Source organism: Podarcis gaigeae (assembly GCF_964106915.1).
Source record: "Podarcis gaigeae genome assembly, chromosome: 11".
NCBI lineage: Eukaryota > Metazoa > Chordata > Lepidosauria > Squamata > Lacertidae > Podarcis > Podarcis gaigeae.
In genome coordinates, this window is record NC_139687.1 from 1,010,645 (window position 1) to 1,128,255 (window position 117,611).

A 117,611-nucleotide genomic window follows, 5' to 3' on the forward strand; every position below is an offset into this window, starting at 1 on the left:
CGGCAGGAGTTCCCGCCTGGCTCCACAGGCTTTCAGACAGCTGTCTGCAGCCCAAAGCCCGGGGAGCATGGCCCTGTGCACCCCGGGCTTCGGGCAGCTCTCCGCAAGCCTGCGGAGCCCGGCGGGAGTTCCCGCTGGGCCGCCAAGGCTTGCGGATAGCAGCCTGCTGTCCCCGAAGCCAAAACAGCGAGGCGGGGCGCTGCGCAGCCCTCCATCTCGCTGTTCCAGCTTCGAGACAGCTGCGCAAAGCCTCCGCAGGTTGGCGGGGTGAAGGCACCCTGCCGCCCTGCGGAGGCTACAAAGGATGTCCCTGAAGCCTCAAGCCTTTGGAGTGCAGCTGCGCTGCAAAGACTTCAGGGTTCTTTGAGGCTGGCGGTGGGGGAAAGCAGCGCTTCCCCCCACCGCCAGCCTCACAAGCTCGGGGGGCAGCGGCAAGGCCTGCTCTTGAACGCACTTTGAATGCACCTTGTTTTTGAGGGGGAGAACAAGAAACCCCCTATTTCCCCCCTGCTATGGTCTGGTGCGTCCTATGGTCCGGTGCGTCCAATAGAGCGAAAAATACGGTATGCAGAGTTTAAAGAACATATTCAATCATCTGCAGAAAACAGCAGCAGGAGACTCAGGTGGTTCGCAATTTAATGGAACCATTGGGCCCCTGTACGGGTCACATGATCTCCTGCAATTATTTTGCTTAGTTTTTTGCAGATAAAGTCATTCAGATGCAGAAAGACTCCACTGTGGGAGCAGCGCCGGGGCGGGAGAGTGCTAGAGTCCTGTCTAGTCGGATTGCATGGAATCAATTCCAATCTGTTACCTCTGAGAATGTGGATAGGCTGCTTGGACGAGTGAAACCAACCACCTGTCTCCTTGATCATTGCCCATCCTGGCTCATAAAAGTGAGCCGGGAAGGGCTGGGCTCCGCGCAGTGATGAATGCTTCCCTCCGTGAGGGAGCTTTCCCAGACCCGCTGAAAGAGGCGGTTATTAAACCGCTTCTAAAAAAACATATTTAGACCAGGCCAATATGGCCAACTATCGTCCAGTCTCAAATCTTCCATTCTAGGGCAAAGTGATTGAGCGGGTGGTTGCTGAACAACTTCAAGCATGCTTGGAGGATGCGGACAATTTAGATCCCTTCCAGTCAGGATTCAGACCTCATCATGGGACTGAAACTGCCTTGGTCACGCTGGTCAATGATCTTTGGCAGGCTAGAGACAAAGGTGAGAGCAGTTTCCTAGTTCTGCTGGGTCTCTCAGCGGCATTTGAAACCATTGACCATAACATCCTTCTGGACCGCCTAGAGGGGCTGGGAGCTGAAGGCACTGTTAATACAGTGGTTCCGCTCCTTCTTCCTAGGCCATATCCAGAAAGTGTTGTTGGGGGATGAGTGTTCAGACCCCTGGGCTCTCACTTGTGGGGTGCCTCTGGGTTCCGTCCTCTCCCCCATGCTTTTCAACATCTACATGAAGCCGCTGAGAGAGATCGGGGGCTGGGTGGGCTGGGTCAGTATGCAGATGCTACCCAGCTCTACCTCTTTCAAATCAACCAGTGAAGGTCCTGTGTGTGTGTCTGTAGGCAGTTGGAGGATGGACGGCGGCTAACAAATTGAGGTTGAATCATGACAAGGCAGGAGGCGGGCAGGTGTGGAGGACTCCCTGGTTCTGAATGGGGTAACTGTGCCCCTGAAGTATCAGGAGCGCAGCCTGGGAGTCATTTTGGACTCCCAGCTGTCCATGGAGGCTCAGGTCAATTCTGTATCCAGGGCGGCTGTCTACCAGCTCCATCTGGTATGCAGGCTGAGACCCTCCCTGCCCACAGGCAGTCTTGCCAGAGTGGTGCATGTTCTAGTTATCTCCCGCTTGGACTACAGCAATGCGCTCTATGTGGGGCTACCTTTGAAGGTGACCCAGAAACTACAACTAATCCAGAATGCTACAGCTAGACTGGTGACTGGGAGCGGCCACCGAGACCACATTACACTGGTCTTGAAAGACCTACATTGGCTCCCAGTACGTTCCTGAGCACAATTCAAAGTGTTGGTGCTAACCTTGAAAGCCCAGTATACCTGAAGGAGCGTCTCCACCCCCATCGTTCAGCCCAGACACTGAGGTGCAGCGCGAGGGCTTTCTGGTGGTTCCTTCACTGCAAGAAGTGAATTTACAGGGAACCAGACAGAGGGCCTTCTCGGTAATGGTGCCTGCCCTGTGGAACGCCCTCCCACCAGATGTCAAACAAAAAAATCACCAAACTTTTAGAAGACATCTGAAGGCAGCTCTGTTTAGTGAAGCTTTTAATATCTGAAGGAATATTGTATTTTAATCTTTTGTTGGAAGCCTCCAAGAGTGCCTGGGGAAACCCAGCCAGACGGGCAGGGTAGAAATAATAAATTTCTTAATCTTATGTAAAGCACTCCTTTTAAGTTGTTTGTGAGACGTAACTATTTCAACTATTTCAAAGTACAATTACACTCATCTCTTTAGATGTTAAAAGTAAATTATGCTTCATAATGTTCTTCCTCACTGTGCATATTTGTAAGGGCAAAGCAAGTTAATCTAGTGATTTTCACCAATATTCTTTTATGTCAAAAAAATGGAGGGCTGAATCATTAATTGCAGCTTCTTGTAAAAGTGGGAGTTGTTATGACCATGGAGAGTTCTCTGCCCAACATGGATACAAATATTTATGGAGTTCTGGAAGGTTGTGGAAATGGAAATCAATTAATAACAAGGTAGTTCAATCAGAATAAACCTTCCTAGTTCAACATTAATGAAGTTTTGGCTATAACCTAATGCCTTTTTTGGTTTGTTTCATTTTTTATTGTTGCAAATCTTACAGACATTAGCACTCTGTTAAGTAAAGGAATGTAGCACACATGAATACATCACAACAAAACAGAGGCCAAAAAATTAAAAATAAAGTAAAAAAATAACCACCCCATCCCACCCACAAGCTGCATTACAGAGAAAGGGGCCAGAAACCTGTGATAAGAGTCTGAGAAATTACATTCAATAAATGTGCAGTACCAACATTCCAGGTTCACATTTATATGTAGAGAGAGAGAGCTCATCAAGTTTAGTGTTTACAAGAACAATATTGTTACAAATACAATACTAAACTTCTCCTGACGCATTTCAATGATTTCTATTCACCCTCTTTACAGAACAGTAGTATAAATTTCATATTCTTTAGTACTGTGCTCAGTCCCTATGTATGTATACACACACACACACAAACACGCTTGCCATCTTCAGACACAGATTTCTTTTTATTCCCAGAAGTACAAAGACCTCCCCTCCCTCTCCCCAAAAGCTTGTACTTGAAAAATTCCAAAACATATTGCAAATTATAATGCAATTCAGACACACACATAGAAAAATGGTAAATCAAGAGGCAATTTCAACTGTTTTGTAAACATGGAAGAATTAATAAAGTACACAAGTAGGCAACTATCATTCTTGCTGAGTTTAGCAAACTTGAAGTATAAAATAAATTCTTCCTTTGATCCCAATACAGCACGTAATGCTTACTAGAATTTCTTAACAAGCTGTTAAAACATCAATTTTAACATAACCTTTCAGTCCATATTCTTTAACATTGAGAGGTCTAGAGCTGGAAATCAGGTCACAAGTCAGATTCCCTATGTACAAGCAGCACAACACTGCAACCGTGCTGAGAAATGTCCACATGAACCAGGTTGTATGTGAACAACACACTTGACAATGTTTTTTTGTAATTGTGACAGCACTTTCCCAAACTTCTGCAGTTCTAAGCAGCAGCAGCGGTTTGTCTCCATGTCTGGCTCCCCCTTCACTGCACCTGTGAGGCCCTGTGTGCGATAGCCCTGTGTGTGTGAAAGCAATGTGAAACTTACGATGGAGCAATAAAGGCCAAGCCCAAAGAGGTTTAGGACATTGATAATTTTACTCTCATGTAATAATTTGAAAGACATCGAGTTAAGGACATGGTTAAGTTTCCACCAGTAATGGTCTGATTATATATATATATATATATATATATTTGCTTTCGTAGATTTTCACGGGTACAGGAATGCAGGTTTTGGTGTCCTCGGGTGTCTTCCCGTGTAAAAGTTGGGGTGGCACCCAACTTTTACACGGGAAGACACCCGAGGACACCAAAACCTGCATATATATATATATATATATATATATATGGGTTTTGGTGTCCTCGGGTGTCTTCCCGTGTAAAAGTTGGGGTGTCTAGGCGACGTTTCGACGAGGTCTCACTCGTCATCTTCACGAAGATGACGAGTGAGACCTCGTCGAAACGTCGCCTAGACACCCCAACTTTTACACGGGAAGACACCCGAGGACACCAAAACCTGCATTCCTGTACCCGTGAAAATCTACGAAAGCATATATATATATATATATATATATATCCATTCCAGTCCCATTTATATCCTAGTATCTTGGATGTTTAATAACAGCTGTGAAAAGACGCCTCTTGGTTAAACCTGAAAAAGAAATAGATCTATTCTGTGAGTCAACATGGTTAAGTGGTTGGGCTTTCAAGACCAGCTTTTCATTCAGGGATTTTCTGGAAAAGCTGTTCTGTATATAGAGAAACAAGATTTTCCTGATTGGGTGTCGATAAGATGAATAATGGCTTAGGACAGGCATAGGCAAACTCAGCCCTCCAGATGTTTTGAGACTACAATTCCCATCATCCTTGACAACTGGTCCTGTTAGCTAGGGATGATGGGAGTTTTAGTCCCAAAACTTCTGGAGGTCGAGTTTGCCTATGCCTGGCTTAGGAGGAAGTGTGTTTCCTTGTGGGAAGCGGGAAGAAAGGGCTATAGGTTAGTTGGAGTTGGTAGAAAAAAATGAACAACACTATGTATAATTTAATTTTATATGTTCTCTACATTTGCTACTTTTGCATTTAGTTAAGGAACTTAGGGGTTGTGTGCTGTTGTGTAAAGTCCATTCAAAACATCTTACTGAATCTAGGTAGCCTCAGACTAAGTACAAACTATGGCTGTTAATCTGGAATACCAGCATTACTATCTTTAGAGATCCCATGGCTTAGAATCCCTTTAATTTAATAAAAGAGTTGTGCAGTGTTGTTACTCTGAAGATATTCAATTCCTATATTTCTTTGCATCATTATTTGGCCTAGTCAAAAGGATACTGATAGTTCTCTTTTCTACTGCAACTCCCTATTTCAGAAGTGAAAATGCAATCCTTGCACGCTTCCCATTGTCCCGGTAGAAAAGCTGTAATGACATACACAAAATCCACATTTTTCAAGGCCATTTTTGAGACACAGTGCGGCTTTTTCTCCCTCTCCAACTTTTTTTTATTTACACCTCACTCCCCCTGCATCACAGCTAAATAACTTCAATAGGCTGTAAATCCTACAGCTGAAAATAATTCTTCTGGTTTTGCTTTGGAAAAAATGTGGCCAATTTTTTTGGAAAAAGACTTTGCTTACATACATTTGCTAATGGTGCTGTCCAGGTCCACACCATTTGTGGTGGTGCAATAAAGCAACAGCATCTGACGCCGGCCAAAACATGCAGCCAAATATGCACAAGTCCTGCCCCTCCAGTGCAGAGTTGCCTCTTGGTTTCCGTGGGCTGAGGGGTTAGCCAAGTGAAGAAGATATTGTTGCTAGACTTGTCCAGGTTGAAATATTTCTCTCTCTCTCTTATTATCTCCTATAGGACTACTACAGAGTGAGTCTTTTAAAAGAGGCCCCGTGGAAAATGTGTACTCTGTATCCACAGGGCCTCTTTTAAAGGACTCACCCTGTATATGGGCAATATTATGCAACTGTACATGAACAATTCATTTGTGAATAAAGAAAGGGAATTAACATTCCATTCCTTAGCCTCCCTAACAACTTGTGTGTATCGCAGGGCTTGGTTGTGGCTCAAGCATCTGTTACACAACCAGCTCCTTTCCTTCCTAGAACTTCCATGGCTGTAGTGGGAAGTAGGATCCACATGTAACACCCATGCAGGGCACTGAATCCCATCAGAATCTGCAACATGTGTGCATATCCATGCAACATGCAAACACCCCCAACCCCTTCCCCTGATACATCAGTGTTGCCCTGGACAGTAAATTGGGCTGCCACTTTATCAGTAGTATTCCAGATTTCCTACCCCCCCCCCCAATATTAGGTTCCAGAAATGCAGCTCTCTTTCCTCCAAAGAATACTGGGACCCCTTGAAGAGCAACACATGTATTGTGAATAACACAATCTTTTGTGGGCTCTGCCCCAAAAAGGATCATGCCATAATAAATTTTTAAGTGTTTAAGGTGCCACAGGAGCATATTACAGTCTATGGACTCCTTTGATTTTAAATATTATGACCAAAGCCTTTTGGAATGCTCTTTCATTGCATGAGCATCTACAGTAAGTGAGCATACCCTTTTAGTATCCCAGGCATGGGATTAACTTTACATATATTTATATATATATTTATATATATATTTATATATTACAAAATAAATTAAGTTTATACCTTCCACTATTTTGCTATGGCCCAAAATTAATGAGAAATTTTCTTTTAAAAAAAATTAAATACAAACTTTTGGACCAAAGATATGTTAGAAGTAAACTGGCTCAAAGCAAAACCATTTGGAACTGCATGTAGACTTGCTGAAATACATAAATATCAAGCATACAGTTTTAAAATGTGACAGCCTATCAGCCCACAGACACATTCATACATACACAAATGGAAAAAAGTTAGAAAGTTAAGATCTGACAGCAGTATTGTCCACACACCCCACACTGTATCTGGTGGACCACTCAATCTTAGAAAGTACAGAACAGAAAAGCCATTACAAGAAAAATCATGCTGCACATGACAAATAGGAGACCTTGGGGAGTGTGTGAGGTGGTGGAGAAAGACCTTGCAGCATCATCTCTAGACAATGTACATTTTATTCCCAGAGGATTTTCAGCATGGGATGAGCAGAACCCAGCAGCAGCCCCCTCCTCATAGACAGGTGTTGAGCTACATTAGGAAAGCAGAGCTCACCTGAAAGACAAGGTGTCATCCCATTTCCTTTTTCAAACACATCACAACTTTTTCTTTAGGGCAAAATTGTCAGCTTGTTGCTAACATACACCTAACAGCAGCTATGTAGGATAAAACAAATCTGCATCCTTTCTGTCACTCAAAGAAGAGAATTTTACCTATTTGGTAAAAAGAGCTTTCTAACTTTATTTTCTATCCTAACAGCCAGAGAGGCATAAAATGATGTAGCTGGAACAAGTGTGTGTGTGTGTGTGTGTGTGTGTGTGAACAAGAAATTCTTGGTTAGTTTTCTGTTTTGTGAAGAATTACATAAAACTAGTAGTAAAAAGGTGCAACCCAAAATGTCATCTTGTACACAGAATGATAAAAGGTGAGAAACAAGAGTGAGACATGTTGCTGCAGAAATAAAAATGCAGCACAAGAAAACTCCACTAACGAGGAAAAGTGTCTCCCCTGCACACTGGGTGCGACAACTTTAGATGTAAACCGGTTGTTCCTGTGCGGTCAAGAGTCTGTACATGGCAGCTGGCATGGTCTTCATATGAATCTGGACAAAGGAAAGAAAGACTGGCATCAGTTTCATATATGCGTTTTCCAAACATTCACAGTTAGCCTTCTGAAAATCGAAGGGCTCCTTCCATCTACGCAAGGGATTGAGACCTAGCAGAGGTTCCCACTGGAGGTGGAAAAACGGGATTTTAGCTTAGCTGAACTCCTTCCCTTGGCAGCTTGCCAGCTTCACACAAGTGTGGTACAGTTATCTTCAGTCTTTTCAGACCCAGGACACATCTCTAAGCATGTTTATTAATTTATTTTATAATAATCATTTATTTTTTCCTCCTCACTTGCATCATCTGTATTTCTTCATCTCCTTCCATCTTTAATACATCAACAAAAAGAAAACACTATGGTAGCATGGGGACTAGTTCAAGCAATTTTAAATTGGGATATTATCAAATTGTGGGGTGCAACCTACCTCCACAGCTGTAGTGAATAATAAAATATAACAACAACAACAACAACAACAACAACAACAACATATTTCTACCCTGCCCATCTGGCTGTGTTTCGCCATCCCCTATGGGCGGCTTCCAACAAAAGATTAAAAAAAGATAAACAACAAACATTAAAAACTTCCCTAAACAGGGCTGCCTTCAGATGTCTTCAAAAAGTCAGCTAGTTGTTTATTTCCTTGAGATCTGGTGGGAGGGCGTTCCACAGGGCGGGTGCCACCACCAAGAAGGCCCTCTGTCTGGTTCCCTGTAACCTCACTTCTCACAGTGAGGGAAACACCCGAAGGAAATGTACTGGGAGCCAATGTAGGTCTTTCAAGACCGGTGTTATGTGGTCTTGGCGGCCTTTCCCAGTCACCAGTCTAGCTGCCACATTCTGGGTTAGTTGTAGTTTCCGGGTCACCTTCAAAGGTAGCCCCACATAGAGAGCACTGCAGTAGTCCAAGCGGGAGATAACTAGAGCATGCACCACTCTGGCAAGACAGTCTGCAGGCCGGTAGGGTCTCAGCCTGCGTACCGGATGGAGCTGGTAGAGAGCTGCCCTGGACACAGAATTGACCTGCGCCTCCATGGACAGCTGGGAGTCCAAAATGACTCCCAGGCTGTGCACCTGGTCCTTCAGGGGCACAGTTACCCCATTCAGAACCAGGGTGTCCTCCACGCCAGCCCACCTCTGTCCCCAAAATAGTACTTCTGTCTTGTCAGGATTCAACCTCAATCTGTTAGCCATGATCCATCCTCCAAACGCCTCCAGACACTCAAACAGGACCTTCACCACCTTCACTGGTTCTTATTTAGAAGAGAGGTTGAGCTGGGTATCAAACCCCCTGATCTCCACCAGCGGCTTTATATAGTTGTTAAAAGGCATGAGGCAAGAGGACGGAACTCTGAGGCTTGTGGGGTCACAAGTGAGAGCCCAGGGGTCTGAACACTCATCCCCCAACACCGCTTTCTGGACATGACCCAGGAGGAAGGAGTGGAACCACTGTATAACAGTGCCCATAGCTACCAGCCCCTCTAGATGGTCCAGAAGGATGCCATGGTCAATGGTATCTAAGGCCGCTGAGAGATCCAGCAGAACTAGGAAACAGCTTTCACCTTTGTCCCTTGCCCGCCGGAGATCATTGACCAGTGCAACCAAAGCAGTTTCAGTCCCATGATGAGGCCTAAATCCCAACTAGAAAGGATCAAAATGGTCCACATCCTCCAAGCATGCTTGGAGTTGTTCAGCAACCACCCACTCAATCACCTTGCCCAAGAATGGAAGATTTGAGACTGGGCAATAGCTGGCCATATTGGCCGGGTCTAAAGATGTTTTTTAAAGAAGCTGTTTAATGACCGCCTCTTTCAGCGGGTCTGGGAAGGCTCCCTCGCCGAGGGAAGCATTCACCACCCTGCAAAGCCCATTAACTAGACCAGGTTTCCTCAACCTCAGCCCTCCAGATTGTTTTGGCCTACAATTCCCAAGATCCCTAGCTAGCAGGACCAGTGGTCAGGGATGATGGGAATTGTAGTCTCAAAAATATCTGTAGGGCCGAGGTTGAGGAAGCCAGGCCTAGACCTTCCCGGCTCGCTTTTATGAGCCAGGATGGGCAAGGATCAAGGAGACAGGTGGTTGGTTTCACTTGTCCAAACAGCCTGTCCACATCCTGGGAGGTAACAGATTGGAATTGATCCCACGCAACTTGACTAGACAGGACTCTAGTACTCTCCCACCCTGGCCCAGCTCTCACGGTGGAGTCTACCTCTTTCCAAATCTGAGTGACTTTATCTGCAAAAAAACTTTTACCAGGCCCCGATGGCAGAATTGTTACCAGGCCCCGATGGCAAAGGTGGTTCCGCTAAATTGCGAACCACCTTAAAGAGTCTCCTGCTACTATTTTTTGCAGATGCAATAGAGGTGGTGAAGAAAGTCCTCTTTGCTATCGCTATCGCCACTTGGTAGGCTCGATGTTGAACTCTAACCTGTGTCCAGTCCAATTCATAATGGGTTTTCTGCCACTGGCGCTCTAGCCGTCTCAGCGATTGTTTCACCGCCCTCAGCTCCAGGGAAAACCATGGGCTGTCTTGGCTCCATGCAATCAGAGTGGACGCTTCAGAGCCAGACAGTCGATAGTCCTGGTTAACTCCCCATTCCAGCAGGCCACCAGGGATTCAGCTGAAAGGCTATCAACATGGGATAAAGCATCCCCTACCACTCTCTGGAAACCTTTTGGGTATCCATTAAGTGGCAGGGGGCAGACCTTGCAAATTGGTCCACCTCCCTGCAGAGGGGAAGGGTCGCAGAGAAGTCCAGTTGCACCAGGAAGTGATCTGACCATGGCACTAGAGAGCTGGACCAGGGAGAGCCAAATGAAAATGCCTTCTCAGTGAAAAAGCTCACTAGGTTTGTTAACCTAGGTCTAGCATTAGGAAGCACCATGAGCCCCGGAAGCAAACGCCTTGCCTGCTGGGCCCCTGCTGCCACTTGCCCCTTCTTCACTGGCAGGAAGGGACCAGAGCAGGTAATCAATACCTGACACCTGTAGGGTAAGAAGGAGGGCCACCTGGCTCTGACGGGAGTGGAGAAGGCCCTTGGCTTCCATTCAGCTGATTGCGGCATCATATGTTCCTGTGAGGTAAGCCAGAATGGTGGAGGATCTTGAGGGAAGGAAGCCAAGGGCTCACCTGAGCCCTGAGCCCAGTGCCTTACCCCTTAGCCCAACATATCTAATCAATTTGATGTGAGAATAAGCCCCAAGTTGCTGGAAGGAAAAAAGAAAACATACAGAGGTAAATGTTTGTACAACTAGATCCATGGCCATTCAATGTACTTCCTGAGAAAGACACACACAGCAGGAAGGGCTGACCTGCCCACACCTGTGATCTCCTTTGGTGCCAAAATGGCCGGGGGGGGGGGGGAGTGAAAATTGCCAGCTCCTACCTCACCAACAGCATTTGAAAGAATGTGAACAATCTTTTCATGAGGTGTTGCTACAACACTTTGCCCATTTATTTCAATGATTCGGTGACCCACTCGTACGCCTCCTCGCTCTGCTATGCCTCCTCGCATAAGGCTACAGATCTGGAAAGAGAAGATGCAAAAGAATGACAGCACACCATGTGAGGCCCTGGAACCATGAAAAGGCAGGAGCTGCCATTAGACCAACATTATATTCACACATCAGACATTAAAAACTTCCCTAAACAGAGCTGCCTTTAGATGTCTTCTAAAAGTCAGGTATTTGTTTATTTCCTTGACATCTGATGGGAGGGTGTTCTACAGGACGGGCGCCACTACCGAGAAGGCTCTTTGCCTGGTTCCTAATACAGTGGTACCTCAGGTTAAGTACTTAATTCGTTCCGGAGGTCCGTTCTTAATCTGAAACTGTTCTTAACCTGAAGCACCACTTTAGTTAATGGGGCCTCCTGCTGCCGCCGCGCCGCCAGAGCACGATTTCTGTTCTCATCCTGAAGCAAAGTTCTTAACCTGAAGCACTATTTCTGGGTTAGCAGAGTCTGTAACCTGAAGCGTATGTAACCTGAGGTACCACTGTACTATTCAGTATTAGGGATGATATTTACAGAATCACTAGCAGCTTCAGTGTTATCCTGGCACCCTGAACTTACTCCTCACTAACTACAGCCACACCCTCACACGTCAACAGATTTCAGCTGCCATGCTTCTGGCTTTACCATTAAACATGGGAATATTTCTACCACATATCCCGCTGCTGGAAAAGCAACAAAGTGCACTCTGCAATCCCCTTCAGTTACACTACCCCAACCCACAAGCAATATTATTAACATCTCAATTTCTAATATTTAATTACTAGATATTATTCCTTCAATCAATGATAATAATTATATTTTTTTATTTATTTATACCCCACCCATCTGGACGGGTTTCCCGAGGCACTCGGTAGCTTATAGAATATATAAAATATAATAAAGCATCAAACATTAAAAGCTTCCTTAAACAGGACTGCCTTCAGATGTCTTCTAAAAGTCTGGTAGTTGTTTTCCTCTTTGACATCTGACAGGAGGGCGTTCCACAGGGCGGGCACCACTACCAAGAAGGCCCTCTGCCTGGTTCCCTGTAACTTGGCTTCTCGGAGCAAGGGAACCACCAGAAGAACCTTGGAGCTGGACCTCGGTGTCCGGGCAGAACGATGGGGGTAGAGACACTCCTTCATTCATTTGCTTAACTATCAGGTCCTTAATGTTTATGCAAATAATAATGCTTTAGCTAAAATTCAATACATTTGTATATTAAGTGCTTTTGAAATCAACTTCCTTTTTTATTAAAGAAAATATCAATAGAGCTAGGTTTATAAACAGTTAAGAATGTCAAATGCTACTTACAATGCCATTCTGAACACTGAAGCCAAGTTGATATCTGAGGTCTGGTCTTCTGATAAGGACAGTAGTTACTGGAGGGCATCTGACTATATTCAGCTTAACTCTAGCCTGGTTTTTCAACCCCTTGAAAACAATATGGCAAATAAAATTTAAAATTAATCTTAATTTGTGCTGGAACATTACACTTTAGTTCAACTCAATGTGCACTATGGTACCATTTGCTCCATCATCACAATTTAAGAACATGCACAGCAGAAATACAAACTCATGTTACAGAACTTGAATGATAACTAATGCAAAGAGTAGTCACACAATAAAGTGTAGCTACACAACTTCATCCAAGAAAAGTTGCTGCAGTGGAAAGGGATTCAGCCACACAGGAGTGGCTCCCACAGCACTTTGGAAAAATTGGAATTTACTTTAAGCCACTTCATTTCATAGAATTGTAGAGCTGGAAGGGATTCCAAGAGTCATCTAGCCCAACCTCTGCAGTGTAGGAATCTCAGCTGAACCACCAGGACAGATGGCCATCCAATCTCTGCTTGTTAATCAAGCAAAGATACATGCACGTAGATGTGGGAAGACAAGAAAGTAAATAAAACTACAACTCTGATAGTAGGAAAAGGCTATTGTGTGTGCAAAGACACACAAGGTCCAAGAGATTTTCATTCTGTTTTATAGCTTCCATATTTGGGGTGGTTGGTTGGCTTTATTTATACGTGGAAAAGCATCAGACAATCCAGACCCAAACATCGGCTGTGTTGCATATGCCCACCCCTTTGCCTTCCCAGCCAGAAAATGTCCCAAGGTTCTGTATATACATGCAGTCCTTCCACAAAGAATCAGAAAAGGCCAGCTGAGCTTCTAGCAAGTGCCCCATGGCACATTATGCTTTTGTTTTTAAAAAAGTCTGAGAGTTCATATATTTCATTTTGATGACAGCTATCCTATAAGCCGTACGTTGGTACTGGGTGGTGTGAGAAAAATGATTGACATGTATGGACTGGAAAGCAGATTTGATTAACGTGTAAAATACCTGGGCCATGGTACTCCTGAACAGGTAATGGCGATCCCAAATGCAGAAGGTATTTTCCATCTGGATGGAAACTAACAGCTAATGTCTATGCATTAATTGGTCACAACACCCATTTGCACACAGGCTCCTCTGGGTCATCCTTTCATGCTCTAGAATGTCATCATCTTAACAGCTTGCTTTCATGGTGCAAGGCTTTCCACGTGTGACCACACCAAAACATCATCCCACTTTAACCTGCCAAGGAGCCAACAGCCTTCTTCCCTGCTACACCCACAGTCAGGAGCCCTTTCGAGACTAAGTCTATTTTCTGTACCTTTATGATACTCTGACAGGTAGAGAGTGGTAGGCCAACCAAACTGGTCCCGTTGATGGACATGATTTGGTCCCCTATGTTCAGCTTCCCCGATTTCTCAGCTGGTCCTCCATGCATCATATTTGCAATGATAACAGTAGGCAAGATGGATCCCCATCCGGACTCTACAATTACTACACCCAGAATTTCTCCCTTCTGCTTCTCAATGAAAACCTGAATTAGGAGAACAAAAAACGAGAAGAACCTGAAACCTTTCTCCTCTAGGAAACCTACAGAATAAATGAAAGTGCACACACTTCTCTCTTGCAACTAAATCAGTGAAGGCATCTGGAAGATTTACATCAATAAAAATATGTATAACATTATTATCTGTGCAACAGTGGAGTGGAATAAAGCAAAGGAACTCAGCAGGATTATTATTATGGGCTTAAATGACTACGAATTACATCTTCATAAAGTTATTTTTCTACAAAGTTTAGCACTGTATCTCTCAAGCCAGTTTCAGACATAGTGTTTTTGAAATGAGCTCTTGCAACCCCCTGTTACAACCACATAAGTGAAAATTCTGAATGCATTAACACTGCAGGCAAATTTTTGAAAGCTGTTCCTTAAAAAAAAAAAAATACATGGCAGATGGTAATCAATTCAATCTTGATAAATTTAGCACTATCCTAAAAATATAGAAAAGTGGGGTGTGAGAGGAGGAAAGACTGGCTGCTGATATCCCACGAGTGGAGAAGCAGGGAGAGAAGTCATTCTTGAGGAACTCCAATGGCTGTATAATTGTTACTAGAATTGGGCTGCTCAGGGGGTTATCAGCTCAAAGGCTTTGTTATTAGAATGCGTACATACATCTTTGCAATTTTCAGACTTAGAGAAGTGGATCAGGTCGTCATTGTACATGTCTTGGGTGTTGAGCAAGTCACTGTATTCCTTCTGGCTCAGGTCTTCTGGATTTATCCCATTGGCCCTCAAGAATTCCTGGTAGGCCACACTAAATGCCTGACCTATGGACTGTGCAATTAGCTGTGCCTGTAGCAGTTGCCAAAGGGGAGGGGGAATGAAACAGGAACAAAATCAGACATACCAAATTAGTTCACAAAATCAAGTGGAAGCTGGAAAAGCTTTAAAAATGATGCAACTACAGAACACACATCAAGATGCTTCTTTTTTATTAGTGGTTGCTGAATCATTTGGCTCACTAAGGGCCATGAGGTGGGCAAAATATAGTGAGGGCCATCATAAAAATTAGCCTCTTGTTCCTCACTTCACTAGGGTCTCCTCAAGTACATCACTGCATAAGAGAAAAAGATGATTCCTAATTTGGGTCATACTTGCAATTTGTGTTTCTGGGTCTGCTCTGTATTCTAACCAGTTCTTATTCTCACCAACTCCAAGAGTAGTCTGGATGGCACCTTCCAAATGTCATGGAACAGGGGTCGGCAAACTACAGCCCAGGGGCTGGATGCGGCCCACCAGGCTCGTAAATCTGGCCTGCGGACCCTGCTGCCCGCTCAGTCAGTCCCTGCACTGGGCTAAATCGCCGTGGCATTTCCTTGAAAAGAAGCCAAGAACGCCTCGCTGCGCAGAGACTGACTTCTGCGATGCTTACGCAGCTTCGGATTGGCTGCAGGAAGTTCCTGCAGCCAATCCAAAGCCTCACCGCCTGTGCGCTTAGGTAAACCCGGCGCAGCCATGGACGGAGAGGCCGGCGGGTGGGCGGGGGGTCTGGGCCGTGCCATGGGCATCGTGGCGGGTGTGTCACAGGGCTTCAGCAGGAGCTTGGCGCCCATCTTGGCGCTGCTGCTGGCGTCGAGCTCAGTGGCAGCACTGGAGCAGCTGGAGGGCAAGATGCGTGCCGCCTGCTCGGCGCTCTGCGTGCGCAGACTGCCTGCCGACCTGGCCTCGGACAATGGGCCGCAGCGTGTGGTGCACACTGCCTGGGAGCTCTGAGGACGGGCCAATGGAGCGGCTGCTGCCCGTCAACAACGCCAGTGAGCGGGCGTCATTGAGATGCGCTCCTGAGTCCGTGCAAAGTGTGTTCCTCCTCCAGGTCCGGAGGCAGCTGCGGGACCGGCCTGCAGGTATTTATATTTTTCTAAATATAGTCCGCCCCCCCCCCACAAGGTCTGAGGGACAGTTGACTGGCCCCCTGATCAAAAAGTTTGCTGACCCCTGTCATTGACTATAACTTCAGCCCCAGCCATCATGGCCAATGGTCAGGGATGATGGGGGTTGTGGTCTACCAACATCTGGAGGGCACCACAATGACTGCCTGTCCTGAAAGAAAGGAAGCCTTTGTTCTTCCTCTCTTTGCTCTCTTCCTCTGTTGTCATTGTTTCCATCTCAACCCATATCCAGCTGGGATCATCTGGGTCAGCTCTCCCCATCTGGCTGGTCATTCCAGTCATCAGTCACTGGCCACTCCCCAGATGACTGAAGGAGAGCCTTCTCTTGCACTGTGATCAGTAGCGGTTGCATTTGAAAGTGAGAGGAACAACTCTTTGCTCATTTTCAATGCAGAAACAATAAAGCTCCTTACATCCTCAGATTCAAAGACATGGCAGATCATTTTATACTGTCTCTTCCCATCCTGGGAGGGATGAGATGCCTCCACATTATCCTGGGAATTAGATCTTGGCATTCGCCTGCGAGCCATCAAGACGACTATATTCCCAATATCTGCAATGTAGGAAATGGTCCTCAGAGGATGATCCATCATAGTTTCCTAGAGAAGACAAACCTTCCATTAGTGTTCTTTAGCACTAACACATAAGAATTTAAAAAACATTGGCATTCAGTGCACACAAACACTTACGTTTTCCACATTAAAGGGAATTTTCATCACCTCCTAAAAGCAAAGAACAGTAGAAGTTCCCACTTGCAAGATCTCGAATTGCAGCAGTATGAGGTCAGGATATCTATACCTCTTTGCAGAAGGCAGAAGCTTGTCTGATTTTGGACTACAGCAATCTAGCAGTACTTTTCAGGTACATTTGTAGCCCTATGCTCCCTCCCCCATAATACTTATTTAAACCTAAAATGCTAGAACGCGTTTACAAATCTAGCATTTTATTCTTCCTTGTCAAACTGATATTTCTCTGCATAACTTTTTTTTTAACCTTTCTTAGAGTAAGCATCTGCAGAAATATTTAGCTCATAAAAGTGGAGAAATAACCTTTGTGAAATGAATGACAAAAATAAAACAAAACTATGTTGATAGCTCCTTTTATAAAACATTCAGGGTGCAATGATCTTCCTGCCTCACTTCACCCCCTAATAAATGATCTAAAACATGCTACCTTCAGGTTAATAAAAGGAACAAATGCAAATAAATACAGTATATGGGTGATGAATCAATGATGATATGAGAACACTGTCTTGTCTTGATAAAGTGATGGGTATTTGCTGTACCTGAGTGTCTGCATTCAACACTTTTATTCTCTGCGTTGAGATGAAGAGGTCAACTTCTGTCATGGGCTGAGATTCACCTTCAGGGGCCTGCAATTAAGGTCAGAGTTAATCAGCAACAGCAACAACAAACAAGCATTTGAGGAGAATCCGTGAACAGAACTGTGTTAGATCACAATTCAAAAAAGCCTTAGGACACAGTCATCAGAAGAGCAATGCAACATGTAGCATTAAGATAGCAGAAGCTAATGGTATGCATAGAGGTACAGAAGCTGTCTATAGGGGTATGAAATGTGAGTTACGAGCTCAAGTCAGTACTGTGCACAAAAGTGTTAATTCCCTACAAATCTCTTGCCCTTTATCCCTGTTCCTTTCAGGGGAGGCTAGACTTGTGCTCTTGCACATATCCCTCCTCCTCTTTGCCACACATAGAAAGAAAGTACTGTGATGTTCACTGCCATAACTGGGAGCTCTCTGAGCCTATGAAGTGACCAAGAGATGCTTAGTGGGTTCAAGGAGAGCCTGAGTATACACAAATCTCTGGTATTTGTCTTGATTGTTAACTTCCTAATGTTGCAAGAATGTCCTTGACCGGCAGTGGGGGGAACTCTATAATCCCATCTGTTAGAGAAGGAGTAGTCAGCATGGTGCCCTCAAGATGTTATGGGAGTCCAACTCCCACAAGAGCTGCCAGCCAACACAGCCTAGAGTCAGGCAGGACGGGAGCTGAAGCCCAACCAGGTCTGGGGTTAGCTCTCTATTACAGAGTGGTTATTTAACAGAGTTAAGGAAGATGGCATAGAGAAGAAATGGACAAGGATATATACAGTGACCTTTTCTCAATGGCAGCCTTTTTATATTTGAAGAATAATTTTGCATTAGGAAAATTTGGAACTTTTGTATATATCTATTTAAAAATTGTATTTAATAAGTGAATGAATGAATAACCTTGTCCTTGGTACCCCAGAAGAATGGGACAAGAGAGGGGAGGGTAAGGTAATGACCCCAAAGTGCCCAGCTCTTCTCTCCTTTGATGATTATTGTATTCTGAGACAGTCCAAAAACACTCCTTTTCACACATGCCAGTTTACATTTCCCCCCACTCGTGGTTGTTCTGGCAAAAAGAGTAAGTCACAAAGCCAGCAAAAATGGAAAAAATGGAAAACGAAAACACCCAACACACCCAAAGATCAGAGTCTGTGATGTATAATACAGGAATGTATAATGCAGTTCTGGTAGAAGAGTCCTTGTGGTCACTAGAGGCTAAACGGTTAGGAGCACAATTTCGTACAGTAAAAATTGGCAAAATTTTTAGAAAAGCACCTAAAAATTCGATTTAAATCCTACAATGATATGTATTTAGTAATCTTAGTATAGTATATAATTTTATGTCTATAAAGGTTTGGGGTTTTTTGCATCCAGCAATTTAATAACCTCCATGAAATCAAACGAAACTACCGTTTAAACACAAGCTGAAATGCACAGTTTTAGAAGCATACCATTTGATATATTTAAAACCTTTCTCAGTCAGCTCTATAGTTGGAAGATAGTTTTGGGAAAAGCCTATTTTCCATTTAATTAAACCTTTCCATTACCCTACTTTGCATTACCCTACTAACATGAAATGGCTAATGGTAAACAACAAAGAGTAAACCATGCTACTGGTTATTTGAAAAATGTCAATTTATATGGGGGTTCAAACAAATTGTAAGAAAAGGTTTGCTGGATACAGAATTTTTAAAAATAAAATGTGAAAATCAAAAGAAAGAAATGCAAAAACAAAACAACAAAAACAAAAAACAGGAAAAACATCAAGCTGATGAGTTTGTACTGCACCTTCTTTCTGCTTTTGGCTAATTTCTGGGCCATCTGCTTAGCATGTAATAAACAGAGACAGGAGAATAGTTAGAGAGGTACTTTCAGAGACTCCAAGTCAAGTAGGGATCTAGAACATCAGGACTATGACTGCCATCTAGCCAAATTAAGTTCTGCTTCATAATTCAAATTTCACACAGGAGAGTAAAGTTTTATAAAATAACCCTGTACATAGACACCAGTCGAGAGAGGAAGGCAGACAGACAGACAGAAAAAGGAAAACATTTTGCCTAGTAACTTAAAAAAAAAAAAAAAGACTAGCTGTCTTAAAGGAGAATCTACTGTTGAGAGAGAAATTATTCTGCTAAAGAGCAAATTCAGCTGTTGCTACTGAATACATATGAAACATCATTTCTTAAATCCACAAGAGAAAAGTAATCCAGCCCTGGCACTCCAATACAGCCAAACTCCATCCAATCCTAAACATGGTACTAGAACTCAATATAAGCAAATGAGTCTTATTTTTGTGGAGGCTGCTTGAAAACATCCTCAGCCAGATGGTTTGCCATGTAGATCCTTGGCCTCCCCTTCCAAGGAGAAACAGATGCTCACCCTTCAGGTTGCCCCCTGCTCTACACACACAGAGGAGTTGTCCTGCAGAGGATGTTGCAAGCCACCTCCACTTGGCAGCTGCAACTGTAAACCAGCCTTTGGGCAACTGACAAATGGCTATTCCACTGGAGGGCCACAGGTAAATGAGCTCCTGAGCCCCCACAGCTTCCTGGTGGCAATTGGCATGAGCATGGCAGATTTTTTAAAAAACCGTCCCCCTCCAGATGAGCAGCACTGCTAGGAAATGGTGTGCCTCCGTCAACTCCTATACTGGGTCTTCGATGTGTATGTACTAAAGGATCACACCATATGGAGGATACCAAGACCAACCGTCTAGGATTCCAGGTGTTATGTACTGTATGAATGGCTAGCAGCCATTTGGGCCCACAAGGAGGAGATGTTTTGACACAAAACTGACTTGAAAACTGATCAGAGGGACATGGCACAAAGCGGCTGTCTCCCAAACCATGCCCATCAACCCTCCACACAGAGACTTAGGTGCCACACTAACAAAAATATTGAGAATTCATTCCAGATCTTTCACAAAAGTTGATTTTTGTTTGTTTGTGTGGCAGGAATTTTTTCTTTGGGGGGGGGGTTACATCATTTCAGAATACTAACTGAACAATGATAACATGTGAATGCATGCCAAAAAAATCCAGAAAATATCAGCAGCTCTACTGCTACAAATGGTCAACACAGAAACCCTGAATGTGGAGCTGAGGCATAATCTAGGAGGAGTGATTGTACAGATGGCTAGAAAGAACACAAAGATGTGGGTCTAGACAGAAGTATTTCTGTTGTGTCCCTTCCATGCTGTGCTCTAGAGACACACACTCCTTTGGGGAATGGCCATTCTGAGGCACCAAACAGAAGCCTGAACAATCTCAATGAGCCAAGCTGGTCCTGACACCAGGACTGTTGCTGCCCCCCCTGCTGGGCCAGAGGGGAAGGACAAGGTCAGGAACACCCAGCACCCTTGCTGTGAAGGTGGTTAAAGACTTCAATGAACCACTAAGGGGCCAGAACCATCTAGGCCTCGCCAGCCACTCAATGTGCCAGGGGCTGAGGCACGGGGGGAGCAGCGCTCTCAGTTACTGGCACCAGTACAAAGATAACAGTTTTGGCAGTTTGTGCTGGATAATACACAGGATGGATTTAAAATACTATTAAAATACATTTTTTAAAATACAAAATATACTGTACGTATCTATACTTCTTATAAATTCTGTGTTTATGTCAGATATCTACCAGAAAATACACAAAATGCCATTTAAAACTTCTTCAATCTTACCAGCACATTTTTGAAAAGGCTGCCTAGATTCAATTTAGCACTACTGTATATCAGTATTTTTTCCCTCCCTGCCTAGTAAATCCTCAGTACCCATTCCATGGTCATCATGGTCGTGTGAGCACCTTCTTGGGCTTGATCACAATGCAATAGATGTTAAAACAGCAAGACGGTGTATTCAGTCTCCCAAACCATCCTTCCTTCACCCTCCAGCCCACTGCACCCCCCACAGGCCTCTCAAACTATTCGGAAGTCGGCGTACAGGGCTGAACACTGTGGATGGGTTGGATAACCTGTGCCTAGAATAACGGTAGAAATATTAATTTCTCTCCAGAGACCCCTTTTATTCAGATTATAAGGATTATGTAATAACGTCCACTGCTGTATGATGTCACCCGCAGAGCATGAAAACAACTTATTGTATATGAAAAAATGACCTGGCAAATTTTGGGGTCCAAACACAAATTACTACTAGACTGCATTTCAGAAGGGATTTTAGGCATGCACCATTCCTAGATTCAGCTTTGACTCTTCCATAGAGACAGACAGTAAGAAAGATTCCTCACCTTGATTCGGCTCACAGCTTCCTGAGCCTGCATCATCCTCACATTCTTTGACGGAGTTTTGTCTGAAAGAAGCTGAGTAGAGCCAAGGTAATTGGCAGCAAATATGATTCCATCAATTAAATCTTCAGGATCACAGGGTCCAGGAACTACAGGATGGAAAAATTGAATTACTGAGCAAAATTATGCTGCTAATGGGAAAGAGAGAGAACCCTCCACAGCCAGAAGCAAAGGCTTTGGACTGGTTGAAATTCATCATGATAGCAAAAGATCAGATACAATGAGAGGAGACAAAGAGCGACCAGCCTCTCTGTCACAGAGACAGCACTTGATAATCCAACCTGACTCTTACATTTGCTCATTCAGTTGAAACAAAAGTTCACCCTGAAGCAAAATAATCTCAATGGATTTTTCTCTTTCCTTGTCAGAAAGGCACAAAGCACTGGCTTGGCCCCAACCCCACCCACAACCAGGGTTATATAACATCAGATAGGCTAAAAACAAGGTGCAAAATGACACACAGCTGAAAATGCAGCTTTCTGTGCATGTGCAGAAGCATACGGGAAGCTAAATTTCTCCTGTGATGAGGACGCATCCAGTCGCCTTTCTGGTGTCAATGAGGCAGCACAGGCTGGGTTTCTCTGCAGCCACCTATTTGCTGAGCAATTATGGCTTTACCAACGGAAGCTCTGCCCAGCTTCTTTGTGGAAGCAATGTCTCCTTTCCCCAGATATCACCTGCATCTTTCCAAGGTTTTCTCTGCAATAACAAAGGCTAGACACTGATATGTACCCAGCAAAGGCAATCATAGAAAGAAAACATTAACCTAGACCCACACCCTGCCCCAAATACAGTGGAGACTGGTCCATGCCAGTGAATGTAAAACTGCCCCACCAACCTCAGGCTAGCCCCCCCCCCCCGACCTGCCTTACAACCAGTCCAGGGAGAGTCATATTGGTGTTGCCCTTGTAGAACACAGGAGGAGGAGGAGGAGGAGGAGGAGGAGGAGGAGGAGGAGGAGGAGGAGGAGGGGAAACTAAAATTAATTGGCTCTCGCTCCACTTAGCAGAGGGACTTGTTCCCTACAAGTCCCAGCAGCTGCCCCTGACCAAATAGCTCTCAACTCAGGAGATCCTAAAAGGTATCCATAACCTGTTAAAAAACTACCTTAGCCTTAACTCAGTTTAGCTGGACTGACTACAAGTCTATGACTAGCTCCTAAAATTATTTGATAGATTATTTGTTTTTTGTGTTAAATTAACTGGCTTGTTCCTACAAAGTACATACAGTTTTGCACATGACAGCAACACAGTGTACTTATACCCTCCTTTGGACAGAATATTCCAGCTTAGCCATATAGTCCTGGTGCAGGGAAGAGAAAATACACCAGTCTGGCTAACAAACGACACAGCTTGATCTGCAGGCCAATGAGATCTTCTTTGCTTTCACTGCCCCCAGAGGAAAAAAGGGTACATTATAACTCAAATATGAGAAGAATCAAAAGAAAGAATATGCATGTGTGAGAGAGATAACTGTGGGACTTCTGTATTCACTTTCCACTTTAGGTGTTCCCACTGCCAATAACCCAGTGTTACAAGCTGTGCAGAAGTACAGTCGCAAAAAGAGAAAACAAATGTTATCATTGTTCTCTCCCATACAGGTTTCGGATTCTAGCCTTTTCTGGCATTCCAAGCCAGATGATCTTCAACACAATACAACTTCTCTCTTTGAGAATAGATTTACAATTAGGTTGAGCACTCTAAATCATAGTCTACTTTTTTTTGAAAACTAAAAAGCAGGTTTGGAAAAGCTCAGCATAACAAATGATAGGCTCAAGGACATATTTGAAAGCAGGAATTCAAATTGGAAACCTGGCTTATTGTAAATCATGTTTGTGCTTTAAATGTTCAACGCCCTTGCTCAGATTGTATGAATCACAGAACTGTAGAGTTGGAAGGTACCCAAGGGTCATCTAGTCCAACCCTCTGCAATGCAGGAATCTCAGCTGAAACCTCCAAGGAAGGAGGGTCCACAACTTCCCGAGGGAGACAATTCAACTATCAAACAGCTCTTAAAGTCAGAAAATTCTTCCTGTTTAGTTGGAATTTCCTCCTTGTAATTTGAAGCCATTGATTCGAGCCCTACCCTTCAGAGCAGGAGAAAACAAGCTTGTTCCCTCTTCTATGTGACAGCCCTTGAGATAGTGGAAGATGGCTCTCATATCTCCTCCCAGTCTCCTCTTTTCCAGGTTAAACATACCCAGCTCCTTCAAGCGCTCCTCGTAGGGCTAAGTTTCCAGACCCTCCTCTGCACACCTTCCAGCTTGTCAACATCCTTCTTAAATTGTGGTGCCCAGAATTGGACACAGTATTCTAGGTGTGGTCTGAGCAAGACAGAATAGAGTGGGACTATTACTTCCCTTGATCTCGGCACTAGACTTCTGTTGATGCAGCCTAGAATAGCATTAGTTTTTTTGCTGCTACTTCACATGGTTGACATGTTAAGCTTGTGGTCCACCAAAATCCCTAGATCCTTTTCATATGTATGGCTAGTAAGCCAGGTGTCCCCCATCCTATATTTGTGTATCTGGTTCTTTCTGTCCAAGTGCAGAGCCTTACATTTGACCTTACTGAAATTTATTTTGTTAGTTTGGGCCCACTTCTCCAACGTGTTAAGGTCATTTTAAATTTTGATTCTGTCTTCTGCAGAATTAGCCCCCCCTCCCAGTTTGGCATTATCTGCAAATTTGATGAGCATCCCCTCAATTCCTTCATCCAAGTCATTTATAAAAGCATTGAACAACAATGGACCTAGAACAGAACCCTGTGGCACCCCCCCCCCCGCCACTTCTTGCCAGGATGGCGAGGAACCATGAATGAGTACTCTTTGAGTTCTGTCAGTTAACCAGCTACAAATCCAACCAAGAATCTTAAAAAATGATTTATGCTGAAAAATGTAAAAGCATAGAGTGTGTAATAGATAATTCCACAATACAAGAAGAATTTGTGGGGGTTGAGACAAAACACTGTCAACTGAAAAACAACAACCATCAATAAACAAATTAGTATTCAATAAAACATAATTTTAATGATGCAATCTGTTAACCAATTCAGCTGGATGCACACAATTATAAATAGTCCATAACTTAGTCCAATACTATCCATGTTTCCAGTGGGTTTAATGGGATTTATTTGTTGCTAAGGACATTATAGGTCTGCAACCTAAGGCAATTTAATGTTCACAGAGGATATATCTTCAGGCAATAGTAGAGACATCAGAATATAAAGAATAATGTTCTGAACAAAAGTCAGAATTGAACAGTGTTGGACTAAGACTGATCCAACCTCCACTAAGCCAAGAATCTTACACCAGGGGCAGACACTCTCCACCTAACCTACCTCACAGGGTTTTTGAGGGTGTGAGAAGACCCAGGTACGCTCTCCTGAGCTCTTTGGAGGAAAGGTAGGATATAAATGTAATAACTAGATAAATTTTAATGTACCTAAACCAGGGGTGGGCTAACCTGTTGTTGGACATCAAGTTCTATCAACCCCAATCAGCATAGCCAACAGTCAGGGAAGATGGGAGCAATATTTGGAGGCCAAAGGTTAGCCAACCTTTGGTTAAACAAAATACAAATTTATGTACTCATTAAGTAGTTTACTGGTTACTGGTTTACTGGTTGTGCAACTGAAGGCTAATATTCAGGTGACCATTAACATCGGCATATAAAAGCCCCCAGAGAGCTTGTTCGCACAAGACATTAGGACAGAATTGAGTATATAGTCAAAAGCATGCAGACAACATTATTGTCACTATTAGTTTTAATTGTGATTATTAATATTCACAAACAAAACTGCCTGAAAATGCTTTTAGGCCCCAATCCATGTTGGACATAGTGCACCAACACAAGCATGTTAGCAAACTGGATGTATTAACCCCAAATCCAAGTGGTGTCCTGGCCCTTCCAGAAGGGCTCCCAGTGGAGGGAGGGACGAAGAGCCATTTCTGCTTATTTCCCCTCCCTCCTGGCAGTTTCCAGCACAGCAAAACAATTGATTCCAGAGAGTTGGGAGACCTTCAAAACAGCCTGGTGTATCGAAGGGGGTACAGGAAGCTTGGAGCAGGGAGGGGAAGAGGAAGAAATTGGCAAAACGTGGCTCTCGCCTTGTCTTCCATTAGCAGATGCCCTCACTGAATTGAATGCCCTTCCGTCACTGAAAAGCTGCCCAGGGGATGTAAGCTGAGGGTCATTGGGTCATCTTCCTCTGGCTGAATTTGGCCTGGAGGCAACGAGAAGCTGAACCCAATGCAAGGCTTAAAATAGGAGGTGGGGTTTCTCTTAGAGGTGGCCCACATGGACCAAGGTAGACATGAGTCTGACCGTGGCGTACAAGGATTTTACTTTACGAAATAGCAGCCCTAGGACTACAGCATGGGAGAAGACACTTTTTTTAAAAAAAGAACTTCGCCCATGCCATTGTCCCTACATGGAGGACTCTGAGTTATCATTGTCATCCAGACAGACATCAATGAGGGCTTTTCTCCTGAGGCAAATATCAGTTGCAGTGTGTAGGGAGAGATCCAGGAGCGAAAGGAACAAGCTACGCTAGAACCTTCTCCCTGGTGTGCCCGGGTTGTCTTTCTTAAACTTGCAAGTTTTGTTTCTAATGTGACAAAGCCTCTCCACCGAGTGCTGGCAAAAGCAGTAGAGGCCCTGCATTCTGCTCTGTGTGCAGAGAACAAGCACTTGAGAAAGTTACTAAACAGACTGTGTGAATGGATTAACACCTGTTTTTAACTCACATTTCACTTATATGAAAAGGTTTTAAAACTTAAAGAGAGAGAGAGAGATTTTGATAGCTTACCTTCAACATAGGTTGGGAAAGAAGCCAAGCTTTTTCTTGACTGTAATTAAGACAAACAGGATATCAAACTAAGCTAAGCATGCTGAGGTATGCATTAAAAAGCTTTTCATGCAGAACTGGCAAAGTTATTCATCACACACTGACAGTTGTTATCCGATCTCTGTGGACAGCCTAGTAAGAAATATGTATACATATTTCAAAGGATCGGTTAATTATTAAGAAGTTATCCTAGAGTGTAGTCTAGACCATTAGCATCAATAAAGCATTTCCAGGCTGCCTTTCCTACGAATGACAGATTTTTAAAGTTCCAAAGATGTCACAAACATTTATCATGTCATGAACAGAAACAAAAAAACTAAAGAGCTCTAGACTCTGGCAATGTCTTCAGGGTCTTAGGCTTACATTTATGTGAAAGAACCTCTTAGTAATCTCGCTCACTGCTGAAGTTTAGATAAACTGGTAGTTTTAAGGTAAAAATTAATCCACTTTGAACACAAACAATCCCTAAACACACAAAGAAACACAATGGGACTTACTTCCAAGTAAATACAGCAAATGTTTAAAATCCATAAAATACAATAAAACTGAAGCTACAGTTTGATTAGGTCCTATAGAACAGCATCTTGGAACAAGAAAATAACTAGTAAAGAGAAAAATGTCAAATAGAAGTATCAATTACTACCAAATAACGGAAGACTTCTTGCTGACAAGACACTTTCAGGAAATTAAGTACTGGTGTGCGATTGTGACATTTATTTCCACCAGGGAACCTGCTTCTGCAGCCATTTGATCTATTGCAATGCCTCTATTTTTGATACTCCGACTCCAATATCCTTTTAAATAATTCATCCAATTGCCATGAGCAGATTAAAGTGGTTTATCTTCTGGATTCAAGTAGGCAGAGATAATAAAGCAGCAGAACAACAAAGAGCATTTCTGAGAAAAGCTTAGTGGTATAAAATACACAGCCTTCAATTAACTGATATAAAAGCTTTACTATTATTATAGCTATCATTATTGCTATAAATCTTGATTCCTTCCTTCAGAGAGAGTAGTTTTTACAAATATCTCTTATCCTTCAGAACAAATATTTGTTACAAATACATTTGTGTAATCTCCTGACTGATACTCCCTCCATTTAGGCATTTGGCTTTATAGAAAAAAATCTGTGCAGAAGCAAAACATTTCATATCTCACTAAATGGCTGGAGAAAGGAGGAGAGAGAGAGTACATGATACATTTTGAGAGTAACTTCATACTGGCACATTCCTTAACACGATAAGTGTCAGCCTGCCCTGAGAAACTGTGATTGGTATTTTTTAACTAAAAATTATTCTTAAGAAAGCTATTTCCCCAAATGGACAGAATAACTGTGTGCAGTTATTCAGAATATAGCTCTTAGGTTTGGCTGACACTGATATATCCTTCAGATTTCAGGAAAAGAGCAAATATGTCCAAATGCCTGGAAATTTTGAGAGGGAAGTACCCCAACTTTAACATCTTGGTCAGCTGAGCCTGAGGGTGGGACATCTGCATTTCCACTTTTAGAAGAGAGATTCCTGAGGTTCATGTCTCCATAGTGTGTCCAGGCAGGTGAAGCAGAAATGATTCAGTTCTGACTTTGCACAGCTAGAAAGTCTAGTGCCCGTGAATTCCAAGGAATCGGTATCACTGCTGCCTTTAAGGAGCACATTTTATGTGCTCTTTGGAAAAGAAGTCCACCCCCCAAAAACCCCACATCAAATATTACTAGTAAGCAGACACTCTACTGTTAACCTATTAGGACAAAGCATTTCAAAGTAAAGTAACACGCATGTCTTTGGGCAGCGGATTGTAGTATTATGGAAATTGGACTCTGCTTTGAGGAAAGACATTTGGAAAGTGTCGTGGCAATTCTCATTTCTCCCCGGAGGAAGGTGCTGCTGCTGTTTGTTAAAAAAGAACTGTGGGAATATCTCTAATATACTAAATTTAGGAATAGTTATCAGTGATTGCAGCAGTGCTTACATCCAAGACCTCCAGTCTATTAAACATAACACTACCTAATAAAAGCTGCATTCCTAAATCAGATTGGATTCAAATTTCCTGGTGAATACAGTATTGCAGACTGCAGCCTAAATCTAAAAAGCTTATTGCTTACTATAAATAAATCATTTTTAAAAAGATTGTTTAATGCACAGAACACAATTAAGGAGTCCTAAATTTGGAGAACATTTCCAGTAAAACTACTGCTTTTAAAAAGACTTGTACTCTACCTCCTTCTTGGTGGGGGTTTCTGCTGTTCCACAGACATCTTGTTGATGCTGCAGACCTGATGATTCAGCGCCTCTTGGGGAAGATGAATCAGGAGATGGAGACTAGACAGAGAAAAGATACACAATGAAATAAAATGCTGACAGAACAATAAATGGTATTTGTTGCTTTGAGATTGAGGACTGGGCAAAGGGTTCCAGCAAAATTAAACATGCAGCATTTCATGGTATTATATTCAGATTTATATTTTCTTAGAAGCAAGTCCTATTAATTTTAGGTCTGCATAAATGTAAATAATAAAATTATTGTTGAACCACTAATTTGGGGGGGGGGGGGAGCTGCAGATATGGGCAAAAGACAATGCAAGAAAACTGCACATTAATAAGTACATTAGGAAAAAAGTACATTAGTAAGAAGTGGGACATATGATTTTCAACCCCCCTGTAGTGAGTTTTGGCTTAATACTGCTGATAAATATGTAATTAAGCAGCAAATTAAATTAAAGCCCATGACTGAGGCAACAACAAATCCAGACATTAAAACCCTCCCAAGTCATGCCTGAGAGAAAGCTGTTTATCAGGCTGTTTGTATAAACAGCACTTTTGTGGCTGGATATCTTTATCTTCTTTAAATTTTTACTTCTGGTCAAGTTCAATAGAAAGTAAAATCAGAGAGCCAAGCTTACATTGAAAATACGAGGACAACCATGTAATACAAAACTGAGTTCTAGTTTATACAATGTAATCAGAAGTAAAAGGTAAAAAAAGTAAAGGACCCCATAGGCAGTTAAGTCCCGGCAAAGGTCACTACGGGGTGCAGCGCTCAGTGTAATCAGAAGTATGGAAGCAGAGAAAGATTTTTGAAAATTATTACTATTAGTATTTAAAGCCTTTTTATCTTGCTCTTTGGTTGCGGGAAAGAACTCTGACAGCAGCTTACAAATATCAATAAAACAACAGAAATTACATTTATAGGTGACAAATCAAACCAACTCGGTTCTTATTTCTTTTACCATATAGAGTCCCAAGCGGCAGCCAGGACATTTTCCAGGCTGCAGCTCTTCTCCTCTTTCCCTTTGCCCCGTCTCGTGTCCCTCCCACCCCCCAGTCCAGGGGGCAAGCCCCTTGGGAACAATTCAGAGGAACCAAGCACTTCTTGGAGATGCAGAGAAGCCCCTTGAACCCAGTCTCAAAACCTCCAGGGCTTGGTTCAAAAGAGCTCTGCTGAAGCCACGGGAATTTCCTGGCTAGCCAGCACCAGCGCTGCCGCCGCAGCTGTGCCAGAGGCTGAAGGACGGCTGGCAGGAGCCTGCTCACGCAAGACATCTTTGGAGCGAAGGCCTTGTCTGGGGACCAGCTGCTGCCGACCTCTAAACACAGGAGGAGGCAAGTCTGTCCTCCCCTCCCACCAAACACTGCTTTTTCAAGTTCCCCTCCCATGTCCATTGCAGTTCATCTTACTTCCCTCTTGCCAATGCCTTCTTTCTATTTGCTAAAGGAAAAGCCGGAGGAGAGACTGCTGAAGAGATCTGTATCACTCCATAAGTTTGCAGCGACTAACCAGAAGTGACAACAGGACAAAATAAATGTGGTTACACATTGTGAAAAGCAAACTCTCCCTCCACAAAAAAAAATAATCCTTCCAGTAGCACCTTAAAGACCAACTAAGTCAGTTCTTGGTATGAGCTTTCGTGTGCATGCACACTTCTTCAGATACACTCTCCACAGATACTCTCCCTCCACAGTCACTTAAAAATCTCACAAATAGCAGTTCTCTACAACCTACAACCATTTAAAAAAAATACACCACAGGTGCAGAGTTTTATTTTTAAAAATTATTCTATTCTTCTGTATCATTCACAATATTATAGAACAACGGCTATATTCAGTAACAAGGGCTGTATTCTTCGCAACTATGTTGCTTGGATTTCTAATGCAGTATCCTTTGTACATTGATGCAGCCTTTGCATCAGAAAAATGAATATTAAGCACCACTTGAATATACTTATTGTTCATAACTAAAAAAATTCAAAAATATTCTGTTTTCCCTATCATAATTGTTGTTATGGTAAGAACCAAAACACCAGAACAGATCCAAATTTCAAAAGAAAATATCCAAGATGCTTCTGGATGCTCCTACATCATCCATACATAGAAATGTCAGAGCAACACAACATTAACCTTATTAAAAGTTTGGAATTGTGCAGAAGGAACACCTTCAGGGGTTAAGTAAAAAAATCGTAAATTGACAGTTACTTGCTACAATTCACTTACCATTCTCCTAAGATACTCAGCCTGATACATCCAAAAATTCTCCATTTTGATTTTGCTGCTGTTCTGCTCAACTTCAGAGTTGTCTGCTAATTGCTAACAATCAAGTGCCACCAAATTACTTTTTCCAGTGGTGTTATGTGCCTGGAACTTGAAATTGAAGCCTGTAACAAGAGATGCTGCTAGTATCTATCTATGTAGATTAATCTTATTTGATACTGAATGGTTGTCAAACACCCATACATAAGAAGGTCATTCTCCCTTAGCAAGCAGCTATTCCTTTCATTTATTGCCTTGAAGACATACACTTCTAGCAGAATTGCAGTACTATTGGTATCTTCTGAATAAGTAATAAATGATATTAATGTACAGTTAGGTGGTTAAAGTACAAAGATTTTTTTAAAAAGCAAGCATAATTAAAGAGCTATTATAGTTATGCAATTCCCCCCCAGAAAAAAGTTTATAACTGAAAGTAAAACATAATTATAATTGGACCTGAAGTTAATGACTAGAGAGTCTCATCGTTTCCCCTCAAAGTTTGACTACGTCTAGATCCAACCCAATGTACAGCCTGATCCTAGACATTTCATCTGATTATGGAATAGCCACAAGGACAAAGTGCTACCATGGCTCAGGCTTACTGGCAAATGTGATAGAATTCAGTTTTTCAAGCAGATTTAAAGCTTTTATTACAAGCCCTGAGCCTTTGGAGTAGATCAGACTAAGAATAAGGGTTCTTTAGTCCCTGCAGAGTAAGAAAGTCCCCATTTTTGTCTTCTGGCTAGTGGAGGCCCTTAGGAGGCATAGTCATAATATTTCCTTTTCCCCCTTCTTGCATTTTTCACAAAGTTAGAATGAATTGTCTATAGTAAAAATGTTCCTTTGTTTGTATGTCCAACCCTGCTCTTTGATTAAACTGGGCTTCTGATAAAGCTTTATACATATAAAAATAAAAAATTATGGAAAACCTAAAGCTATCCTTCAGATCTGTACTTTTGTAATATGCATCTTCCTCCTAGCTATGTCCCCGCATTCAAGACCATGTCTTCTTTTATCAGGTTTCCATTTAAAGGGAAATTACCTAGGCTCGGAACTTCTTGTACTCGAGTCTATTTCACTTTTCCATTTTGGTGAACAAGCCACGAGGACTTGGTGCAAGCAGGAAAACAGTGAACATACATTTTATCTTTCCATATATTACTTGATTCTGAATTCTATGAACTGATATATATGTATTTGACATCTCAGTCTTACATGCAGTGCACACATACAACTCCAAAGAATTCTGAATCAAGCCTTTCATGGTTATTTGGAAAAAATATATCCCCCCCCCCCCTTTTAACAGTGGTATCTTAGTCAGCAAAAGTCTAAGTATTCAAGCATGTAAAAAAACTGAAAATTACTTGGGCCACTGCATAATTTTGGAAGTTACCGTAAATTTCGCTCCATAACACACAGTTTTTTTCTCCTAGAAAGTAAGGGAAAATGTCTGTGCGTGTTATGGAGCGAATGCCTACAGATGGCGGGGGAATTTGCTGCAGTCGTGAGCAGTCCGTGGCTCGCTTTGAAACAGCAAATCGGGTGTAAGCGGCTCCTGTCAGCTAGCGGAGCCGGGGAGGAGGGAGAGAAGCAGAGCGGGAGTTGGCTGCTTTAAAACAACCCCGTGCTCTCTGTCCCTGCCTGCAGTTTTTTGCTGTCCGATTTTGGATTAGCCACTGTAGGGGCTGTGTGTGTGTGTGCTTGAGCTATCGTTCTCCTCCTTCTGCTTCCCCTTCACTCTCCCTGCGCCCCTGCGCTCTCCCTCCGACTTTAGAATTGACACTGTGTGTCTGTGTGTGTGTGAGGGCTCCTTCTCTTGCTTCCCGTTCACTCTCCCTGCGCCCCTGCGCTCTCCCTCCGACTTTAGAATTGACACTCTGTGTGTCTGTGTGTGTGTGTGAGGGCTCCTTCTCTTGCTTCCCGTTCACTCTCCCTGCGCCCCTGCGCTCTCCCTCCGACTTTAGAATTGACACTGTGTGTCTGTGTGTGTGTGAGGGCTCCTTCTCTTGCTTCCCGTTCACTCTCCCTGCGCCCCTGCGCTCTCCCTCTGACTTTAGAATTGACACTCTGTGTGTCTGTGTGTCTGTGAGGGCTCCTTCTCTTGCTTCCCGTTCACTCTCCCTGCGCCCCTGCGCTCTCCCAGCGCCCTGCGACTTTAGGGCCAGTTCTCTCTCTCTCTCTCTCTGTGTGTGTGTGTGTGTGTGTGTGTGTGTGTGTTTTGACCTCACTGCGCTTGTTGGGGGAGAGTGTTGGTCGCAATTTTTCTTGATTTGTCTCAGAGTGGTTACTATCGTGGTTTTCTTGCCGGGGAGGAGGGAGAGAAGCAGAGCCTGCTTGTTTTAAAGGAGCAAAGCCGGAGAGGAGCCTCTCCTGCATTATTAGCAGCATCCTTCTCCACACACCCCACGTGTGCTCCTTGTCCCTTGAGTGTTTTTCCTTCCCTCCCCACTTAAAACGTGGTTGCAAAGCACGGATCCACATGGATCCTCAGGATTTTTGTATTGGGCTACCCCAAACTCACTGTCAGATCACATGTCTGTGGCCACAGCATGAACCACAAAAATCATACAGCCACTGTTTCGTTTAGAATATTTTTTTCTTGTTTTCCTCCTCTAAAAACTGTGTGCGTGTTATGGTCAGGTGCGTGTTATACAGCGAAAAATACGGTAATTCTATCAACCAAGGTCCAATGGAATTCCATCTGTGCTCCAAAGAGCAGCTCTAAAACCTTGGATGTGCAAATGTCAGGCCCAGCATCATCCCATCCGCATAGCTGGTGACATTATTTCAGGCTCCTGAAGCACCTGAAAGCTGCTCCATTATTCAAGGTGTCTTTGCTACTCCCTTCGTTAATGATAGATGAGCCCTGCTGTGGAAAAACTGAGGCTCTGCAAAGCTGCACAGCACCAGGCAGAGAACAAAGGAAACCTGTGGACCCAAAGGCAAGCGAAAAGAAAACAAAGGATATTACCCCTAAGGGAGGCGGAAAAGAGAAACATCTTCTTCAGAAATGTTACATTCCACTTACAAAACCAGACCATCCATGTGCATCATTTACTAAACATCATGAAAACAAATCCACCAAGTCTGAGGTTTGCAAGCCAGGGAAGAGCTGTCACAAACTGTCCTTCTGCACCACTGAGCAAAAGGCATTTGGTGTAAATAAAAAGGCACTGCATGGGATGGACACGCAAAGTTGGAAAAGGATACCTTTTATTGAGTCAACTCATAATGGTCAAAAAACACTTCTTTTGGGGAAACCATGAAGTGCTCTTAATTAAGACCCTCTCTTTAAGTTAGTGGTTTCTAAACCTTTGCTAAGGGAAATTCTCCTATGAGAATATTAGAAGCTGCAAGCTATTATTATTTCTCCAAAATATTTCTCCATCATCATCATGCATCAAGTTAGAGAAGTTGAACAATGTACTAAGTTTGGGATGTCCTACTTGTTTCCATTACTTCAATATTTTTGCTACTATATTTTATTACGAAGGCTGCCCTTGCCTATTCATGTGGAATAGAAAATGATTTTTTTAAAAAAATATGAAAGTTGGGGTTCTCAGAATTCTAACAAAAGCCTGAATATATTTGCTTAGGTTAGCAAATATACTCAATGCTCAAAACCCCCACCATTTGGGAGCAACTGAATCTATACAAGTATCTCAGAAATTATGCTGCAAGTAAACAAAACTTCAATCTTACTGTCCACTACAGCTGAAAATCAAAACCAGCTTCACATGGGATGTGGCTGTGCGGAAAACAAGACCTGCAAAGGTCTTGCACTACCTGTCACACCATATTTCTATCTCATTTGAAAGGCAATTCTTGCATCTCTCCCTGTGGAAAATGTTGTGTCCTGTCCTTGCATTGGGAGTTTAAGCCTTATTTCTGGATAGCAGGGAGATGGGGGGGGGGGCAGGAAGAGCAAGGCACCTGCTTCTCCCACTTCTTTTGCATAGCGATGCAAAAAGCCTTGCTGACATTCATTTCCAGTATCAATCAAAAAGTGCAGGATTTTAAAAAATCTCTGTTGATTGAGAAAATATCAGTTAACAGGGCTTTATCTTACTCAACCCATCCCTCCTATCAAATACCCTAATAGAAAATGATGGGGATGCAGCCTGTGAGCTTATATCTACAAAGTAGGCGTGCAACCAGGCAAATGACTCTGCAAAATAAGAACTCCCTAGAGATAGTAACCCTAGTACAGGCTGAAGCACAAAGAATAGCTGGCTTCTGGCTTCATCAAAAGTTTAGTATATTTTGAGGCTCCAAAAAAAACCCCAATAGATGACAAAGTAATAAATTCAAATCTGATAAAGTGCTGGGGCAGCAGCACATTTAGGCTGCTATAATTCCACTGAAGTCAACTGTACAGTATTTTAGCCTGATTTGTTTATTATTATTTTATTTAACAAAATGTATACAGCACTTACTCAACAGAAAATCGCTAAGTAGTTGGCAATCAACAACCTAAAACATTCATTAAAGCCTTGCCATTCACTGGATTGAATTCCCACAGCAAATATTCTGAGGCATCCAGTGGTGCTTTAGGAAACACCAAACGCAAAAACATTAATGGGAGAAGGAGGAACACTTCCTTTGCATGGCAACTGAAAACAAGAACACGGTTTCTGAATCTACTAATCAACACAGGCTGATCATGAGCAGCGGAAGAAAACAAGTCTGCTGCCTGGATGACTGAAAAACTAACAAAAATTCAAAAGAATATTGACCATGACACCATTGCAGTTCCACATGAAACTATGCTAGTGCTCAGCAACACACAGCTTCTATTAGAAGCAAATGCATCAATGCAAATATTTAGAAATTAACCTGTGAGAGGACATATCTTACCAAAGCCACATCTAAATATTATTTTTATATTTCTTTTCCTTTTTTGCCAATGCTTAATAATGAAGGTTATTAAGGCCAAAGGAGAATTTGTAGTATAATAATTCTGATTTCCAAACACAATTAATAAGGAAAAATATCATTTAACTATGTGTCATCATCCCCCGCAAGTAGTTAAAAACACAATAAGAAAACCGAATGTTAAGGCTATATAGTTTTTTGCGATTTTGACTGCATAGCCTTAACATTCGGTTTTCTTATTATGTGAGCCGTTTGGTATACTCACATCTCCCTCTAGTGGACCCTGATCCTCCCTATCCCTGGTTGGGCTGATGTCCTGTCTCATCACCCAAATGGGCTCTTTGGGTTCATCGGGGGTATAAGGAGAACGGATGGTCCTAGTCTTCACTTCCTCAATAGCTTCCTTAATGTCTTTGATAGCCAGGGATATTGCATCCCTTTTCTCCTTGCTGTATCTCTGCACTGGATCTCCCACATTAACTGTAGGTCTAGCACCAACAGACAGCGGACGGTTGCTTTCATGGTGAACATGAGCAGGAGCATCACCAGGGTCCACATTCTGCTCTGCTTCTGGCATGTCTTCAGCAGCTTTGTCCAGGCTCTGAGAACTCATGCTCTGCTTGACTTCAGCCACAATTTGGTCAATGTCTTCCTCTTGTTCATAACTGTCCATCCTTGGATAGGGAGCAAACTCTGCCTCTTTCTCAGGGCTGTCAGACTCTCCATCAGAGCGCTCATCATAGTGGTGGAGTCGGGCACCAAGAGCTTCCTTTCGATAGTTGTCAGCTTCCTCCCTCTCTTGCTCGTAGAGTCTAAGGCCTTCCCGAACATCCAGGTCAGGCGTGTCACCTATCTCCTCATAGACATGTTCCTGCAGCCCATAGTCGGCATAGGGCTCGGCATACTGCTCATCTTCCCCCCGGTGGAAGAGCCGGTGGGTGTACACATAGCCTGAATAAGCAGCATTCATGGCTTCCTCGTGCTCAATGGAGTGGAAGTGCAAGTGGTTGGGGAGAGTTCGGTTACGAATCGTCTCCGCATGTTCTGCCTCAGCATTTTCTGTGTACTCCTCTGCCTCGGGCCTGTACTGCACTGCATAGGCACTCTCGTCCTCATTGTCCAGCACTCGGTCTCCTTCATAGGGATCCTCCACTGGGGCTATGACATCTCCCTCAGCAGTATCCGTGTGGTTGTGGAAGCCGCTCTCCGTGCTAGCTGACCGTGCCAACGTGCCCTCCTCCTCTTCCTGTCGAGAACGTCCTTCAAGGCTGCTGTTGGCACATCTCGGGTAATGGCTGGCATACTGGGGCTGTTCATCCTCTACCTCAGAATGTTCCAGGTCAGCCTCCACAGATTCATTCACCACTCTGCTCCTGAGTTCATCGTTCACCTCTCCTTCAGCTGGTCCCTCAAAATGGTTCATGGCAGGTTCTCGAGGAAGCCTCACTTATTCTATTGACATTTTGTGTGTTGAGGCTGTAAAGAAGGACAAAAAATGAACACCTCTTATTACACAGGAACAAGGAAGGAGTTTCTTAAAGCCCTGTAGAATTAATATAACAATACAGTATCAGTTGGCTTTTTTTGATTTTACATAAAATAAACTGTTATTTATTTATTTGATTGACTGATTTCTATACAGCCCTATACCCAAAGGTCTCAGGGTGGTTCACATAAACTGTTGCCTTATATGCTGTAAAGAATCAGACATGTGAGTTCTGATAAGCTGAACATTTAAGTAAAGTGTTACCAAAAATTAATTTAAGATATTAGCAGAAAACCCTAGCAAGAATGGAGAGAATGTATTGGATACTAGCTGACTAGCCAGAATTTAACAGACAAGCAGACAAGATGGACAGCGTGAGGCATATTCTGCAAAGGAGACGTGCTCAGAATAAGAGACCGAAGGAGGAGGGCAAAAGGCAAGGGACAGAGAAGAACATATTGAGGACAGATGCCGCCTGGGGTAATATGGTTAATAGAACAACTGGGAAATGCTCTAAGTAGGCAGACTGTGGAGAATAACAGAACAAAAGATTATACAAAAGTGATCTGACAGAAACAGAAAAAAATAAAAAGAGGGAAGTGAAAACTGAACTCACTAGGTGATAGCCAACTAAGCCATTATTTTGAGGAGGCCCACTGAAACCACTGACAAGCCATTTCAATGGTCCTACTCTGACCCACTGAATAAATCCAAGGGGAAGAAAACGCCAGAGAAGTACATGCAATGAACAGTTCTTGTCTCTAAAAACTTAATTGCCTGCCCTGAGCCTTTTCTTTTCTCCACATTGAACTAAAGAACTTCACCTCCGACCTGTTAAGAGAGCCCCACAAAGAGGTATAAGAAAATAAATGGGCTCTTCTCCCCTCCTCTCCCCCCGGCAAGCTGCTGGAAGCCATTTTACTTTTCTGAGCAAAGCTGAAGGCTCTGATATGCAGCATTATAAATAAGGCCGGTTCTGGAACACAAAGAGTCATCATGCCATACACTCAAGGGGAAGTCAAAATTACAGCTTTTGGTTTATGGCCATTTAGAGAAAGGGGGGAAGGTGTTTGTCAAACAGGAACATTTATAACTTGAAATGACTATAAATGGATGTGCTATGCCAATAAATATTTAGCACACCGATAGCACTGATGTAGAGCCAGAAATCTGTGAATCTAACACTTAAATGCTCCTGCTATGTCATGGGGGTAGAATTTCGTTAGCACTGGATAGTCTGGAAGCACACACTATAGTTGATCCCTCGATTACTGTATGAAGAAGCGGCAACAACCATCTCTAAGCAGCTGCCAGGATAATTCATTACAGAGATAAGAAAAACAATTTTAAAATGGTGGGACCAAATTCCAAGGCTGGGATGGGAGAGACCTTCCCAGCCAAGGTGTGCATCTTAGACAGGTCACCACTGCCAGGCTCTGAGGGTTCCCTGGGCATGGGCAGAAGTCAATAAGAGTGCGCTCTCTCGCTCTCTCGCTCGCTCTCTCTCTCTCCCTCCCTCTCTCCTCCCAGCCTTTCAATAGAGAGAGAAGGAGGATACGAGAGCATAAGCAGAGGGGCAAGGCACTTTTGGTCTCACTGAAGGAAGTCGAAAGATGGTTTTTATTTCCTCTTCCATCATAATCACATCTCAGGGAACACTGAGGGAAAATGTGGTCGTGTGTACCCCATAAATTCATGCCACAGACCAAGAATAACTGCAAACTAACTTTAGCAATTGTGTGGGCACAGGCAATCCCATTAAAAAAAAAGAAGAAGAAGCACACTTCAGCTAAAATCAACTTTAGGAAATAGCTGCCATCAAAATAATTTTACAAAATTCACAAATTAAAAATATGCACACTCAAAGTTTCTGTATTTGCACTGAATGTTCACATTCACTTATGTCTCTGCACTTTAAGGCAGCTGTGGTATTTATTATGATGTCTCCACATACAAACACCTTCAGTAACAAATTGGTCAACTTGGATCCAGGGAAAGGTCTGTAATTTTCATAAATGTCTCATGATACCGGCACCTGAGTAGACTTCAAGGGACTTTTTACATAGCACTTTCACGTCCTCTAAATTTAATTGAAATTGACATCGAAGAGCAGCTGGGATTTATAGCATCACTTGATGTATGTATGCTTTGTGGTCTCAAATGAGTACTGTACAGTAATAGCAGAAAGGCAGGATATAAATCTTTTAAACAGTGTATTTGACACATCTGAAGGAATCAACGCCAGTCATTTGTAGCGTAGAAGAAATAATGGGTAAAATCCAACACTGGGCTAAGGTGAACATTCTTTCAGTGCAAGGATTTCTCCTAGTGCAAGAAGATGTTTCCCCACTCCCTCTCTTCTAGGCGTTTCCCCCACCTTCTAGAGCTGATTTGGGGGTGGCAGAGGGCCCACACAAAGAGAGGCCTTGTTGCCCAGCTGGAAATCCTTGCACTGATGAAACTCATTAGAAGAATACCGTCCAATGAGCCAGGTTGTGTGAAGAGTCCTTGGTTAGACACCTGAAAACAACCTAATTCATCCAAACATACCAACACTATTTTCAAGTCATGGCTAATTAAAATTTTAAACTTAGGAATGCATACTTTAATATATGCAACAGAGCTGTCTTAATGCTGAATTAAAATGAAAATAAGCAGTATCACCTTGAGTATGCATTGTAAAACATACACACATGCATAATGTCCAACTTGATTTTAATCAGCTATCAAAAGGCTTCTGTGACTCAAGAGTACCATTTGTTCCATACAAATTCTGTAAAGAAGCTACGCAGAAGGATATAAGCAGGCACCAAAGCTTCCCACCTCAAAACCAGATATTAAGTAGATGCAGCTACAAATGAAAAAGTAGCAAGAGAGAGAGCAATCCAACAAGCAGTCATATGCATAATCATATGTAAGAAGTGCCCAGGACTGAACACAGGATTTTGCTTCCATCTTATAAAGGCTTCTCGGCCTTTTGGCTAAGATCAAGTGTAATATCTTAATTTAAATCGGGGGTGGGCAACCTGTTTTCTGTTGAGAGTCACATTCCCCTGAAGGTAATACATTACTGTGGGCAGAGCTAATGTCAGCAGTGAGAGGGGCCAGAGGAGGACCACCCCCTTTTTCCTCTCCCCCCCAGCCCATCCAGGGAGGAGCAGACTGCTCCTGCCCGAGGCCTGAACTGAGAGCTTTGCAGAGCTTTTGCAATTAGGCCATGGCCTGCACGCCACCCTAGGACAAGAAGTTAAATTGTAGACATCTTTCAAAGTACTGTTTCTCACCAAACTACTATTAACTTTATGATGTTTTTAGTTCCTAGAGCATTTTAGCATATTTACTGCATTCAGAATAATGTGAGATACATCATACTTATTCCCATTTTACAATAAGGGAAAAAATCCCAGGCCCTGCAACAAGCCCATGAGAGAAGCAGACATTTGTCACTAGATGCGCCAATCCCAGCCTCTGGCTTCAATGGGGAAGAGCAGAAAGTCAATAATTTGATAAAAAAAATTATATCACGAGGTCTGACACTAAACTTTTTTAGGGGGAACCTGGTGTGAAACCTTATGGAAAGCTTTTCTGGCAATGGCTGCTTAATACAGAGGTTTACCCTAACAAATGTAAAAGAGTGAAACCCATTTTTACAAGAGGACTAAATTAAAGGACACAGATTAATCATTCAAATGGCCACAAAAAGTAGTCTTGCTGCAGGCATCGTATTTCTATGAGACGCTCTCCTCTCTCCTAAACACATATAAAATTATATTCAAATACCTTCCTGTAATTTTCCATCGACAAGAGAAGTATTAGGTATCACATGGCTTTGCAAATAAAGACATACAACATTGCAGGGAAATGTAGCGCTCTCTCCCAATATTTGCTCACGACACATAGCAGGAAGTGCTTTCTAAGCACTCCTGGCTCTGAGCTCAGACCCTGATGGATGGCTTGACCTCTGGTGTTCCTGGCTTCTTGCAGAACTTCTCTAGTGACTGCACAAAAACAATTCATAATTCGGACAGGGTTTTTTCCAAACCAACATCCTACAGTCACCTCCCCCTGCCCCTGTGACCCCTCCCACCAAAAGCTCTCAAGGTTTTATTTCTCCAATGTCTATACATGACATTTATTGCTTGCTTGCTTGCTTGCTTGCTTGCTGATTGATTGTTATTTATTGCTTAGTCCAACTGAACTTTTACTTTCCTTATACCAATTGACTCTGATTGCTAGTCTTTGGAAAATACTCTTCCTTGTCAGTGTTCAGGAAAATGTAATAACTGACCCTTCCCCTTCAGCAATTATAAGGATTTGGCAAATGTGGCATGCTGTGAAATCAAAGCAGCCCAGCCAATGGCTAAGAGAGCTCCAAGACACAAGGGATCACTTTTCTGCCTAATTTCACAAACATACTCTTGGAACTTTGAAGTGTCAGGCACAGCTCTAATGGCTTTAGCCCAAACGTAGCAGAGTTTTCCTGCACAGCGAAGAAGCTAGTTGAGGTGGAATGACTAGTCAGCTAGACTCAGAATAACTATTTACAGGATTTATTAAAAGGAAAAAGAAACCAGCAGAGTTTCTGCATACAAAACAAAGCAAAATAAATCCTTTCTCTCTCTCTCTCTCTCTTAACCATACACAGCACTTCTTCTCCTAACACACCCACCTAACACAAACTGTGCTAGCATTCCTAGATAACAGAGTTGAGTGCTGGTCGTTAACCAATCAGAGTAAGTAGTTTCTAGGTCAAGCAGACCTTGGCTTTCTTCCAAGAGTAAATTGACACTGCCTTGAGTTAATTGTGTGAAGCCAGAATCTGTAAGTTTTCATGAGAATCAATTTACAGAAACTGAACACATACATTATTTGTATTTGCTTGCACATATTTTTGTAGTTTGAAAGCATCTGTATGGAAATATTTCACAGGGAATCTAGGTTTGTCTGAAATTCAATTTATTCCTCTGATGGTCTGTGACAAATGCTATTTGGTAAAAGGAATTAGCACAGATATGTAGCTCTCTTGTTGCAAAGGAACAACCTCAATTACTTTTGTAATGGGAGCAGCACAGACATGGAGTGATGAATGAATAAAAATCCAACATGTGGGGAAACACATTTTCAAAGGTAGAATTTTTAATTGTGTTCCACACTCCTCCATTGCTCTGAGATACAATTTTTCTTGCTCTTGCATGAGAACAATTTCCTTCATGGGGAGGGGGGGCAATATAACACATAGGCTTTCAAATATTGTATATGTATTATTGTTGTCCTTTTGATGGAGAGCAAAATCTCATCATCTGCCTTTCATTCACGATACTATTTCTAGTACATATAGTTAACGACCTCCATGTATAAAGCTCATTTACAAAAGCAGTCATGTTAACCAGGTTATAGAGAATTATTTTTGACTTTAAAGATCAAGGAATTTCATACAGCAAGTCTTCATAAAGAAAAGTCGTTACAGTGGTGCCTCGCAAGACGAAATTAATTCGTTCCGCAAGTTTTTTCGTCTTGCGAGTTTTTCGTCTTGCGAAGCACGGTTTCCCATAGGAATGCATTGAAAATCAATCAATGCGTTCCTATGGAAACCGCCTTCAGACCAGGTCCGGGGACAGTCTGTCCCCCGACCTCTTCTGAAGGCTGGGGGGGGGGGGACAAGGGCTTTTAAATCGCCCCGGGACAGCGGAGAAGTCCTCTGCTGTCCCGGGGTTTTTTAAAATGCTGGCGGGCGGCAGCGAAGGCTTCTCCGCTGTCCCGGGGCGATTTAAAAGCCCCCGGGAAGGCAGGCAGGGGGGACAAAGACTTTTGCCCCCCGCCGGCCTTCAGAAGAGGTCCTGGACCTCTTCTGAAGGACCTCTTGCTCCCCCCCGCCTGCCTTCAAAAGCCGTCCGGGATAGCGGGAAGCGCTTCCCTGCTATCCCGGACTGCTTTTAAAATGCTGGCGGTGGGGAGCAAAGCCTTTCGGCCCCCGCCGGCCTTCCTGGACCTCTTCTGAAGGCCGGAGGGGGGAAAAGGCTTTGCTCCCCACTGCCAGCATTTAAAAGAGGTCCCCGGAGATTTCCCTATGGGCTTTCTTCTTGCGAAGCAAGCCCATAGGGAAATTCGTCTTGCGAATCGCCTCCAAAACGGAAAACCCTTTCGTCTTGCGGGTTTTCCGTCTTGCGAGGCATTCGTCTTGCGGGGCACCACTGTATTAGCTGAAGTATTCCTATCCTGTCACTCTGTACAAAGATGCCCCAAGGTGGCTATTTTGGCTAAGGCTTTCAAATAATTTCTGTAGTTCACATGTATATGATTGAATAAAGGATTTCTACCAAATCCAGCATTCAAAGTGTCCATCTTAAAGACAAAATGTTATAAGCAAATAAAAACATGACAGACAAAACTAATAAATTCAGTCTTAAATGTACCATCTTCAAGTCCACAAGATGTCTATATAATGACATCTGTTTGCATATTTTAGCAAACGTAAAAAGGATTTGAAAATATGCCTACCATCTTTTTTTTCCATGTGGAATCTTTAGGATGATATATGCCGAGCAATCTCCTATGAAGCTTCTAGTGGGAGTTCTACATAACTTAAAAAAACTATGGTATTGTCAGTTTGTGACATCATTCCACATTCCACACATGTTCTATTACCATCCAGCAAAGACCAACAATAGGGCTCAAAAGGTAGGACAGACTCTCTATCTATCTATCTATCTATCTATCTATCTATCTATCTATCTATCATCTATATTGCAGTCAAAGACCAGACAGCAAAGTGAACAACAGCAACATATGCCACCTCTGCATGAAGAAGTGGATGTAATTAAAAATTCCCTATAAACTTGTTTACATTAAAAATAACACTCCTTCAGCTAAAATCTGTATTCCAGAGATTAAAATCGGTATTCATTCACTGGCCCTCACAGTCACCACAGCCTTTCTTGATAGGACAGTATAGTTTGAGGGCAAAAAGCAGACTGTTAACTTTCCTCTTTTAAACCAGGACAGTAACAAAATAAAGCTATTTGCTTCACGTCTTCTGGAGTTTCTGGGCATTTTTTCATCACAGCCTTTGTTTCCTTCCCTTCTGCTTCCATTTTTTCTCAGGCCCTGGACAAGACAAACTGAACCATCCATTTCCAATTTGCCTATGCTTAGGGAGGCACAGGCAGAAGAATGTCTCCATTCAGACGTCACACTTCCCAGGGTTCAAACCATGACTAAAATGTGCCACAAGCTCTGTCCCCTTCTCCTTTTCTCCCGCATGGATTCCCAGCATTCCTTCAGATTTGCTCTAACCCAGAGGAAGCCATTGCACCACCAGATAATGTTGAACCACAACACCCACCATCCCATCAGTCTAGCTGAAGCTTATGGGAGTCCAGTAATATCTAGAGGGCAGTATGCTGGATACCCCTCCTCTAATCATATGCAACTTTCACATCCAAATCAGACAACCTAATGTTTAGCATTCACCAGGGCTAACCATTCTTGGTTAACAGTAATCACAATTTGCTGCCATCATACTGAAGTATGGTTGAAACAAAACCAGGATAGAGAGCAGGACAGCTCTACCCACCAAGGAGTGGAGGGGAAGGGACAGAGGGGGTGGGGGATTTCTTTAATTTTTCATGGGAGCTCAGTATTGTAGCTATTGAAGCGACAGAGGGCTGCAGCTGGTCTTTCTTAAAAAAAAGATTTGCTTCAAGCTGTGACACCATGACAAAAAGTGTCAGCTGCTACAGGGCAGTGTTCCTCATTGAGCATGGAGCAATGGGAATGCTGCATCATGCTGCAGTGCCATTCCAGGGGCATTCTTTATAAAGAAATAAAAAAACCTGCCCCCTATCAAAGATATCCCCTGGGAACATGTCCTAACACTGCCATTCCTACTGGGCCATTCTCCATGAGGAATGCTGCCAGGCAACTGCTGAGTACAGAAGATACAGCAAAGCTTGTTAAAAACAATTCAGGAGAGACCAGCTACAACCTTTTGCTGCCTCATATCTGCAGTGGTAACTCTCTGCCTTCAGCACATTAAGAAACATATCCAAAGCCCTGAAGATTAAGAAACCAATCTGTGGGGCTTCCTTGGCCACCGCCCCCATGCTCCCATCTTTCAGCTTATCACTGCAAGTGAATATTTCATCTTACCTCCAAGGTAAGCTGAAGCTCTTCATGATGTCAGACAAAAGCCTTTTCCAGCTTTCCAGCTGGAAACGCCAAAGATTGAACTTTTGAATTGAAAAAAAATCACAAGCTGTCCCACTGAGCCTCAGCCCTTTCCCTGTGGATGAGGCAGTGGGCTTAAGATACAGCTGTGACCAATGGCCAAAATTCAGTTACCATAAAGCTAGGATAAACTTTAAAAAGAACAATTTTAAAATATATGCACTGTCACACTACATAATTTAATCAATATATTGCCTGTCTTTTAAGTAACTGAATTATACATTTGCTAATTGCCAAGGTTTCAAGGGCTCGTTTGTGATACTGAAGGAACTGCAAAGTAACATACAATTTAATAACTAAAAATTGCATGGGGCAAGTTAGTTGTGACTTCAGTGAGTCTTGCTGGTGCACCGTTAATTTCCTGTTTTAGTAACACACACCAAACACTAGGCCTAAAGCCACAGGAGAACCAAAGATATGAAAAAGAGATGGATGCAACCCAGCCCTGGGATTTCTTTCAGGGAGCGATGGCGCACCTTGGCAGGTGGATGAAGTAGTGTAAAAAGAGCTCTCTAAACTCTGGGAAAGAGCAGTAAAACGAAAAATGCAATTCAGTGTAAATGAATGTTGAATACACAACAAATTCTAGCTTTTTTGCTATCTGTACACATCTTTTATGTCAGCATATGTACATTTCTTTCAAAACATCCATTTGTCCCTTTCACTTGTTTTTAGGACGTACATGCTAAACAAAACTACCATGTGAAATGGCCCTTCATGAAAACATGTCTTTTTGACACTCCTTTCAATAATAGCAATTCAATCAGAAGTAAGAATACTTTAGACGCTGTTAATAATTAGAAGGTAGATAAACATTCACAAACAGTAATTTATGACCACTGTGCTCTCCTGCCAAATGGTGGACAGAAATCTTAACCACACTTTGGCATCTGATCAGAAATCCAGAGCAACAGTCCAAGGGTGGCAGGTTGTGAAGCACTACAGGAGATCTACAGGTAGAGAGAGGGTGGTATACAAATTTAATAAATAAATAAGAAAAATCTTACACATCATGTGATTCTATGCTTCTAAGTTGCATTTGGAGAACTGAATCCACCCTCTTTGCTTTTCAGAATGTTTAAAATAACGTCACTCCTGGGGGAATCACTTAGGATTTACTGGAATGTGTCCAGCAAAGTCCCACTCAGAATACTCACTGTTATCGATGGACTCTACATAGATTGGATTGGGTTTATTTTGACTATGAAGTTGTTGAATGCAACCCAGTGACAACAAGGAAATAAATTTTACCATTCAAATTTTGTATCTTTCATATTTCAAACAATATTTCAAATGTGAGTTAAGTCATCATAAGTAGTCTAATATCTGTTGAAAAAAATAAAAGCAAGCATGCAAAAGCCGTAAGAACATGCATCATGCATCACGGTGACAAAAGCTGCTACAACTTTTTGTATGGTCAAAAGCAGACCATTTTGAAAATTAAAAATACCTTTAAAATGTTAACATTGCTGTGAATGTTTACATTAAAAACAACAGCCCCAAAGGGCAGCAACATTAATGCTGATGTTCTGATTATTAATTTTAGAATTAGGTTGCTAATATATTATTTGAGGGGAGATGTGATGGATTAGGGATCAGCACATTCTTCTCTTTCCCTTGCTCCCTTATCCCTCAGACAAAAGAGAGAGCACCTCCCTGTTGCTAGGTTTAAAGGATTTGACATTTGTTTGAAAATAATGCTGTCAAGAGGCAGGAGTTAATCCCAACAGCTTCTTCCAGTTCCAGCTGCCAGCATTCCTCAGAGGCCCAAGAATACTTCATCCACAAATAGTATTAAAAGGGAATGATGTTACTCCTTGGAGAGAATGAAGGTGAAAACTTTCACTGCCGTAAATGTTGAGTTATAAGCAACATTCTCAGCAGCATCCAGAATCTACTAAATATTCTGTACCTTTTAATACTATCCCCCGACCCACCACAATTTCTCCATTAATTGGAGCAAGCGTGTTTTCTCCTGCTCTGGAGGGTGGGACTTGAACCCATGGCTTCAAGTTGGATGGCCGTCTGTCCCCAATGCTTTAGCTAAGATTCTTTCATTGCAGGAGGTGGACCAGATGTCCCTTGCAGTCCCTCTCAACTCTACAGTTCTATGATTCTGGTACACAGCATATTCCACATGTTAAGGGTTTGGACATTACAAAAAATACTGAATACATAAAATACTTTTTTTTCTGCATTTGTCTGGAAGATGAATTTGTTTGGCTTCCCCATCTAACAACACAGGATATCATCCAACAGATTTCATCCCAGAAACAGACACTTGTGCATCAACTTTTGTGACAGCAGCTCCAGACCAGCAATGAACAGAACAGTGTTCATGGCATGCACATCTTCCATTAAGATACATCATCCACCCCTCTAGGCTGGAATAAAAAAAAAGCATCTAGGGTTGCTTCACACATTGCAAGATCTCTATGCGGAAGGTTCTCCTGTTTAGGGCTAAGTCTTGAGCTGGCATTGCAATGTCCTCTGGTGAAAGTTCAACAACACAGCTTGAGGGCTTCCTTCGAATCCTGACCAGAATGCAGCAATTCAGTGGAGCACTGCACACTGGTCTAACCATCCCTGCAAAGGAAATTAGTCCAGACTGGCTGTGGGAAGGTGGTGGAAGAGACAATTTAACAACTGTTCCAGATACTCATCCTGGGCAGGGCCGATCTCACATTCAGGAAACATAGACTAGGGAGGCTTAAGTTGCTATGAATGAGGGAGAAAGTGGCTGGTGCTTGGAAAGAAGCTGTCTGGCAACTGCTCCTTTACAAAACCCACCCTGGACCAACTAATCTACTTACTGGTTGCTAATAGACCTTCTTTTGGGAAGGTAATTAAGAAGACTGAGAAGATGATGCCCTGGTTTGGAGAATCTTAAGCTGAGATAGGAATGATGTTTTTGCTCTGCTCCTCGCCCCACCCCTGTGAAGCCCCCTTGCTCTTCTCTTCACAGCATGAGTGATCAAACCAGTAACCCTCCAATTAACCATAGTTCCCCATTCCAGGAAAGTACGGAAGCCAGTTTCAGAATAAACCACAGTCTGAAGTAGGTTTAAGATCCTTTTATGGCTTTTAAAATGTGTCCGGAGTGCGTGTTAAATTTTGTATTGTTGTTATGCATTTTGGTTTTTTATGCTGTACATCTGTGATCTTAATGAATTAATAATAATAGAATGGTTGTGGCTTATTTTGGAACAAGGAACTGTAATTTCTAAGTTCAGACAAAAGCGGTAAACTATGGTTGATCAGAGGGCAGGTGGGGGGGCGGGAGTTTCTTCATATAATTGTTCAAATATGTCCAATATGTGAAGCAATCCACATGTGCATTTCCAAAGAGCAGCAAAAGGAGCCAGAGCTTCAAAGCGCAGAACATGTTCCCATGGCGGGGCTCTTTTGCTTCTCTTGTCATTATAAAATGCATCTGGAGCTGGGCATCTTATGTTCATCTCTTGAGGACACTTTCCTTTTTCATTCAAGCAGTGGGTGGCTTTCTGTTTCTTGAATTTGCTGATCAGGGACAACTGAGCAAACATTCAGCTTGCTTTCTAAACATAGTTAAAACCCTAATGAAGAATGGCAGTCTCTGAATCTACATCTCCAAGCAGAAAGAGGAATGTGTTTTCTAAGGATGCCATGTCCGAATGAGGCCACAGCTCTTTCCTCTCCCCACCCCCACTTCAAATACAGATTGATCATGCCCTGGAGGAGGGATGTAACTGCAAATGTAAAATTATACAGAATTAAAGCTAGCTGATTAGAAAAAGGTGAACAAAATGAAAATAAACTTAAAATGTTTTAGATCTTTAAAATCTATCCAAGAAAAGAAATAGTCAGGGATGCAAGAAAGAAATGGTCAGGGACAAAGTTAAGAAAGACATTCATAGTTTTATAAAAATGGGCATTTCACCTTGTTGTGTAGGAACTAATACAAAAATGAGTTGCAATTTCAGCTAAATTGGGGAAACAGCTTGAAGCATTCGTTGTGCTGAGCTATTTCAATTGCTTTTGTTTGATTTGCTCATTGCAAGCAACTAAAAGTCTGTAAATTTTGATAATAAACCTGATTTGCAATGGGGGTTGAATAATTTCAATTGCAACTGCATATTGTGAGCTTTCTTGGGAGTACTATACCTGTAAATGTGGTATTTAAATAATTTTATAATAATAAAAAAATTACAACCAACCAAATCATGCCTTCTATACTTTTCCAAAAGCAGTAGCTAAGGGGGCTATAACAGTTGCCATATGTCCTCCTTTTCCAGGACATGCCCTCTTTTTCATGGGTATGTAAAATGAGTCTCGTCATAGCGATCCATAGTTAAAAGTAGAATTCAGCAAAGGTGTCTTTGTTTTTGCTCTTCAAAATATGGCAACCCTAGCTAGCAAAAGGTAATAGACCAGGCCTTCTCTCTTACCTTTGTAATTAGACATTTTGGGGACCAGCAGGGTTCAAAACTAAAAAAAAGAAAGAAAAAAAGTTACCGTATTTTTCGCTCGATAAGACGCACTTTTCCCCCTCCAAAAATTAAGGGGAAGTGTGTGCATCTTATGGAGCGAATGCAGGCTCCTTGGCTTCAGCGACAGCAACGCGAAGCCCTCGAAGTGCAGAGGGAACGCTCCCTCCGCGCTCCGGAGGCTTTGCGTTGCTTTCGCTGAAGCCAGGAGAGCAAGACTCTCCTGGCTTCAGCAGAGAGGGTGAGCTGCAGAGAAATAGACCATTCCTGCACTAAACGCTGGACCTGTGTAGAATGCTTCCATATATGGATGTGTTAGTGCTCCATCCATTGGTTTCCCCCCTCAATTGACAAACGTTTTTATGTTTATAGCAGAGCAAAATGTAAGAAAACATTAGAGCTGGTACATACTCAGGGCTTAACCATCAAGCCTCATGTATTTGGAATGTGAGTTGGAAAAGCTCCAGGTCCAGCGTTTAGTGCAGGCATGGTCTATTTCTCTGCGTAGACACCATCCTCCCCTTCCAAAAGATTCCTTAAAATACAACTGCATAACTGCAGAATAAACACAGCGAGAGTGGTGTAGCTATTAGTGTTTGACTAGAACCTGGCAGACCAGGGTTCAAATCTCCATGAAGCTCAACGGATGACCTTGGGCCATGAACAATCTTTCAGCCTAACCTACACCACAGGATTGTTGTGAGAGCGAAATGGATAGATAGACAACTCTCTTTCCGCAGAAGGGATTTAACATACAGGCAACTCCCCATTCATGCAAGTCACATGCAACCATGCACACACGCATCGCCAAGAACCCAGAAGTGGCACAAATAGGGGGCAGGGTGGAGGTGGAACAGGCTTACATGCGCCCCACTGACACGTGCAGTTCCTTGGAACGCAACCCCCGCATAAATGGGGAGTTGTCTATACCGCTCCTCACAATTACTATCTGTTGTGTTTCCTGTACTGCTGAGTGCCTGGTGTCCTTCTTATTGCCCCATTTAAGCACCATGCCTCTCCTGTTTGTGCTGTTTTACAGATCTCACGCACTCAAATTAAAGTGGATTCTTAATTTTACTAATACACGCTAAGTACCCCAAAGATGACAGCAGCTCCCACACCCAAAATCTTCAATTCTGATCATTGTTTCATGTGTGAACAAGAGCTCTCAGTGTGATAAGGGAATTGCAGTCATGTCTCGAGGGAATGGATATGAGAACCCAAAATGCACCTCCCTTATAAAGGAACTGGAAAGAAGACTAAGAAATGGGACATAATTTGAGAGGTGAATAAATGAAAAATACATGTATATGTAATTGTTTGGGGTTGGCTGGGAAAACAACTTTTGTGGTGCATCATAATCAACAGTGCAACAATTTCTTTTCAGAGTCTGGAAACACCACCAAAAGTTACAATGCCCAGGGATCCAAGAGCATACTTCACTCACCTAGCCAGAGTTACCAAAATTATTTTAAAACACTGCTATCTCGCCTTTCAATTGCTTCACTACAGCTCCATCAGTTCCTTGCAAGCAGGCAAATATTTCTGAAGTATGAAAATTTATTAGTATGGAGTTTTCAAATGGGGGCTGTTTGTTAACTTGCACTCCCTCTGCTGGCTATACTCTGCCACACAAATAATAAATGCTTATGTGACTTCTGTGGGCCAGTTAATTCTCTGCAAGCAGTGCAAACTATCTTACAAACATAAAGAAGAAGAGCACATGGAGGGTTTCAATTCAAAACAATCAAGAGAAGTCACAGCTTAGAGTTGCTCAAGAGTCCTAGAAGTCTGTTCCCCAATACTTTTCAATGCCCTTAATGCAAGTCTATCCAGAAAGGTCTTTTAGATTTCTTGACCTTTTCCTCTAGCAAGCAGAATGGACACAGCTAATCACATTTGTGCCTGGCTTTCACAATCTGCATTCTTTACTAGTAAGAGAAAAAAAGAAGGGGGTCATCTGATTTCCACAGCACAATCACCAAACCTTTTGTAAAATGAACAGTAGGGCTGGGCAATAGATGAATATATTGTCCAAAAACATTTTGAAGTCCATATTGTGATACAGCTTGGTTTTCGAACAGCTTAGTTCTCGAACGTTTTGGCTCCCAAACATCACAAACCTGGAAGTGACTGTTCCGGTTTGCCAACTATTTTTGGAAGCCAAACATCTGACAGGGCTTCCGCAGCTTCTGAGCTTCCTACAGCCAATCAGAAGCCGCATTTTGGTTTCTGAACGTTTTGGAAGTCGAATGGACTTCCGGAATGGATTCTGTTCGACTTCTAAGGTACGACTGTATTGGTTTCATAATTTTTGACCTGGCAATGTATCGTAAATCATGGTGTATGGGTGTGCTATGGAAAAATCACAATGTGGGAAAAACTGTGACGCCAGCCAACGCTTCTCTCAATTCCTGCAGCCCATTAACTCTGCCAGCTTAGCCGGCTCCTGCAGGAATCACAAGAGCAGGCGCCAGCAAAAATCACGATGCAGGAAAAACTGTGAAGCCAGCTAATGCCTCTCCATAGCTCCATCCTCCATCATGATATATCAAAACAAAAAAAAATCCTTCCAGTAGCACCTTAATGACCAACTAAGTTAGTTCTTGGTATGAGCTTTTGTGTGCATGCACACTTCTTCAGATACTTCATGATATATCAGTATATTGTGATGTTTAGCTGGTGATATATCACAATGTTGAAAACCAGGTATCACCCAGCCCTAATGGACAGCAAATGAAACACAGAAGTTACTTCAAATGAATATAGGTATGCTAAATATTTCATTCTTTTTGGGGGGGATATCGCAGGGGTCAGCACACCCGCACTGTGCAATGGATGAGCCTCACCCGGGGAAAACCTATGGGTGTGATACACATTTCAGAGCTAGCGTGCTTCAGAAAGGTGGACTTAAAGCAAAAAACACGAGGCAGCTGAATCTCCTTTGCTTATCATTTCCTTGGCAAGTGCCAAGCTGAAAAGACATCTTCAAGAAAAGGCTAGTAATGACAACTCTTGCAAGTCCTCAGCATTTGCCTTATCATACTGGGTGCGGATGCTAAGTTGATCTTATGCATATGGAGTTGGCTGTGTTTAGGCATGGATTTAGCTATTTTCAGGAGAAGCAAATATCTCCTTTTACAGGACAGGGTACTGTCAAGGTTCAGGGAATCCTATTCCTCCCCTAGTAGCAGCCAAAGAAGCAGATAACACAAAGAGTCCTTGCCACATAATTTATTCAATATTCACACAGAGAGACAAAGGAATGTAGTCCTTATTCAATACAGTGGTACCTTGGTTCTCAAACTTAATCTGTTCCAGAAGTCTGTTTGAAAACCAAAGCGTTCCAAAATCAAGACATGCTTTCCCATAGAAAGTAATGCAAAACAGATTAATCCGTTCCAGACTTTTAAAAACAACCCCTAAAATAGTAAAATTTAACATGAATTTTACTATCTAATGAGACCATTGATCCATAAAATGAAAGCAATAATCAATGTACTGCACAGTACTTTAAAATAAATAAAATATTATTGTAGATGATAAAAAAAGTTTTTAAAAATCTTACCTGCACTGATGATAGTCATTGTTTGGATGGGGGGCTTTTATCCATTTCTGCAATCAATCAATCCATCCATCCATCCATCCATCCATCCATCCATCCATCCAAAAGTAGCTGAACTGGGATCCACACAGTCACAAAAACAAATTAACGGAAAAAGCGTTTTTAAAAAAACGCAAAATAAAAAGCAAAAACAAAAGCACCAGATATAAGCTTGAAATATCACCTCAGAACACTGCAGTCAGAAACGGAAGGTCTGAATTACTATGGGGGGGGGGGACGCAAATTAGCAGCGCAACAGGAAACATGGAAACAGAGCACATTCAGCTTCCGAAGCAAAGTTAAAAAACCGGAACATCTACTTCCGGTTTTGCAGCATTTGGGTTCCAAGTTGTTCGTGAACTAGCTGTTCGAAAACCGAGGTACTGTTGCAATGGCGTTGTTCCGAGTAAAGCCCAACCCTCTCCGTCTCTCTTATCCTATGCCAGGTATGTCCAACTCCCAAGACACCGTGATCTACTCCTGGTATAAAAAAACTGGCAGTGATCTACCCACTGACATTGGAGGGAGGAGGAGCATGTGTGAGATGGGTGGATTGCCCAGAGTTGTTGAGCTTTTTAGGGGGAGTATTGCAAAGAGTTTTTTTAGCTCTTCCCCGGTAACTTTTTGTACAAAAAAAGTGATCTACCAGGATCAGCCAGGGATCTACCAGTAGATCACAATCTACTGGTTGGACATCCCTGTCCTATAAGTTAAACTTGGAAAATTTAAATATTGTGGAAAAGTTCATTTATTTCAGTAATTCAACTTAAAAGGTGAAACTAAGATATGAGATAGACTCATGGAATGCAAAGTGAGATATGTCAAGCCTTTATTTGTTATAATTTAATATTCTAATATTTGATGTATCACAGTATTTTAATATTCTTTTGGAAGCCGCCCAGAGTGGCTGGGGAAGCCCAGCCAGATGGGCGGGGTATAAATAAATTATTATTATTATTATTATGGCATACAGCTGATGAATACCCCAAATTAACAATCTCAGAAAATTAGAATATTAAATGAAATCAGCAAAACAAGGATTGAAAATAGAGCAATATTGGACCTCTGAGAAGTAGAAGCATGCATATGTACTCAGTACTTGGTTTGGGCCCCTTCTGCATCAATTACTGCCTCAATGTGGCATGGATGCGATCAGCTTGTGGCACTGCGGAGGTGTTATGTAAGACCAGGATGCTTCAATAGCAGCTTTCAGCTTTTCTGCATTGCTCGGTCTCATGTCTCTCATCTTTCTCTTGGCGATGCCCCATAGATTCTCTATGGGGTTCAGGTCAGGCGAGTTTGCTGGCCAATCAAGCACAGTAATCTTACAGGCATTGAACCAGGTTTTGGTACTTTTGGCAGTGTGGGCAGGTGCCAAGTCCTGCTGGAAAATGAAGTCAGCATCCCCATAAAGCTCGTCTGCAGAAGGAAGCACGAAGTGCTCCAAAATCTCCTGGTAGACGGCTGTGTTGACCCTGGACTTAGAATCATAGAATTGTAGAGTTGGAAGGGACCCTGAGGATCATCTAGCTTGTTCCATCGTCCATGTGAGATTCCTTTAGATATTTGAAGACAGTTATAATACAGAATCATAGAGTTGGAAGGGACCCTGAGGATCATCTAGTCCAACCCCCTGCAATGCAGGAATATGCAGCTGTCCCGCATGGGGATTGAACTTGCAACCTTGGTATGAGTTCTCAGCACCACGCTCTAACCAGCTGAGCTATCCAGGAAGTGACTTAATGAAGTACAGTGGACCAACACCAGGTGATGACATGGCTCCCCAAATCAACACAGACTGTGGAAACTTCACACTGGACTTCAAGCATCTGGCATTGTGTGCCTCTCCATTCTTCCTCTAGACCTTGGGTCCTTGGTTTCCAAATGAGATGCAAAAGTTGCTCTCATCAGAAAAGAGGACTTGGGACCACTGAGCAATAGATCACTTCTTTTTTTCTTTAGCCCAGGTAGGACACTCCTGACATTGTTTCTTGTTCAGGAGTGGCTTGACAAGAGGAATACAACATTTGAAGCCCATCTCCAGGATCTGTCTGTGTGTGGTGGCTCTTGATGCGCTAACTCCAGCCTCAGTCCACTCCTTGTGAAAGTCCCCAACATGTTTGAATGGTCTTTTCCTGACAAGCCTCTCCAGGCTGCGGTCATCCCTGCTGCTTGTGCACCTTTTTCTTCCACACTTTCCCCTTCCGTATAACTTTTCATTAATGTGCTTCGATACAGCACTTTGGGAACATCCAACTTCTTCTGCAATTACCTTTTGAGGCTTTCCCTCCTTATGGAGGGTCTCAATGATGGCTTTCTGCACAACTGTCAGGTCAGCATGACTGTGCTTCCTACTGAACCAGAGTGAGAGACCATTTAAAGGCTCAGGATCCCATTGCAGGTGTTATGGATTGAATGGCTACTGCACCTTTTCACAATATTCTAATTTTCTGAGATTGTTAATTTGGGGTTTTCATCAGCTGTACACCATAAGCATCACAGTTATAACAAACTTTGTGGAAAGCATGGCCTCCATGGGGCTGTCCCTGAATAAGTCTGGCCCAACTCATAGCCATGGACATGCCTTAGACTTGGTGTTTACCAACTACGGATGTTGGTGATCTGACATTAACTAAAAGCGAAACAAAAGAAGTGCCATGGTCAGATCACTTCCTGGTGCAACTGGACTTCTCCGCAACCCTTCCCCTTCGCAGGGAGGTGGGACCGATTTGGATGGTCCGCCCCCGCCACTTAATGGATCCAATTGGCTTCCAGAGAGTGGTAGGGGATGCTTTATCCCAAGTTGATGGCCTTTCAGCTGATTCCCTGGTGGCCCGCTGGAATGCGGAGTTAACCAGGGCTATTGACTGTCTGGCTCCGAAGCGCCCTCTCCGATTGCATGGAGCCCGGACAGCCCCGTGGTTTTCCCCGGAGCTGAGGGTGATGAAACAATCGTTGAGACGGCTAGAGCGCCAGTGGCGGAAAACTCATTCTGAAGCAGACCGGACACGGGTTAGAGCTCAACGTCGAGCCTACCAAGTGGCAATGGCGACGGCGAAGAGGGCCTTCTTCGCCGCCTCCATTGAATCTGCAGAAAACAGCAGCAGGAGACTTTTTCAGGTGGTTCGCAATCTATCAGAACCACCTGTACCACCGGGGCCTAGTAGGGACCCCAAGATCTCCTGCAATGCTTTTGCAAAGTTTTTTGCAGATAAAATCGCTCAGATTCAGAAGGAGGTAGACTCCACTGTGGGAGCAGGGCCAGGGCGGGAGAGTGCTAGAGTTCTGTCTGGTCCTGTTACATGGGATCAATTCCAATCTGTTACCTCCGAGGATGTGGACAGGCTGCTTGGACGAGTGAAACCGACCACCTGTCTCCTTGATCCTTGCCCATCCTGGCTGATAAAAGCGAGCCGGGAAGGGCTGGGCGATGGGCTCTGCGGGGTGGTGAATGCTTCCCTCTGTGAGGGAGCCTTCCCAGACCCGCTGAAAGAGGCGGTCATTAAACTGCTTCTTAAAAAAACATCTTTAGACCCGGCCAATTTGGCCAACTATCGCCCAGTCTCAAATCTGCCATTCTTGGGCAAGGTGATTGAGCGGGTGGTTGCTGAACAACTCCAAGCACGCCTGGAGGAAACGGACCATTTGGATCCCTTCCAATCGGGATTCAGGCCTCACCATGGGACTGAAACTGCCTTGGTCGCGCTGGTTGATGATCTCCGGTGGGCTAGGGACAAAGGTGAGAGCTGTTCCCTAGTTCTGCTGGATCTCTCAGCGGCCTTTGACACCATCGACCATAACATCCTTCTGGACCGTCTAGAGGGGCTGGGAGCTGGGGGCACTGTCATACAGTGGTTCCGCTCCTTCCTCCTGGGCCGTGTCCAGAAAGTGGTGGTGGGGGGTGAGTGTTCAGACCCCTGGGCTCTCACTTGTGGGGTGCCTCAGGGTTCTGTCCTCTCCCCCATGCTTTTTAATATCTATATGAAGCCGCTGGGAGAGATCATCAGGGGGTTTGGACTGGGTGTTCATCAGTATGCAGATGACACCCAGCTCTACCTCTCCTTTAAATCAGAACCAGTGAAGGCGGTGAAGGTCCTGTGTGAGTGCCTGGAGGCGGTTGGAGGTTGGATGGCGGCTAACAGATTGAGGTTGAATCCTGACAAGACAGAAGTACTGTTTTGGGGGGACAGGAGGCGGGCAGGTGTGGAGGATTCCCTGATCCTGAATGGGGTAACTGTGCCCCTGAAGGACCAGGTGCGCAGCCTGGGAGTCATTTTGGACTCACAGCTGTCCATGGAGGCGCAGATTAACTCTGTGTCCAGGGCAGCTGTCTACCAGCTCCACCTGGTACGCAGGCTAAGACCCTACCTCCCCGCGGACTGTCTCGCCAGAGTGGTGCATGCTCTAGTTATCTCACGCTTGGACTACTGCAATGCGCTCTACGTGGGGCTACCTTTGAAGGTGACCCGGAAACTGCAATTAATCCAGAATGCGGCAGCGAGACTGGTGACTGGGAGTGGCCGCCGGGACCACATAACACCGGTTCTGAGAGATCTGCATTGGCTCCCAGTACGTTTCCGAGCACGATTCAAAGTGTTGGTGCTGACCTTTAAAGCCCTAAACGGCCTTGGTCCTGTATACCTGAAGGAGCGTCTCCACCCCCATCGTTCAGCCCGGACTCTGAGATCCAGCGCCGAGGGCCTTCTGGCGGTTCCCTCATTGCAAGAAGTGAGGCTACAGGGAACCAGACAGAGGGCCTTCTCGGTAGCGGCGCCCGCCCTGTGGAACGCCCACCCATCAGATGTCAAAGAGATAAAGAATTACCTGACGTTCAGAAGACATCTTAAGGCAGCCCTGTTCAGGGAAGTTTTTAATATGTAATGCTGTACGGTTTTTAACACTGATTGGGAGCCGCCCAGAGTGGCTGGGGAAAACTCAGCCAGATGGGCGGGGTATAAATAATAAATTATTATTATTATTATAAAGGCTTGACATACCTCACTTTGCATGTCATGAGTCTATCTCATATATTAGTTTTACCTTTTAAATTGAATTACTGAAATAAATGAACTTTTCCACGAGGACTCCCAGGAGGACTCCCCTGAGTGAGTGCTTGAGGGCCCTGCTCCTTCCTGCCACTTACCACCTGGCCTGGGGCGGGGCCTGAAGCCTCATAAGGACTGCTTGGTGCTTGCTGCCTGCTGCCCAGGAGGACTCCCCTGAGTGAGTGCCTGAGGGCCCTGCTCTTGCCACTTACCATCTGGCCTGGGGCGGGGCCTGAAGCCTCAATAGGACTGCTTGGTGCTTGCTGCCTGGTGCCCAGGAGGACTCCCCTGAGTGAGTGCCTGAGGGCCCTGCTCCTTCCTGCCACTTACCATCTGGCCTGGGGCGGGGCCTGAAGCCTCACAAGGACTGCTTGCTGCTTGCTGCCTCCTGCCCGGGAGGACTCCTCTGAGTGAGTGCCTGAGGGCCCTGCTCTTGTCACTTACCATCTGGCCTGGGGCGGGGCCTGAAGCCTCACAAGGACTGCTTGCTGCCTGCTGCCCAGGAGGACTCCCCTGAGTGAGTGCCTGAGGGTCCTGCTCTTGCCACTTACCATCTGGCCCAGGACGGGGCCTGAAGCCTCACAAGGACTGCTTGCTGCCTGCTGCCCAGGAGGACTCCCCTGAGTGAGTGCCTGAGGGTCCTGCTCTTGCCACTTACCATCTGGCCCAGGACGGGGCCTGAAGCCTCACAAGGACTGCTTGCTGCCTGCTGCCCAGGAGGACTCCCCTGAGTGAGTGCCTGAGGGTCCTGCTCTTGCCACTTACCATCTGGCCCAGGACGGGGCCTGAAGCCTCACAAGGACTGCTTGCTGCCTGCTGCCCAGGAGGACTCCCCTGAGTGAGTGCCTGAGGGTCCTGCTCTTGCCACTTACCATCTGGCCCAGGACGGGGCCTGAAGCCTCACAAGGACTGCTTGCTGCCTGCTGCCCAGGAGGACTCCCCTGAGTGAGTGCCTGAGGGTCCTGCTCTTGCCACTTACCATCTGGCCCAGGACGGGGCCTGAAGCCTCACAAGGACTGCTTGCTGCCTGCTGCCCAGGAGGACTCCCCTGAGTGAGTGCCTGAGGGCCCTGCTCTTGCCACTTACCACCTGGCCCAGGGCGGGGCCTGACAGGCCTCACTAGGACAGTTGTTACCGCAGGAGGGGCACAGAGCGTTTTTAAAATGTTTTTAAAAAATTTTCTTTTGGATTTTTTGTATGTGGGGGGTGGGGGTGGGATTGGTTTGGGGAATTATCTTTTTTATTTTGATGTTTTTGTAATTTTTATATTTTTTGTTTGTTTGTATTGTTTTATTGGTTTTGTTTGTTTGTTTAAGTTGTTATTTTGTTCTTAGGCGGAGGGGTCGGGATTCAGGCCTCATCATGGGACTGAAATTGCCTTGGTCGCACTGGTTGATGATCTCCGGCGGGCTAGGGACAAAGGTGAGAGCTGTTTCCTAGTTCTGCTGGATCTCTCAGCGGCGTTTGATACCATCGACCATAACATCCTTCTGGACCGTCTTGAGGGGCTGGGAGCTGGGGGCACTGTCCTACAGTGGTTCCGCTCCTTCCTCCTGGGCCGTGTCCAGAAAGTGGTGGTGGGGGATGAGTGTTCAGACCCCTGGGCTCTCACTTGTGGGGTGCCTCAGGGTTGTGTCCTCTCCCCCCCGCTCCTCCCATGCAGCCGCTGGGAGAGATCATCAGGAGGTTTGGGCTGTGTGTTCATCAGTATGCGGATGATACCCAGCTCTACCTCTCTTTTAAATCAGAACCAGTGAGGGCAGTGAAGGTCCTGTGTGAGTGTCTGGAGGCGGATGGAGGATGGATGGAGGCTAACAGATTGAGGTTGAATCCTGACAAGACGGAAGTACTGTTTCTGGGGGACAGGAGGCGGGCAGGTGTGGAGGATTCCCTGGTCCTGAATGGGGTAACTGTGCCCCTGAAGGACCAGGTGCGCAGCCTGGGAGTCATTTTGGACTCACAGCTGTCCATGGAGGCACAGGTCAAATCTGTGTCCAGGGCAGCTGTTTACCAGCTCCATCTGGTACGTAGGCTGAGACCCTATCTGCCTGCGGACTGTCTTGCCAGAGTGGTGCATGCTCTAGTTATCTCCCGCTTGGACTACTGCAATGCACTCTACGTGGGGCTACCTTTGAAGGTGACTCGGAAACTACAACTAATCCAGAATGCGGCAGCTAGACTGGTGACTGGGAGCGGCTGCCGAGACCATATAACACCGGTCTTGAAAGACCTACATTGGCTCCCAGTATGTTTCCGAGCACAATTCAAAGTGTTGGTGCTGACCTTTAAAGCCCTAAACGGCCTCGGTCCAGTATACCTGAAGGAGCATCTCCACCCCCACCATTCTGCACGGATGCTGAGGTCCAGCGCCGAGGGCCTTCTGGCGGTTCCCTCATTGCGAGAAGCAAAGCTACAGGGAACCAAGCAGAGGGCCTTCTCGGTAGTGGCGCCCACCCTGTGGAACGCCCTTCCAGCAGATGTCAAAGCGATAAACAACTACCTGACATTCAGAAGACATCTTAAGGCAGCCCTGTTCAGGGAAGTTTTTAACGTGTGATATTTTACTGTATTTTTGGTTTTTATGGAAGCTGCCCAGAGTGGCTGGGGAGGCCCAGCCAGATGGGCGGGGTATAAATAATAAATTATTATTATTATTATTATTATTATTATTATTATTATTATTATTCCAGTTTCACCTGTATGTCATCCCTGCACCGGATGATCTGGGCTTTCTGCCTCTGAGCTTTCTGTCCTACTACCCTCAATGCATGCCTAGTCCTGAGGGTGGAGGTCAGGAATGCTCTCCAAAGACCCGGAGTCTGTCAGCTATCTCTCCCCCAGTGTTTCTTCTTCCTGCTGTTCCTCTTCCAATATTTCCCAGCTTTTCCCCTCTGCAGTCTCAGAACTATGTCCGTCTGCAAACCACTCTTCTAAATCTATACTGTCCTCCTGTTCTCGGGAAGGTTCAGGAGAAGTGGCCCCCACCATTCCTCCTCAGTCCTGTCCCTGACAGGTACCCAGTGGCGTAGCGTGGGGGTGCAGGGGGGGCCAGCCGCACCGGGCGCAACATCTGGGGGTTAGGGTTAGGGGGCGCAAATCCACGGGTTAGTGGGCACAAATTACTTGCCTTGCCCCGGGTGCTGACAACCCACGCTACGCCACTGCAGGTACCTCCTCCCATGGCTGTTTGATTCTATCACATGCTGTAGGAAGCAAGTGCCTCGTAGCATCAATACAACATTCTATCCATTAGGTCTCCGTTGTCAAAATGCTATTGCTATATACAAAACTATTGATTTACAAATAAAAAATCCATTTCCTAATTCGTATGAACTGTTACTGCTATAATTATCCTACTGCCAAAATCTTTCTAAGATACCGAGGAAGTGAAAATGGCTGTTTTAGAAGATGCCTTTCCTCGCTGAGCAAGAGACTGGAAGAAATCATTCTGTCCCAAAAGAAAAAGAAAAAACTAACCTGCCTCCCTAAAGAGTAAAGATCTGAACCAATAAATAAAGGCTGGCAAATATTCCCAGCATCCCCAACTATGTCCATTACCGAGCACAAAACGCCACTGGCTAGAAAGACATTTCAGTTTGAAGAAATGCAACAACACACGAGTTAACAGTATCAGCTCCCTCCAGCACTAAGAGTTCTCTCCCAACCTCTCACTGCCAACACATAAAGCACAGAGACCTGAAGTTTTGTGGCATTCAAGAAAATTGCTCTGTATTATATTCAGACAGAAAGAGAGAGAGAGATCCAAATAGAAAAAGGGACCAGGCAGGGCTGTCCACTTTCCCCCTTACTGTTTATTACAGTCCTGGAAATACTCACACTGGACATAAGGAAAGACCAAGGTATACAAGGGATAACATTGGGGGGAAAGCCTTCACGTTGAAAGCTTTCGCGGATGATTTAATATTAATGGTGGAACAGCCAGAAGAAAGTATTCCAAAAACCTTAGAAAAAATGATGGAATTTGGTAAGGTCTCAGGGTTCAAACTTAATAAATCTAAAATGAAATTAATGGTCAAAAACATGCTGGATCCTGAGAAAAAGGAATTACAAGAAAAAATGGGCCTACTAATCGTCAAGAAAGCCAAATATTTAGGAATTGACATCACTATGAAGAATATCAATCTGTTTGAACAAAAAAAAATCCTTCCAGTAGCACCTTAAAGACCAACTAAGTTAGTTCTTGGTATGAGCTTTCGTGTGCATGCACACTTCTTCAGATACTTCAGAAGTGTGCATGCACACGAAAGCTCATACCAAGAACTAACTTAGTTGGTCTTTAAGGTGCTACTGGAAGGAATTTTTTTTGTTTTGACTATGGCAGACGAACACGGCTACCTATCTGTAATCTGTTTGAAGACAACTATAAAAGAATTTGGAAAGAAATAAAAAATGACATGGATATCTAGTTTAGGTTACAACTGACATTATGGGGCAGAATCTCTGTCATTAAAGTGAATATACTCCCAAAAATGCTATTTGTTTTCAAATGATCCCTATTATAGGGGAAATGGAGTGTTTTGAAACATGGAGGAAAGATTTAACTAAATTCATTTGGCAGGGAAAGAAGCCACGCATAAGATACAAATTATTAACAGACAAAAAAGAAAGGGAGAGCTTTGCACTTCCAGACCTAAGAATCTATTATGAAGCCTCACGCTTATGTTGAATTAGGGACTGGATGTTATTAGACAATACAGATATTTTGGATTTAGAGGGCTGGAATAAAATGCATGTCTGGCATGCATATCTTAGGTATAACAAGGCCAAAACACACAAAGGGTTTACTAATCACATAATTAGGAATGCACTATATAAAGTGTGGATGAAATACCAAAGTTTGTTATAGCCCAAGACAGTGTCACCACTGGAAGCGTTTTCAGTTAAAAAAGGGAATATGGGGGGAAATTGGGCAACATACAAACAGCTCCTAATAGAGGAGGATGGTCAATTGAAACTGAAACCTTACAAAGAAGTTAGAGATCACTGTACCAGTTGGCTGCAATATTACCAACTACAGGACATATTTAATTCAGGGGGGAAATTCGGACAATAGAAAATGAGTGGTTAGTCTATAGAAATTAAGACATGCTCAGGATATAAAGACAAAACAGCAAGCTTTTTTGTTTTTGTAGTGATATAATAAATAATGACTTGTATGAAAATATAGTCTGCACAACTTCAAGGCTCTTTCACCTCCATAAACGAAAGGTGTCTGTGAAGGGAGCCAAAAGACCAAGACGACCTTAAATGCTGGCCATGGCTCTTTACCACCAGAAAGTCTGGCAAGTAATAATAGAGCTCAGGAAGTTACATGACTCCTGGACTGAGGAGAATATCTAAGGTTGTAATTTTGTTTAAAACACTAGAGGAAAGGGAAATGCTTTTGCTGCTGCCTCCACGACGCTTTATCACTTATATATAGTTCCAATGCTGTTTTTACCTTTATAATTGCAGGGAAATAAGCTCCAGATCGAAGTCTACAAGGGTCAGGCTTGTATAGCTTTTAAAATCAAATTATTATGCTTAGAGCCACACCGTTAACATGTAGCTGGTGCTGAAGAGAAGATCCTTGTCTGGACAAGTCCCAGGCACAGGAAATATTAAAATTCTGTCACTCTCCTGCTCTTTTATGACTGATGCAGACCAAATATCATTTACCATTTTGATGGCTCCTCATCAGAGAATAACCGAGCCAAACCTTCTGCAGCTCTTGGAGGATACAACCAGAACCAAGTACCAAACTAAATCTGACACAATTTCATACAATCAGCAATTTAAATTGTTTTGTTTTGTTTTTAAAGCAAATAGGTGCAGGGGCCCTGGTCCAGACTATGACCTTGAAGAGAGGAAGCAGGCTTTAACTCTGACTCTTCCACTGTAGTCTTTATTTGAATTGCCCTCCAGCATCTACTGTTTGCACTGCAAGGAAAGCTTCCATTAGTGCCAATGGGAGGGTTCTTGCCAAATATCAAGTGCAGGAGCCTCCATCCTGAATATTGACCAGGAAAACAACTGGTGTAAGAGGGTAGGAACTGACTACTTTTACTGATCTTTTACTTTTTTACTTAAAAAACAAATAAACTGTGCAATTGCTGTTGCATGAAAGGTGTCATGTCTAGTGTAGCAAAGACTGCTGCATGTCAACTGCAGATCATCTGGAAACATGGAGCAAAAACTGCTCCTTAGAAGGCAACTTCTGAAGTATGAAATAGAAGAGAAAAGGGGCAAGCACTGCATAAGGAGCCATTAGGTAGCCATTCCCTCAAGGTTCAGAAGAGAAAGAGCGATAGACAGAAAAATGTCAAGCTTGAAAAACGTTACCTATGGGAAACTCTTTTTATCAAGTACAGAAATTACCTAAATAATTACAGCAACACGAATACTTCCAGTTCTGCAGAAGATATGAAACAGGAATCAATGGAGAGCTTAGAAGGGTTCAGCAGTGCCTTTTATGCATATCTGAACCTGGAAACATCAGTCTGCATCTCCACACTAGGAAAGAGTAACAGCCAGATGTACAATGCAAAAATCCAAGCACACAAAACTGCTTTGAAGATGTGCCCTCACAGAACCCTCCTGGTCTCCCAAAATGAGAACCATCAAGTGAGAGATGGAAGAGAAGGGTTGGAAGAGAGGCATGCTCTACACTCTGCAATATTCGGGAAATGCAAACAGAACCCTTCATGATGGAAAGATCTCTATGCTTACTGCTACATAGAGATGATGTAGCAATGCAACAAAGAAAGTTTGTACAGTGGTACCTCGGGTTACATACGCTTCAGCTTACAGACGCTTCAGGTTACAGACTCCGCTAACCCAGAAATAGTGCTTCAGGTTAAGAACTTTGCTTCAGGACGTGAACAGAAATCGTGCTCTGGCGGCGCGACGGCAGTGGGAGGCCCCATTAGCTAAAGTGGTGCTTCAGGTTAAGAACAGTTTCAGGTTAAGAACGGGCCTCTGGAACCAATTAAGTACTTAATCCGAGGTACCACTGTATTCCCCAGATCACAGTCATTGTTTGTCCCCACTCCTGCCACGTATACATACTGTTCCCCCCAAAACAGCAGTTTTCATATTTGTCTGGAAAAGTGTGAACCAACTATGAGCAGACAACCTTAGTGTGGTGCCCCAGTAAATGTTAGGAAACAATGAAGGATGACTTTTATAAAGTCTAACCAAGCTACAAACTCCACTTAAGAAGTACAAACACTGTTGGAGGGGGGAATCATCCGTGTCACCAACATCAAAAGGACACGTGAAATACATGACAAGCAGCTGTATCAACCAAAGTATGCAAGAAATAAATGAAATTGGCTTAGACCCAAAAACGAACAGCAACATTTACAGAAGTCTGCTCACAGCAAAAGACCTCTAAGCAGTAAGCATCTGATGGATGGTTTGACTCTCAGCCATCAGCAGCATGGTGAAGATCTTTGCCTCATTAAATCTCCCAAGGTCCTAGAGGGCCATCTTTCCTATGTGTCACACTCTATAATATCATAATATCAAGTCAAAGCTTTCCTAGAGTGGCTGGGGAGGCCCGGTCAGATGGGCAGGGTATAAGTTGTTGTTGTTGTTGTTGTTGTTGTTGTTGTTGTTGTTGTTGTTCCTACCATTCCAAGAAACTTTGGAATTTTAGCAAATTCATAATGGCAAACTGTGTGGAATCTCAATGAGGAGCTTCTGTCTCCTTTTTGTGCACACTACTTTTGCTGCCTTAGGTAGCTCAAGACTCTCTGCCACCATACTTTTGTGTCTTGTCTTCTATGAAGAGTATAACAAAAGCCCTCTAAGTAATTAACCATTTTACCATTTATAGCAAGTTTCCTCAACCTCGGCCCTCCAGAGATGTTTTTGGCCTACAACTCCCATAATCCCTAGCTAGCAGGACCAGTGGTCAGGGATGATGGGAATTGTAGTCTCAAAACATCTGGAGGGCCGAGGTTGAGGGAGCCTGGTTTATAGTAAGTGCTGATTCTTGACTTCCTCTCCATTTCAGCTATACCTATCCTCTGGGCAGCCAAAAGAGAGGAACACTGGTTAAGCTGCATAAACTGGGTAAACACGCGATGCTTTGAAAATGGGTAACCTGCTTTTAAAGACCTCACCTTTCACTTACTGCTGTTAGAGAAGAAAGTGCAAAATTTGTCAATTTCTCAGTATAATTACATGATTGTTTCCAAGCACAGACAGCCCAATTCATGAGGAAAATACTGCATCTCCCACTAGGTGCCATCTGGCTGTTTCTGCTGGTTTCATGACTTTCCTCCTTAAGCAAGAAACAGTTCCCTAAACTTGTAAACAGATTTTGTAAAACTCAGACACTGGTTGATAATAAGAACCACATCTAACTTCTGTCATTTGTCTCCGTTGTCTTAATTCTGCCACTAAATTTTTCACTCCATCACAGACTTCCGGGTCGGCGCCATCGCCGAATGGCGGGCTCCCTCCGAGCTCCGGAGGGAGCCGGCTTGGCAGGGGCTGGGTCCTACCGCACCGGCGATGCGGGGACCCTCAAAAACCACGGCCAGATTGAGGCCGTGGACATGGAGACTCGGCTGGCACCGTTAGCGCCCTCCCGACTCGTGAAGGAGCCTTTTTAAAGGCTACGGATCGGGTGCCGGGGAGAAGCGTGGTGCTTTGAGTTCTCTGCTATCCCTGCCGAGCGCAGCCGCATGCCATCCGGCGGAGAGCGCTGACTTCTTCCATTGAAAATTCGGCTCTAAAGAAGAACCCGTGAGTAATTGGAATATGGACTAAAAAAAAAAAAGGGGATAAATTTTTAAAATTCGGAGCGAACGGGGGAGGTGGAAAAAAGGAAGTCAGCCTACCCCTAAATTGTAGAAGAGCCAAAACAAAGGACTGGACAACTAAGATCGAGTGTAACCTTATCTTGCCGAATCAGCAACTTCGCGAGGGAAAATTATAAGATTGAGCTGGAGGAGAAAAGTGGAATTGTTTTAAAAAAAAAAAGTAACCCCCCCGGAATCCCTGGAGCGATTCGTGAAACTGCCTGGAGAAAAGTGATGGAGGTTTTGACAGCTGTCAAAGAGCTGTCAAAAAGGAAGATTAAAATAGAGACTTTGTTATAAGGACTTTGCCGGTTATATTTGTTACAAATTGAATACAAACTGTTTTAAATATTGGTCAACAAGCTACTTGGTCTGGTGGATGTGATTCTGGAAGGGAACTTTGTTATTGCAATCCACCTAGAGGAGCCGAGGGACATTGCATGTGTTTTTCACAGGAAATGTGAACAGTTGAATGGAACTTTCAATCTCCTGGGAAACTGCAGGAATGGAACACTATTTTGTCTACAGAGGTCTACACACTACAGGAAACAATGGAACTATTTGTTGGAAAATGAAAGGAACATGATGTAATGCTTTGCTTCAAGAATAACAAACCTCTGCAGAGACACTAGAAACTTTTGGAAAAAGAACATTTCTGTGGGAGAACAGAGAAATAAAAAGGAGGAGAATGATTGATAAGAAGAAGGAAACAACAAGAACTGGACAGAACTGGGGGAACATTTGGGACATTCAGGTTTGACAAGCTTATGGATACAAAATTGGAGTTTTTACTCCTGGATATAAAAACCTGGATAGAAGAAATGGGCCCTTATTTGATAGACTCCTTCTACGATTGGACATCCGTAATTAAAGACTGGCAAAGAACCTGAGGGACATAGTGTAATGTGGGAACTCCAGGAAGATATTAGAAGTGGAGGGATAGGTGAAACGCAAAGGGGAAAGAGGGGAGGGAAAATTGGAATCCAAAGGCTGTAAAATTATTATTTATATTTATCTTATTTCCATCTGTACTATGTTTGAAAGGGGGAAACTCGTTGAAGGGTATAGATCGATCTTAGGGGATGGGAATTTGGATAAATTGGGTTATTGATGAAGAGTGTAATTTGGGGATAAGAATTTGTTGAATTTAATTGCTAATTTGGAAGATTTGGAACACAAGAGGGGGTAGGGAGGGGAAGTCCTAGTTATTGGCAATAGATTGGATTTAATTTGTTTTGATTTGTTCTAATTTGGAAAACCTTAATAAAAATTATTATAAAAAAAAAATAATAATAAATTTTTCACTCCATCAAATATCTGTGCACTACAAGTACCAGGAACAGAACATGGAGTTATAAAGCTCCCCTCCTTTGCTAAGCACAGAATGGCTGTAGTAGTATCTTGAAATAAACAAAAATACAAACATGTTCTTGGCAAAGGAGCAAGATTTTTTTCCAACGTGAAAATTTAAGGGAGGCAGTACATGTCCCTTATGTTATGTACATGTCACAAAACTGACTCCAAAAAAGTAGTTCTCATAGTCTTCAAAAGCTGTTTCAGTTCAAGTTATAAGAATATAAAGGGGTTACCTCTCTTCTTCCTTCAAATCCTGACCTCAAAATGAATCCCATCTGTAGCAGTAGGAGCAGTAATTTGTTTTGTATTGACAATAGGTCACAACTAAAGCTGTGCATATAGATGCTCCAGAGTTATGGATATCAATCAAATATTCTTTTAAAAAAATAAATTAAATCTTAATCATGTATGAAAACATTTACTATGTACAAGTCTTTGTACAAGTATCGGAATTGGTTCACAAATATCCTTTATTATCCTTGCCTTTTCCCTCCTTTTGTTCTCTTCCCACTCTGAGACTTCAGAGTATAAATTGTTTGGGATCATCATCATCATCATCATCCACTCTATGCACATAGATCTCAGGACAGTTAACGACATAAAACTACAACATAAAAGACACAATATGCACAATAAAAATAAAAGCAACAACTACCCAAGAATCCCCCTTCCACAACACATTTAAAAAGGCACTGGATGTCAATCAGCCAAAGACGTTGTTAAAAAGCAATGTTTTCTCCTGGCACTTAGAGGCGTTTAATGAAGGCACCAGCCAACCCTCCCAGGGGAGAGCATCCTGCAAGTGGGGAGGACTGCAGATGCATGTTTTTGCATATGCTGTAAAACATCATGTATGGTGGGAACCAGGGGACTACCTCCCACAACAGGAGTATGCTCAACATCTGATGTTCACCTCCAGTTTCCCTCTCATCATCTGGCGTATAGTGAAAAGTCATGGCACCAGGTTCATGGAATTCCCTCTCCAGGATGGCTCACCAGGCACCATTCATACAATCCATACTCAAAAGTAAATCATATTGAGTCCAATGGAGCTAAATTGCCCAAGTTACATGGGCAGCCGGTGTTGTTTCTTCAGAGCCTGATAAATATGTTTTTATTAGTCCAGGCTTTGGGGCATGGAATGTGAATTGGCTCGTTAAATTTCATCTGCTCTGCTGAATTTTTATGCTGACTTTCTTCTACACTGGTTCTCATTTACTTTATTTTATTGCTATTCTATATTGTTTTTCCTATTTTTAATCATGTCCCAGATAATTTTACCAATGGACGGCTTCAACATCTTTTAAATAAATACACTGTTGGTGCTTTATAAATAGTAATAATTTTGGCCTAAAAGTATTTTGTTTGTTGGTTACTTAACCATCCAACAGTAGTCTGTGCTACATGCCCTCCAACATGTTGTTCCACACTTGTACAAAATGACAGCTTGAATCCAGCAGTGGCTAGTGAAAAACTCCTACCCCTGGTTCTAACTTACCTGAAGATCACTGTGTGACAAAAGTGACTCCAAAACCAGAATAATAATAATAATAATAACAATAATAATAATACCTTTATTGTCAATGTACAACCTGTGTACAATGAAATTAACCAAGCCTCCCCCCCCCCAAACACTCAATCTCATTGCACTCTGTGTGCTTGTCACACAACATACCAACCCCAAAAGTCAGTTGCACTATATTATTTTCCATTCAGCAGCCTAACAGCCCACGGGTAGAAACTGTTTTTTAGCCTGTTGGTATGATTATACTTCTATATCTCCTGCCCAAGGGTAGAAGATTAAAGAGGTGCTGGCCAGGATGTGAATCGTCCCTGAGAATTTTTCTCGCTCTCCTAAGGCAATGATCCCTTGAGATGTCATCTAGCAGGCTGAGGGGACAGCCCATGATATCATGTGCTGTGTTCACCACTCTCTGTAAAGACTTTCTGTCTGTGGCTGTCAAGCCAACATACCATACAATATGAGAGGACACTTTCTACTGTAGAAGGAGGTCATCAATTGTTGTTTAACATTGTTCTTTCCATTTGCACAAACTAACATGCAAGAATTTGAATAACTCCCTTTCAAGACCTTTTAATGACCCATTGGACTTTCAAGATTATATGGTAGAGTCTCTTGGATCTTCTGGATTTACCATGTTCCTCATAATGCAATACAAACTTCAATACGTTCCAGAGCTGTTCTGCAAGAAGCCCTCCACTTGACATCACAGAACTGCACAAATAAATTACTCTCCTTCCACTCAAGTTTCTCAAGTTTATAGAGTCAAAGCAAAAAAGCAAAGGCAAAACAACTTTCAGGTAGTGCTACAAATTCTAATGGCAGAAGGTCACCACACATTATCTTGAACGTTTGGTGATTCCAGATTCCTATTAACAAACAAAAACTTGGTTTTCCTACCTTTAAACTGTGACTTCTGTGCCAGAAGTGGTGTTATACGTTGTGTTATATGTTCAGACCATCCTGTCATGTTCAACAATCTGACCACTAAATCTGCACTAGCTGCAGTTTCTGAGCTGTCTTCAAAGGCAGTGCAATATATAACACATTCCAGTGGTCCAGCCTAGTGGTTACTGGAACATAGACAACAGAAATCACAAGTTATATTAGCCCAGACTGCAGGTATTTTTTCCTTTATTGAGAACAAGCATATCCAAATACAGCTGTACCTTGGTTCTCAAACGGAATCCGTTCCAGAAGTCTGTCCGACTTCTGAAAACGTTCAAAAACCAAGGTGCAGTTTCCGATTGGCTGCAGGAACTTCCTGCACTCAAGGGGAAGCCACAGAAGCCGCTTTGGACATTCAGCTCCCATAAAAAGTTTGCAAACCGGAAAACTTACTTCCAGGTTTGTGGCGTTCAGCAGCCAAAACGTTCGAGTCACAAGGCATTTGAGAACCAAGGTATGACTGTATATGATACAATTCTGGCAGAATCCAACTTGGATCCAGAGAGTTCTCCCGTCATAAAGAAGAGAATGTTTAGAGCAGAGTTGTAATTGGCAGGTGTGTGAATTTCGAGTGACAGTTTATTGGCAGGCATTTTCAAAAAGGGATGCTATTTGAACAAAGATTTCCCAAGGGCCATGAACAACTTTCTTTGGCATGTGTTAGTTTCAAATTGGTTGCACAAAAACAAAAACAGAAAGAGATTCTCCTTTCCAAATTAAATCCAACATTGCAAAATTAACTAAGCATTAACAACATTACTCATCATTTTAACATTCTAAATATTACTGTAGAAATATACACTTTTTGGGTTTGTATCAACAAATGCAGTCCTCACATTTTCTTAAAACAAGTTAAAGGTTGTTCACATTATGAATACCATAAATTACTGCCTTTTGTCTCATCTGTTAAACTACAGAACCTATTTGCAGAACTGAACATACAAAGAGTTCCCTGATACCTTCCCGAATCAGCTAGCTCAAAATACCACTGAAATAGTTTTGACCTGGATGAATAAACATATCTCACTAATCTGTGCTACTTTGCCATTGTAGAATTCAAACAGCTCCAGTACTTTTTCTGCTTCCTAAACCATACACATTATGGGAAGATAATTACAAATTATCTGGTGTAAAAACATGTTTTACTTACCAGCTAGGAAGTCTCCCCCCAAAGTGGTTGAACAAGAGTACTAAGTTTACAGTTAAACACCCCACACACACAACTTAAAAGAAATGCACATTGTATCAATGTAAAAACATGAATCCTACATAGATCAATACACTTCTTGATACTTAAGCCATTCCCTTTTGTTTTCAGGTACTCCAGTTGCTGGTATTTTGAAATAATAAGAAGTATACTTTACTGAATGCTTTATACTTAATTGTAATGTATCCTAGAACAGTGCCGTGAAGGCAAAAAATATTTTAACAAGCAATATAAATCAGTAATTAAGCTACTATTACTATTACTTAGTAAATGGGGAAGTTTTTTTCATTTTCTGTAATCAACACAACAGTTCTAAAACTTTTACTGGTGGATCTGCTTATTACTCCGTTCTAATAAATAGCAATTTGGAGGCCCATGGCGGGGCAAGCTTGCTCCAACTAAGCAGGTCCTACTCCAGGCACTGCCAGGACTGAGACTCCTTCGCGACCTGATGTACAGCAGCTTGAGCAATCGAGACCCACGGGATATGAACTTTAAAAGCACATATACAAAGTCAAATTTTGTGATGTGCTGTTATTGTTGTGGTCCATCCTATGCAAAAGATGACGCTGTAACTCCGCGGTAAGAGAATCTGCTTTGCGTGCAGAAGGTCCTGGGTTCAATGTCCAGCATCTCCAGGCAGGGCTGGGAGAGACCCCCTGAAATTCTGCAGAGCCACTGCCAGTCAATGGAGATAATACTGAGTTAACTGGACCAAGGGAAGGTGGCTTCCATGTGGTGGGGGAGGGGAGAACCAGCCTCTCTCGTGTCCTATCAGTTGCCCCATGTGCCCAGGGGAGGGCAAGTGTTGCGCTGCCTGGAGGACTGGGCAGCTGGGGTGGGGGCACATGGCAGAGGGTGCCTGGAGGGTGAACAGAGCCTACCTCCAGCAGGGTCCTCACCTGCTGCCTCCATCCACCTACCCACTAGACAAACCCACCTGCTGCTGCGCCTCAGCTGCCAGGGATCTGTGCCTGTTGTGGGGGCCAAGGCCCCCCTGATGCCTCTGTGTCGATGAGGGATCTCTCCATACATGAGTGATGTGCCTGCCTCAACCTGGAGGGAGCCCAAGGGAGTTTTATCTTATCTAAAGCGGCAAGGTTCTTTACTTAGAGAAGGATAAAAAAAATGTAGCATTGCTTTTGCCATTTTTTTCTTATCACCCAGATAAAAACTAGCAACTCAACAGTAAAAACAGAAGTGTTGAAACAAGTGAAAACTGCTAAAAAGAATGAATTACTAATTAACATATAAAGTGGTGAATTGAATACTCTGCATGTAATCAACTGTAAAGTCTTCTCTGTACTATTTTACTGGATATTCAAACATGTACCAAAATATTTAAAGGCACTAAGGAAAAAATATGAATTGTCTGAGCCATTTTTTTCAATGCAAAGGAACCAAACAGCACAAAATCTCCTCTAGGAAGCCCTATAGTACTCCTAGACATTACAAAAAGAAATGGGGCAGAGGGGGAGAGGAGGAAGACAGGAAATACCTGATGGCTTTGATGGCTCAAGGAGACTTCCATTTGGAGAGACTGTTCCCAATAAACATTTCCAGAAGTGTCAAGTTCTTAAAGAAATGGGAGTGCCTGAGCACCTCATCTGTCTCCTGAGAAATCTCTGTGTGGGGCAAGAAGCTGCAGTTAGAACTGGATATGGAACAAGTGATTGGTTCAAAATTGGGAAAGGAGTACGACAAGGCTATATATTGTCTCCCTGCTTATTTAACTTATATGCAGAATTCATCATGCGAAAGGCTGGACTGGATGAATCCCAAGCCGGAATTAAGATTGCAGGAAGAAATATCAACAACCTCAGAGATGCAGATGACACAACCTTGATGGCAGAAAGTGAGGAGGAATTAAAGAACCTTTTAATGAGGGTGAAAGAGGAGAGCGCAAAATATGGTCTGAAGCTCAACATCAAAAAAACGAAGATCATGGCTACTGGTCCCATCACCTCCTGACAAATAGAAGGGGAAGAAATGGAGGCAGTGAGAGATTTTACTTTCTTGGGCTCTATGATCACTGCAGATGGTGACAGCAGTCACAAAATAAAAAGACGCCTGCTTCTTGGGAGAAAAGCAATGACAAACCTAGACAGCATCTTAAAAAGCAGAGACATCACCTTGCCAACAAAGGTCCGTATAGTTAAAGCTATGGTTTTCCCAGTAGTGATGTATTGAAGTGAGAGCTGGACCATAAAGAAGGCTGAACGCCGAAGAATTGATGCTTTTGAATTATGGTGCTGGAGGAGACTCTTGAAGAAGATCAAAGACTCTTGAAGAAGATCAAACCTATCCATTCTGAAGGAAATCAGCCCTGAGTGCTCACTGGAAGGAAAGATTGTGAAGTTGAGGCTCTAATACTTTGGCCACCTCACGAGAAGACACCCTGGAAAAGACCCTGATGTTGGGGAAGATTGAGGGCACAAGGAGAAGGGGACGACAAAGGACGAGATGGTTGGACAGTGTTCTTGAAGCTACCAGCATGAGTTTGACCAAACTGTGGGAGGCAGTGGAAGACAGGAGTGCCTGGTGTGCTCTGGTCCATGGGACACGACTAAACAACAACAACAACAACAACATAGCAAATCAAACCTGCTATGCATTCATATGCCAACTGAAGTACAACTACAACTTCAGCGCTCCTAGTGGACAACAAAGGAGGTTTAAAGATGCTCTCAAGGCAAATCTAAAAATAGTAGTATCAGCACATGTTAACTGGGAAACACTGGCCTGCGATCGCTCCAATTGGAGAACAGCCTTTACCAAAGGTGCTGTGGAATTTGAAGAAGCACGAACTCAAGGCGAAAAGGAGAAACGGGCTAAGAGGAAGGCACGCATGGCAAACCCTCACCGTGATCAACTCCCACCCGGAAACCTATGTCCAGGGGAGGAGGAAGGGGAGAGCAGTGAGTGCGGGCTGCCCCAGGTGTCACATAGAATCATAGAGTTGGAAGAGACCACAAGGGCCATCGAGTCCAACCCCCTGCCAAGCAGGAAACACCATCAGAGCACTCCTGACATATGGTTGTCAAGCCTCTGCTTAAAGACCTCCAAAGAAGGAGACTCCACCACACTCCTTGGCAGCAAATTCCACTGTCGAACAGCTCTTACTGTCAGGAAGTTCTTCCTAATGTTTAGGTGGAATCTTCTTTCTTGTAGTTTGGATCCATTGCTCCGTGTCCGCTTCTCTGGAGCAGCAGAAAACAACCTTTCTCCCTCCTCTATGTGACATCCTTTTATATATTTGAAAATGGCTACCATATCACCCCTTAACCTCCTCTTCTCCAGGCTAAACATGCCCAGCTCCCTTAGCCGTTCCTCATAAGGCATCGTTTCCAGGCCTTTGACCATTTCGGTTGCCCTCCTCTGGACACGTTCCAGTTTGTCAGTGTCCTTCTTGAACTGTGGTGCCCAGAACTGGACACAGTACTCCAGGTGAGGTCTGACCAGAGCAGAATACAGTGGCACTATTACTTCCCTTGATCTAGATGCTATACTCCTATTGATGCAGCTCAGAATTGCATTGGCTTTTTTGGCTGCCGCGTCACACTGTTGGCTCATGTCAAGTTTGTGGTCAACCAAGACTCCTAGATCCTTTTCACATGTACTGCTCTCAAACCAGGTGTCACCCATCTTGTATTTGTGCCTCTCATTTTTTTTGCCCAAGTGCAATACTTTACATTTCTCCCTGTTAAAATTCATCTTGTTTGTTTTGGCCCAGTTCTCTAATCTGTCAAGGTCGTTTTGAAGTGTGATCCTGTCCTCTGGGGTGTTAGCCACCCCTCCCAGTTTGGTGTCATCTGCAAATTTGATCAGGATGCCCTTGAGTCCATCATCCAAGTCATTGATAAAGATGTTGAATAAGACCGGGCCTAAGACAGAACCCTGTGGCACCCCACTAGTCACTCTGCTCCAGGATGAAGAGGAACCATTGATGAGCACCCTTTGGGTTCGGTCAGTCAGCCAGTTACAGATCCACTGAGTGGTAGCATAGTCAAGACCGCATTTTACCAGCTTCTTTACAAGAATATCATGGGGCACCTTGTCAAATGCCTTGCTGAAATCAAGGTAGGCTACATCCACTGCGTTCCCTTCATCTACCAGGCTTGTAATTCTGTCAAAAAGCGAGATCAGGTTAGTCTGACATGACTTATTTTTCAGAAATCCATGCTGACTATTGGTGATCACAGCATTCTTTTCTAGGTGCTCACAGACTGTTTGCTTAATGATCTGCTCCAGAATCTTCCCTGGTATTGATGTCAGACTGACTGGGCGGTAATTATTTGGGTCCTCTCTTTCCCCCTTTTTGAAAATAGGGACAACATTTGCCCTCCTCCAGTCTGCCGGGACTTCGCCTGTTCTCCAGGAATTCTCAAAGATGACTGCCAGTGGTTCTGAGATCACATCTGCCAGTTCTTTTAATATTCTTGGATGCAGTTCATCTGGCCCTGGAGACTTGAATACATCTAAACTAGCCAAGTATTCTTGTACTATCTCCTTAGTTATCCTGGGCTGTGTTTCCTCTGCTGAATCATTTGCTCCAAATTCTTCAGGTCGGGCATTGTTTTCTTTATCGGAGAAGACTGAGGCAAAGAAGGCATTGAGGAGTTCAGCCCTTTCTGTGTCCCCTGTTTGCATTTCACCATCTTCTCCTCTGAGTGACCCCACTGTTTCTTTGTTCTTCCTTTTGCTACGAACATACCCATAAAAGCCTTTTTTGTTGCTTTTAACCTCTCTAGCAAGCCTGAGTTCATTCTGTGCTTTAGCTTTTCTGACTTTGTGTCTACACGTACTGGCTATTTGTTTGAATTCCTCTTTGGTGGTTTTCCCCCTTTTCCATTTTTTGTACACATCCTTTTTTAATCTTAACTCAATTCAAAGTTCTTTGGACAGCCACCCTGGCTTCTTTAGGCACCTTCCATGTTTCTGTCTCATTGGTATTGCCTGAAGTTGTGCTTTTACAATCTCCCTCTTAACAAACTCCCAGCCATCATGAACTCCCTTTCCTTTTAGTATTACTGTCCATGGGATCTCACCCAGCACGGATCTCACCCCCTGAGGGGGGTGACAAAATGGCAGGCAGCACTCACCACAGTGCCTGCAGTGCGCCTGGGAGAGACGCAGTGGCTTGGGGGTGTGCAGCCTCCACGCTGTCCAAATGGTCCGAGGTCCGCTGCCTTCCCCCAGCTGTAGGGCGCCCGAGTGGGAGGAGGCAGGCAGACCTCGGACGCCCCACCCCTATGGGAGGTTCACACCACCCCAGGCACCTGAGTGGCTTCCTCCGCCGCTGCTTATGTTCTCACTGTGGAAGGACATGTGGATCCAGAATTGGCCTCCACAGTCACTTACAGACTCACTGTTAAAGACTGCGTTCATGGAAGACTCTTGGTCTAATCTATCATATTTGCACTTTTTGAAGTAATATGAGACTCGAAACACGGCCATTCTTCAAAATTCACATTGTTCTCCAAATTTTGCACTGTAGTTTTCCAACCAACCAGTAAAGATATTTGTGAAAATAGCATGCAAAAATGCATTTTATTAGAAATAGCTTGCAAAAATATGTACATTTGTCAAAACTACCTACAAAAGTGTTTATTAGAACTTTGTACTAAAATATTGAATGAGGATTTTAAAAAACACAAAATTCACAAATTGCTGTAGAAGTGTGGAAACCTAAATTTAAGGTTAGAAAAATGAGAAACTGAAAGAGCTGAAATGGACAGATCCTCGCCCCCTGCTGATAACACAGACAGCCTGATGCTAGTAAGCCAATTAACACATATAATCTGCTAAAAATCCTTTGCCTTGGTTCAGTCCAAAAGCAGTGGCATTGAACCTCAATGCCTAATTCAGCAATTTCACACTGCAATCTCCCTTTGAACTTCCTTTGCTCCATCCTGGCATCCTATTCTGCCAGTGGGATGTTGCATATTTGAATGCTCTCCCAAATAAAACCTTCCCTATACATAAAAAAGAACACCAAAGACAAAACTGGGCTGGCTTTCCATGTGCAAAGGATTTTGACCATATGGTTCCAGGAAGGATATACCACATATTTTTTTCTTAATGCTTCAATCTACTCTATGCCATTGCTGACCAGTTCCTAAGTTTGTCAACAGTAGCAGGGGAAACCCCTTAACTTGAAGAAGAATGAACACAGAAAATAATGTCCTTTCCTATTACCAGTTTCCACTCCAGTGGCTTGGATGTCACTGCTTAAAAGCACAATCTCAACTGCCATTCAGAACGCCTATTCATTACTCTAGAAATGCTAATGCACTCAGTGCTTATGGGGCATTTCTCAGAGGGTGCCTAAAGAAAGCAATTAGTGAAAACGTAAACAGAAATAAACAGAAGAAGAAACAGAATATTTAAGTCAGAATGATGTCAGTTGTGAGGCATTTATTTCTTTTGAAAGTGCACCAGCTGCTAACTATTTTCTTAGGCAAATTACAGTGCCTTTAATCTGTTTTGTGGAACGCAAGAAATTAAAAATAGCCATGAAGTGGCTTGAGGCTATGTTTGTACCCTTCTGCTTGAAGCTGTGTTTGTAACCTTCCAAACACCTTTCTACCACCTTTGTAACTTCTTCACAAATTTAAAAAGTCATCTCCCTCCTTCATGTTTTTCTTTTTTTCTTGGGACCTATCACCCGAAGAAAAAGGAACCTGGGTAGGCAAACATGGACATGCACAGAACAGCAGTTGCAAGCAGCATTTATTGCAATACCTACAAGATACAAATTTTAATATGCTAAATCCCACTCTTAGACTGTTCTGGTGAGTCCAATCCTAAAAACCCATCCCAGGTCAGTAACTCAAGCTGATCATGTCAGATCAAGACCCTGTCAAGGCCAGCTGTGAATATATTAAAACTACAAATGTTAAATTACATGATGCAGGATGGGAAAGTTAATTGGAAAAAGACAGTGGAAATAATATGTCAGGGAACTGCCATCGACTCAGGGGCGAGAGGGGGAAAGCCGGATGGATTACAGAGAGCCCCCAAAGATCGTGGGAAGCAGCACCTCCTCAGTGGAGCAGAGTAGCCACGCCTCCAGTGCAGAGGAGCTGCAGGGCTCGGAGGAGGCGAGGCGGTGCCAGGACACCTTGCCTGAGCAAAGCCGGGAGGAGAGAGGTCCTCCGTTACCCACACCCTCCTTGCGCAGTAAGGTTCCGCGCTGAGAGGGGAGGCGCAGACTGGGCGTCAAAAAACTACTCTGCTGGGGAAGGTTTAAGGACCGCCCACTCTCAGATTCTGCCAGTGAATGAGCAAGACACGGAATAGAGGCGCTCTGCATTCCAAAGGTTTCTACCACCGATAAGAAAGCTTTAAAACAGACTACTGAAGCATACTGCCTGATTGCTCTCAAGCAACCAATCTATACCTCTTACATAATATCACAAATGCTTTGGAATAAAAGATTTCTTTAAAATGTGATTAATTTAATCATAGTCCCAAAATATCAGCTACAAAAATAAGAAAGGACTATTTATGCTATCCAGTAAAGATCTCAATTTCTTTCTTGTAGCAGTTTTGCCTGTATATTCTGCTATAATATTTCCCCCTTTTTAATCACACTCTCCACTATGCTTTATAATTTCTGCTTCAGAAGAAAGAGTGCATTTTCTATATGGGGGGAAATAAATATTCTCTTGCTCTCACTCAGCCATACCTGCAACTTCTCATCATAAAACTCTACCAGATACCTGTTTCTTTGCTGATGAAAAATAATCATAACTTACCACTGCTATGTATAAAAAGCTGTTGCAACTGTCTCCAGCATCTCTAGAAACTGCAATACATAATTTCACAACTGAGTGCCAAAATGTGACCAGAAGGCCCAGCAAGTGTTCATCACAGCCAGTGTGTGCAAGGAACCATCTATTTCTAACCAATTATTAAAGTCCCGAAACACTATTGTATTCAGTCAGGCAATGTTGCCCTTCTTGCCATCTTGGAATACTGTGCAGAAATGCATGACAAATCAATGCAGATGTGTAACGAGATGCTAAGCAAACAACATCACCAAGTGGTTGGCAGGTAACCCTAGATAACCGTAATATTTGAACATACAGCAATACAGTGGTACCTCTAGATGCGAACAGGATCTGTTCCGGAGCCCCGTTCGCATCCTGAGCAGAATGCAACCCACGTCTGCACGTGTGCGAGTCGCCGCTTCTGCACATGCACATGACGTCATTTTGAGCGTCTGCGCATGCCCGAGCGGCAAAACCCAGAAATAACCTGTTCCGTTACTTCTGGGTTGCCGCGGAACGCAACTTGAAAACGCTCAACCTAAAGCGACTTTAACCCGAAGTATGACTGTACTGCCTATGTTTTCATATTAGCTGGAGAAACACAGAAACTTGGGAGTTATCGCCAAATTCTAGGAATAGTGAGATGGTCTGTATCACAATTGCCAAGGAAAATATAAGCGATTGCTGCTACCACCTAGTGATGTTAAATTCTCGAGAATAATCTTTTGGAGAATATTCTCGAGAATATTCATGATTAATGAGAATATTAGAGAATTTTCATTTAAAATTGCCAATTATTCATTTTAATGAATTGAAAATGATATAATTAGTTAATATAAATGTTTATTCATGGATAAATTTGTTCAGATGGCAACCAAAATCTGTACAGATACTTTTATTCAATGGGGCAATGAAGTGAATTCACAATCTTTGATTTTTTGCACCAAACTTGAAATTGAAAATTCAACATGAATGACTCACGTTAATTACTAAGCCTGCTACTAACCGTATATTTACCATCAACTTTGAATTCTAATTATGTTGTATATGTATGAAATGTAGCTTTAAAAGTAAAAGGAATATAAAAGAAACTCAGGTCTGCTACATGAGTATGTTCTTTAATAAGCATATCTACATGGTACAGTATTTTCAGTGCAACACTAATAAAATCAATATAAAGCTTAAAGTAAATGCTATTATTTCCAGAAAATAAAACACAATCAGTAATGACAAGTTACATAAATCAGAAATACAAATTACTATCTGCTTAGACAAGTACGGCGACACACAACATATTTAAATTATAACTGATAAATTGTCACAAGATAAAAATTTATTTTAAAAACAGGCTTTAAGTAACAATGTTTATTGTGGGACGCGGGTGGCGCTGTGGGTAAAACCTCAGTGCCTAGGACTTGCTGATCGCAACGTTGGTGGTTCGAATCCCCGCGGCAGGGTGAGCTCCCGTCGTTCGGTCCCAGCTCCTGCCCACCTAGCAGTTCAAAAGCACCCCTAAGTACAAGTAGATAAATAGGTACCGCTTTATAGCAGGAAGGTAAACGGCGTTTCCGTGTGCGGCGCTGGTGCTGGCTCGCCAGATGCCGCTTAGTCACGCTGGCCACGTGACCCGGAAGTGTCTCCGGACAGCGCTGGCTCCCGGCCTCTTGAGCGAGATGAGCGCCAACCCTAGAGTCGGACATGACTGGCCCGTACGGGCAGGGGTACCTTTTTAACAATGCTTATAAATTTATATTGACTCAAACATCTGAAGAGGATGTCAGCATCTTCATTTCCACTGGTAACAAAGCTTACTAGATTTTTTTAATGTGGATTGTAAAACTGGTTCTTACATTAGAATTTACAGTTTGTAGAAAATATTCTCTGGAGAATTTTCTAGCAGAGAATATTCTCAAGAATATTCTCATTCTTGATAATATCCTCTGGAGAATATTCTCACCTCACATCACTACTACCACCATTTGAACTCTGAACAAGAACCTCCTAAAATGTTGTTTCTCTGCAAATAGGTTAATGAGGGGTTGAAGTAGTCAATTTTGAACCACCTGAAAAGGTTTTACCCGATCCGTCCTTATAAAGACACAAACTAACCCTGATGGAAGCACTTTAGTATCTACCGTATTTTTCACTCCATAAGACGCACCTGACCATAAGACACACCTAGTTTTTAGATGAGGAAAACACGAAAAAAAATATTCTGAATCAAATGTTGTACTAAACTATTTAAAGCAGCAAAGCGGGCAGCTCCTGTCTGCTTTGCTGCTTTAAAGCAAACCTCAGAGGAGGGAAGGAAGGGGAACCATGGATCCTCCACTCGCAACTGCAGCGGGAGCCCACCGCCGTCCATAGGCATTCACTCTATAAGACGCACAAACATTTCCCCTTACTTTTTAGGAGGAAAAAAGTGTGTCTTATGGAGCAAAAAATACGGTAATTGGAACCCAAACGCTGAAAACCCGGGAGTGTTCCAGTTTTCGAACTTTGTTTTGGAAGCCGAATAGGCTCCATTTTTAGTCCTGAGCTTCCGTTTTGAGTGTTGCACTGCTAATTTGCATCCTACCATTGTAACTGATAAGTTCCTCTTCCAGTTTTAGTGTTGCACTGCTAATTTGCATCCTACCATTCCGACAGAAGTCTTTCATTTCTGATTGCAGTGTTCAGAGGTGATATTTGGAGCTTATATTTGGTGCTTTTGTTTTTGCTATTTTTTGTGTTTTTGTTTGTGTGGGTTTTTTGTTTTTGTGACTGTGTAGAACCCAGTTCAGCTACTGATTGATTGATTGATTGTGCTACTGCAGAAATGGATAAAAGCAGCAAAGGAAAGACAACTGTTAACATTGTTTATTGCTTGCATTTTATGGATCAATGGTCTCATTAGATACTAAAATTTCTGTTAAATTTAATTTTAGATTCCTGCTTTAGGGGTTGTTTTTAATTGTCTGGAATGGATTAATCCGTTTTGCCTTACTTTCTATGGGAAAGCGCACCTTGGTTTTGGAATGCTTTGGTTTTGGAACGGACTTCTGGAATGGATTATGTTTGAGAACCAAGGTACCACTGTAGAGTATTCCCTTTCCATGTATACAGACACAAAATGCTCAAATAGGACAGCCCCACTCAAACAAATTATATCTCAGCTTGAGCCTTATGGCCATTTGCCCTTCTCTCCTCTTTTTGCAGCATGCAGCAATTTGACTCAAAAGTTTCCATTTTGTCCAAACCAGGAAACTATGTTTATCAGATTCAGAAGCAACAGCTTCAAACAGCTTCAAAGAGTGGTTTAAGTCATTGGGGTAGTTCAAATTGGAGACTTGCAGGTTTCATTACTGTGCATGGCTAATAAAGGAGAGAGGAGGCGGGGGGGGGGGGGGACAAAAGGCTCTGGCTTACCTTAGTATTCCACCAAGATATGGTAATCTGAACGAGGCCAATATTTTCATTACATTTTTGAGTAATTCCATAGAAAAGTTTAAAAAACCTTTCTTCTCTAAAATAAAATTTTACGCTGGCAGTTAGGCAGACTAATTTACTCATCTATATCTCCTTCTCTATTGCTAATAAAATAATAAAATAATTTGTCATCTCATAATAAAGAATTTATCCCCTTACCACTTTTGTAAAATACCAAGCATTTGGCAAAGGAAGCCCAAGCCTTTCATTACGTGAATAATATTGGAACTTTTGGAGCTGCTGAAAATTTTGCAGGCCTGTATTTTCCAAACTTATTTAGCTTAAATATATAAATATTTCAAACAACCCAATTCATTTTCTTTCCATGTATCATAAAGACTTATGGAATAGCTTCAGTCAGGAAAACTTTTTTTTCTCACATGAAATTCAGTGAATTAATTCCTATAATTTTATTTATCAAATAGCACTGTCTCTACATTCAGATTATTCAAATGAGCATTAATTGAACCGATACGATCTCTAGCATAAAGACTGGGTTTAGCTCTATTAAAAATAAAAGAATGATTATCTTCAGTATCCTAACATATGCTTATCAGGTAGTACTGTGCAAGCTGCGACTGAAAAGTGCAGGTGAAAACACCAATTGATTTCCATTTTGAAAACAGCATATCATTTTGTAGAGTCCATTGGCAACAATCAGACTTGAATGGGAATACTTCTTTTTAGTGGCTATTAAAAAATGCCTTTGTCCTGCTTTGAGTTTCGTGTTTATTATGTTGATCAATGATCTGTATCGCTGTCAGGCCTGGTCGTTGTCCTCTTCAGATCACCACACAAACGCTTCTTGTTCTTTTATAAAACTTTTTATTGCGTATTAACAAAACAATCTTATAAACGGTTCTTAAATATCATTCCTCAGAGTCACTTCTTTCAGATCCCTTCTGAGCTCTGCTTCTCCGTGACCAGCCACCCTCAAAATGGCGAAGGCGCCCTTCCCTTCGCTTTCCCGCCCTTTTTCCTACCCTCCTGGCTAGAGCTGGCCTGTATCTCCCCTCCTGAACCCTGGCCTTTCCTGGGAACAGCCGGTCCCTCCCTCTTGTTCCTCCTGTTCTCTTCTATTAGATTCACTGCTCTCCCTCCCCCCTTGGGGAATGCTTTCTCCCTCTGAGAAACTGGAAACTTCTAACTCTTCCCTGACATCACCCCCTCCCCTAAGCCCCCCTTCTTCCTCCTCCTCGCTCTCCTCTGTTTCTGAAGGACCGAACCCTATGAACTCTTCTTCCTCGCTATCTGTCTCTTCAAAAATTTCTTGAAGATGCCAGTTATGGGGTTTTGGCTTGTGGGGATATTTTCTATGAAATTCTCTCTGCAATTCTGGAACGTTTATTTTTTCTGCTGGTTCCCATGAGTTCTCAGACTCATCTAACCCTTTCCATGCAACCAAATACTGTAATTTCCTCCTACTTATTCTTGAGTCTAATATCTCTTCCACTTCGGTCTCCTCTTCCCCCATCATGCTGGGAAAAGGAGGTGGTTCCCTTGAAATTTGATACTTAGGCGCTGGTACAAACACTGACAATAAAGATCTATGAAATACAGGGTGTATTCTCATATTTTCAGGCAAAAGAAGCTTGAAAGCGACTGGGTTAATTTGAGCCTTTACTTGGAAAGGTCCCAATCTCCTTGGTTCTAGCTTTTTACACCTCCCTTGTATTGGTTGTCCCTTGGTAGACAGCCATACCCAGCTCCCTACTTGGATTTCTTCCCCTGTCTGCAGCTCTCTTGTAAGCCTCTTTAGCTTCTTCCAAATCCTCTTTCAATATCTCATGAATGCACCTCAACTCCTCTATCATTTGTTCTGCTGCTGGTACTGCTAACTGCTCCTCTTGACCTGGGAATGCCCTTGGGTGCAAGCCATAGTTTGCCACAAATGGGGCTCTGCCCGTAGACACATGCATTGCATTATTATACGCAAACTCTGCTAGACTCAACTTCTCTAACCACCCGCTCTGCATAACACTGCAGATATTGTTGTAGTGTTGCATTCGTTCTTTCAGCTTCCCCATTGGTTTGCGGGTGTCTCGCCGACGTGAGGCTTAGCTCCACATCTAGTAACTGCATTAACCTCCTCCAAAATTGTGATGTAAATTGGGCCCCTCTATCTGAAATGATTTGTGATGGCATACCATGCAACCTAAAAATATTATCTAAAAACCTATTTGCAGTTTCCTGTGCGGTTGGAATTTTGGCACATGGTATGAAATGCGCCATCTTGGTTAGCATGTCAACCACCACAAAGATCACTGTATGCCTATGCGATGATGGTAGATCCGTTATAAAATCCATAGACACCACATCCCAAGGCCTTCCCGGCGTGGGCATAGGTTGTAACAACCCTGCAGGAGCTGCTCTGGGTGCCTTGGCTCGTTGACATACTTCACAACCTCTTACATATTGCGTTACCTCCTCCCTCAACTTTGGCCACCAGAACTGCCATGTGATCTGATACAGGGTCTTTTCTCTACCAAAATGTCCTGCAGTCGGGTTATCATGATGTTGCCTCAACACTTTACCTCTTAATTCACCTGCAGGTACATACAGCACCCCTCTCCTGTACAACAATCCACCATTTTCCTTGAAACCTTCCTCTTCCCCTCTACCATTTCTCAGTTCCTCCATTTTCTTTTGTGCAAACTCATCTGTTACTGTCAATCGCTGGAATTCCCTGCCGTCCACTACTACGGCTGCACATCCCCACTGATCCGATCTCAGCATTTCTCGCAACTTGGGAGGTGCTTCCCCTTCCATATACTCAGGTTTGCGCGGTAGCGCATCTGCACGAACGTTTTGATGCCCAGGTATGTACTCAATCCTAAAATTAAACCCAGCAAAAAACTCCGCTCACCTAATTTGCCTTTGGTTTAGCTGTCTAGCAGTTCTCCAATACTCTAAATTCTTATGATCTGTTTGTACCACCACCTGATGTGACGCCCCTTCCAAAAAATGTCTCCACACTTTAAAGGCAGCATGCACAGCTAAAAGATCCTTATCAAATATGGTGTAGTTTTGTTCTGATTGATTTAATTTTCTAGAGTAGAAGGCACAGGGTCTCCAGTCCCCTTCCTTGTCCTGTTGCAGCAGAATGGCCCCAATAGCCCTATCAGAGGCAACAGTTTCTACCTTTATACGTTTACTTGGATCTAGGTGCATAAGATATTTTTCTGAAGCAAACACCACCTTTAATTTATCAAAGGCCTTCTGTGCTTCCTCAGACCATCTGAATGGTCCCTTGCCTCTTAGACAATCAGTCAGTGGTGTTGTGGTTTTGGAGTAATTACCTATGAATTTACGATAGAAATTAGCAAATCCTAAAAACCTCTGTAGATCTTTCTTAGTTTTAGGTGCCTCCCATTCAACCACTGCCTGAACTTTACTGGGGTCCATGTGCACCCCTTCATGGGAAATGCAATATCCCAGGAACTCCACCTTTTGTGTGTGGAACTTACACTTTTCTAACTTCACATATAACCTGTTGGTCCTCAATCTCTCTAACACCTGCGTGACATGTTTTACATGTTCCTCCATACTTTCACTATATATTAAGAGGTCATCTAAATAAGAGACACAGAACTGATCCAGTATACGTGCCAAGACGTGATTGATGAAGGTTTGAAATACCCGAGCCATTTTGCAAGCCAAAAGGCATTACCAAGAATTCAAATGCACCATACTTAGTACAAAAACTGGTTTTCCACTCATCCCCTTCTCTGACCCTTATCAGATTATATGCTCCTCGTAGATCAAGCTTGGTAAAGACTTTGGCTGACCTTACTCTCTCTAAGAGGTCCTCTATACGTGGCAGTGGGCACACGCGAGGCTTCATTTGGCTGTTAAGGATTCTGAAGTCACATACTAATCTCGGTGCCCCTTCCTCTCCTTTCTTTTTGACAAAAAAGACGGGAGCACCCCCCGAGGCCGTGGACTCTCTAATAAAACCTCTCTGCAAATTCTTTTGCAGGAACTCCCTCAATGCTGCAGATTCTACTTCCGACATGGCATATATCTTGCTTGGTTGGAACTGTGCCCCAGGGACTAGATCTATCTTACAATCATAGGGCCTATGTGGTGGAAGTTTATCTGCTTCTTTTTCACAAAAAACATCCCGATAAGCAATATATTATGACGGAATCTCACTTTCATTCCCCATCAACTTCCCTTCTACCTCTGTTCCCATTACTTCCACTGAGATTTTTCCCTTTTGCCCCAAACAATGTGTCATACAATAGATCGAACCAAAAACCAAAGACCTTTGATGGCAGGCAATCACCGGATTATGACGATTGAGCCAACTCATGCCCAGCACCATCGGGCGCCCAGCTAGTTTGGTCACATGAAATGCCCTGGTCTCTGAGTGATTACCCATATCCATTCTCATTGGTGGAGTCTCGTAAGTCACTTCTCCTGAAAGTAGCGGTCTGCCGTCGATTGTTTTCACTCTTAGTGGGAAATTCAAAGGTAACAAAGCGATTTTGTGTTCCTGTACCAATTTCTGGTCTATGAAATCTGCTGACGCTCCTGAGTCTAACAGCGCCTCTACCTGGACCCTGTGTCCATTGGGTAGTTGTAGTTGCACCTTCACTGTTAGTCCTGGAATAGGTGGTTCAGCGTGAGAGCCTTCTATTGCTCCTCCACCCGGCTGCAAGCTCCCATTTCCAGCTGGGGACATTCGTTTCCCTGATGCAGTTCCTTCGGGCAATTGTCTTCTCCCATGTCTGCTCCAGATAGAGACTCCCATCCTTTACGATTGCGACATTGTCGTGCTAGATGCCCTGGTTTTCCACAGACAAAGCAACGCCTCGTGTCTCTTCCTCTCCCTGCATTTCCTCTTACCATGGAAGAGGTAGTAACTGGGAGGGGTCTGGCTGCCCCCAATTCCATGGGCTCTGGCCGCTCTTGTCCTGGCACGTTGCCCGCTCTGCTCTCTGTCCTTTCGATAATATTGTTTTCCCGCCACCGTGGTCTCCATTGTTCCTTCTTTTCACTAGCCCTCCGTTCCACGCGTAGGCTCAATTGCAGGCACGTTCGGACCAGAGAGTCCAAGGAACTAGGTTCTGGCATTTGGGCCAATTGGTCTAAAATCTCATTATTCAGTCCTTCCCTAAAAAGGGCTGCAACTGTTGGGGAATTCAGATCCCATTTTAATTTCTGCACCAGCAAACTAAAGTTGGACCAATAAACTCCCACAGTGTCTTTTCCTTGTCTCATTCTCAACAGCTGCCTAGCTGTGGTTACTTCATGCGCAGGGTCTAAGAAAATCGCGTCTAGATACTGCAGAAACATTTGTAGATTTCCTAGGGCGGCATCCCTCCGAGATATTAGGGGTATAACACAGTCCTTAGCCCTCCCTTCCAAGAAATTAATCACATAAGCAACCTTCTCTTGCTCAGATTGAAATTCTTTATCCTTTATCTCAATTATGTAAGAAATTTCTGTCTTGAAAGCCAGAGCTTTCTCCCTTGAAGCTACGTGGACGTACAGTAAATGTTTTACTCACTCTATCTCCACACGTCGCTTGCAACATGGTTCTATGTTCTCCCAGTGCTGCTGATAGTATGTCGACTTGACTTTTCAACTGCAAGTTCTGTTGCCATAAGTCCTGTAATGTTAGCTGGAGCGCTGGGGTTTCTCCTTGCCCAACTGGCGCCTCAGCTCCCTCCATTTTGGCTTCTCCTTCTTACTTATAGTGAAGAGGCGCAGAGCAGAAGGTGTTCTGTCAGGCCTGGTCGTTGTCCTCTTCAGATCACCACACAAACGCTTCTTGTTCTTTTATAACTTTTTATTGCGTATTAACAAAACAGTCTTATAAACGGTTCTTAAATATCATTCCTCAGAGTCACTTCTTTCAGATCCCTTCTGAGCTCTGCTTCTCCGTGACCAGCCACCTTCAAAATGGCGAAGGCGCCCTTCCCTTCGCTTTCCCGCCCTTTTTCCTACCCTCCTGGCTAGAGCTGGCCTGTATCTCCCCTCCTGAACCCTGGCCTTTCCTGGGAACAGCCGGTCCCTCCCTCTTGTTCCTCCTGTTCTCTTCTATTAGATTCACTGCTCTCCCTCCCCCCTTGGGGAATGCTTTCTCCCTCTGAGAAACTGGAAACGTCTAACTCTTCCCTGACAATCGCCCCCCCCCCCAAAAAAACCCCACCATTTTTTCCAATCACCATCAACACAGACTACACATCTATAAAAGCCACATTGTACAACTTTTAAGCACATATTTAAAATGTTTATTACCTGTTTCTCATTGCAACAGCAATCTCACTGAGGCAGATGTTCTGGGAAATTTTGAGTCATGGCACTGGGGTGTGTAAGACACAGTCAAGGAAACCGGGTGGGGAACATGAAGGTTAAGAGATCAGCACCAAGCCATCCAGCTATAGCATACACATATATTATAATTTTCTATTAAACTATTGGAATTTAGAAACATTTGCTGATTTACTGAAGAACACCCAGAGATCTAGCCCCTGGCCCATTCCAGAGCAATGCATGTTACAATCCCCTAGGCATTGTAACATTCCCCTAGGAAGTCCCCTTCTTTTTTCAGATGGGCAATAAGGAAGTTGCCCAAGAAAGCACACTCAAGCCATTATAGCTCTGTTGGGGTGTCCACCGCATATTGTCTGCCTCTCTGCCCACTGAAATATACAGTGGTACCTAGGTTTTCGAACAGCTTAATTCATGAACAACTTGGAAATCGAATGCCGCAAACCCGGAAGTAGGTATTCCGGTTTGTGAACATTTTTCAGAATCCGAACTGTTCCGTTTTGAGTGTTACACTTCATTTTTCAGTGCCACACTTCTATTTTGAGTGCCCCCGCTCCTGCTTGCAAAGGTGGAGGAGCTGGATCGGGGCAGCTCAGCTGGGGAGCGCGAAGCCTCCCTTCCCAGCGCGAACCCCTCAATGGAAAGTGCGATGGAGCCTGCACCTCCCCAGCTGAGCAGCCCGATCCAGCTCCTACTCCTGTGCAAGCAGGAGCAGCGGCAGGGATCTCTCGTGGCAGCTCAGCTGGAGAGGGCAAAGCCTCCCTTCCCAGCTGAGAGATCCCCGCCTCGCTCCTGCTAAGATCTTTGCTAAGGAGAGGGATCCTGCAGGAATCTCAACTAGAACATAAATGACATCCAACCTCTGCTTAAAAACCTCCAAGGAAGGAGAGTCCACCACCTCTCAAAGGAGTCCTTTCCCCTGTTGAATAGCTCTTACCCTCAGAAAGTTCTTCCAGATGTTTAGTCGGAATCATCCTTCTTGTAACTTGAAGCCATTGGTTTGGGTTCTAGCCTACAGAGCACGAGAAAACAAGCTTGTTCCATCGTCCATGTGAGATTCCTTTAGATATTTGAAGACAGTTATAATACAGAATCATAGAGTTGGAAGGAACCCTGAGGATCATCTAGTCCAACCCCCTGCAATGCAGGAATATGCAACTGTCCCTTATGGGAACTGAACCTGCAACCTTGGTGTTATCCAGTGCCGAGGGCCTTCTGGCGGTTCCCTCATTGCAAGAAGTGAGGTTACAGGGAACCAGACAGAGGGCCTTCTCGGTAGTGGCGCCCGCCCTGTGGAACGCCCTCCCTTCAGATGTGAAGGAAAAAAGCAGCTGTCTTATCTTTAAAAGACATCTGAAGGCAGCCCTGCTTAGGGAAGTTTTTAATATTTAATGCTGTATTGTTTTTAACACTTGATTGGAAGCCGCCCAGAGTGGCTGGGGAAACTCAGCCAGATGGGCGGGGTATAAATAATAAATTATTATTATTATTATTATTATTATTATTATTATTATTATTATCAGCAACATGCTCTATCCAACTGAGCTATCCTACTGATGCCATCTCCTCCCAGTCTCCTCTTTTCCAGGTTAAACATACCCAGCTCCTTCAAGCGCTCCTCGTAGGGCTAAGTTTCCAGACCCTTGACTATCTTGGTCGCCCTCCTCTGCACACCTTCCAGCTTGTCAACATCCTTCTTAAATTGTGGTGCCCAAAATTGGACACAGTATTCTAGGTGTGGTCTCAGCAAAACTGAATAGAGTGGTACTATTGCTTCCCTTGACCTGGACACTATACTTCTGTTGATGCAGCCTAGAATAGCATTAGTTTTTTTGCTGCTGCATCACACAGTTGACTCATGTTAAGCTTGTGGTCTACCAAGACCCCTAAATCCTTTACACATGTACTACTGGAAATCCAGTATATTTGTGCATCTGGTTCTTCCTGCCTCAGTGCAGAACTTTACATTTGTCCCTATTGAAATTCATTTTGTTAACTTGGGCCCAGTTCTCCAATCTGTTATATGGTCATTTTGAATTCTGATTCTGTCTTCTGCAGCATTAGTTACCCCTCCCAGTTTGGAGTTATCTGCAAATTTAATAATGATGATGATGATGATGATGACAACGATGATGATGATAATAGCAATAGCAGCAACAATACTCCACCCATCAGTTTCCCCAGCTACCCTGGCAGCTTCCAGCACATATACAAACATAAGAAAATGTCAAACCTCAAAAACTTCCCAAACATCTCCTCAAGACCTTTATCCAAGTCTTTTATAATGTTGAACAACAAAGGGCCCAGGACATAACCCTGCGGACCCCACTTGTGATGGGTTTCACCTCACAGTGGCTGGCAAGAATGTATTTGCTAAGAGTCTGCCAAACCTGTGAGCTCTAATGTGTGAGCCCCTTGTTTTCTCACATATTTTAGTCTGGAAGCAAGAATTAATGGGCACTAGAGGGTGTTGCTTCACTGCAGTATTTACAGACACTGGAGGAAGCAACTCTTGAGCACAGTGACATTGTCTACCCAGTCAAGTCATAGTCAAGTGTCATCATTCCAACACCCTAGTAATGCTTTTCAACCATTATTATAACCCAGCAGTAAGCACAATCCTATCAATTGGTTGTGAAAGGGTACACTCTTGTTTTCCCATAGATTTTAGTCCAGCGGCCGAATCTGACATTTCCAGCTTTTTTTTTTTATACGAAGTTTCTGGGTGATCAAGAATAGCTTACCCACACAGTGTTAGACATGCCTGGTGTTTCATTCAAAACCAGCTAGCCTTGCCAATATGTGCATTGTGAGTGGACCAAAAACTTGTAGCCCAGGTGTTGGCAGGCCAATATTTTATAAAACACGGTCAAGGGACCTGTTTAACAAAAGAATTTGAGTGCCTTCAGGGTCCCATTAGGTTCAGTTCTTCTTGAAGACCTGGTATCACATTTGAACAAGGTCATAATAAAATGTATAAAACTGTATGTATGTATGTATGTATGTATGTATATATACATACACATATATATGATTCCACATATTTTTCCTCACATACATTCATGTGAAACTCCTGAAAACAAACAGCCAACACCACAAACAAGCTCTCACACTGAAATAAGAAAATTTGTGCTTCCAGGGTCTCCCAGATCCTGTTCCTTGTTCTATTTAAATCAAGGCAGGTACACTATGGCCCTCCCAATGCTGTTGGACTCCTGCTTCCAGCAGGGATGATGTAGTCATCAACGTCTGGAGAGGGCCAGGGAAACCAACTGTAGACTAAACCAAGAGGAAGGTTGAAGGGAACCATAACAGCACAAGGGAAATTTAAGCAAAACTGTGTGCCGTACATCACACAACACAAAGAATGGCAGGCTGAGATATTTCTGCAATCTTAAGAAAATACACAAGCATTGATTAAAGATTCTGTCTAACTCCATGAAGTTCTTTGTACCTGTTTTTTTCTTCTTTTTAAAATCAAAATCAATCTAAGCAGAGAAAGACTGAAAGTAGAGAGCGTGCTTAATCCTCTCCCCTTTGATCGTTTTTTTCAGCTCTAGAGCAACCTTTTGAAGCTTCTTCTACCATTTATATATATGAGAGAAAACATATGGGGTCCTCTGGGGACCAGATGAGAAAGGTCTGAATAACCTCCATTTCCATCTGGTCTTGCTCTGCCCACAGAGATGATTTTGGTTTTTTGAAAAAGGTGGAGAAACACCCTATAGAAATGCACACAGAAAGAACTCTGTAATAGGTGGCCTGAGTTTATGTAGAAGAGACCTAAATTTCATTTTGTGCTGCTGCAGGATGGAACTGGAAGGGGAAGAATGAAGAGGTATTATATCTAAAATGCTGCAATGGTGCACTGTTGTAATTTCTTAAATGCAGAGTTCAAATTAATTCAGTGATTGTGAGTCAGAACAACCTTCTGTGAAACCTTGAGGGGAAGGAAGACCTTCATCTCCTGCCTTTCCATGCTGGCAAGCTGGGCGGCCTGCTTTGGTCAGTTCCCCACATTTAGTCAATGATACCTTTGTAAATTTCCTTGAAGGTCACAGACAACACCTTTCATTCTTCTTTTCTATTTTTATTAAAGATTTTCTTGATTTTTAGAAGTATGTGTAATGTCTCTTGTATCACCTTTCATTCTTAAGGCTTCTTTTATAAGATATCAGACATCAGAGAGGCAGCTATGTAGCTTAAAGACAATTAAGGGTTGAACTGAGAATGACAATGATCAAACAGTTCAGCTCTTTAAATACTTATTCTTAACGATTTAATACATTACATATTTTTAAATTTTATTTTAATCCCAGCAAATAAAAAACAATTATTACAAAAGCAAAAGTAACATCGCTGCCTTCCACTTTACATATTCATGTTTAGAGGGTTTTTCCCAATGAATTTTATTGCTTTTTTTTTTTTACTTATTGCTGGTTTTGCAATTTTTGCAATTTTTAAAAAACCACTTAGAAGCTTCAAAAAATTTAAGTTTATAACTCAGTATTAAATGCATCCATTTAGATATTCAACTGATTTCAAGCAAGTATGCTTCGGATCATAGCTTTAAGAACAGTACATTTTTCAAACAGAATTCATTTTGAGCTAATACAAAATAAATTTTCTGCATGCAATATGAAAAACATTTCTACTTCTCTCAAGCAGCACTCTCTTCTTAGAGTCTAAATCCCCTGGCAATCTTTCAATGAATCAACCAATGACTCAAACTACAAATATCTTTTCTATACCAGCTTTCTAAAATGCGAGGCTTTACATTGAAGACAAAACAACAGTCAAAAGACATTACTCCTATTTCAAATCAAGCCAGGCGCATTAGTGCATAACAAAAATGTAGCTGCAAGCTAGAACAGCTACAAAAGAGGCATTATACCTCCATGAATTATAGGATACATGTCTAGTACTACTATTACTTGGCCAAACCAGTTCAAATCTGATGTTTATGGCACTTTTAAATTCAGATTACTGCAACCATTCTTCAATCATTTTATAGCAAACACAATAGATATTCAAAACAAAAAAATTCCTTCCAGTAGCACCTTAAAGACCAACTAAGTCAGTTCTTGGTATGAGCTTTCGTGTGCATGCACACTTCTTCAGATACAATAGATATTTTCAATCAACCTGGCTTTCAACTTTATCACAATGTACTGCATAGTCTCATAAACACCATCTGAAGTTAACATGATTAGCCCAAAGCCACTCAGTTACCTCCATAGTATTTGAGTCTATTATCTCCCACAACGAAACCCAACTTTCTATTAAGCATGCCCACTTTTTAGTGATGGGATTCCTAAAACTGTTACAGCTAAGATAAAAAGAGAAATGTAGCAGTATTCCCCAATGCAGAACCTACAAACCATAAAGAAAGTCACCTGCTGAATTTCTGCTAGTCAAGGTATTAAAGGTACAACACAGCAGGACAAAAAGAAGCTGACGTGTACATACTTTCTAAATTTCAAACTTAAAAGCAAAACTGCTCTCAAAAAAGCTGCAACAGAGGCATATACAGAAAATGTAGTGCTACAATAAAGCTATATACACAGTACTCCTGTTTTGCTTTCATTTTCTAAATACTATTGGCTAGTATGCTGTGCTTTAAAACAGGCTAACAGCACGACTTTCAGTGGTGATGAGGAACCCTAGATTGCCTATTTAGAATAAATATATACCCAGGGCTTTTTTTCAGCTGGAACTCGCCTGAACTCAGTTCTGGCACCTCTCAGCTGGGCACCATTGCCATTATAAGAGAACAAGTGAGGTGTTCATGGTGGGTTCCAGCACCCCTTTTTCTAGAAAAATAGCACTGTATATAAGTTAGAATTAAAAGACAATCAAATCTTGGACAGTATTATTACAAAGATTGATTTAATTTGAGGTCATGGTCAATCACACAACTGGGAATATCCCCCATGGATTTAACTGTACTTTCTTTAACTGGTCATACATAGTCCTACCTGCTATATATTTACTCAAAAGTAAGCCACACTGTGGTTTCTGTTGCTTATGTGACACTCGGTGTATGAAGGACCACAGCTGTGCAGCACAGTCCTGTCATTGCTCACTCATAAGCAAAACCCACAGGACTTGTTTCCAAGAAAGCATGCGTAGGATTTTGGTCTTAATATGTTTAGGGATGGAGATGCATGGATGTTATGCAGATCTGCCCCTTCACAGCTCCCCCCCAAAAATACAAAAAAAAAATGCCACTAGGGATATGCTGGATATGCTTGATATACTAAGTTTCTGAAATGACTTTCAGATTCAAGACAAAGGAGAAATGGTTCCTGTTTTGTGTTATTGTTAATGCAGCAACAAAAATACAATACTGTACTTTTTTCTCCATTTCTCAGCCTGCAATAAATATGGCATTGTATGTGTGCTTCTGGAGGTATGAGAGGCACAGGCTGCAAACACAGAAAAAACACTTCGCATTTTGACAGCAGTGCAGTAGAATGTAAGGTACTGTGACTCAGATATTGTTCGGATGATGGAGATGGGTCTCTGGAAATACATAAACAAAGGGATGCCTAAATGCATATTGATGGATGCGCACATCCATACCAAAATAAGCAGCATACTTTGAGGCGAGAAATTTATGTCACATGTCTGATCTGCCCCTCACCCCTGCATTTGCATACATTTAATATGAAGGATTGTTCGGAGGCAAGAAAAGGGGGAGCCTTTCCGTTCATTCTTGGCGGTGGGTACCGTTCCTTTTGAGATATTATGGTCTAGAAGCATTTTTAAAAATCTGACGTTACAGCCATTGGAGAGCTACGCCAAGTCTTCTCAAAACGAGCCTTTAAGAAAGGGGAGAAAGCCCCAGGGAGGCGCCCGGGCGGAGCCCCCATCCCACCCCCGCCAGGAGGAGGAGGCGGCGGCTGCCGGGCGCTGCAGGCGCATCCGCGGCTCCGACGGAGGGAGGTCGGCTTCCCCTCCGATGCGGCACCTGGCGGGCCCCGCAGCCTCAGGCAAGGCGGAGACCCGGCCGCGCCCCCCCCCCCCCCGCCGCCGAGATGCCCGCAGCCCGACGAGCGAGCGAGGAGCCCCCGCGCCATTCCCGCGGCTGAGGAGACCCGGCGGCTCTGCCTCCCTAGCGGGCCGCTGGGGCTGCCGGGCGGGCGGCGCCTGCTTCCCCACAGCCCCTTCTCGGCCCCGAGGGAGCCGCGCATCTCTCGGCCCTTACCTGTCTGGGGAGCCGCGGCGCCCGCCGCACTCAGGGCGCCCAGCGGAGGCCGAGGCGGCGGCGGCGGCGGCGCTGGGCTGGGCGGCCCACCTGGAAAGCAGCTTTCCGCGGAGCCGCTCGCCCGGCCTGGCGCTCCACCATCTTCCTCCTCCGGCTCCGCCCCGGCTCGGCTCCGCAGCCTCCCGGCCAGCGCCTCCCCGCCCGCCCTCCGCTCCGCCCTCCGCCCGCCTCCGCGCTCGCCCGCTCGCCCGCCCGCGCTCCTCACGCTCGGCCCCGAAGGAGGCGGCGGCGAGGGGCCGGCGAGGAGGAGGAGGAGGAGGCGGCCGCCGCTTGGGTCGCCCGCAGGCCTGGGGAGGAGAGGCAAAGGGGCCGAGGAGAAGAGGGCGGCGGGCCGGGTTCCCCTCACTCAGCGCGGAGCCCTGGCTGCCAGCCCCCCCTCCGGACTCGAAGGAAATGGAAGAGTTCGAAACAAGATTGCTGAAGAGAAGGATGAGGACGGGATTTAAAATTCTGCAATTCTCATAAAGGACATAAGATGTTATTGTGAACTTAATACCATGGTGATTTTTAAAAATGCATAGAATTAACACTGAAAAACTTTTGCAATTACAGTGGTACCTCGGGTTAAGAACGGACCTCCAGAACGAATTAAGTTCTTATCCCGAGGTACCACTTTACTGAACTTTGTAAACCTGTTGTGGAATAAGTATAATGTTTTAGGAAAATGAAGCTGTAATGTTATCCTTAAAAAACACACCTTGAGCTTACAAATTATATTGCCTGGGAAGTGTAAATAATATGATGATGATTACCTGACAGTGTGCCACTTTTAGAATCTACTTTATGCTGTTATTAAAAAGTCAGTTTTAAAATGGAAGTAAACTACAACCATCAAATACAGTAAGGCTAAAATGGTTTTTTCCTAGCCTTCCTCATAGCAAAATCATCCAAAACTTCATCAAAATTTGTCTAAGTGTGTCACTTTCAATGTACAGAATGCTCAGTGTGGACAACCTCTCTTGAGACATTGTGGCCCTTATTTCATTTTTAATTCTTTTGAGTCTTGAAAAACTCTCTCCTGAGCAGTTAGTGACCATAAAGCTAAGAAATAGCCACAGGATTGCTTCCACATTAGGAAAGGCTATCTGAATTTTTTCCTTGTATATAATTTGATAAAGGTCTGTATGAGACAGAGAGTGCTCTGCTGTAAGCCTATGGCTTTGTGTCACGTACAGGTGAAAGTGCAAAAGTTCATCAACAGGTTTCAGGTCAATATCTTCTGGGTTTTCTTTCATCAACAGTTCAACACCTTGCTTAATTTCTTGCTTAGATGCTGTCAAATTAGCAAGAATGGCAAACAGTTGTGCACACTACTTTTTAAATTGGCTTCAAGTGCATCTAATAAATGATTTTCTTCTAAACCTGTCTCTTGAAGATAGTGCATCTGAGGCATCAGGTGCACTTCCGTCATTTCTTTGCCGTTCCCTCACTCTTTGTCTCCTTGTTTTGTAGTTGACATTTGGCAAGGTGGCTTTTGCTTGTTTCTCAAGCTCATCAAAAACAAGTCTAATTTTCCTTTAAAATCCAGGAGTGAACTGTACAAACTTGCACAATAACTCAATAACAGGTCTGATTTCTGAAGGGCTTTGCTGACTATGTGAAAATGAACAAGCACAGGGACCCAAAAATGCAGCATAAACACAAATTCCAGTTCTTCCATTTTCTGCAAAAGATTGTTAGCTTGAAGCCTGGTCTCCCCCTTCCCCTTAACATCAGAGTACAAATGACTGAGGGCATCGGTGATAGCACTTTCCAAAACAGCTTCTGTGGCTTTTGCGTGTACATCCCGCCTAGTGTCTGACAAATATTAAGGCACTTTAGACTGAGGTGGCAAAAATGATTTTAGAACTGCCCATCTCTTTGTGGAGGATGAAAAGAAGGTATAAATTTCACTGATAATGCCAAAATAGTTCACTGCATCAAGGCAGCAATCCACAGCTGAACAGCCCACCAGATTTAAAAAGTGACCTGCGCATGGAATAAATTTTGCAAATTGTTTTTTTAAGATGATTTTTTGCTGCATACCATTGTACTTGCCAGCCATGTTGGCAGCATTGTCATAAGACTGCCCATGGCATTTTCTAAAGTCAATTTCAAGCTCAGTAGTAAAATAGTTGAACACTAAATCAGCCATGCTTTCCCCTGAGTGGTCTTTCAGCTCAAGGAAAATTAAAAACCTCTCAGCTGGCAAACCATCTTCAGGTGATACATATCTGATAAATAAAGTCAACTGATCAGTATGTGAAATGTCAGGAGTGGAATCTACTGAAAAGCTGAAATATCCAGCCTTTCTCACATCAGCCAGAATTGCATCCTTAACTTTTTTTGCCATGAGCTGAAAATTTTCCTCACATATAGTTTTTGACAAATAAGAGGGATTGCCTGATCCATAATGCCCATACCGATTGATAGGAGCATGTAAAAATGGATCAAATTTTGCCACTAGTTCTAAAAGACCATTATTTGGTGATCCAAAGTGTTCATCGTCTCCCCGAATGGTAAGCCTCATTCTACAAGAGTGCATATTACAGCAATCATTCCATGACATGCTGCCAGTATTGCTGTACTGCTTTTATTTGTTTCTCTAGCTTGGAAGTAAACGTTTCCCTGCGCTCCCTTGTTAGGCAGGCCAACATGGCATTCCTATGCCTCTGAGTTTTCATGACTTTGGATAAGATGGGGGTTGTGCCAGTCATCAAACTGTGGAAGAAGATGCAAGGTCTGGAAAGAGTTTACAAACAAAGCAAAAAATCTGCCCTTTTGAGGGAGAATATGCAAGCCACTCTCGGCTATATGTTTCCCCATTTACTTTTGTTGGATAAAAAAAAAAAGCTTTTGTGCAAAACCTGGACTGCTTTTTGTACACTGATTTGGAATTTGAAAATGGTCCACGATGATGCAGAACTTGAGAGGGACCCCTCTCTACCCAATAGGATACTTTCTCATGTGATTATTCTGACCACAAACCAACATCTGGTACGGTAGATCTGTTTGGCATCATCTTTCTCTTGCATCCGGAACACCTTGGACTTGGCCTACTATCATATCAGGTGTGAACTGCAAAATCTGACTATTCACATTCTTTTCTTGTGGCTCTTTAGCCTCTCCCTGCCCAGTAAGTGACTGTTGAATTAGTTCTATATTTTCATGGCTGCTTCCTCATAATCGTCTTGCTGTTCCACATCCTGCTTCCCTGTTTCTCTTTCAGGGAGATTTTTGTCTGGTTGAATGCTTGTATTTGGTTCAGACTGAATAGCTTCACTGCTGACTCTTGTTGCTTCACTGAGTGGTTGATGCACGAAAGTAGTGATTGGTCTTAACTTCATTATCATAGCATTTCCGAGTCTCTGTCTCTTGCGCTTGCTAGCGCCACTTTTAAATCTTTAACTCATACTTAGATTAGAATCTAAAAATAAGAATAAAAATTAATCTTCAACTGGGTAAACTCGGGCTTCTGTCACTCTTCAGTAGCTGCCACCACTCACTGACTTCCCTATGCCTTTCTTGAGGGGTAGTGAGTCCCTCTGGCTGACTCCTGGGGTTTGGACCCCTAACTTTGTGTTTCTCCTAGAGGGTTGGCACTTGCACGTTTTGGGGCTTTGCCCCTCCCAGAACCTTTCTTAAGGCACTGGTAGAGGGCAGAGCGGGTGAGACTGTAGGCACAGCACTAGACTGGGCTTTTAAACAAAGAACAAATATTTTCTTGACTATCTACAAGTAACAGGATTTTAAACACAAAAGGCACTTTAAATTAAACACAGAAAAGGAAAACACCACCGGGCACAAATAAAATAAGACAAAACGCAGTTCCTCTGACCCTGAACTGATCCCTATACTTCTGTCCGCCCTCAGGATGAGGTCCAGTTACCAAGCTGAAGCCTGGCCTCCTGCCTTCTACAGGTAGTTCTGGATCCCTCCGAGGATCCCTTCCCTGATCCTCAAGGCCTCTCTCTGCCTGTGGGCAATCTGCAGTGCATGCTGCAGGCACCAACAGGGCTTTCTGAAGTGTGAAAGATAGACTTCTCTGCCTGGGAGGGGTGAGGCCAGTGCCAGTCACATGTGCTTGCCTTGCTCTGTTCAAGCCAAGAAGGAGGGAAGGAATGGAAGCGACTTGGGAGAGCTTGCTTGCCTAGTCTTATCTGCTCCAGGCAGCCTTCCACTGATTAAAGTGTAGCACGTACCACTACTGACCTGACCCTTGAGCTGAGGAAGGCTGTGCAGCTGGTTGTTGACTCTCTGGGCCTGCTGGCTCTGGATTCTGAGATGGAAAATTCTGGGGTGCAAGGATACTCGTCAGGGTGAAAGGACCCGTAGGTTTCTGTAGTTAGCGGAAGAAGCCAAATAGAGGAGCAAAACAGCAGTCAGTAGACCACAATCTTTATTGTTGCGCAACAGGTCTCCACACAGAGTAAGAACCCCAAATATGGGTTACAAGCTCTTTGAAGACCTTCCCTCCCTACCCAGAATACATATCCAGAACCATCATTGATACATCGTTGATACATCTTCATCATGTCACAAGGAGCGGGGGGAGTCGTGAGGTTACCCAAGTTCATCAACTTGCCCTGGATATCAGATCAGGTTCCCAACACCTTAAATACCCGCCACCTTAAATACCCGCCAAGAACAAGAAAATTATCAATGCATATCCTTGCCTTCTGGCCTTTCCGAGGATGGACTGTGGGAACACCAGCCTCAGGAAACCTATCAGTGGTTGTTTCCCTCAAGAGAGGGGTGCTGTGTACTTGACTGTATATCCCAAGGATCATGGGGGAGGGTGGTATCCCAGTTGAGTACATGACCTCTCAGAGGATTATGGAGGAAGATGATGTCCAAGTCCGCCTTTCCCTTTGAAGCAAAATGTCATTGAAATGGGGGAGAAATGCCCTCGCATGAAGTCATAGGTTTGCAATTTTGGGAGAGGGGAGACTGTGCGGTGCTGGGGAGCAGGCAGGCTGGCGAGGCCCCCTAGAGCTAGAGGCCCGAGTTGCCCTGCCTTCTCATGAAGTCTTTGGTTTGCAATTTTGGAAGAGGGAATACTGTGCGGCACTGGGGAGCAGGCAGGCTGGCGAGGCCCCCTAGATCTAGAGGCCCTAGGCTTCAGCCTACTTAGCTGATACATAAATCCGGCCCTGCCTGGAGGAGACCCCTCTCTGCAGCCCCGAGAAAAGCGGCCGGTGCCGAGGGAGAGCAGCTGCCCGTGGCCTGAGCTGGCGCGAGGCCAGCACTCCCTCAGGCTGCCTGCTCTTTGCCATGGATGCCCGCCGGCCGGGTGCCTGGCCAGCTGCTGCATGCCAGTGTGGCCTTCACGAGGGCCTGGCCAGCCCAGGGCAGCCCCGCTCCGCGTATGCCAGGGGCAGGACATCGGAGGCCACTTGAAGTGCAGCTGCTCCTGTGTTCCCTGCCTAAGCTCCAAAGCTCACGGGGAAAGCAGCTGGACAAGGAAGTGCCGGAAAGCCAGACTTGTTGAATTGCCACCCACGTCCTCAAGCAAAGTTTACACCTGAGGGATAAAACTGCTTTCTCACTCTCAAAGGGACTTACTTCTGAGTAAACTTATATAAAATTCACTGATCGTTGTTTCTGAACACTTTTGTCAATAACAAAACTGAAATCATCCAGTGATTGATGTTGGAAACTATGGCTGCTATAGCATTGTGTAGTTTATTCAGGAAGATGTGTCTTCTGTCTTGTTCAGTCACACACTATATATAGGAAAACATTTCTGACTTGTGAAGAAGATTGTATTCAGTTAAATAAACCTATCACACACTTACTCTGTTTCTAAATAAATGTAGTCCTTTAAAGGGGACCACATACTCTTGGTTCTTCCTCACTTTAAGCTCTTTGTGAGAAAGTGTGATTAACGCTTGTTAAACTGAAAAAATGATGTGGTCACTCCTACAACTGATTACCAACAACAGGCACTGTATTACTAATGTTGAGGTCATAATGGCCACATTGGGATGAAAATAGCATGACTGAAAAAAAGTACCATTTTTTTTAAGTTACAGTAACACTCAGGCTACATTCAAAAGCTTCTAGGGCATTTAGCTGACCAGTTAAACCATTATGCTTCCACAGGAAGCAACAGTGGCAAATATGTTTGTGTGTCTACAAAAAATTTTTAATTTATTTAAAGCGGGGTAGCCAACATGGTGCCCTTCAAATGTTTTGGACTACAACTCCCATCATCCCTGACTATTGGCCAGGGCTGCCTGGAAATTATAGATGACAAAACCTGCAGGGCACCACAATAGTTATCCTGGAGTTAAAGCATTTCTACCCCTCTTGACCCAAAAGGCTCTCAGAATAACTTACAAAATATCAAAGCCCTTGAAATATAGGAAAGGGACCCAAAATATATTATTTCCAGAATTTAAATAAACAAACAATGGGCATAACACATATAAGCATAAGCACTTCAGATAGTAATCCATTAACCAATTATGCTGTAGTAAGACCTGTTGAACTCATTGAATAGTAAATATATATATGTTTGTTCTGACAAAAACTCAAATCTTCCCCAGATTACTGAAAAACTGCTTAAATCTACTTGTGGCAATGTTTCTGAGCTAAACAGATATGGAGCTGATTAGGACCTAGATTGGAAATCTCCTAGGAAACCCATTGCACGACATCTCAGACTTCATTCAGCATATAAGGATCTAAAATAAATCACATTGGCAGAAACATGCCGCATGAACCTTAAGATAGAATAATTGTGACTCACAGGTTTTTAAAAAAACAACAAAACTTTTGTGTCAAAGTCACAGCTCTTCATATTCCTTAGCCATGCCAATAATTCATATTGTGTCCAGATATTTTCCCTCTTGTACTGTTGAATCACAGAACTGCAGAGTTGGAAGGGACCCTGAGGGTCATCTAGTCCAGCCCCCACCAATGCAGGCATCTCAGCTCAAGCATCCAGGACAGATGGCCATTCAGCCTCTGCTTAAAAGCCTCCTGTGAAAGAGAGAATCCATCACCTTCTGCTGTCAAACAGCTTACTGCCAGAAAGTTCTTCCTAATATTTAGCATATTGCAAAAAGTTAGCATTAAAAAGTTTTATTCGTTAACCATTCTTGGAGAACCTGTGGTCCTTGATCTTTTTGGAAACCACCAGCCTCAGTCAGCAATGAAGTAGAGTCCAACAATATTTGGAGGGGTACAGGTTCCCATGCTCACGTCTGCCATGTCCAACACGTGTATTGCAGTACTTCATAGGAATGGTGCTCTGTACAGAACAGTATCCATCTATTTGTTTCTGTTATTGTAAATCCATTGGCAGTTTTCAAGGTCTCCCTCTAATCACAGGGCTTGGACTTTTTTATTTTTTATTTTTAAAAAAGGATCAGCATGGTTTGCTTTAATATTATACCATATTACCGTACCTTCCAGTCACTAGGAAATGCTCTTACCTCAGCTTCCATCAGACTGATCAACTAGAATTACAATATAACCCCCGCTATAGGTCAGGGGCACAACAGATGAATGAGTCTGGCCAGCATGTTTTAATTTTTGCATTCATTCAAGTCAAGCGCTACTGAAATGAGAAGGCTGCGTGTACAGGAAGTCACAGGGATTGAGATGGAACCAATAAATCTGTTCTTACTGAGACCCTTCAGGGTTTCCAGTCATTTCAAAGAAGATGGAAGAATAAGGAGTCAGAAATTTTGTAAATGTTTAGGCAGAGTTAATGGCCGGGCAGGGTTTTTTTTGTTTGTTTTGTTGTTGTTTTTAAAAGTAGTAGCTTTTAAAATTGTATCAATTTAAAGTGCATAAAAATTGGGTACGTCAGAAGTCTAATTAAAATAATAAATAAGATAGCTTATTTGGGCTCACCGCAACCAGTGTGCCAAGCTACAATGATGGGTAGGAACCTGTGCCTGCTAGTTGGATTGATCTATTGACTATTATGTCTTATGGTTCATCATGTAGACTTTAATATAGTTTATTTTTAATGCTAAGTTTAGAGCATCAGGAAATGTGTTTTAGGAACCTATATTAATGTGTGTTTAAGGCTGCATTCATATGAGCCATAGAAGCACACCATGTACTAAGGTTATATTTGCTGTTTTATATTTGAAGTGTACATTAATAAAAATTTGAGAAAATATTTTCAGTCTGTTTCTTGGGTCTGTTAGCAAATCTGCATGGTCCCTTGGGTTGTTTTTTAAAAAAACCAAAACAGAGCACACCTGTCCAGGTAAGATCCTGACACATCGAGGGTGAACCTTACATCTTTGGAACTCTTTGCCATGGTCAGATCCTGCAATGCTGGCAGGTGAGGAGGAGGAGATGCAATGTATGTGCAGCCCAGGAGTCGTGTATGGCTTGTGGATTCATTCTCATTCTCTCTGCTCTAGATGTTGTTGGGACTACAGCCTCCCCCCAGCCCTGGCCAAAGGCCACCATGCTGACTGGGGCTGGGGGTGATCAAACAGCATCTGTGGACCCAAGGATGGGAAGACAAGAAAGGAGGAGGAGTGGTGTTATATGTCAGGGATGTGTATACCTGTGAAGAGATCCAAGATTTAGAACCTCAAAGCCCAAGTGAGAGCATTTGGGTCAAAATTAAGGGAGAGAAGAATAACAGGGACCTCATTGTGGGAGTTTACTATAGATCCCCAAGCCAAACGGAGGACATAGATGATGCCTTCCTGGAACAGATGGCCAAGCATGCAAAAGGAAGGGAGATAGTAGTAATGGGGGACTTCAATTACAGTGGTGCCTCGCAAGACGAAATTAATTCGTTCCGCAAGTCTTTTCGTCTTGCGAGTTTTTCGTCTTGCGAAGCACGGTTTCCCATAGGAATGCATTGAAAATCAATGCGTTCCTATGGAAACCGCCTTCAGACCAGGTCCGGGGACAGTCTGTCCCCTGACCTCTTCTGAAGGCTGGGGGGGGGCGAAGGTCTTTGCTCCCCCCCCCCGCCTGCCTTCCCGGGAGAGCGGAGACTTCTCCGCTGTCCTGGGTGATCTTAAAATGCTGGCGGGCGGCAGCGAAGGCTTCAAAAGCCTGCCTTCAAAAGCCGTCCGGGACAGCGGAGAGACGCACTGCGTTTCTCCGCTCTCCCGGGAAGGCAGGCAGGGGGGAGCAAAGACTTTTGCCCCCCACGACCTTCAGAAGAGGTCCAGGACCTCTTCTGAAGGCGGGCGGGGGGCAAAAGTCTTTGCTTCCCCCGCCTGCCTTCAAAAGCCATCCGGGATAGCAGGAAGCACTTCCCTGCTATCCTGGACTGCTTTTAAAATGCTGGCGGTGGGGAGCAAAGCCTTTCGGCCCCCGCCGGCCTTCCTGGATCTCTTCTGAAGGCCGGAGGGGGGGGGAAGGCTTTGCTCCCCACCGCTAGCATTTAAAAGAGGTCCCCGGAGATTTCCCTATGGGCTTTCTTCTTGCGAAGCAAGCCCATAGGGAAATTCGTTTTGCGAAGCGCCTCCAAAACAGAAAACCCTTTCGTCTAGCGGGTTTTTCGTCTTGCGAGGCGTTCGTCTTGCGGGGCACCACTGTACCCGGATATTTGTTGGATGTCAAACTCAGCCAAGAGCATAAGGTCAAACAGATTCCTCACTGGCCTTGCAGACAACTTCATTGTCCAGAAAGTGGGAAAAGCAACAAGAGGAACAGCCATTTTAGATCTGGTCCTAACCAATGTTGATGACCTGGTTAGTGGGGTAGAAGTGGAAGGATCATTAGGCGCGAGTGATCATGCTCTTCTGAAGTTTACTATACAGCAGAAAGGAGCAGCCAAGCATACTAGGACTCAATTTCTTGACTTTAAGAAAGCCGACTTCATAAAACTTAGGGAAGTGCTGGGTGAGATCCCATGGACAGTAATACTAAAAGGAAAGGGAGTTCATGATGGCTGGGAGTTTGTTAAGAAGGAGATAGTAAAAGCACAACTTCAGGCAATACCAATGAGACGGAAACATGGAAGGTGCCTAAAGAAGCCAGGGTGGCTATCTAAAGAACTTTTAATTGAGTTAAGATTAAAAAAGGATGTGTACAAAAAATGGAAAAGGGGGGAACCACCAAAGAGGAATTCAAACAAATAGCCAGTACGTGTAGACACAAAGTCAGAAAAGCTAAAGCACAGAATGCACTCAGGCTTGCTAGAGAGGTTAAAAGCAACAAAAAAGGCTTTTATGGGTATGTTCGTAGCAAAAGGAAGAACAAAGAAACAGTGGGGTCACTCAGAGGAGAAGATGGTGAAATGCAAACGGGGACACAGAAAGGGCTGAACTCCTCAATGCCTTCTTTGCCTCAGTCTTCTCCGATAAAGAAAACAATGCCTGACCTGAAGAATTTGGAGCAAATGATTCAGCAGAGGAAACACAGCCCAGAATAACTAAGGAGATAGTACAAGAATACTTGGCTAGTTTAGATGTATTCAAGTCTCCAGGGCCAGATGAACTGCATCCAAGAGTATTAAAAGAACTGGCAGATGTGATCTCAGAACCACTGGCAGTCATCTTTGAGAATTCCTGGAGAACAGGCGAAGTCCCGGCAGACTGGAGGAGGGCAAATGTTGTCCCTATTTTCAAAAAGGGGAAAAGAGAGGACCCAAATAATTACCGCCCAGTCAGTCTGACATCAATACCAGGGAAGATTCTGGAGCAGATCATTAAGCAAACAGTCTGTGAGCACCTAGAAAGGAATGCTGTGATCACCAATAGTCAGCATGGATTTCTGAAACATAAGTCATGTCAGACTAACCTGATCTCGTTTTTTGACAGAATTACAAGCCTGGTAGATGAAGGGAACGCAGTGGATGTAGCCTACCTTGATTTCAGCAAGGCATTTGACAAGGTGCCCCATGATATTCTTGTGGGGTTGGACTCGATGGCCCTTGTGGTCTCTTCCAACTCTATGATTCTATGATTCTAAGTGGGGGAAAAGCTAAATGGGGCTGTGTATCAAAAGCCTTTGGCTCCAGGGGAGGAAAGGGTGTCTGTCTGCCTTAGTGGGCCTTGCTGCACTCTGCTTTGGCCAAAGACCTCCATCTTGTTAGAGCAGCACCAATCTACCCGTGAGGCACGGTGAGGCAAGCGCCTCAGGCAGCAGGATCCACAAGGGGGGCAGATCCAGCCTCCAGGAAATGCAGTGCTGCTGTGGCTGCTGTGACACATTCCTTGGAGGTTGGATCTGCCTCCTCCTTGGCAGCCTGCTGGCCCAATCCTGCCTCTGCAGCATCCTCTGGGGAAATAGGAGGCTCCTGCCCTTGTTCTCTAGGAAGATGTTTATTGCCCCCTTGTTCTAGAGGAAGAGCGACACTCACCCCTTCTTCCACAGTGGGGGATGGGCACCATTTTGTGGTTTGCCTCAGGTGCCAAATTGTCTTTTGCCAGTCCTGTGTTAGAGACTAAGAAGATAAGTAATGAAAAGCCTAATCAGAACTGATCACCTTAGCTCTGCTACAGCAGCATATGGCAGATTTATGACAGCTGAGTGGCATATGAAACGGACTTGACCCAACACTAATAATTATTTCCAGTCAAACCCTTAAGCCCCAGTCCCATGTGACAGCTGTCAGTCAGAAGCATATGGAGCCTTCAACACTTAGCCTCCTGGCATTACAGTGTCACCTCTCTCTTAAGCGGCAGCCATCCTTCAGGGGACTGAAATGAGGCATTCAGTGCAAGTCCTGCACACTTTGCAATCTATGCCAAGAGATATATTCACACCCAATGCTGCTCGTTTCTGAGGGACTAATGCAAACTGATTCCCACTGCACTGAAAACGGTTCAGACCCATGGAAATGGCTATGATTCCATTATGAATATGCAGGCTATAAATTAATTGCTCTGAGAGGCTGATCTTCACTGCTGGCACTTACTTTAATTCTGAGGAGGACTGTAGCTCCCTGGTAGAGCAGACAGCCAGGCGCAATCCCTGGCATGTCCCAATAGGGTTGGGGACGCTTCCTTGAGAGTTACTGCCTGTCAGAGGAGACCATGCCAAGCCAATGGTTTGATTCCAGAATTCCAAGGCAGCTTCCAGTATTCCTACAGATTTAAGAAGTCAGGCACTCCAGAGATTAGTAGACTTGAACAATATTACAAAGAAGAAACTAAACTGAACTTCAATATATGGTCAGACAGAAGACTGGGAAGATATTTTTATTTAAAAACTGCCAACATTTAGCAAAAAAAGTACACTATTTTCCATTTTATACAGAAATACAATAACTTATAACTGTGCTTAGTATAGCCTGTCACTAGAACCATCATATATGAACACAAAAGAGAACCACATAAACATCCAGATGGATGTTGGAAGTGGAAAAATAATTTTGCTGACACAATTTTGCCACCACAATTTTTTTCTGTTAGATTTGGAAGACATTGCATAGGGATTGCTAGAGCTTCAGAACCAGTCTGCAATATAGTTTTGTATTACTAGGATACAAAACATTTGCGGGGGTGGGGAGAAATCAAGGTATCTTTTTGTGATCAGATCTCAGAAACTGTTTGGTAGCTGTTGCCCACTGTTGCTAACACCACCACCAGTTATGTCAATATTTTAAGCAGGATGAATTTTCTACTACTCTCCAGACCAAATGAGAATTTCATGAAATCACAACTCGGCAGCAATTTGAAATGCAAAACGTATTGAGAAGCAGGTTTAAGTGAGAATGAGTGGAAGAGGATACACACCCCTAGGTAGTTACGGTACTATTTCATAAGAACTTATGAACCTACACTAAACCTAAAAACATAGCCACCGTGTAAGCCAGTGGAAGAACTGACACTGGTTTATGGTGTTTAAAATATTGCACCAAAATGTGTACCTTGGATTTTGAGAATAGAATGTGAAAATATCTAGGCAATTCAACACATGTGAAAAAATATCACTACAATCGCATTTTGTCTATGTAGTTATGCCCACATGAAGTGTGTGCTAAGCAACACTATAGCATAACAAACATTTCACCCTTGAATTGGATCAGTGTGGCCAATTCTTTCCATTTGATGTAATACAGGCTGCATTTGAGGCACCAGAAACAGATTATTCTGTGAAGCAGCTTCCCCTTCCCAGTAAACCAGGAGCAAAGCTCCCAGGAATGGGGCAAGATGAACGAACTGGATACACACAGCTTTTATATTTGAACATAACTTGTAACTTTTCCCAATTTTAACTGCCCATCCTCAAAGAAACAGCTCAATTTTCAAAGAGAAAGTTCATGTAAACCTCTCTATCTTCTAAAAGGCTTTTCAAGATATCTGAAAGCCAATGAACATCCAAAACCCCACATTAATTTGGAAAAATAGAGGGTATTGTGATTTTTAAAAATGGAAGAGTGATGGATAGACAGAAATAAAGTGTCATTGAATACTGTACAACCAAGTAATTTCTTTGTTGCCTTGAATGCACAATGCACATCAAAATTTGTTTGTGATTGTATATCCTGCTACAAGTTGTCTAATATGACTTGCCTGTGAAAATTGCCAGTTCTGCTCTTGGCCAACTATTCCAGTTGTCCAAACACCTTAAGTCCACTGCAATTCCAGGCAGAAAAAAAGTGGACCAGCAGACACAGAACAGTCATGTTAACTAGTTACCCATAGCAGTTCATCACAAGCTCCTGGATACAAGGTCACCCTCATGCTGGAATATTTTATTTTTAAGAATAATGGTTTGCCTCCCGACCACAACCACTCAACATGATACGTAAGCCATCCAGATAACCTCTTGACTGCTATTTGATTTTGGACTTTGGGTATCGGAAACCCAAGCCACATCACATTTCACCTTTGCCTTTTCCCCTTGATGGCAGTCTTTGCTGGAGAGTTCAGTAGACAAAGTGTACAACAAAGAAAGGGCAAATTGTATTCGCTTCATTTGTTCTTAATGAATAGGATAAATCATATATTTTTGTTCACTGTTTTACAGTACATGAGTCTCGTTTAAACCAAGAGCAAAGGTGACAAAGGCCTGATTCAGAAGTAACTAAAAGCTCCTGTTTCCTACTACATAAATTTGTCATAGTAAGCCTCACCCTCAAAAACTCCATCTCTCCTTTCACCATCAAAGATCAGAGGACATGAAATGTGTTTAAACTATGTTTTGATAACAAGTAAGCATCTGAAATCACTAACCATGGTTTCAAAACAAACCACCATTCCCTGAGCTTTGCCATGATGGGCGACAGTGGCTTGTTTAAAATTGCAAGGGAAAGGAAAGCTGAAACTACTCAAACCAGAGGGGTCCTATGGCTCATTTACATAACCATGGTTTCCGCTTACATCTGAAATGAGCCTAAGGCTTGTTTCATTCTAACTTCCAGTACATACAACAAATAAAGAAACCCCACACTGAAATTAATAGAGATTGTGCAGCAACAATGAACTTGTGGATTGCATCCATTAGATTGTTTTGTAAAAGCTAGCATATGTAAACAAACACTAAAGAATTTACCAGAAGTCATGCTGTAATGACACAACACAGGAAATGCCTCTTTCACAAAGAAAACGCAGGTGGGACATCAGGAATATCAGGTATATAAGGCAAGAAAATGCTTTTGAGCCTTGAAGAGATGAGTGCAAAACACTTATTCCTCAGGTGCTTCATGCTACTTACGTATTCCGTTTACAGTTTCACACAATGGAATATCCATGCTTTTTCCATCCAAATATTTACCGAGTCCATATAGGGCAGTTGACCAGGGTTACGTGTGTCTGTATAATTCCCCAGGTGTTGCTATTGTGCATCCTTTGCTTATTTCAAAATTTAAATCTAACCAATTTTAACTCCCTTGTTTCTCTACAACAGTATTCCATCATTATGTCTCTTGGCTTCAGGCATTATTTAGTCAACCTTAAACACTGTTAGGCTTTGATCCTAAGCACACTCACTTGGAAGTAAGCCCACTGAAGTTATGGGACTTATTTCTGAGTAAGCATGCCTAGGACTGTCATGCAGACTCATTAATTTTGGCTGAGTCATGCCAATAGGTAATAAGCCTGCTCCAGATATCAGTGGGTATTATAATGATTTAACTAGAGCAGCAGAAGAAATTAATTTGTGCTGTTAACTAGGATATTGTCACAAGTCCCCCTCTCAAGAACTCTTAGTTGCAAAGAGATATTTGGCAACCTATAAGGACAGGCCCACAGTTTACTAACAGCTATTTTCATTTCAAAAACAAAATAAACCATATGTTTGCAGAACAAGAGCAAAGGGTGGATTTTTAAAAGCTGTTAACCAGTTACAGCATTAGTTAGATGGCTAGATTTTAAGAGACTATTATTATGCATTTAGCATTTAAGTATTTACACATCATAGGTTATATAGTGGTAAAAAAAGGAATCTAATGCACTTGATATTCTATACCCTGAGTAAAGGAGCATTACTAACTAGAAGTCACAAGAAGAAGTATGTTCCCGCTTTGATATATACTGAAAGCATCAATGACCACAAGCCCATTTCCATTGTTTGATCATCATACAGCACTTGCATTGTGGAAATGGCAGAAATAAGTTCTGGCATTGGAGAGCTTTCCAACTTCACAAACCATTGGAAGCATTTGTTAGTTAAAGCTCCTCATGAAAAGGAATCACATTGGCTTAATTGATACAGTTCTTGCTTTTCAAAACTTGAGCTTTGAGGTTCAAGGTAAAAAGCAGGTGCATCTGAAGACATGGCCTCATCTCAACTCTTGGGAAGGAGTCCGTGATATCTGAAAAAGACCCCCTGCCTTGTTACACTTCACTCTTCAGAGAGAAAACTAATTTGGACACCACACATTAAACAGAGTAAGAGAGAAAAAATGCCCATCAACACTCAAAAAAACATGTTTGAAAGTAGTGGAGTCCCCCCTCCTCGTCTTTAATATCAAAATGTCCACAGACAGAAGAGGAGACTGTGTCTCAGGTGCTCTTAAAAGTGACATCCATCTTTCACTTAGCTGATCTTGAGATGTCTAGAGCGAATTTAAACTGACAGTCTAATTTTCAGCAACGTAGAAGAATATACTAAAAACTCAGGTTCAACTTGTGTATTCTGCAAAAAAAAAAAGCATTACAATTTGGAATGAGTACAGTGGTACCTCTGGATGCGAACGGGATCCGTTCTGGAGCCCCATTTGCATCCTGAGTAGAGCATAACCTGCAACTGCACGTCTGCGGGACGCGATTTGCCACTTCTGCGCATATGCGTGACATCATTCTGAGCGTCTGCGCATGCGCGAGTGGTGAAACCTGGAAGTAACGCGCTCCGTTATTTCTGGGTCACCGCGGAGCGCAACCCGAAAATACTTAACCTGAAGCTACTTCAACCCGAGGTATGACTGTATAGTGATCCAAAAACACAGCCACTCTCAATGGAAACTGCAGAGCACCATCAAAAACTGCTTGCTGGATTTGGCTGTACACATAACAGCCAGCCATTCCTCGACAAGAACATTATTTACTCAGAATGGTTACAAATTGCATTATTTCAGGCAGGGCAGACCAAGGAAAGTGAAGCATATTATGCAGTTCAGATTCTACTTATGCCTATGCCTTTACTGAGACAGAAAGAGAATAAAGTCTGTAACAGATTTAAGGTATAAACATTAATCTAACAGCATAACAATATCACTGTTTTCTCCTTAAACACAAGTCTGCTGCGTAATGGTAACAATGCAACTAATTATAAATTATGTGTGGATTATTCAAATATCAATTATTTAACTCCTGCATAATAAAAGAAAACTGCAATAAAAAATAAAGTGTAAAAACACTCTGCCAATTGTTGTTAACAAGCAGGGGAAGACTGCTGAAGTGTTGCAAACCTGCAATACAAGAAAATGGCTTTTGCTGGTGTTGGTTGCATTTATTCTCTCCATAGTAAGTCTACATAACCACAGCTCAACCTATTCCCATGCCGAATTTTAATGTCCATTATTTCACAACTGTATCACTCACAATATCAAAACTGATCTGGTTCTTTTGCCTCCCAAAGCTTACTTAAAGCGAAAGGGGTGGGGTGGGGACCAAAACTCAATCCTATAGCTGCTATCTAGAAAACTCATCAGAGTGGCGACTAAACTACTTGACCCATGTTTCTCTCCATGACAACAAGTAACTATCAAGAAGCACAAACACAGGTGTTTCCCGCTGATTCAAAAATATAGAATTACAAACAAAACCTCTGTTCAACGTGGTATTTACAATAGCTTAAATGGGATGGCTTAATATTGCATTAAAATTGATATCAAATTGATATAAAATGGCTGAATCTGTACTAGCCTTTTCCAAGTAACTGTCAAAAAAGTCATCATGTACATAGTGCTTTTTTTATCCCACAAACTACGTGAAATCTAGAGTCAATTGCTTCTTCAGCCCTGACCTTGAGTGCAATCGCTGCAGATGACACAATGCATTATTCAATGCTTGTTTGCTTATACTGACCTCACTGTGTAGTACTCTTAAATGGGATTCTCACTTCTGAAGTGATTATCAGAGATATCGGCAATTAACTTTCACCAAAAAGCTGCCATGACAAGAGCTGGCAAGCATACAAGGGCAAAACAAGAAGAATGGATTTGTTCATATGTGATACAGTGCAAGGAGACCTAGCACTCTCTGAATCCTTAAAAAATACACAGGCAGTAGACTTGTGTTTAAGGAGAAAACAGTGATATTGTTATGCTGTTAGATTAATGTTTTGGACATTGTATCGCTATTAACTCAAAGAACTGTAAGAATGAGCAACAGTTTGGTGCTAAATTGATGTTCAGGTGTTTTTCCAGCAAAGCCATGGTTTAATTATTAAGTTTGAATATCCTGACCTCCGACATGCTAAAAACTCAATCTAGTGTTACTTAGTGCTTGAAGTGTTGTGCAGGGGACTTTTAATGTATGGTAATCACCAGTTCCTCGAGGCACAGCTAAATCAATGGAACTGCACAGCCTTTTTCCAGTCTGGGACTTCAAAGAATGCATTCAAATTGAATGTTGAGTGTTCATATTTGTGAGTTCTCATTTACATACTACACAGGTTCCCACAAGGAAATATATTACTAAGGAAATATCTTTTACACATGCCAAAATCTCCCAACCAAAATGAATTATTATTCTTTTTTAATATTCTGTTGGGAGCTGCCCAGAGTGGCTGCGGAGGCCCAGCCAGATGGGTGGGGTATTAGTAATATATTATTATTATATGAGGCAGGGCCACCCAAGATGGACAGGTCATAGTGGATAGTTTTGACCAAACGTGATCCACCGGGAGCGGGAACCAGCAAGCCACTCTAGTATCCCTGCCAAGAAAACTCCATGGACAAAAAGAACAGGCATATAAAAGTTATGATGCTGGAAGAGGAAGGAGTCCCTCAGGTCAGAAGGCATCCAACATGCTACTGAGGAAGAGCGGAGGACAAGTACAAATAGATTCAGAGCTGATAAAGAGGCTGGGCCAAAGCTGAAAGGTCGCTCAGTTGTGGATATGCCTGGAAGTGAAAGGAAAGTCCAATGCTGTAAAGAAAAATATTGCATAGGAACCTGGAATGTAAGATCCATGAACCTGGGTAAGTTGGATGTCATCAAAAATGAGATGGCAAGAATAAATATTGACATCCTGGGCATCAGTGAACTAAAATGGACGGGAATGGGCGAATTCAGTTCGGATGACCATATCTACTACTGTGGGCAAGAAACCCGTAAAAGAAATGGAGTGGCCCTCATAGTCAACAAAAGAGTGGCAAAAGCTGTACTGGGATGCAATCCCAAAAATGATAGAACAAATCCAAGACAGACCTTTTAACATCACAGTATACCAAGCTTATGCACCAACTACTGGTGCTGAAGAAACTGAAATTGACCAATTCTATGAAGACTTACAACACCTTTTAGAAATGACTCCAAAGAAGGATGTTCTTCTCATTATAGGGGATTGGAATGCTAAAGTAGGGAGTCAAGAGATAAAAGGAACAACTGGCAAGTTTGGCCTTGGAGTTCAAAATGAAGCAGGGCAAAGGTTAATAGAGTTCTTCTGTCAAGAGAACAAGCTGGTCATCACAAACACTATTTTCCAACAACACAACTCTACACATGGACATCACCAGATGGGCAGCATTCAAATCAGATTGATTATATTCTCTGCAGCCAAAGATTGAGAAGCTCTATACAGTCAGCAAAAACAAGACCTGGAGCTGAATGTGGCTCAGCATCAGCTTCTTATAGCAAAATTAAAGCTTAATCTGAAGAAACAAGGGAAAACCACTGGGCCAGTAAGATACAATCTAAATCATATCCCTTATGGAAGTAGAAGTGAGGAACAGGTTTAAGGATTTAGATTTGGTGGACAGAGTGCCTGAAGAACTATGGATGGAGGCTCACAACATTATACAAGAGGCAGCAACGAAAACCATCCCAATGAAAAGGAAATGCAAGAAAGCAAAGTTGCTGTCCAACGAGGCCTTACAAATAGCGGGAGATAGAAGGCAAGCAAAATGTGAGGGAGATAGTGAAAGATACAGGAAATTGAATGCAGATTTCCAAAGAATAGCAAGGAGAGACAAGAAGACCTTTTTAAACGAGCAATGCAAAGAAATAGAGGAAAGCAATAGAATGGGAAGAACCAGAGATCTATTCAAGAAAATTGGAGATATGAAAGGAACACTTCGTGCATAGATTACCATAATAAAGGACAAAAGTGGTAAGGACCTAACATAAGCAGAAGACATCAAGAAGAGGTGGCAAGAATACACAGAGGAATTATACCAGAAAGATATGGATGTCTCGTACACCCCAGGTAGTGTGGTTGCTGACCTTGAGCCAGACATCCTGGAGAGTAAAGTCAAATGGGCCTTAGAAAGCACTGCAAATAACAAGGCCAGTGGAAGTGATGACATTCCAGCTGAACTATTTAAAATTTTAAAAGGTGATTTTGTTAAGGTACTACACTCAATATGCCAGCAAATTTGGAAAACTCAGCAGTGGCCAGAGGATTGGAGAAGATCAGTCTACATCCCAATCCCAAAGAAGGGCAGTGCCAAAGAATGCTCCAACTACCGCACAATTGCACTCATTTCACATGCTAGCAAGGTTATGCTCAAAATTCTACAAGGTAGGCTCAAGCAGTATGTGGACCGAGAACTCCCAGAAGTGCAAGCTGGATTTCGAAGTGGCAGAGGAAGCAGAGACCAAATTGCAAACATGCGCTGGATTATGGAGAAAGCTAGAGAGTTCCAGAAAGACATCTATTTCCGCTTCATTGTCTACGCAGAAACCTTTGTCTGTGTCGACCACAGCAAACTATGGCAAGTTCTTAAAGAAATGGGAGTGCCTGATCACCTCACCTGTCTCCTGAGAAATCTCTATGTGGGACAAGAAGCTACAGTTAGAACTGGATATGGAACAACTGATTGGTTCAAAATTGGGAAAGGAGTATGGCAAGGCTGCATATCGTCTCCCTGCTTATTTAACTTATATGCAGAATTCATC

At 43.2% G+C, this 117,611-nt stretch overlaps 1 protein-coding gene and 1 long non-coding RNA gene across 21 annotated transcripts; one reads left to right on the forward strand and one right to left on the reverse strand.

Moving 5' to 3' along the window:
- Positions 1–4,951: 4,951 nt before the first annotated feature.
- On the reverse strand, positions 4,952–97,301 carry APBA1 (amyloid beta precursor protein binding family A member 1). 20 transcript variants are annotated; one of them, XM_083701985.1, is made up of 15 exons: positions 97,213–97,291; positions 49,854–49,893; positions 35,980–37,190; positions 28,533–28,634; positions 26,278–26,317; positions 21,413–21,558; positions 18,965–18,997; positions 17,132–17,218; positions 16,536–16,568; positions 16,260–16,445; positions 14,570–14,749; positions 13,718–13,930; positions 12,372–12,491; positions 10,951–11,091; positions 4,952–7,561 (listed from the first exon to the last, which is right to left on the reverse strand). In XM_083701985.1, the coding sequence occupies exons 3-15, from the start codon at positions 37,135–37,137 to the stop codon at positions 7,490–7,492; spliced, it is 2,511 nt and encodes an 836-aa protein (XP_083558111.1). In that variant the 5' UTR covers positions 37,138–37,190; positions 49,854–49,893; positions 97,213–97,291; the 3' UTR covers positions 4,952–7,489. The 20 variants fall into 20 exon arrangements, with proteins under 20 accessions (XP_083558111.1, XP_083558109.1, XP_083558108.1 ...); XM_083701983.1 differs by having other exon boundaries at positions 97,123–97,285; XM_083701982.1 differs by lacking the exons at positions 16,536–16,568; positions 18,965–18,997; positions 49,854–49,893 and adding exons at positions 80,148–80,197; positions 89,880–89,943; positions 90,850–90,924 and having other exon boundaries at positions 97,123–97,280.
- On the forward strand, positions 43,852–46,685 carry LOC310826848. The gene is made up of 3 exons (XR_014556025.1): positions 43,852–43,878; positions 46,102–46,195; positions 46,500–46,685. It is a non-coding gene; the product is annotated as an uncharacterized lncRNA (long non-coding RNA).
- Positions 97,302–117,611: the final 20,310 nt, after the last annotated feature.

Excerpts from the sequence above, each read along its gene's own strand:
- APBA1 (XM_083701985.1), bottom strand. The coding sequence starts at position 37,137 with ATGAACCATTTTGAGGGACCAGCTGAAGGAGAGGTGAACGATGAACTC. Across the intron at positions 16,446-16,535 it reads TTCCCTTTAATGTGGAAAAC|GAAACTATGATGGATCATCC; the intron begins GTAAGTGTTTGT and ends TGTCTTCTCTAG. Across the intron at positions 7,562-10,950 it reads TTTCAAATGCTGTTGGTGAG|ATTCATATGAAGACCATGCC; the intron begins GTAGGAGCTGGC and ends TCCTTTGTCCAG.